The sequence below is a fragment of the Arvicanthis niloticus genome, chromosome 2, assembly GCF_011762505.2.
Source record: "Arvicanthis niloticus isolate mArvNil1 chromosome 2, mArvNil1.pat.X, whole genome shotgun sequence".
Taxonomy (NCBI): Eukaryota; Metazoa; Chordata; class Mammalia; order Rodentia; family Muridae; genus Arvicanthis; species Arvicanthis niloticus.
The window spans coordinates 105,160,502-105,304,680 of record NC_047659.1 but is presented as its reverse complement, the minus strand read 5'-3'; the positions used below and the strand labels follow the sequence as shown (position 1 = coordinate 105,304,680).

At 38.9% G+C, this 144,179-nt stretch overlaps 2 protein-coding genes and 1 long non-coding RNA gene across 3 annotated transcripts; 2 read left to right on the top strand and 1 right to left on the bottom strand.

Annotated features, from left to right (window-relative positions):
• Positions 1–25,593: 25,593 nt before the first annotated feature.
• Positions 25,594–69,523, top strand: Tmx4 (thioredoxin related transmembrane protein 4). The gene is made up of 8 exons (XM_034494982.1): positions 25,594–25,977; positions 35,188–35,303; positions 45,934–45,979; positions 46,659–46,787; positions 50,645–50,690; positions 56,693–56,794; positions 64,309–64,372; positions 65,390–69,523. The coding sequence occupies exons 1-8, from the start codon at positions 25,814–25,816 to the stop codon at positions 65,728–65,730; spliced, it is 1,008 nt and encodes a 335-aa protein (XP_034350873.1). The 5' UTR covers positions 25,594–25,813; the 3' UTR covers positions 65,731–69,523.
• Positions 69,524–79,488: 9,965 nt separating this feature from the next.
• LOC143441193 (uncharacterized) lies at positions 79,489–85,039 on the bottom strand. Its single transcript, XR_013108422.1, has 3 exons — positions 84,950–85,039; positions 81,782–81,966; positions 79,489–80,307 (listed from the first exon to the last, which is right to left on the bottom strand). It is a non-coding gene; the product is annotated as an uncharacterized LOC143441193 (long non-coding RNA).
• A 4,690-nt stretch (positions 85,040–89,729) lies between these two features.
• On the top strand, positions 89,730–140,022 carry Hao1 (hydroxyacid oxidase 1). The gene is made up of 8 exons (XM_034495705.2): positions 89,730–89,907; positions 95,671–95,822; positions 112,870–113,125; positions 120,172–120,347; positions 132,084–132,175; positions 136,605–136,763; positions 136,888–136,957; positions 139,064–140,022. The coding sequence occupies exons 1-8, from the start codon at positions 89,771–89,773 to the stop codon at positions 139,132–139,134; spliced, it is 1,113 nt and encodes a 370-aa protein (XP_034351596.1). The 5' UTR covers positions 89,730–89,770; the 3' UTR covers positions 139,135–140,022.
• Positions 140,023–144,179: the final 4,157 nt, after the last annotated feature.

Here is a 144,179-nt window from a genome sequence, read left to right as displayed (position 1 = left end):
GAAGGCCTGCTCACACTCAAGGGATGCATTAACACACAGTGGAAAGTACAGGGAGGGGCTGTCTTAGAACTCTTCCCGCTACAGAGGCTCAGGTATTAATAGAAAAAAAAAATCAATAACCATTTAGCCAGGTAGGTGTATACAAAATTTACATTTCAGGTTATTTGTATTTTTAAGAGCTAGTAAGTGAATTTTAAAAAATTAAAGAAATTAGTTAAAGTGTTTATTTAAGATAGAATGATTATTATTAAATATGACAGAAATGATGATATCCCTGTAGAGAAAAATAGAAAATTTGAGTACTATTAACAGTTTCAACAGGAATAGTCTGGAAATTCATAGAAAAGATAGATAATAAAATAGCTCCAAAATCTGTAAGAATATAATATAATAATGATGTTGGCAGAGAATTTCAAGAGAGCTTGTTATTGACTCTGTCATATGGTTATTGGTGATCACTTTGAAGATGAAAAAGAGCAAACAGGTCAAAAAATAAATACAAAATGCATAGTTTGAGGAGAAAAGGAGCACCAGCAAATGTAATGTTCAAAGTAAGTCTATTTAGTGTGAGGAGCCGCATTTGCCATTAAAAGATGGCACAGGCTTCTGCTTCCTGGTTCTTCACGGAAGCTTTACTTGAGAATGCACCTGCGCATGGCGCGAAAACCGAGTATGACAATTGGATGAAAGATTTGAGCCAATGAGGGATCTGCACGTCTCCCAAAGCTCTATTTAAGCAGCGGGCTTTCTGAGCTCGGTGTCCTTCACCTTTTCTCCATCTTGAAGAGCTGTTCAATAAATGCTGTCAGAAGAATCCTGAGTGTGGCGTTCTCCTTAACGGCGAGGCTGCGCACTACAATTTAGTGTTCAAGGAAATAAACCATTTAAAGAAAGGCCTGTTTCAAAATGGAATAAAGGGAGTGGCAACATCAGGGCAAGACCCTCTCAGCTCAGTTTCTACCTTGTGAAAAGAAACTGAAGAAAAACTTAAGCAATTGAAGGAAACCATTAGTGATAGAAAGCTGATAAAAATGCAATTGAATGAGGGAGCCAAGTTCCAGCCCTAGAATATCAGAATGCAAATCTCTCAGCTATTTCTCCAGAACAATGCCTGCCTATATGTGTTCAAGCTCCCCCCCATGATGATAATGGACTAAACCTCTGAAACTATAAGCCAGCCCCTATTTAAATGCTTTCCTTTATAAGAGTTGCCTTTGTCTTGATGTCTCTTCACAGCAATAGAACACAAAGACATTTGATAATCCAGTAGAAAAAACATGAGCAAAAATACATTGAACGAGTTCTCATTAGAGAAGAGATATTGACAAATAACTATTTGTAGAGGCTTATAACCTCCTTTAAGATGAAATAGATAAAAATTAAAATGTCAATAATTTAACTGTACAAAATCACTAGATTAGTAGAACTGAAGTTCTAATGGTATGGTATACCATTATGGAGATGTTATTTGACAAAGGTTTCCATACACAGCTGATAGATGTATAAACCAGTGCATCTATGTTGGTGAGGTTGCGATAGGTTCTTTCAATCCTTTATACATAGTGGAGAAACTTGGTATGTATGTCTTCTATAGTTCGTGTACATCAATCATCATAGCAACACTGTCTGAACTCATGAAACAATAGAAACAATAGGAACACCAATCTACATTAAAATGGATCTGCAAATTATGTTTTATACCGTAGTATGCAGAATTTATATGGAGAGATCATAGTCATATTCACTGAAATAGGTAAGCTGGAAAGACAGTTAGGTAAGAGATGTAAATGCTACAGAATGTCTAATGAGGGGCTAGTGGTGTATTTATAAAGAAGATAAAGTGAGGGGGAATATGTTCTATGAAGGTGTCGTCAGGTATGGGGGAAGAGAGTGCCTTGGTGGGCCCATGCTGAGGCATCCCTTCCCCCTGAGGGACCAGCCACATGATGGTATAGAATAGAATAGAGTTTTTTTAATGGCATGGGGAGGGAAGTTAAGAGGGTAGTAGAGGCAGAGAAAGAGAGAGAGAGAGAGAGAGAGAGAGAGAGAGAGAGAGAGAAGAAGAAGAAGAAGAAGAAGAAGAAGAAGAAGAAGAAGAAGAGGAGGAGGAGGAGGAGGAGGAGGAGGAGGAGGAGGAGGAGGAGGAGGAGGAGGAGAAGAAGAAGAAGAAGAAGAAGAAGAAGAAGAAGAAGAAGAAGAGGAGGAGGAGGAGGAGGAGGAGGAGAAGAAGAAGAAGAAGAAGAAGAGGAAGAGGAAGAAGAAGAAGAAGAAGAAGAAGAAGAAGAAGAAGAAGAAGAAGAAGAAGAAGAAGAAGAAGAAGAAGAAGAAGAAGAGGAGGAGAAGAAGAAGGAGAAGGAGAAGGAGAAGGAGAAGGAGAAGGAGAAGGAGAAGGAGAAGGAGAAGGAGAAGGAGAAGGAGAAGAGGAGGAGGAGGAGGAGGAGAAGTAGAGGCCAACCATGAGCATATGGAGGGAGGGGAGGGGAAGAGAGGACAGAGCAAAAGCAAGAGAGCAAGAGAGGAAAAAGAAACAGAGCAAGAGAAGAAGGAGGGGGCAGGCAGCCCCTTTTATAGTGGGTCAGGCCTACCTGGCTGTTGCCAGGTAACTGTGGGGTGGAGCTTAGACAGAATGCTAACAGCTAGAGAGACAGTTGGGCAGCTCCCAACTGTCTATAACTCCACTTCTAGGACATCTGATGTCTCTGGTGTCTGAGGTCATTACACACACACACACACACACACACACACACACACACAAACATTTAAAATTAATACATATATTTTTAAAATGAAAAATATTTTAAAATGAAAAGTATATATCTCAGCAGCAGAATAGTCTTGGGTGTATGCACAGCATCATACAGATGGATCAAGTGAGAGAGCAAGAGATCTAATTTTAGCTTTTGGAGGAATCTGCTTACTGATTTCCACAGTGGCTACACTAATTTGCACTCCCACCAACAGTGAATAATTGTTTTTCTTTCTTCACATCCATCATCCATAGCAGCATTTGTCATCAATTGATTGTGTGTGTGTGTGAACTTAGTCATTCTAGCTAGAAAAGATAAAATCTCAAAGTTGTTATTTGATAACTAAAAATGTTGAACATTTTAAAAAATATTTCTTATACATTTGTATTTCATTTTTTGAGAACTTTCTACACAGTTCCAATTTTTTTGTTTCCTACTTATTTTTTGTTCATTAGTTTTTTGTTCTTGATATTGAGTTTTTTGAGTTTTCTCTGTGAAAGCTACAACAAGGCATGGCAAGATATGTATCTTGGCTCAACGGTGGCCCAAATATTATGGGAATAACCAACCACTTTCTGATTAGATTTGAGGTCAATTCCTCAAGATAGAAGCTATATCTAGTATGATTATTTGTCGGGAGCCGACTTTTAGCAGAAAGCGGCTAGAAAGCAGCTATCATCTTTGCAGCCATCTCGAGCCATATACCCTGACATGAGACTTGTTTTTCAACACCCTACAACAGCTGAGCACACTCTGATAAACATTTTGTTTATCCACATATCTTGTTTTGCTGTTTAGTGCCCCCAGCTGCAAGGTGCACGTGCTATCCACGCCATACACGCCTGTAAGGCTTACGTCATATCCACACCTACAAGGCACGTGACAAAGTGTATAAATACCCTGACTTCCCTTCAGAGCAAGAGACAATAATCAAGAGGAGAGACGATAAGAGAAAAGGGAGACACAATAAAGGAGACTTGAGACTTGATTAGAACCTCTGTCTTGTATCCATTCTTCCTGTCTCTTCCCTTTTATCCCCACTCTCTCTCTTGCTAGGCCCTGACCCATGGACTGGAGCAACAGGGCAGGCCGTGACTTTTTGGCCCCAAAGCGTGGGGCAGAACGGTCTGTAACACAGTGGCCGCCAAGCCCGGCAGTATGGGCCTTGACAATTATTAGTACCAATAATCTGTGACTGACTGGGTCTCAGCACCATTGAGAGGAAAAAGTAGATAGGAGCCCCCAACCCTAACCAAGAAGTGATCCCTGTTAACAACCAGATGCAAAGGAAAAATCAGTTTTCTCCATTGGAGTTGTAAGAATGTAATTTCAGGTCTCAGCTTGAACTTAAAATTAAAAGATCCTTAAGTTTGAGTTTTGGCTTACACTCAAATATTAGTTGCCCCAGAGGCACATCCTGGGAGGAGCACCTTCCAAAGACTCAAACAAATATTCCAGGAAGAAGGGCCCAAGATAAGAGTTTATCAAGGAAATGAGCCCTTAACACAGTAAACTAGGGTAAACAGAAGCCACTTAAGCTGACCCTCCTTGTTGTAAAGATAAGGTGCAAATTTGAGTTATCTAGAAACTGGGCCTGGGAACCGCTGTTTAAAGTCCTTTATGAAAACAAACAAACAAACAAACAAACAAAAAAATGGGCGGTGGTGGCTCATGCCTTTAATCCCAGCACTTGGGAGGCAGAGGCAGGCAGATTTCTGAGTTCGAGGCCAACCTGGTCTACAGAGTGAGTTCCAGGACAGCCAGGGATACACAGAGAAACCCTGTCTTGAAAAAAGCAAAAATAAATAAATAAATAAATAAATAAATAAAATCCTTTATGGTCAAAGAAGTAATTAACTGTCCTTGTGAACTCTGTAAAAATGGTATATAAGCTGCCCTTAACTTTAGTTAGGGGTTCTTCTTGCTTGGATGCAAGGGAACCCCAGTGCCCTGGTTATTATCAATTTATCAATAAACCTCATGTTATTGCAGAGAGTCCCATCTGTGGGTGTTTTTGTGGGAGTGCATACTCTGGTTTTGGATCTTTAGGTCCAACAGAGTCTCACTGGAGATAGATATATATCACCTAAGAGTAAACCTTGTGCCCAACAGTAGGTGGCCAACACAAAACAAACTCTCATTGGTGTTTTTGTAGTGTTTTGTTTGTTTGTTTGTTTTTCTCATTGCTTTGTTTGAACTTTTTGTCAAACTTATGTTTTGTTGAATTTTTATTGTTTCCAATTTTGAGTTTTTATGGGGTTTGTTTCTGTGTATGTGTGTCTCTGTGTGTATGTGTTTCTTGTAAGTTTTTATTACTTATTTATATTCTGGATTGTTTGTTTTTTCTTGCTTGTTTTTGAAAGAGAAAGAAGGCATGGAGTTGGGTGGGTGAGGAAATGGGGGAATGTCTAGGAGGAGAAGAGTGAGAGGAAACCATGATTAAAATATATTGTATAAATTTTCAATTACCAAGAAAAAGAATCTGCAGCTGGCTAGATGATAAGCTATAGGAGAGAACCTTCTACCATTGCCTTGCTAAATGGACATATTATTAAATTGACTATTAATGACCTATAGTTACCTTCATAGATTAGTGCATCACAGATATCCCACCAGAGAAACTTCTTTTAGCAGTAAGTGGTGATTAGCACAGAGACTGTCAGTTGGTCAAGAGGTAGAAAATATGATGTTAGGCCCTAAATGGAACATCTAGGCATTATCACAGAAAAATATGCAAAAAGATGGTAAGAGCTGGGGCAATGGGTAACTACAATAAAACAGTATTTTCTAGACATAATAGGACAGTTACATATGTGAAGAGACAATACAGTTACTATCCTGCATACATAAGACCTGCACTAGTTCAAGGCAAACAAAAATCCAGCATGGTGGCTTGACCTGGATGAATAATTCTTTAGTGACAGAGTCCTGAGTAGGAGGGGCCAGGAGATCAGAGACAAAGGAACTAGAACAGGTAGGATCAGGGGTCTTGCACAAGCTATGTCTTACACCAAACATATTATTATTAACCAAGCAGTTGATTAAGAAGTACAGTATCTTATATACTATTTGCAGAGTGGGGATGAGGGTGGAACAGAGTTAGCAGAAAGCTATCATACAATGGGATGAACTCAGCAGGAGGCTAATAAAGTGGTGTTGCACCAGGGAGACACAGAATATAGAGACATAGCACACAATGGCCTTGGGACTGATAACTCCAGTCTCTTCAGGGGGAAGCCAAGTTCCCAGACACTAAAACTTTAGCTTCTCTAAGCTGGGTCCCAGCCTCAGACCAGGCCTTGCCAAGTCTGTTCCTGGGCAAGGACATTTACCTGAATTCCTTTTGTTCTTTCAACAGGCCCCCTGAGAAAGCCTTTAATTGGCCTGGTGGGGTGGGGTGAACAGGGGTGGGGTGGGATGTAAAATGTCTTATTCATAGCTGAGGAGCTATTATTATTGGCAAATGATACCTGCTAGAAAAGGGACACCCAGTGTTCTTTAAGAATATAGCTTCTAGTAAAACAACTACATTTCCATGGATAGCCTCCCCAAGCATAAATTGGAATCAATAGTTTTACAACTACAGTAACAACAACAACAACAACAACAACAGCAACAAGAACAACAAAAACCCACAAAGCTAACAGGTTAGGGAAGGGATTTTGGAGGAATAAGAGAGATGAATATGATCAAAATGCTTTGACAAAGAATTAATATATTTTTAAAATAAAAAATTTAATAAAAGTATTATATTCATATAAAATTCCATATATAGGAAATTGAAGACAAGCAAAATACTTGGGCAGTACTAAGGATTTCTACAAACTGTGAAGACAGGCCCATAACTAATTGCCACATAAATAGAGACTGTAGGAATTTCAGGTCTCAGTTTAAACTTAAAATTGAAAGAATCTCAGGTTTCCGTTTAAACTCAAAAATTAACTGCCCCAGGACACATGCTGGGAGGAGCCAATTCCAAAGACTTACATACACATTCCAGGAGAAGGGCCCAGGATAAGAAGTAATCAGGAAGCTGGGCCCTTAATGTACTAAACCTGGGTAAACAGAAGCCACTTAGCTAACACTCATTGTTATAAAGATAATGTGCAAATCTGAGTTACCTAGAAACTGGGCATCGGAATGGCTGTTTGAGATCAGCTTTTGTGGTTATTGTTTAAGAGGTAATTGTAAAACTGCCCTCGTGAAAATGGTATAAAAACTGCTCTTAGCTTTGTCTTGGGGTTCCTCTTGCCTGCATGTGAGGGAACTCCAGTGCACTAGTTATCAATAAAACTCTTTTTATTGCATCGAATCGAATCTGCTGTCCATGAGTGCTTCTGCGGGAGTGCGTTCCCCAGTTTGGATCTTAGAGTCCAATAAGACAAAGATATCTTCCAGAAGGGATGCAGGGCCTGGTGATTGGAAGAACCAGGTGGGGTGCCTCAGTGGTGCTGGTAATGTTCCATGCCTTCACCTACATGTTCTCTATGTGTAGACATGTTTGTGTGCAATACAAAGTTTCTTTTGACTTTTCGGCATTGTGTTCATTGATAGTTTTCTGTCATCATGGGATATTCAATAGCATCTTTGGCTTCTGCCCACCACATACTCATAATACTTCTTACTCCTAGTGTTCTCCCAAAATGTTCCAGTCATTGCTAAATGTACTTCCACCCAGGAAGAGTAAAGTCACCTCCTTTGTAGTAGAAGACTCTTGTTCCCATAGTTTCTGATGAAAATTTATCAACATAAGAATGGTTCTTACTCCTGCACAATGGGAACAATATATACAATGTTCAGGATCTTCTTATATAGGTAAAGAATGGTGTTCTTTCACTCAGGAAGCATTTCTGTTGTTCATCCAAATCCCAGATGTAATATCACCTCTGTTTCCTAGCTCTTTTATCTATTGGGGACTTTAGAAGCCACTTAATTTACAAAAGAGGAAATTTTAATCATGTATTAAGTGATTTGATGAAAATTTTATTTTTGTGGCAGAATATAAGATAAGTAATTATGAAAAAGTGATAATGTTTTTAAAATAAACATTGTTGGGAGCCGACTTTAAGCAGAAAGTGGCTAGAAAGCAGCTATCAACTTAGCAGCCATCCTGAGCCATATACCCTGATAGAGACTTGTTTTTCAACAGCCTACAACAGCTGAGCACACTCTGACAAACATCTTGGTTATCCCACATAGCTTGTTTTGCTGTTTAGTGACCCCAGCTGCATGGTGCATGTGGTAAAATGTCTTTACCTGTGTTCTCCTGCTTGTGCTTATAAATACCCAGGATTTCCTTGTAAGAGGGTCAATAGAGTCAATAGGAGGAGAATATAGTCTATGGGAGACAGTAAATGAGACTTGACTACAGACCCTCTGGCTTGTCTCTATTCTTTGAGTCTCTTCCCCTTCTTCCTCCCACTCTCTCTCTTGCTAGACCCTGACCCTCGGACTGGAGCAGCAGATCAGTCCAGGATATTTTGACCCCCAAAGTGGGGCAGAGAGGGCCGCAACATTTTTGGTGCTCAACGAGAGGCAGCGGGAATGAGAGACCCAGTGAGGGACGTTACTGGAAGAAGGATCTGCTGATTGCCGCAGGAATCTGCTGTTTTGAGAAAGGTATAATGAAAATGGGGCAAGAAATAAGTCAGCCTGAACTCAACTCTCTGTTTTTGTTTTGTTGTTTGCTGCTCACGTGTGTTAATTGCCTGTTTTTGTTTCATTGTTTGAATGCTGTCTTTCATGTTCAAAATAAAAAGAAAGGTATATATCCAAAATTAGAATCCAAAAAACAACCAAAGGTTGATAACAATTTGTCAGAGCCAGATTGTGTTGACCTAGAGGAAGAGAAAGTCAAATATTATGACCCTGAATGTTCCTCTTCCCAAAGTCCCTCTCTCAATGCACCTCAGCCTCCAAAGGCTCCTGCTGTGGAGACAGTGGTTGTAGATCCCAGAAAGGAGTTACAGGACAACATTTCTATTCTTAAACAACCAATAGAATTGGAAAAAGAGTATCATGACTTAATTAATCAGGTACAAAAATTAAGGACAGGGAAGAGGTCTCGAGAGGCCAACTGCGAAAATCCCCGGGATTTTCACGTTCCTCAACCCAGCGTCCAAAGACCGTCTCTGTCTTCTAGCTTTAGTTTAGCCACAGATCAGCCAGAGGAGGGAGAGGCTGAGGCTTTTCCTGTGTCAGAGACCAGAGACGCTCAAGGGGTTCCTTGGAGACATCACATAGGGTTTAATTTTCAAATTATTAAAGAATTTAAAAATGCCGTATCTCAATACGGCGCCACTGCTCCCTTTACTCTTGCAATTTTAGAGTCTATTGCAGAGGAGTGGCTAACTCCTAGTGATTAGAATACGTTACCGAGGGCAGTTCTTAGCGGTGGAGACTATCTTATTTGGAAATCAGAGTATCATGAGAATTGTAAAGAGACAACTAGGAGAAATATTCAGGCAGGCAATGGTTGGTCCTTTGATGCCTTAGTAAGAGAAGAGCAATTTGCTTCTAGTGATGACCAGACGCAATATGACCCAGGCTTATTCGCTCAAATTCAAAATGCAACCATGAAGGCTTAGCATAAACTCCCGGTAAAGGGAGGCCCTGGTGCATCTTTAACAGCAAGGGCCTGATGAACGATTTTTTGACTTTGTTCATCGATTAATGACAATAGCAGGGAGGATTTTTGGTAATGCAGAGGCAGGTGTAGATTATGTGTAACAACTTGCATATGAAAATGCCAATCCTGCCTGCCAAGTGGCCATTAGACCTTATAGGAAAAAGACAGATCTTACAGGGTATATCAGACTCTGTTCTGACATAAGTACCTCTTAACAACAGGGCTTAGCTATGGCAGCTGTCATGCAAGGACAATCTGTAAGAGATTTTTTGGCAAATAGATTCAGAAAGGCATGTTTTAAATGTGGCAAGCCTGGACACTTTGCAAGAGATTGGAAGGCAGAAAATGAGTTAAGCCAGAGACAGCCCAGAAAACAGCCTGAGCTCTGCCCACTTTGCAAACGTGGAAGGCATTGGGCTAGTAAATGTAGGTCCAAAAGAGATGCACAAGGAAACACTCTTTCCCATAATCAGAGAAATGAGAACAGGGGCCAGCTCCATGCCCCGAACCAACATAAGCCAAAACAAGCTTATGGAGCAGTCAATTTCATACCAGCAAACACGAATCCCTTTCTGAACTGAGTTGAGCAACACCAGGAAGCGCAGGACTGGACCTCAGTTCTGCCACCCACACAGTATTAACCCCAGAAATGGGACCTCAGGCCTTACCCACTAGAGTGTTTGGACTGCTTTATATAAATGTGTTTGGCCTGATAGTGGGAAGAAGCAGTACTACTATGCAGGGACTACAAATTTTTCCTGGAGTTATAGACAATGATTATCAAGGTGAGATTAAGGTAATGGCCAAGGCAATTCAGAATATAGTCACCATTCCTACTGAAAGGAGGATAGCGCAACTATTGTTACTTCCATTGTTCCCTACTAATCACAAATATAAGAATCCTAAAAGAGAGGATCAAGGCTTTGGTTCCTCTGATGCATACTGGGTACAGCCTATAGTTAAACAAAAACATATGATGACAATTTGGCTTGATGGAAAGGCATTCCAAGGCTTGGTTGATACAGGAGGTGATGTGACTATCCTAAAACAAGGTGATTGACCTGCCACCTGGCCTTTGACCCCAACCTTAACCAACTTAAGGGGTATTGGCCAAAGTCAAAACCCACAACAAAGCTCTAAGGTGCTAATGTGGAAAGATAAAGAACAAAATACAGGAAATATACAACCCTATGTTATCTTAGGCCTTCCCATGAATCTCTGGGGTCAAGATCTGTTATCCCAGTTGGGATTGATTATGTGCAGCCCTAATGAAGTCTGAAGGAAAATCTGCTGCAGACAGATTCTCTGGCATCCTGATACCAAAAAGAATTTTGCAACAGTCCTCTGGAAAGACCCATTAACTGGAACCTGGAATGGGCCAGATCCAGTGCTGATCTGGGGAAGAGGTTCTTTTAGCATATATTTTCAAATGGCAGATGCTGCACGCTGGTTGCCAGAGAAACTGATTATACAAGTACACAACAATAACAAATCCAGGGAGGAGTAAACCCCCTAAGAAGCGTATTTTTTTTCTTTGCAGAAAACATGAAGGCCTTCAAACTGGAACAGATCAACGAGCAAACCTGACTTGGGAAGTTCTCAGTGCTGAAGTAGACATCAACACCCGCATCTTCAGGGTGGCTCTATCGGACTCTTGATTCCCTGACTTATGATTTAGTGGGGAACATTGTTTAGACCCAGGAGAAAACTCAGTACCACAGTTACTATAGTTATTTATTGGGTTTGAGATTTCCTTATTTGTTTTGTTATGATCAGTTCTGCATTTCTGTGTGTTGCCCTTAAAAATTAGTGTTGCTTTTATACTGACTATTCAGGCATTGTTAAGTCTCTTGGATTCATGCTGTTCAACAGACTGATGGCTTTTGTACAACAGATAGATGCTATTCAAATGAAACCCATACAGGTTCGCTATTACAGGCTGGAAGTAGGGGACTCTGAAACCTCTGTCATCAAGACTGCTGAGGATTAACCCCTAACTTACTCACTAAGCCAGATAGTCAATGACGGGTAAGAGAACATATCGAGACCCTTGCCCCTAAAAAGGAAGGCCTCACAATCCTAAGACAGGAGCTCAACCAATGGCTGTTGAGTATCCAAGGACAGGAAAGGGATGCTGGGGTCCTTTGTTCCAACCTAAGGCAGGCATGGTTTCCCTAAGTTTTCCCAGCCTTCCCTTTTGAAAAATATTTAAAAAGGGGGACCTGTTGGGAGCCAACTTTAAGCAGAAAGTGGCTAGAAAGCAGCTATCAACTTAGCAGCCATCCTGAGCCATATACCCTGATAGAGACTTGTTTTTCAACAGCCTACAACAGCTGAGCACACTCTGACAAACATCTTGGTTATCCCACATAGCTTGTTTTGCTGTTTAGTGACCCCAGCTGCATGGTGCATGTGGTAAAATGTCTTCACCTGTGTTCTCCTGCTTGTGCTTATAAATACCCAGGATTTCCTTGTAAGAGGGTCAATAGAGTCAATAGGAGGAGAATATAGTCTATGGGAGACAGTAAATGAGACTTGACTACAGACCCTCTGGCTTATCTCTATTCTTCGAGTCTCTTCCCCTTCTTCCTCCCACTCTCTCTCTTGCTAGACCCTGACCCTCGGACTGGAGCAGCAGAGCAATCTGGGATATTTTGACCCCCAAAGTGGGGCAGAAAGGGCCGCAAAATTTTGGTCGCCCAAAGTGGGGCAGCTCGGGCCTCAACAAAAGATCAAATAACTTATCTATTTCTGGGCCTTTGACATAGGAAAACTGCTATTTTTTAAGAATTGGTAGATTTATTTTTATTGTTTGAAACAGGAGTAGGCATTAAAAACTTGTCAGTACAACATGCTTAATATTGCAGGTACTGTTAATACGTGTTGTCTTTTATTTAGCTATACTTGAGGGAAGAGAAGAGTGTTGTGATTCATCAGAGTTTAGGGCTACACTTGAGGGAAGAGAGGAGTGTGGTGATTCATCAGGGTTTAGGCACAGCTGTAAATCTGCTGTGAAACAGAGAAAAAGTTATATTGGAAAGAGGATCATTGCCACAGCCAAAACACCTGTGTTAACTTGGATGACTAAAAGCTCGGGGTGTGTGTGAGTGTGTGAGCAGATGCAAGCAGACACTCAACATAGTGACTTTCATATCTGAGAAATCACATAACCTGTGTGTTCTATTATGTTTTTAATGACACTTTACAAGAAATAAATTTAGTAAGTACCAAAAAAAAAAAAAAAAAAGCATAGGTTTGAATCAAGTATAGGATGGCATGTCCGTACATAAGAAGCATCTATGGCTCTATCACATGTCTTATGAGGCAGAGAGAGGATGAAAAGACATTCAGGAACTCTTTTCTCTGGGGATCTAGTTTGCTTTTCCTGTTGTCAGTCAAGAAAACTTTAACTCCACTAGGAAATCCAAATTGCCTACAGAAATAATGCATATCTGTCCCCGCTCCCAGATATGTTGCAAATGATGATGTTAAAAGCAAATGACTGCTCATGCAGGGCCAGGATGTTTGTAAATTTGTGTGCTTTTATGTTAACAATGCACTTTCTTCCTTAAATCTCAATAACATACTTTATAATTTGTCATAACAACTTCATGTGCAATGGGAAAATATTTTAAATAAGAGAATTGTGCAATTTAGCTAATGCCATTCTACTTAACTTTTAAACATTACTTTTAAACATTATCCTCTTTAAAAAAGTATAATTTTGAAAGCCATAGGACTGCATACATAGCCATTGTAAAGAAGGTAAGAGACATGTGACTGGATCTTTACAAGTTAAACTCATACTTCCATATGTGGTATTCTTTCCTCTTTATATTAATCTCTGTGCTTAAAACCTGTGCTGGAGCAGTGGTGGCACACGTCTTTAATCCCAGCACTTGGGAGGCAGAGGCAGGTGGATTTATGAGTTTGAGGCTAGCCTGGTCTACAGAGTGAGTTCCAGGACAGCCAGGGCTACACAGAGAAACCCTGTCTCGAAAAACCAAAAAAAAAAAAAAAAAAAAAAAAAAAAAAAAACAACCAAACCTGAAGTGGTTGAATGTTAATCCACTCTAAATTCCTGGGGGGAGCCTTCTATTTTCATATGCCTTGAACAGGGGAATGGTTTTGGGCACTTCCAGACCTCTCCACGGCTAACACACTCTCCCCTCCGATATCCTTGAATTATTACTTACAAAAACCTATTTTCCATCCTGGCCACCATGGACCCAGGCCTGCAGCCCTCAAGGGCCACGACTCCAGACTCTTAGATGTTGATAGTGTCTTTGTCTCTCTGTATTACACTTTTCAGCCCAGAACTTTCTCCTCCCCTGGCAATGGTAATCTCCTCTTCCCTCACTTTCCTTGCCTAGGAATGTGAATTTCCTGCCTCTGCCTCCCTGCCCAGACATTGGCCACGGGCAACTTTATTTACGAGTTAGAACCAGCTGAGGACAGGGATTGTCAGTATCTCACTCGCAGGTGTATGCATTCTCCTGTAATTTGGGAACCCAATGAACATAATATAAGCAATAAAGCAAACCACATCTCATCCTTTCTGTCTGTTCAAAAGGCCTTTTCTCTCAGATAAACATTGATCATAGTTATAACAGTTATGTGAACTATAAGGTATGATATACACTAATAACGTCCAATCTGTCCATCAATTTTGCCAATTTACTCTAACATCTAACTTAAAGAATTTACAATTTTATACCTGAATTATGTTCTGATTTTAGCTTGCATTGCCATCTGAAAACCATCCTTTTAAGTCTACATCATCTTTCTTAATGCTAAACAACTTAGGTTTGCTTATGAGACTATAACTAGTCTTCAACCCCCTGAGTGATCTGAGAAAGAATTAAATATCTGAATATATTGGAAGCACAAAAACATAGCTTTCAAAATTTAACCAATTTGCGAAGACAGCTGATGACCTGGACAGTCCCTATTCCACAGAAAGTTGGAGCATCTGTCTTCAGCCTTCTGGCTCAGAACCATCTTACAGAACTTAAGTGAAGCAGGAACAACAAAGGACTAGCTTTTCCTTTATTTGCAGGGCTAAGCTATTGACTATCCTCCATTGTTAGTTCTTTTCTGTACAGTATTTTTTTTTTGTCTGTAGATGAATTAGGGCAATTTTTGTGCAGTGGCTACCTTGCCACAACTGGAGCGACTTCATATAGATGCTCAATATCTTCTTTGAACCATGAAGTGGATGCTATCAGGAGGTAACATGCCCTTCAGTTAAAAATACAAAAAAATAATGAAATGATTCTGTGGATTTCTGATGATTTTTAAGACTATATAAGGTATATCTGAACTGTTAAACCTTGACTACTCTTAGATATTTCTATTTGAATAGTATTGAAAATACTTTATTATAATTAAATCAGTATCTAATAAAACCATGAGTTTACTATCTGGCCCCTAACTTGTGTTACTTAATCATCCTAAATAGTTTGTAATAGCAGCTATAGAAGGACTGGGTCAAAGCCTTGTATTCTCAAATAAGTTGCATAAGCACAATGCCAATTTAAGAGTAACAATATTAATTTCAAAATTTGTATCAATATACAAAGATTTATACCAAAGAAAATATTTTTGAAGATTTATTTATTTATTTAATGTACATGAGTACACTGTAGCTGTCTTCAGACACACCAGAAGAGGGCATCAGGTCCCATTACAGATGGTTGTGAGCCACCATGTGGTTGCTGGGAATTGAACTCAGGACCTTGGGAAGAGCAATCAGTGCTCTTAATCACTGAGCCATCTCTCCAGCCCCCAAAGAAAATCTTAAATCTGAATCATTATATAAATTCTGTACCAATGTAATTTCTTACTTATAACTTTAATTTGCATCAATTATAAAGATTTCTATCAATATAAGAAAGATTATTATATAATGCTTTGTTCAATAATAAATTTAGTAATCCATCTCATCTATTTTCTTACTATTTAAAATTGTGGCCAATTTCAAATTATCCCTTAAAATGACAACCTATGTATAATTTATAAAGTAACCATATCCAGTCACCCAAAATCAAGAGATGGGGAGGAGGACTATCCACAACTTCTTCCTGATGAGTTGGGGGGATAGAAATGTTTTAAAGGGGTGGTGAGGGGTAGAAAAATGAGGAAAATTGGTTAGACAAAAGAAAGATAGCTTTAGCATCTGTTTTTCAGTCTCTATATGCTTAGAAGGCTCAGGACTTGACTGAAGTTCTAACTGGATTTGTCTGAAAGGCTGGATGAACTGAATCCATGAGGAATCAGCAGTTAATTCCTGAAGCTGTTCTGGAAGCAAATTTATGGAAACAGCCTCAGAAGGCAGGTAGCTGGAACAGCAGGTAATCTCACTGTCCCTGCAGATGAATCTTGTCAGAGATGTACATTCTGTAATATATGAGTCTTACAACCAAAATTTTAGTACTATTAAGATATTCATACAGATTGTGCACAGATCAATTAAGGATGAATTTTTGCTCCTTGTTTGAGCAGATGAAAGACAACTATCCTTTTATGAGTTAATTTGTTCAATGACCAATTGTAGTAAATCTTCAGCTGCTTGGCTACCAGTATGAAATGTCCCTATTATTATCAGTGTCTGATATTGGATTTCAAAATCATATGTAAACACAAAGGGAGAGAAGCTTGTCATAGAGACAAAGGGGTAAATTAGAAATATAAATTATTCATCAGTGAACAATTGTTTTCTACATTTATTAAGATGTAAGGAAAATGCAGTCTTTAGCATGGCTTGAAATATTTGGATTAAATATTAAGGAATATGTTCTAAAATAAGGTGTATAAAATAAAACCAAAACTTGGTAGCCACACCAGAATTACCTCAGTTATTGTATGTTATAGCATTGGAGCATAGTGGTACACTCGGTGGATGGATGATGTCCTTGTTGTATTTAATCTCTTCTCGTCAATAAAAATAAATCCCAAATAAATGTGTATAAATACAGGCCATGAGTTCCTAAGCCTCACATGTTGAAAGACGAACAAGAATTGTTCATAAGAAACATGATTAACTTCCTTTCCTTGACTATTGGCATTGTCAGTTTGAGGTAAGCGTTGTGCTTCTTACCCAATCATTTTATGTTATTTCTCCACCCAAAATGTTCTCTGCATCCCTTTTCATCTGCTCCATAAGTATATCAAGAGTCTGAAGTTCATAGATTTTCCACATTGAGTTCTCACTGTGAACTGTTCCAGGTCACTGTATGCTGGGACGAAAGCCTGCGGACAATTTCAACTAACAAGGTGAATTAGCATGTGTTCCTGTGGATTATGAAAAAGCTGTTTGTGGTGTGGTTCATTTCTACTTCCCTTCTTGGTCATGGAGAAGTCTGAGCTAAAAGAGAAAAAAACTTAGACTTGAAATAGTGTGTGTCGTATAGCTTCCCTGTGGCTCTCTTAGTTCTGAGGTCTTTTTGACATGACTTGAAATTATCTTTATGAGTTTATCATCTGAAATTTGTTTTTTTATTATTTATTATTTTTGTAGTATTTATCATTGCATGAATCTACATTATTATGTTATATTACCTTTAACATAGGTAAATGCTTGAATACATATACATATGTTTAAATTTTGTATTTAATGCATGTTGTCTTAGGGTTTTACTGCTATGAGCAGACACCATGACCAAGGCAAGGGCAACATTTAATTGGGGCTGGCTAACAGGTTCAGAGGTTCAATCCATTATCATCAAGGCAGGAACATGGCAGCATGCAGGCAGGTGTGGTGACAGCAGAGCTGAGAGAGTTCTACGTCTGAAGCAGGCAGCTAGGGTGAGGGTCTTAAGCCCACACCCACAGTGACACACCTACTCCAACAAAGCCACACCTTCTAATAGTGCCACTCTCTGGGCCAAGCATATACAAACCATCACAACATATTTAATCAATATGCATATATGTAATTTTGTGTATCTTGGATATTTGTCCAAATTCATTTGTCCACTTAATATTTTCTACACCAAAATCTCGTTATTGTTTTATAACTTTTTGTTAGTATTCATTAGAATCAAGAACTACACTGTGCTTCTTTCTAAATCTCCTCTAGTTAACTTTAAGCATTGCATGTTTTTGATATTGTAATCATTTATTTGTATTTTATATATTTTTTTTGTTTGTTTGAGACTTGACTAGTCTTGAACCTGAAAGCTCCCACGGTAGTCTCCTTAGTATGGAATTATACCAGGGTGCTATGGTGACCAGCTAAGTATTACCTTTTAAGATAGTCTTTTTCAATTCCATTAGAAAAGACCTTGGTTAAATTTTGAATAACATAGCATTTGATATATATGTTACTTTAGGAGGTTTTTCATCTGTGCTATAGATACAAAAGTCCTACAGGTATTTCCCCTTATGTCTTACAAGGTTATATATTGAAAATAGTTTTGTTGTTGTCTTGGTTACTTTTCTATTGCTGTGATAAAACATCATGGCCAAGATAACTTATAAAAGAGTTTATATGGACTTCTGGAATTGAAGTTTTAGAGTCCATGATGGCATAACAAAAACATGGATGTAGAAACAGCTGAGAGCTTAGACCTTGATCTGCATGTAAAAAACAAAGAGCAGGCACTGGGAATCATGAGGCTTTTGAAGCCTCAAAGCCTACAGTTATGGAACCATGAAAGGTAGCTTGGTCCCTGGTTGAGCTAAGGCTAGAGGCCCTGGAGACCCCCAAGGAATAGTAGGAGCTTTGTCTGCTCCTGGGCACCAAGCCCCTGTCACAAGCTGCAGCCCACCGTAGATTTGTGGCCATCAGTTACATAAGGACAATGTCCCAAGCCTTCCACATGTAGAGGAAAAGGATGTGACCACGGGTCATGTAGGCTCATGACAGATATCCATGCTAATGAGGTATATAGAGACCTGGAGAGCATAACCAATAAGCTTTTCTTCCCAGATGTTCCTCCTTGCAAAAGATATTTAATCTCAGGCCCACCCTGAGAAGTGGCTTATCCACTTTCTGCCATGACAATAGATGCCTTAAAACCATGGACTACCACCTCCTTTCACCGGGATCCGCTGTGAGGAGCCATGGAGAAGGCCTTTGCCTACAGAGCTGCCCCAGTGTCGGCATGGGGTAAGCGTGGTCAAACTTCCTGTATCCTGACTTCCTGAGCAGCTGTGCCCTGTGGCAGAGCAGATGCAGGACCTAACCCTGCATACCCCCATGCCACACCTTTTCCAACAAGGCTACACCTCCTAATCCTGCCCAAATATTTCTACCAAGTATTCAAGCCTATGAGCCTATGGGGGCCATTCTCATTCAAACCATGACAGCTGCTTTATTTGTCTAGATTACATATTTGAATTAATTTCTAGTCATGCATAGGAATAGAGGTGGTTTCTGTATATTTTTTACATGAAGCTCTTCTTTTCCTGAGATTGGCTATTAGGGTTGAAGAAAAGTTGACCTTCTTTCATCAGAACATGGACCTGGGGCTTCTTGTTTCTTTATCATTTGTTTCCAGTCACTCATTATGGTAACTTCTGCAAATTTCCATCATACCTGGCATCTCCTGCAATCTGCTCTGCTCTAGAACATATTACTGTGTCCTTAAATTCTCCTTTTTTTTTTTTTTTTCAGGGTTTCTCTGTGTAGTCCTGGCTGTCCTGGAACTCACCCTGTAGACCAGGCTGGCCTCAAACTCAGAAATCTACCTGCCTCTGCCTCCCAAGGGCATGTGCCACCACTGTCTGGATAATTCTCCTTTCAATCTCTGTTCCTGTAAGACATTTAGAAAAATCTGTTTGCATAATTAAGTACTTGTGCTTTACAAACTAATTTTATAGCATAATTTAACTTGATTTTTTGTCTTACTTTTATCATCTCCAATAGGAAAAACAATGTATAGTGTTTGTATGCCCTATTATTATAGGGTTTTTGTGACTTTCCTCATCTCATTGGCAAGTTTCACGTTGCCCATCATATCAAGTCTTTGGCTGTAAGAACTCTCCTACAAATGTCATTTGTCATTCAGCTCTTCAGAGTATATCAGTCACTCAAGAGAAGAAAGGTTCAAAATCCACAAGATAGTTATTAGATCCTTACAGATTTCTTCATATAAATATTACCATATTGTCTGAATCTTTTTTAAAAAGAAGCTTAACAAAAATTCACTGGTGTGCTGAGCGTTTAAATACATGATGTCAAACCGAAGACTATAAGATAACACTCTCAAGTTCTCTTTGACCAGAATAGCAGCTGGCAGGACCGCCTTACAGACAGACAAAGAGAAACAGCAGTATCCATACTGGTCTGTGGAAATACACCCTTGTAGTACACAGAGAATGCCAACATTACTCCCATGAGAATCATCAAAGGACACAGTGAATTCATCTATAACACACACACACACACACACACACACACACACACACACACACACAAGTGCTTGGAGGCAAGCTTCCTCCTTTACCTGCTGAGCCATCTTGTCCTTCAGGGTCTTTTTGACAAATTAAAGATTGATGAAATTTCTTTTGCTGCTTCTTTCTAAGGGGTCTTGTCTAATTCTTCTCCTTGTGGTTCTAGGTTGGCATTCAGTGCCCCTTACTCCACTAGAATGTGGTAGAAGTGATATTCTCAGACTTCTGGGTCATGTTTAAGGAGCAGTGCATCTTCAGCCTGTCTTTGGGAATTCTTGCTATAGAAAATGTAAGCAGGGCAGTCCTGAATGTGCTGTGAAGAAGTGTAAGTTAGCTAAATAGAGTCCCTGTGACAGAAAAGAGATGCATGATCAGGCTTCAGGTCTTCTAACCATTCCTATCAAGTGCCAGAAGTTAGTGCAAATGAGGTACACTTCAACCAACTGTAGGCTCAGCCTCCAATCCTGTGACTCTACGTAAAGGAACACAGGTAAATACCCCAACTCAGATCAATCTACCAACCTCCAGAAACATGAAAAATGAGTCCTGGGGTGGTCAGTTAGAGAGCAGTAGCTTAGTTATATACATTATTGACATGTTTTTATAAAATGTGCCGTAATTCAGTGGGAGAGGGTGCCTTAGCATCCCCCCTGAGAGATAAGTCACATAATGGGTCTGGTATAAAATGAAGTTTATTTGGCAGCATAGGAAGGGGGGTGGTGAGAAGGGAGTAGAGGCAGAGAGAGGGGACAGAGAGAAACAGAGAGAGAGGGTGTGATAACGAAGAGAAGAAGCTGGCTAGGAATACCTGGGAGAGAGAGAGAGAGAGAGAGAGAGAGAGAGAGAGAGAGAGAGAGAGAGATATTAATATTTATAGCAAGCCAGGGTTGTAGCTTAGGAATTGTTAGATGGAGCCTAGAAGAAATGCTAACGAGCTAATAACTATCAGTCTTTTCTTTATTCAATATTTTATTTATTTATATTTCAGATGATATCCCCTTTCCCCATCCCCCCATTACCCCCTTAACCCAACCCACTTCCTTTTTTTTTTTTTTTTTTTTTTTTTTTTTTTTTTCCTTTTAAATTACATGCAAGTATTAAGGTCAGTTCTAGATTGAGGAACTAGCAGTACAATAGATGCAAATAGTCAAGGAACAAGCAGGACAATAAACAGAGTTCCACAATCACTGTTTCTAAGGCTTATCAGGATGTCCAAAGTATCTGAGCCTACTTCCCTGTCTTAGCTCAAAGTCATTTTCATGTCAGAAGCCTACTTCCTTGTTCTAGCCTAAGATTTAGATTTCTGCCTGAGCTTACTTCTTTGTTCTAGCCTAAGATTTAGATTCCTGCCTGAAATTACTTCTTTGTTCTGGCCTAATGTCAGATTCCTGCCTGAAGCCCACTTCCTTGTCCTTGGCCAAAATCAGATTCTTTCCATGCAGCCCATTTCCTAAAGAAATGTATCTTGCCTATGTGAAACACATGGAGGTTCCAGGAAGCCATCTGGGCAACTGTTCTCCAGAAGGGAGCTCATTCATTCAAACTACCCTTCCCTTGTAGACTATCAGGTCATGAACTTTCTTCTAAAGTTTCTGTAGCAGGCAAAGGAGGCATTTGTTAGGAATTGGTTCTAATGCTTTGCTTTACTTTGACCCCCTCCCCCACCAAATCGGGAATCAGTATGTCCAAATGCTGACAGTCTTTGTCCCCAATTGGCTTTTGATTGATCAATAAAGAGCCAATGACTTCTAGGTGGGCAGGATGAAAGAGGCAGGACTTCTAGGTTCCTGGGGGAAGAACACAGGGAGGAGAAAGAGAGGGTGTCCAGGAGAAGGGATAGGACAAACCACGCAGGGAAGGAACAGGAGGGAGTAATGGCTGAAATGTAGGTACAACAAGGAAAGACTCTTGGAAGGATTGACCAGCAAAGATAGGGGACTGCCTAGAAGGAGTCAGGGAAGCAAACATAAAATATGGATTTAGGAGGTGTTAAGCCAGGAATACTGGAGGGGAGTGCTTGCTGGCTTCCGGAGATTTAGAAGTGCTCAGCCGTTGAGCTAGTCAAGGCATGTCAAAATTAAGCTGGCATATGCATATCTTTCATTTGAGAATCCAGAGAGCTCTTGGGCAGGTTTGCTTGTGGGGCCCACTGGGAGCCAAAGCGGTTTAACTAATTCACCACTACAGACTTTGGGATATCTTACACATGTGTCTGAGTGCATCAGTTAGAGAGTAATACATTCATACTCCTATTATAACTCTTTAATGGGAACTAGTCACACTGGTTTGCCTGACTTTAAAGGGATGACAAAGTATATGGCAAAGCATATACCCCTCTTTGGACTGGTAGGAAGAGGAAATACACACACACACACACACACACACACACACACACACACATTGGGAAGAGGGACAAAGAAATTCAGCAAACCTCTTACATCTTTGTCTGGGGTCCTGAAGTGAGATTAACGTTTACATAGAAGGGCACACACTTCTAAGTGGTCTTCATCAGGGTGTTGACTTATTTATCATCAACCCATTATTTTCTAGGGTTTGATTGCATCCTGTAAGGTAGTCTGTTGGGGGTTGACTTTTAGCAGAAAGCAGCTATCAGCTTTGCAGCCATCTTGAGCCATATACCCTGACATGAGACTTGTATTACAATAGCCTACAACAGCTGAGCACACTCTAATAACATCTTGTTTTAGATACCCAGGACTTTCCTTGGGTGTGTGAGATTAAAGGTGTGTGAGATTAAAGGTGTGTGACTTAAGAGTGTGACTTAGAGATCAGATTTAGAGACAAGACCTAAGGGCATGACTTAAAGGCGTGACCTAGAGGCATGGCTTAGAAGTGAGACATATAAAGGCGAGAGGCAGACAGAAGAGAGATGAGAGAATCAGACACTTTAGAGAGAACAATTTGGAGTAACAGAGATTCAGACACTAGGAGCAGGAGTAGACATTAGACACTCGGAAGAGAACAACAAGGAGTACAACTAGGAACTAGGAACTCAAGACTTGGGACTTGGACTAGGAAGAGAGACTGAAGAATAAACGGGATTGAATCACACTCTGTCTGGTCTCCATTCTTCGAGTCTGTTCTCACTCTCTCTCTTGCTGAACCCCGACCCGAGGACCGGAGTGGCAGCTTGGGCCGGTATACAGTGGCCACCAAGCATGGAGTGGAGAGGGCCTCAACATTTTAGGCCGCCCAAAGTGGGGCAGCCTAGGCCCCAACATTTTTGGCCACCCGAACATGGGACTAGTGCGGTTCTCAACAGTAATCTGACAATTTGTAAGAACTATGTGAAATCTCTTAGGAAGACAAGGTCCTTCTGCTGATGCCCTACTCTTCTCCAGCTTGAGATTCCTAGGGAAACCCCCTCCCCTTTGTCTGGGGGGGTCCATTATTTCAATAATTTTATAGTCCCATTGAGAGACCCACAGAGTTTCTTAGAGTATCTTCCTTTCTGCCAGGCAGTTTATAGTACCAACCTAGTCAACTAGTGACTGCAAACTTAAGAAAATGATGTGTGTTACAATTTATTCCAAATCTGGGTAGCTTAAAATTACATTGAATATCTCTGTTTTTTACATATACGACCTACCTGATCTCCACCTTGAGGCTCTGGACCACTTATTGTGTCCTTTCACAAGAACTAAGGAAGAATCCACATCTTGGTCATTTATATGGCTGTCCCTGAGGCTATTGTACCATGGCCTGTTCCTTGAGTTGAGGTCTCCCATTGTTGCCCCTGAACACTGTATCAAAATGAGTAAGCAAGAAGAACAAGGAGCATCAGCAGGATGGAAGTCCCTGGGCTTTTGTGATCTTATTGGGGGAAGATCTAACCCAAAACTTCTTTTGCATTTTATGAGTTAGGAGCAAGTCACTAGCCCAACCCACACTCAAGAGAAGAGAAAGACACACGATTCTGAATATCAGGAATTGAGTGACCTTTAGAGTCACACCAGAAATTATCTATGCCAAGCACTGCTGTAAGATTGGAATCCACTGTATAGGAGACACAAAGTAACTGCATAACCTTGGACAGTTCTTAGTTGCCTTTGGAGAGGAGAGGAGACAATAGGGTGACAAGAAAGTGTTACATTGGACAGAGGTGTGATAGAGACAAACAGAAGAGCTATTGGTTTTGAAGTTAGCAGCTCCATTCTGCCAGGGCTGTTAAGAGGTACACTGTGAGCTCTGTGATGGTGGCAGAGAGTGATGGTAAGAAGAATGGAGAGGTAAGTAAACCAAGTATAGTGTGCATCAGCAATGGGACATAGCTTTTTGTTACTGAAGCACAGGGGCTGATGGGAATGTTGGGCAAAAACAAATCTGCATTATGAAGGACACAGTGTGGCATCTAAATGATTTTGACGTTGTGGAAAGCATAGAGTCTTATCAACGCTATAGTATGCTGTTGCCTACAAATAGCAGCCAGCTCTCCCGAGTCCTGCCATGTAAATTATCTTTCTCTCATCTGTACAACTGCCTCTCAGAGCAGATTTTATCATCAGCTGTATTTAAACAGAGCTAGTCTTTTTTTCCTCCTAAATTTTGTGGCTAGGAAGCACTCGGGGAGGGGGGTGTTGATGCCATCGTGGCTGCAGGCAGCTATGCCCCTATCCTGATCTGTGCTTCCTAGAGGCAAAGCCTCTCCCACAGTCCTTGCTGAGTCCTCTAAGCATTCCTCTGGATTGTTTTGGAAACAATCTCTGCAAGAAATGAGAAATGTGTCAGCAATGGTTTTCTTTTGTGCCTCCTGTGCTTCTCTCTTTGATTTCTCACTTCCAACTAATTTATACAAAAGCAAATAACAGGAAAAAAGATGCAATTACCTTCAACGTTGACTAAACTTGCACCTTCAGTTCCCCAAATGCTCTAAAGCTAGTTAATTCTAAGCATGAACATTACATTCATTTTCCCTCCCGCCGTGTGTGTGTGTGTGTGTGTGCTAAAAATGCTAAACTGAAAATGACAGACTTCCCGTTTATGAATCTTTTATAAGTACAGTAAAATGTTTTCTACTAACAATGTAGGCTCAATGTGCATACTATAACATCTTATCACGACAAAAAAGACAACACCTCTGCATGCAACATTGATCTTTCCTATATTACTGACTAGAGGCTGATCTTGAGTACTCTCAAGTACTCTGAGTTGCATAGCTGTGTTTTAAGCTAGGAACATAAACCGTGTTTTGTATGCTGTATTAACCGCACCAATGAATTTTACAGTTTAGACACCTAAATAAGCTCATGGGCTCTCTAATTGTAAGAGTCTTATATCAAGGTGTGGTAGTTCCAGATTCTCCCAATGTGTATCCGAAAAGACACAGAAGTCATGTATGACTCTGATTCTAGGTCTGACAAAATTGTAGCTGGGAGAAAAATGGGGTCCATTTCACTGCAAGTAGCAATAGACACAAACAGTCTCATTTTGTTAATATACATATTTTAAAAGTCTATACATTTTTTTAAAGTTTATATTTTAAACGACTGCATTATCTAGTTTTATCATTAATCTAGTTTTTTCTCTTGGGCAACGCTGTTCCAGTAGTATATGCATGCAGAGAGCTTTTAAATTGTTCTTTCCTTGAGGTGCCATCGTCCACTCTACAATTCTTGTATATTTGTGTTAACATGAAATGGGTTTGTTTAGCCAATGGCCACGTTTCCCTTTAGAGAAACAGCAAGCAGTCGCTTAAGCAGCATTGGGTCATCTGTGTATTTTCAGCTAGACAGTCAGCAGGAAGAGCAGGCCGTTGCCTTGGGAAACGGCAGACGGTTGCTTTGGCAACCGCCTTCCCGCAGTGCGTTGTGGGCGTGGCCAGGGTGGCTGGGCGTGGCTTTGCCAGGAGGAGGGCAGATAAGAGGAGGCTGCGGGAGGCGCGGCAGGCGTGGCTGGGAGCGCGGCGCTGAGGCGGGTTCGTCTCTCCTCAGACCTCTGTGAAGGCGGTTGCTTGGGGCGAGAAGCCCAGGCACTGCTCCCCGCTCTCACGCTCTCCCCGAGGTACCTCACAGGCGCCACCATGACAGGCGGCTTCTGCGTCCCGGTACTCCTGTCCGTCTGGCTCGCGGCGGCAGCGGCTGAGGGCCTCGAGCAGGCCGCGCTGCCGGCCGAGGAGAGCCGTGTGCAGCCCATGACCGCCTCCAACTGGACGCTGGTGATGGAGGGCGAGTGGATGCTGAAATTGTGAGTGTCCCCACCCGTCCCTCACGTCGCTTCCTCCTCGCGGTGCCGGCGGTCCTACCGGGGCTAGACCAGGGCCGCGACGCCCCTGCCTGCCAGCACCTGCGTTGGCGGGCTGCGGCCTTCGAAATGAGCATGCGCACATTGCCTGCCCTTAGCTGTCAGGCTGCGGATGGAGAAGCACAGCCTTAGCAGTTTTCACCATTCTTACTTTAGGCCAAAAGTGTTTTAGAAATGGAGGAGACAGTTCACCAGGGGGAGAAGTCGGGAAGGGGTAAAGAAAACCGTGACTCCTTAGAGGCATAGCCATATTAGAAAAGGAGCAGCTGTTCAGGGATGCATACACCTAGGTAAGGTGTGTTGAAATAAACCATTGCAGAAGGGAAGGAAGACCAGTTTGTGTGAAATACCACTTTTCCTTTTGAAGACCTTGAGATGTCATTGTGGAGCAAAAGCATAAACACGGGTAGCTAAATTAAAAAAGATTATTTTTAAATTCTGATGCCATACTATTTAGAGGTAGGATATTTTGAGTCAGTATCAGAATTGGATTGTGCCAATGGCATAAAGAAAGGGCAATAACAAATAGTCCCCTTTGAACAACAGAAGTAAATGGTGGTAACCTTCCCATGCTTGAAGGTTATGGGAAGCTGTCAGGACAAAGGGAAGGGATTTATGTTGACTGTAATATAAAATTAATACCAGGGAAAGGGGACAGTCAACTGAAAAGGCTTCATAGACTCATGGGCATCCAGGGAGAATTAAAAATGTCTGGAACAAATTTATGAGACCACATTACCAAAGCTCCTGGTCTCAGGTAATACAGATTTATCACTGCCATTTGGTAATTAGTTTTATGTTGAGGATAGAGATATTCTCAAAATTGTATTTTTAAAAAAGTTTATCCAAGGCAACATTTTGATTTCTTCAGTTCAGATTGCAAGTAGATGCCCGAGATCAGGGTTAAAAATATGTAAATTAAAGAACATAATGGGTATTTATCCCTCAAACTATGGAGATATCTAGACTTCAAAATGCAGTACTCCTGTTAAATCATCAAATCAGTGAAACTCTAATGCTATGGATATGAATACCCTATTTGGATGGAAATGAGGTCATATCCTATTCGAGAGAAACACCCTTTTCTTTTTTTGATAGGGTATCACTATGCATTTCTGGCTGGACTGGAGCTGGCTGTGTAGTGGCCTCCAAGTCACAGAAACTAGTCTGCCACTGCCTCTTGAGTGCTAGAATTAAAAACAGATTAATGTTAGTACTGCCAGCTTGCAATATTTTAGAACTTTGAGAAACAGCTTTTGTCAGCTATTTCTATAGATATTACTATCATTTCAAAGGTGTTTAGCCAGATGGTTTTCTAGTTAGACTGAGTGTTTTATGTGAAGTGTGAAAACAGTCTCAGTAAAAAGGCCTCAGATCTCATGCTGTTAACTCCTTAGTGGTTCCTTTTTGAATTTTCTTTTTTTTTTTCTTTTCTTTTTTTTTGCTGTTTAAGGAAAAGAAATAAGAACAATAAAACTGAGATGATTGATTATAAGTCCCAGTAAGCTTCCAATTCAGTGCTGGCTAACAACTCCTGGATGGTTGCTATTTTATTGTTTTAAAATGCCCCAGCCTAGATAGCTATAATCTATTCCTGGGACTTGCTATGTGTCAAGCTGCATTTTTTACATACATACATACATAATACATACATACATATGTACATACATACATTCATACACACATATATACATACTGCATTTTTACATACATACATGTATGCATATGTACACACATATATGTAAAATTGTTTCTTTCTATTTTTTTTTAAATTGAGACAGTGTCTTATAAATGCTTCAAAATTGGTAGGCAGGAAGTAAGGATGGAAAGGAAGGAACTTATGCTATTACATTCAGCTTCTCTATGGATATCAGAAACTGGGTTCAGAAGACTTACTGTGCCTCCTGTCCTTTTTTTTTTTTTTTTAATTTATTTTCCTGTGTTACTGGATGACATTCCTCATTGTTTGTATTCTCATAATCACTATAGGCCTATTATAAATACATTTTGGAGTGTTTTTTTCAAAATAGCTACTCTCCCATGTATATAAGAGAAGCCACACTGGCATGAGGACCTGAGTTCATCTCCCTAGTGACCATGTAGAAGCAAGGTACAGTTAACCATGTCTATAATTTTGACACTGGAGAGCTGGAGGTATACTCTCTGATACTTGTTTCTCAGCTAGTCTGTTAAACAGGTGAGCTTCAGGCTTAGTGAAAGACTCCGTTTCAGAAAAAATAAGGTGGAGAACAATTGAGGAAGACTCACAGTGTTGACCTTTTGCCTACACACACATGCATGTATATGTACAACCACATACAAACATGCACACAAACACACTAATATTCATGTAGTACATGTGCTTATATGACCTCTCAAGTCAGTGCTTTTTCAGATGGTCTGGTCTTATATTTCAAGATTATTAGGACTGTAGGTAAAATGTATTTGTTTTCTGTAAAGAAGTGAGTTAGAAAGCTTTGTGATCATATTGGTAAAACTTTGACAACATTTTAAATTATTATTCCTCATTTGCTCATATACTTACACTCTTTGGGAATCTGCTTTTGTATCTCGTTATACAAAGCTCTTATGATACGGTTCGTGTCTATATTGGTATTAATCATTTGCTCTTAAGTCTTAGCAATGTTTGGGTGCTTTGAGACATGAAAAGCTATTACAAAATTTAATTAGTGAAATTTTCTTTGTATTTTAAGGAATCAATGTTTTTGGGCCTTGGACTTGAATTTTCAGTTTTGAAAATTATTCTGTTTGAGAAATACCTGTTAAAATGAACTTGTAATAATTCATTATATTTATTTTGAAACATTTTTTACAAAGCTGCAAAATGACCTTTATTACTACTTGAATTTCTTTCATGTTTGAGGTTTGTCATATATTCTCCTTTCCTCTTACTTATTTTTATGAATTATTTTATAGTGTTATTACTCATTTCTTCTCTCTCACTTTAATTGGTTGCTATCCTTAAACACCTTCTAATGCTATCTTTTCTTTATTTATGTTGGTTTTTATATTACTTTTATATTACTTAATTACTTCCTGACTTTTTTTGTATTTTTTAATGCTTGTCTTCTGTTATGTTTCTTTTTTAAAAAATCTTCATTTAATTTATATTTTTATTTAAAAATTTTAATTTTTCACATGATATATCTTAATTATATTCTTTTCCTCCTACCATCTCTTGCTTTTCTACTTTTCTACCCATACAATTTTGTGTGTTCTCTTTCTCTCTTAAAAACCTAAACAATAAAGTCAACAAAAATGAAAATAAATAAGTAAATATAAAAAATCAATTATACAAATAAATTTAAACAAACCAAAAGTGCTCAAAACAAAACAAACAAACACACACCCCCAACCATAGAGTCTGTGTTGTATAGGGTATACCCTGGAATATAATTGATATGCTTAGTGACACTTGATTGGAGAAAACTGATTTTTTCCTTTCCCAACAGCTATCAGCTGCTGATAGCTTCTTGGTTAGAGGTGAGATTTTATGTACACTTCTCCTTCTCCATGCTAAGGTTTTATCTAGTTTGAACCTTGTAGGTCTTGCACATACTCTCATAGTCTTTGTGAGTCTGTATGTCTATCAGTCTGCTTGTTTCCAGCAGACACTGTTTCTTCTGGCTGTTGCAGTTTTAGGGCTGAGTGTTTCAAAGTCTCTCACTGTGCATGTTGTGTAGTTGTAGGCCTTCTGTGATGAGTTATGAGTAGTGCTCGAATTTACAGCTATAGCAATATGTCATTAGGAGTCATTTTATTGCTGTGCTCCTTTAGCACAGTAATAACAGTAGGTTTTCCCATAGAGCCTATGAGACTTATAAAGTCTCAGATTCTTGGCCACTTTTGAAATGTCAAGAATCGGTTCTATTTCATGGACTGGGCTTTAAATCCATTTAAAAAGTGGTTAGTTATATCTAACATTTGTTCCACTATTGCACCAGTATATCTTGTAGGCATGTTGCTGTTGTAAGTCTTGGGGCTTCTGGCTGGGAGTTAATGATAGCTGTTCTCCAGTAGTGTACAAAGTACCTCATGAACATTGGTCAGTAGGGGTGAAGCTGCTAATTGGACACTTCAGCTTGATTTCTCCATTTTTTGATGTTATAAGTACGTGGTGTCTTCAGCAGCAGGTTACAGAGGGTAACCAGTAGGTTTGGCAATAGTATGTGATGTTTGGAGGGTCTCTGGGATTCCTTTGGCCTGTGACTCAACAAGATGTAGCCCACTTCTGGCATTGGAGGTTTTACTTTAGGTATAAGATGTTTAGTTGGGACATTGCCTCCCTCACTATATGGTTACTTTATCCTCTACTTTGCTTTCCCACCCTCCTCCCTGATAATCCTATTCTAGTTCTGTTGACACTTTTGTTCTTTTGAAACCCAAAATATGCAATATTATTCATTCTCTGTAATGTTCTGGTGCCTCCCCCTCCTAATCCAAAGAAATGTCTTGACATCCATGTAGCATAATTTTGATCTGCTTACCTATATTATTTTCTGGATAAAATATATTTTTAAGTGAATTGGATTTACTTTTATAAAGGAAGTTAATTTTTATAAAGCATGACTCTGACTTTTTATAAATTTTTATAAAGCATGACTCAGTTGCTCGTGTATCAAAGCTTGGATGAGCTACATGGTTTTGTGGCTATATGCCTTATTTCTGCAGCAGCTCAAAGTTTTAGTATTGTTTTTCCAGTGTTTTTCTTATACCTGTATGAAAAAATGTTGACTTGCTCATGTCAAACAGTTAAATTTCCCATAGTTAATCAGCTTGTTGTATTTTATTGTGTGCATGTTTAAGAGATAGTGACTAAATGGTTGCTTGTTATGTGTCAAGTATGGGGGTGTGGATTTGGGAAAATGAAGGTGAATGAGATACAACCCTGATTTCAACCAACTGTCTGTTGTGCTCTGAAGGTGGTAGCATGAATAGCATTCAACTACTGAGCAACTGCTTACTGTGTACTAGACTTTTAAAGACATTTATCAGTGGTCTTTAATGGGACAACCCTTGTCATTTTGGGCTAGATAGCTCTTTGGTATATGGGAATGCTTGATTGGCTGGCTCTGGTTTAGGTTCAGCATCTCTACCGATCAGCATCACATAAGGAAAGGCTCTGTTCCTCAGGAAGCAGGGACCCAGCCATGTTTTCATCATCTCTAGTTTCTGTATATGACAAACATTATTGTTGTAAGCTTATTTTTGATACTTAATGTTTGAATAAGTGCCCCATCGTCCCTACAGGAAACCCCCTTTTTACAATACCGTGTATATCAAGCATAGCTCTAACCACATCTGGTAAGTATGAATCTGGCTACATGCCTTTGTATTACGTATTGTGTTTTATTTTTCCACTATACTATATACTTTATATAGAGGGATAAGATTTCTTCCCGGTTTAACTCTAGAGTCTTTCTATTAAATAGCAAGTGCTCAATGTTTTTTGACTAAATGAGTAAGTAATACAATTTAACATTTTACTGAGTATTTTCAAAAATACCATTCAAAGAACTTCTCTGTGTCATCTCTCATTTATTATTGCTGTTATAAATGTGTGTGTGTGTGTGTGTGTGTGTGTGTGTGTGTTTATGGCTCAATCCTGCTAGTCTCTGTCCTAGGTACAAGCAATGAAATAATCATTGCCCCTGGGGATTCATTTTGCCTGGGAACATACTGTTTCCTCACTCAAGCAGGTGTTAGAGTTTTCATACAGCTACAGGTTTTATTCTTTACACAGATGATTAAATGTTAGGCAGTGGCCTTTGCCCTTTGTTGTCTCCCAGAACTTTAAATTAAGACTAGGTTGTTGAAGGCACCATATACTTTAGACACAGGGTTGGGAAGAGCAGAGCTGGAACTAACCTGCAAGCGTCTTTCCTCTGAGTAGTAGTCCTGCTAGTGTCTAAAGGTGCTGTGCAAGCTGCCAGAGAGAAAAGCAATCAGTAGTCTTATCCAGCTGTAAAACACAGAACTACAACAATGACCAGCCTGCCAAGATAGCCCTAAGAGTACAGTAGTAACACTAATATCTTGAGAGTAACTAACACTTAGTCTAATTAGACTTAAGGTCTACTCAGCAGAAGGGGATTTATGCCTAGTTTTGTCAACCTAGCCAATGAAGCTTGATTGGTGAGATTATAGATTTTGGAGGAATGTCTGTTACTGCCATTTCCTAAGGCAGTATAATTTTTAGCTGCATTCTAAATACTTATTCCCACCCCTTATGAAAAAGAAACTTTTTTTTTAGCTGCAGATGGAGACCATTACAGAAATGCACAACTGGTCTAAATGTAGAGAACAACGGACTATGGTTTGCCTAACCTCAGTTGATACATCTATAGCACAACTCCTGTACCTAAAGTTCAGGGATCATAACAAAAGAGGGGACAGAAAGATTGGAAGAGCCTGAGGAGCAAGGCATCTGCTGTGAGATGGTGTCTTCTATATATTGTGGGGAATATATATTCTGCCAGCCTTAAAGCAGGACGGTTGCTAATTCCAAACCATCCTAGACTGCAAGTAATTTCAAGGCCATTGTGGGATCTCTTGGGCTATATATAGAAAGACTCTGTCTTGCAAACTAAGAAAGTATAAATCAGAGACCAAGAATGTGGACATAGGTTTGATTATAAGCAGTTAAACAAAGAAACAAAAAAGCAAAAGCAAAACTTGAGATTTGGCTAGTTTATTACTTTTCCTCCTTGGTTTCCATTTTATAGGCATGGTGTGTACAATGATAAAGACACACACACACACACACACTGTTCTCTATCCCCTGGTGTTGTAATTTATATGTTACAACATTCACTCATTGTGTGGAAACAATTTAGTGTTACCAAGTTTTAAAATATATCTTACTCATTTTCTCAATATCTTGACTTTATTTTGTCTTAAAAGTTCAATTTAAGAAGACTCACTAAGTTTGTTCTAGTTGGTAGCTTCCTGAAATATATTTCTTCTTTTCTCCTTAAATATTCTGTTCCATTTTTTGAAGATGATCGTCTTATTTGTGTTTTTTATCTTCTAAGTATCATTAAACCAAACAAAATGTTGCTCTACTTGTATCTATGTATTTCTTGTGACATTGTGAAAATGTTAATTTTTCTTAAAATTGTGTCATGTTATTATTTTCAAATAGAATTCCAGCATATGCTGTTTTTTTTTAATTCACATAGTTTATATTAAATAGTGCCCTGACATCCCTCTAAGATGGTGGTTCTCAATCTGGGGATTGTGACCCCTTCAGCTAATCTATCTCAAAAATATTTATATTAAAATTAATAACAGTAGCAAAAGTTATAGTTATGAAGTAGCAACGAAAATAATTTTATGGTTGGGGTCACCACAACATGTGGAACTATATTAAAGGGTCACAGCATTAGGAAGGTTGAGAACCACTGCTTTCAGACCTGTAAGGCTTATTTAATTAAAGTCCTTCTACTTTTAAATTTTATCTTGCTTTCTGTATTAGTTTCCTCAGACTGCTATAAAAAAATTAACACCATATTGGAGCTTAAAATAACTGCAATTTATTCTTTCATAGTTCTGGAGATGACAGACCTGCAGGTGTCAAAGTGTAGCAGGGTTGTTAACTCTGTAGACTCTGTGGGACTATCCCTTCTGTACTATTCTTAGTTTCTTGTTGCTTCTGGTGTGTGTGTGTGTGTATTTCTTAAGTCTGCTTAACTACAGTCCTTGCATTCAGTATTGCATAGCATTCTCCCTATTCTCTGTCAGAGCTCTCTCCTCTTACTTTTGTAAGAACTATTACTAGATGTGGGCCCTGCCTTAAATCAGGATGATCTCTTTGCAAGATTTCTAATTTAATGATTTGTATAATGACCTCCAAATAAAGTCTCATTTGCAGGCACCAGGACTAGAATTTGAACACATAATTTTATAATTATATTCATAATTATGATTATAATTTTATAATTATGAATATAATTATAAAATTATAATTATTATTATAATTTTGGGAAAATTATTTAATCCATACATTTTAGAAGTTGACAATCACTCTATTCCTATTTTAACATCTTGAGATTCAACACTAAGAAAAGCATCTCAGCTTTACAATCTGGATGGAGTGTGTGTGTGTGTGTTTTATAGTATTTTTTATTGTTATTTGTTCATTTTTTGAGACATGGTCCTACTACTTACCACATTCCTTTGACAATAGAGGGCATTTCTTTGAACCTGGAGGAGGCTGACCTCTAGTAAGCTCCAAAGATCTTCCCATCTCTGATCCTCAACAGTACTGGAGCCATAGTTGCACACAACCACTCGTTTTTGTTTTTCACATGGTCTAGAGAGTTGAACCTCAGGTCTGTATGCTTATACAACATTGCTCTTACCCAGTAAACTATATCTCCCCAGTCTGTTTTCTTTAAGGCTGTGAAGGTGAAGACCTTCTTTTACTCAGTGCTAGATTCTTCATGTATACCATTTTCCTGCTTAGATTGGAACATTTGTTAACCCTTTCTTGGCTGATTGTTCTCCGTAAGTCTTGGCACAGATGTTCCTTTTTCTGTAGGCCCTTATGAGATGCAATTACCTATTTCTAACTTAACAATACATGTAAAAAGCAGAGTTATAGCTTTAAGGCCAAGATTCTTAATGTTTTAAAAACTATTGGTAGCTCTTTTTTCCTTGGACAAGTTAAGAACTTTCTTGGGTATTTATATACTTGGAAACACACTAGGGGACCCAGTAAGTGACAGGTCTCTGGTCTCTGCCTATCATTTCTGTAGATTTGAGAGATCTGAAGTTGGCTTGGCTAGTATTGGGACATCCTTGAAGATTATTTTACTTTGGGTGTTTGGAACATACTTGCCTCAAAGATCAAAGCTAGGAGATAAAGCTTAATTCATTTATTTTTAAAAAATCACATGGAGGAAATGTTTTATATGTTAAGATTATTTTGAAAATATTCTCAAATTTTTAAATAGAATTAATATTTGTACATAAAATCATAAGGGGGAAATATACTCTTGTTTTTCTATAACTTTGGAAAGCTTGCTTTTATTCTCCCCTCTAGCAAAGAATTTATCTTTGAATGTCCTATTAATTTTTATAGATTTTGCTTCATATATTTTGTGTTGATTGGTTCTTCTGGTCTTATAGTTATGCTCCATGGTGTCCATCCTGCCAGCAGACTGATTCTGAATGGGAGACTTTTGCAAAGAATGGAGAAACACTTCAGATCAGTGTGGGAAAGGTGGATGTCATTCAAGAACCAGGTACTGTATATATGATCTATAGATAGGAATGTTTAGCAACTGCTTACTTAGAAATTTTCATGTATGTAGAAAATTTGCCAAGTAGGATGTTGAACATACCAGCTAGAAGCAACAGACCACATTTTGAAATATTTGTGTCTATGTGGGTGTTTATGCATTTACACACATATATAATACATATACACATATGTTTATTGTTATTACTATTTGTTGATACATGTTACGGGAGATATTTAAATCAGTGGCATTCAATCAGGCTTTTTTTAAAAATTTTTTTATTGGATATTTTATTTACATTTCAGATGTTATCCCCTTACCCCATTCCTCCCACCCTGCCTCCACCCAGGAAACCCCTATCCCATCCCCCCTCCTCCTGCTTCTATGAGGATTGCCCCCACCTATCCCCCCCACTCCCACCTCCCCACCCTCGAATTCCCCCACACTCAGCATCCAGCCTTCATGGGACCAAGGATCTCCTCTCCCACCTATGCCTGACAAGGCCATCCTCCCCTATATATACAGCTGGAACCATGGGTCCCTCCCTATGTGCTCCCAGGCTGGTGGTTTAGACCCTGGGAGCTCTGGTATTGTTGCTCTCCTCATGGAGCTCATTGTTGCTCTGGTATTGTTGCTCTCCTCATGGAGCCACAAACCCTTTCAGCTCCTTCAGTCTTCTCTCTAACTTTAATCAGCGGCCATGTTCCCAACTAGCCTAGGCCTGCAGCCACAAGCAGCTGCTCAGTTTATGCTGTCTGCTCAGGTGACCAGAGACACCTGCCCTGCCACCCACAAGATGCCAGCTTTTATGCTGTCTCCACAAGGCTGGTCTTAGCCCAGACCATCCCACCATCCACACGGGCTCGGTACAAATGAGACTCAAATGCTTAGATTATTCAAAGGCTTTATATATTTGGTAATGCTCAATAACAAGATGCCCACACAATCAGAGGTGTAACCCAATTTATCAACTACTTTGACTGCTAGAAACAGGTACATGTCTGCTTCTCTCTCTCTCTCTCTCTCTCTCTCTCTCTCTCTCTCTCTCTCTCTCTCTCTCTCTGTTGCTTTTTCTCCCTCTTATTTTCTCTCTCTTGTGCTCTCTCCCCTAGCTCCTCTTCTTTCTCCTCTTCTTCTCCTTACTCCTCTTTTTCCTCTCCTTACTCCTCCTCTTCCTCTCCTTGCTCCTCCTCTTCCTCTCCTTGCTCCTCCTCTTCCTCTCCTTACTCCTCCTCTTCCTCTCCTTACTCCTCCTACCTTAGCTCTTCCCAACTTGTGGGAAAAATATCCCGCTACAGATACATTAAGTTTAAATATCATGGTAGTTCACCCATCATGTTTTTAGTGTGTTAAATCTGATTTCCCATGGCTTTTTGTATAGTTTTTTTTGAATCGTGATCCAGTCAAATTTCATAACTTGAATTTTGTTGTTTTTTATTTCTCTCAATCTGGATTTATCCTCTCTTTTTAATGGCATTAATATACTTAAGAGACTAGGCCATGAAGTACAGATGTTTTCTTATGGTAGTAAATTATTTTCCTGTTTTCTATAAACTGGAAGCTCGCTGTCGAGATGTGATTCTGTTCAGGTTATGGAAAGAGTACTCTATAGGCAGTGCTGTGACTTCATGTTGCATCTCATCAGAAGGTCCTGAGTGTCATCATATGTGAAGTTAAGCTTGAGCACTTAGCAACACTAAATATATAAATATTTAAAAAACAACCCCTCCTTTCTCTTTGTGATTTTCTTGCTTTAATAGATACATCATTTGGGGTTTTAGAATGGTAGCCTCCTGAGTAATTCCATGTGACTATGTTAGCTGAAATTTATAAATAGAAAGAATTACTTTTTCCCTTGGGGTGAGATATGAAGACATTTTAAATTCTGAAAAGATAAAGACAATTAGTTACTATTTTTAGTTTAAAAATAACTATTATGCATAAAAACACAAGTTGGGTTTTGTGATAGAAAAATTTAAAATATGGATGTTTTTGATTTTTAGTAGTATTTTTTGTACTAGAATTTCGGTTTTAGCTACTGCATCCATTTATAAGAGGAACAAACTACCACAATTTGTTTTCTTTTTTTTTAGTAGATGGTATTCAGGGTAAACTTGTGTAAGATCCATAATTTATGATGGATTTCTTCAAAATGCAGCTATTCTATGTTCTTGATTGTCTAAATGACTAAGAATAACTAATGGTCATTAATACTAGGTTTTTAGTTGAGGACAAACTAAACTTATGATGGTCCTGTAAGATCTTACTGCCGAAGGGTAGTAGATGTAGATACCTTAGTTATTGTGTCTATATTCTGCTAAATTCACAAAACAACATATCACCTGAAAATGTTTTGCAAAACATAACTCTATCTTTAAGTAATACATAATTGTATGATACTGCCTATGGTCTTTTAAGTTTATAATTTTACTTTCAATTACTAATTTAATGGTTTTACTAATGTTCTAATAGTGTTTAGAAATAATCCTGGATAATTGAATTTAGGTATAAATGATTTAGAAATGGCTAAGGAACACAGATATGACTTCTGTTCAGCTTACATTCTAATAAAGGGAATAAGTAATAATAAAAACTAAGGGGAAAACAGATAAAAATTCAGTAGTCTAAGTATCTAGCTACCTTCTTCCTTCCTTTGTTCATTTGTTTCTTTCTAAGATATAAAGGGCAAGGAAGGTCTGTTTACTAACAGAAAGAGATCTTGATAAAGTAAGACAGCAGACTTCAACAGTCTTTGAGGGAAGAATGTTCAGGCAGAGCAAATACCATGTGCCAGTTGGACTACCTTGAAAAATAGTATGGCCAGTGGGCTGAGGATAGCCAGGAACTAAAGTAGTCTTGTTGGCCATTGCATCAAGTGTGCATTTACAAAGTATATTTGGAAGGATGGTGCTAGAGTATTTGAGTAGATACTTGGCATGACTTACATTTTAGAAGAATTCCTTTAGTTGATATGTGAAAAAAATGATAGGGCTCAGAAATGGAAACAGGTAGTATAGTTGAGAGATTAGGTCAGTAAGCTAGTGTTAAGAACATGGTGGATTAGAAGTCATAATGATTATATTTATGGATTTGAGACTATGATTTCCTGATAGATGAGTTATAAGATGTATTGAGAAGATAAGAGTGAAGGATCAGATTTGGGACAGAGAAAAAAATCTTTACCAGATATACATCTGTCAGAGTTAATATCCAAAATACACAAAGAACTCAAAAACCAAAACAATGACACAAAAACCAACTAAACACACACACACACACACACACACACACACACACACACACACACACACACACACGGGCTGGGGAGGGAGAGAGACAGGGAGACAGACAGAGAGACAGTCAGTTGGGGTATGGAACTATATAGTTCTCAAAAAAAGAAATACAAATGGCTGAGAAGCAGTTTTAAAAACATTGAACATCTTCAGTCACCAGAGAAATGCAACTACTTTAAAATTTCATTTTAATTACTCATACCACCCAGGATCAAAACAACAAATAATCCTGAATGCTAGGATGGATGTGGGGAAAAGGAGGTACTTGTTCACTGCTGATAGAATGCAAACCAGTGTTACCTACTGTCAGTATGGATTTCAGAGAGCTAGAAATAGATTTAACACACAATCTAGCTATACCACTGGTGCATATAACCAGAGGACTCTCTGTCTTACTATAGAGATACTGCTTATTCATATTCATTGCTGTTCTAGTTAGAGTAGTCAGGAACTTGAAAAAGCCTACTGTCTGTCAGCTGATGTAGAGAGTACATCTTATCTGAAATCATTCTTAGTACTAAGTTTATATAAAATCAGTATTCTGACTGAGCAATTGAAATACTACTACTCATGAGAATATTACTAGATATTTTTATATAAATCTGTATTTGTTTCAGATCTCCATTTGTGTACTCTTTTATCTAGGCTGACTTACCCTTAGGAGTTGATTGCCTTTGCCTTTGCATATCACAGTACAGCTCCTGACATAATCTTGTCCTTCCTCTAAGCTTTTAGTTCTTCTTTAAAATGAGTTTTAGATAAATTTTGTGATATGAAATTAAACTTTTATATATTCTGGATTAATACTCCACCTTTTATTTTTTCTAAATTAAACTCAAAATTCGGTGGCAGAGTTTTGGTTAAGGTGTTTCCATTAGAAAGTATCTTGAAAACTAATAACTTGAAATGGCTTCACACAAAAAGATTTATGTCCTTTCTAATGCTGTGCTGAAGTAGTATTTTAAAACAGAAGTTACAGTAGAAAAGGCATGCAGAAATTTTGAAAGACTATACCCAAACTTAGTTTTCTCTTTGCAGGTTTAGGAGTGTACCTCCTTTTGTAATTTTTTTCTTTCCTTTCCTTTTTTCCTTTTTTCCTCTCCTCTCCTCTCCTCTCCTCTCCTCTCCTCTCCTCTCCTCTCCTCTCCTCTCCTCTCCTCTCCTCTCCTCTCCTCTCCTCTCCTCTCCTCTCCTCTCCTCTCCTCTCCCCTCTCTCCCCCCCTCTCCCCCCCTCTCCCCCCCCCTCCCCCTCTCTCCCCCTCTCTCCCCCCTCTCTCCCCCCCTCTCCCCCCCTCTCCCCCCCTCTCCCCCCCCTCTCCCCCCCCCCCCCCCCCTCCCCCCCCCCCCTCCCCCCCTCTCTTTTCTTTCTCCCTGAGGGGATCATGTCAAAGGAAAGTGGTACTGGGGATTGAACCCAGTGCCTCACATGTGATAGAAAACCACTACATGAGCTGTATCTCCAGTCATCCTTTTAAATTTCACATTTTAATTCTGAGAAAGCAGAGAGGTTTTGCTCTAGGGTGAGATCAGGCAACCTCTTCTGTGGGGAGCCGACAGAAGGTGGCTATCATCCTTGTAGCCATCTTGAGCCATATACCCTGACAAGAGGCTTGTTTACAATAGCCTACAACAGCTGAGCACACTCTGATAACATCTTGTTTTAGATACCCAGGATCTTCCCTTGGGTGTGTAAGACTTAAAGGTGTGATTTAGAGCCGAGACTTAAAGGTTTAACTTAAAGGTGTAATTTAGAGATAAGACTTAAAGGCGTGACTTAAAGGTGTGACTTAAGGCGTGGCTTAGAAGTGATACATATAAAAGGCAGAGGCAGACAGAAGAAATTATTAGACACTTGTACTTGGAAGAGTACTTGAGACTTGAGACTTGAGGCAGGTAACTTGGAACTGGGAAAGAGACTAGCAATTTAGAACTAGGATTAGGACTTGAGACTTGGTGCCGAAGCCTAGGACCTGAGACTTGGTACTAGGAACTAGGGACTTGGAGAAGAAGAGAGACTGAAGAATAAACGGGATTGAATCACACTCTGTCTGGTCTCCATTCCTCTGCCTCAAGCTGCTCCAGTCCTCGGGTAGGGATTCAGCAAGAGAGAGAGAGTGAGGCAGATGTGAAGAATGGAGACCAGACAGAGTGGTATTGGGGATTGAACCCAGTGCCTCACATGTGGTAGAAAACTACTACATGAGCTGTATCTCCAGTCATCCTTTTGGTTTAGGAGCTTCTGGAGCCTCTATGACTGACAACTTCTTAGGAGATAATTCACCCTTCTTACTAGGATTCCCAACTAATGACTTTATGGTTTCTAGGAGCTTCATTTTCATACTCTCATATTCCACAGAGTGTTTATCATGCAGGAATGGCATTCCATTGAACTTCCTCTGAACAGTATAGGTTCAGCTGCCTGTCTTACTACCCCTATCAGGAGCAATGGTGTTGCTCTTGGCAAACGCAACTCTGATTTGGCCATAGTCTGCTGACTACATTAATGCATCACAAGAATTTTTACCCTAGGTGGGACTAGGAAGCTTCTACCCTTTATCAACTTCTAAGACCCAAATGACCAAAGTTTGATTCTATAAAAGTTCACCTTGGGGGAACTAATACAAGACTTCTTTTTTTTTTTTTTTTCTTTTTTTCTTTTTTTTTTTTTATTAGATATTTTATTTACACTTCATATGGCATCCCCTATCCCCATTCCCCCCCACCCCCCTTAGGAAACCCATATCCCATGCCCCCTTTTCCTTTTTGCATTTATACATTTTTTTAAAAAGAATGTTAATCATAGGCTTTATAAGTTTGGAATTGTTCAATCAGAGGTGTAACCCACTGACCGACTTAGATATAACAACTATCTTTGACTGGTGGAGATACATGAATATCTGCCTCCCTGTCTCCCCCCTCTTTCTCTCTTTCATCACCTAGCTTCTCCTCTCCTTCTTCTTCTCCTCTTCTTACTCCTTTTCTTCCTCTCAGTACTCCTCCTACCTTATCTCCTCCTACACATCACCCTTCCTGTTAAAATGAAACTTTTCTCTCAAAATACAATTAGAGCATAATTATGCCAATTTGTACCAGTGAGGTACAGGATAGTCCTAATACCCAGTCTGTCCTTTTGTTGACTAACCAGCTCCTCTGTCATCTATTCTAACTAAAACATTTAGTTCTGAACCTGGATTTAGGATGAATGTTAGCTGACGACCATCCACTCAAATCTTTTCTCTTAAGGTCAATAGCTATAGCGAATACAAGACTTCTTTACAAAACAGTGACTGAAGGAGTGAAGGGTTACAGGCAAATGTGGATGTCCCTAAAGCAGCCACACTAGAAGGTGTGCTCCAGCAAGGATGATGACTTTCTCATGACTGTGTAGAAGGGAACTATTTCCTTAGTCTTTCCCTGCCTATATACTCTAGCTCTTTCCTAAGGCCCATGCAGTTAGGGAAGAATTCTGTACAACTGGGAGGAGTGAATGGATATTCTACCCCTCATTCTGTGAGGAAACATAAATAAGTCAGCAAGCCCAGCCAGGATAATAAGAATTATGTAAATACAGGTTTATTTTACAGAAATGATGAAAACAGATTGTCAGTGCTTCAGTGTATCAAATTTCAAGTGACCCAAGAGATAAAAAATTAGAACAGCTGATTTGTATAGATGGCTAGTATTGTTCAGCAAGAGAGGTAGGTAGAAATAATAAGTGTTAAAAGAATGTATGTTATTTTCCCGATATGTCCTTTCCCTCCACTAAGTACAGGTACCCTTCTAAATATAATTGATTTGCAAGTCACATTTATAGGATAGAGAGTTGTTTTACAGTCATCATGAGTTGGGTTTGCTGTTTTGTTGTTTGTATAATGTCCCTGTGAAGCCATGATTGTGATGCATGAAACTCTTTGCCTTTGTGAGAACACAACCTACATTCCTCATCGAGGTATCTTCAGGAACTACCAGGGTTCTTCAAAGAAGTTTCTTAGTAACTATTTGCTGAATGAAGGAGACCTTTATTCTGTTTACCTTTACATATGGATAATATGACATCATATGTATTTTATGTTTAGTAAAGAGTTGCAAAAAACAATGAAAACAAGTATGATTCATGTACAATAATTGGAAATTTTATAAATAAACAAAATTATGTAAAACAATTAGGATATTAAACCTTTTAAAATAATCATTAATGGAATAGAATAGTATAAGTGTCTTTATATTATTTTATTTTTTATTTTATGAGATAGGGCATCACTTTAGTTTTAGACTGGCATGAAACTTGATATATAGGCTAGGCATTCCTCAGATTTGTAGTGCTGGAATTACCAGCCTCACTGGGCCTGGCTTATATTTTAAACTTTGTTTGTTTGTCTGTTTGTTTCTGAGACAGGGTTTCTCTATGTAATCAACCCTGGCTGTCCTGGACTCTATTTGGTAGATCAAGTGGGCCTCAAACCCACAGAGATCACCTGCCTCTGCCTCTCAAGTGCTGGAATTAAAGGCTTGCTCTACCATGCCTGGCCTAGTTATTTTTATTTTTAAATGTTCTTTTTAGTTTTATAAATTTATTCTTAGGGACTTTCATATATTTATATAATGAAATGTCACATCTACCCTTGGATTCCCTCCAGATCCTCAATATATCCTGCTTTCAACTACATGTATCTATCTTTCTTTTATTGTTTCTCTGTGTCTTGCTTAGTAACTTACTAAGTTTACTTATTGCTACCCATATGTTCATGGATGTGGGGCCATCTACTGTAGTATGGACTGTGGAAAGAATTTATAATCCTAACAAGCCCATATAAAAGACACAGAATCTAGGTATTTTATTCATAAGCCACAACCCTACATTGGGTAGACTTAGTGCTATACTAACCTATTCCTCAGCTATAAAGTCCTTTGTTACTTGCTGTTTCTCCTGGCTATGCAGTCCTGGTCTGCGGAGACTTCCTTCTTCCTCCTCTTCCCTGTACCTGCAACCCTCTAACTCAAACCTCTAGTCCCACCTTTCTTCATCCACTGCCCAGTCATAGGCTCTAGCCTTTTATTGATCAGTTAAATTGGGAAGAACGTTCACATAGCATCAGTTTATGTATGTGAGGATCTACTTGTCAGGGGATGGAGGTTAGGGGGAACCACATCTTGAAAAAACAGTAATTAGCATTAAAATTCAAGCAGCATCAAACTAACCCAGTACATTTCCCTCTTCTTGTCTAAGTAAAAAAGTTCTTTCATTTATAATAGTAAACAACATACAGTAGGAACAATTATAAAACAATTTTAAAAACTATTGGGTAAGAGTTACATTCACGATGTGCCATTTATTTTTGGCAACTTAGATAAAGTGTATTATCATTTATCCTATCTTGATGAATTCAGACTTCTGTATCTAAATCATTTTCTATCCTAACTTGTATTACCATCCTAGAAACATCTTAAACCTAGAACATCTTATATCCTGAACATCTTAAGCTTATACTAAGACTATATATCTATCTAGTCTTCAACACCACCAGAGATGTGAGAATGAATAAATATTACCTAAGTATGCAGTAAGCACAGGGACACAGCTTCTAAAAATTATAGAAAGGATAAAGTCACCTGACTACCTGGATGGTCCCCAATATTCTCTATGATGTTGGAGCATCTATCTTCATCCTTCTGGCCCAGAATATCTAATAGACCTTTTGTAAAGCAGGGATTTTAAAGAACTTGTTCATCCCGTCTTGACAGAGCTTGGCAGTCTGTCTGTCTGCCTATGAAGTAGTGCATTTTCTTTGCCTAGTGGCTAGCTTGCCACAACTGAAGCAATGCCATATGGACACTTTTGATGCTCATCATCTTTTTTGAAGTCTAATGGTGTGCTGCCAGGAGTTGACATGCCTCAATGTTAAAAAGCCCTTAAGTTAATAAAAAACATCTTTAAATGCTGTATTCTACGAGTCTCTGAGATTATTGAAGACCATCTATGTATTCATAGCACATCTGAACAAGCAAACATTGCCTGTCTCCAGCTACCTATTATCTGTACAACCCAGGATGTATATTTCTGTGATAGTCCAGACTAGGGTCTAATATGACCATGAGTATTATTGACTGACATTCACTTGCATCATTTAATTATCCTAAACCATATGGAAGAGCAGCTATTAAAAGGACTGGGGCTAAACTTTGTATTCTTAAATGAGTTGTATGAGCAAACTACCTATACAAGAGTTGAAACATATTATGTTGTAACAAATTAATTTTAAATTTTGTATCAATATATAAATATTTGTGCCAATGAAAACTTTAAACCTATAACAATATAAAAATTCAGTACCAATATAACAAAATATAACCTCAGTTTTGTATCAAAATACAAAGATCTCTACCAATGTAACATTATGACCATAAAATGGTATTGCTGGTTTTTTGCTTTTTTGTTTGTTTGTTTTTTGGTTTTTTTTTTTTTTTTGTTGTTGTTGTTGTTTAAGAGTGGATCCAATAATCTATCCCTAGGTGTCTGATTTCTTATAACATTTCTATATGCAAATTTAATAATCTACCCCGATTTGTCTAATTTCTTTTGGTGTTTCTATATTCCACCCTTTTCTTTTCAACCCTCTTCCTTACCTAAGGATGGAAGAAAGAAAGATAGAGAAAAGGAAGGGAAAGAGAAAAGAATTTCCTGAATCTAATCTATTTTGTTTACTTTCTATTCAAGACCATAATTATGTATAATTATCTCCTAAAATGATCTCATATCTATAACTCATAAAATAACAAAAACCCCTCCACCCCAGTTTAAGAAACTGGGACAATGGTCTTTTTATAATTGCTTCCTGCTGAATTGGGGTGAAGAATTCTTTTTTAGAGGCCCAAGAAAATTAGAAAAATAGTTAGTTATAAGAAAGCTAGCTATAGCATTTGTTGCCTAGTCTCTGTATGTTGAGAAAGTATAGGCTTAAATGAGGTCCCAACTGGAACAGTCTGAAAGACTGGACTTAGTGAGCTAACTGTCCTGAAAATACTCAGGATCAAGTCTTTTGAGGAAAAGCTTTGATACAGTTGAGGTAGGATCAAGCAGGAAACTGGAATAGCAGGTCTCAGTGTCTCAACATCCTCAAGGATGAATCCTGTCAGGGCTGCCCTCCTGGTCTTCCATTGCAATACATAGTTCTATAAAGACATTTGTATGGGATGTGCAGGGTGCACAGATCAATTAAGGATGATTTCCTGCTTTTTATTTGAACAGATAAAAGATAACTGTCTTTCTTCAGAAGTTAGTTTGATTATATGATCAAACTCTAATATAAACTTTTAACCATTTTTATGTACATTTTTCCTAGGTTTGAGTGGCCGCTTCTTTGTCACTACTCTCCCAGCATTTTTTCAGTAAGTTTTATTAATTTTATTATCTTATAAAGATTAAAATTCAGCGTTTCAGGGGGATATGTTAAGTATTAGTGAACCATGCTAATGAGAGGTGAAGGGAAAATGGCAAAAATTTTCCATGGATATAGCACTTGGGGTCATTCCAGATACTGGCCAAACAGGTTCAATGGAGTCGGTTTCACTCAGCAGTACATTAGGAATGGAGAAGAAAGGGAATGTGTAGACTCTTCTGTGACTCCTATCTGGGTTGAGTAGGTGGGAGAGGGAAAGTTTAGAGGTGGATGTGAGATGGGTGCTTTGCTCTCAATTATGAGAGCAAATGAAAATGTGGATACAATATTTGTTAATGTGATAACAGTGGCTATTTTGCTAGAAAAATAAAAATAATTGGTTGCAAGCGTGATAGTAAATGAGTTGACTGATTAATTTTGCTGGAAATTTAGCTTATAGTTGCAGATTGTACAGTGATGAAATAGAAAGTTTAATGCTTTAAGTTTTAGAATTTCTCATTTGTATTAGATTAGAATAACACATGCTTTCTGGGTTAATGTCTGGGTACAGTTTTTTTTTTTTCATTTGAGCTAATTTAAAATTCAAGCAGAGTATATGTTGATCAATAATTTATTATGTAATTTGTATTTTGATTTATATAATTTCTGCTTGATTTTATAATTTATAGTGCAAAAGATGGGATATTTCGCCGTTACCGTGGTCCAGGAATCTATGAAGATTTACAGAATTACATATTAGAGAAGAAATGGCAATCAGTTGAGCCTCTTACTGGTTGGAAGTCCCCAGCCTCTCTAACGTAAGTTATCAATAGGTCGAATGTTAGTGTATAGACCTTACAAGTCTAGACTTTTCTTCAGAGTCTTCCTTATCTAAACTGATTAGTCCATGTGGTGTTTCTTGTTTTGTGACCCACATGTACTTCAAGTGGTTTTAGTGTAGTGGAATTGAATGGCTAGAAAACCTCTCCTCCAACTTTTGCAGCAAACCATGCCAGTTGTTTCCTCTTTACAAATGTGGTATTGAGTATTGGTTGCCATTATCTGGAAGGATAAATGTTTCTTGAATCATAGTACTCAGGGATTCTTGTGACTTATTTTGAATATAAAACTGGTGGTTTTAGATGTCTAGCCCAATTTCCTGGGGATAGCTTTTGCTAATATCTAGTAAGGTAGGTAAGGCTGAACTGTATTAACTCATTTTTTATTTGGCTTTAATGTTGAATGGTCATATAAGTAAGTAGCTCTAGTTTACACATACATGTGTAAGAAATATCCTTAGTACCATGGAAGTAATATAATGAACTATTTCACATTTAATACATGGCACATGTGTTAGTGCTTCAGAGACATGGAGCATATCCTAAAATTAACTCACTTCTGGCATTTCATTCTACAAATAACTGGACACTGATTTTTATGTTAGATGTTGTTCTAAGAGCCAAGTATTTATGACTTCACTATATAGGCTTGCTTTCTCTACTCCTTTTATTAGATAACTTAAAAGCTAGTAAGACAGATTGCAAAACAAACTAGAGAGCTATGATCATTTGGATAAAGCTGTTAAAAACAGCAGCATATTTTCTATTATTAGGCTGGTAAAACAAGGGTCATGGGCCTACTTGAGGGGTGTTAAGAGAGGTTGCTCTGAAGGGAGAATTGGGATGTGATTTTCAGGACAGGAGGAGGGGTGGCTCAGAGCAAGGCTGGCATAGTCACAGGATGACTGTAGCCTACACAGAAGCCTCAGTTTGAGAAAGCTTTGTGGAGTCCTTGGGGAGCAGCATGGTGGCAGAGCCTAAGTTGAGTAAAAGGCAGGCTGAAGACAGATTGTGCAGGCCCTGTGATCACAGTCAGGAAGGGATTTAGCTATTTATTTTGTATAAGTACATGTAAACAGAAATTGACTCAGGATGAAAGATTGGAGAGGACAAAAATAGCTGAAGAGCAAGCTGAACATCTGCTACTTAGCTTCAGGCAGCTAGGTCAATCCCATGTATGCTCTTTGGTTGGTGGGTCAGTCTCTGGGAGCCCAAAATGGACCAGATTAGTTGACTCTGTTGGTCTTCCTGTGGAGTTCCTATCCCCTCTGGATCCTCCAGCTCTTCCACAAGGCTGTCTGGGCTCTGTCTAATGTTTAGATGCAGGTCTCTGCATCTGTTTCGGTAAGCTGTTGGGTAGAAATTCTCAGAGGGAAGTTATGCTAGGCTCCTGTGCAGCTTGGTCTATATGCAGGACCCCAACAACTGGAGGTGGGGCTGTCCCTGACTTGGTTTGCCTGTGGATCCTGTTCCCCTAACTGGGCCACCTTGTCTGGCCTCAGTGGGAGAGGATGTGCTTAGTCCTGCAGTGACTTGATGTGCCAGGGTAGTTTGGAACCCAGGGGGGACCTCCCCCTTCTCAGAGGAGAAGGGGAGGTGGGGAGGGACTATATGAGGAGTTGACTGGGAGGAGACGAGGTGTGAAGTGAATAAAAAAATAAATTAGTAGAAAAAAATGAAAAGGTGAAGAGAAAGTAGCTAGAAGGTTTTTACAGTATCCAGCCAAAGGAAAGGCAGCTTGCACCAGGGTGTCATCAGTGGTAGAGATGGAGAAAATTAGTACATTTAAAGTTGATTTTGAAGGTAGAATTGGAAAGCATGAAAAAGGGGCATTTACAAGAAAAAAAAATCTCAGGGATTCCTGTTTAATATTTGGTGAATCTCATTATTTTGGACCATCAAGATTCTACTAGACATTGAAAAAAAGAGGCCGTAAGTTTGAGAGGAAGTAAGGGGGCATTGTTTGGGTTGGAGGTGGAGGGAGGAAAGGGAAGGGGAAAGTAATACAATTATATTTTAATTAAAGTATTGAAAAAAAAAAAACCTCTGATGGATAGCTGTAGGATATTTAAAATCAAGACTATGGCTTTCAGTCACCATTCTAGTATGGAGTAGAAAGGATTCATGAGCTCCCACCTCTAAATCAACCTATGGATGGTACTGGATTCTTTTTTGAAAGAGTGAGTTTTCCTAAGGGTGGCTTCTGATATGTCAACCACCTCCACAGGGTGGCCCCATACACAGGAGTTTATGCTAACACTAATTGGAGTTGATAGGTTAGGAAAAAGAAGGAGGAAGAACAGGCAGGAAGATGACAATGACAATATGAAACAAGGGAGCAGGGAGGTGAGGATGGATCTAGGAAGGGTTGGGGTGAAAATGATCAAAATTTATTGTGTGAAATTCTCAAAGACTTAATAAAATTATTTAAAAGGAAGAAGAAAAAACATTGTTAGGCTTAGTAGAGATATAGACTTTGTAAAGCTGTTAAGGTGAGTGTGTGTAGATAGTTCCCTGTGGAGAATTGATGAACATGATTAGGGAAGACTTTGATAGTGTTTAAAGCCTTAGAATGAAAGGGAACATATAAGAAGTAAAACCAGTAGTATTCTTGGGATAAATCAATGACCCCCGTCAAAGTTGACTACTAAGCACTAAGTTATCAAAAGCAAGTAGATAGTGAGAGAACATAGGAGCTCAAGATACTTGCCACCAAGCATAAGTTTGGTCTAACCTGAGTTTGACCCCTGGGCCTCACATGGTAGAAAGAGAGCACTGATTCAAGCAAATTCTCCTATGGCCACCACGTATCGCCTAACTGTGTATTTACATGTATATTCAATAAGTGCATGTAATTGAAATTAAGAAAGAAAATTGAAAATTAATACCAATGAGGCAGAAGGAAAAATAAGAGTGAAACATTTTCTAGAAACTAAATAAAAGATACTAAAGAAAGAAATAGTAGTTACTTGTGTCCCATGTCAACAGGAGGCAACAATATATTCTGACAAGGCCTAGAATGAAGCAGGGTGACATTGTTATGGCCTTGGCAAATGGTGGTTAGAATGTATCCAGATTTAAATGGTTTTAAGACATACTACTGAAAGAATTGCAAGAGAGGACTGCTTCTTAGATAATTTTGTTCTAAAGCTTGAGGGCATTGTGAGGGGAAGAGTTGTACAGTTGAAAAGATGGAGGTGAGTATGACATGTCTTCATGCTAAAGAGACTGATTCTTGAGTAGACTAATCAATAATGCAGGAAGAAGGGATGATGGAACCATGTCACCAACCAAACACACAGGTTAAGATCCAAGTCACAGGTTAATAAACTGACCAGGTAGACTTTGCTGTTGATACAAAGGTGATATGTTATACACCAGGTTCAAATTTGGTGACAGGAAGATGAAAGTGGTCACCTAATGCCTTCTGATTTTAGTAGCATACAAGAGTGCTTGTTAGCTTACAGTGCTTGTGGAGCAAGGATGTGTGGGATTAAAAAGAAGAAAAAGCAAACAAACATTTATGGTAGTTATATCCTGAAAGATATTAAACTAGATGATATTTACTGTTGTCACCAGGATATGTTGTCTTTCTTCATATATAATTTATTCATAGTTGTTGATTTTTGTATGATGAAAGAATAAGGGGTCAAAGATTTGGAATGTATTTACAGCTGAGTGGTCTAGATAATGACCAGGAAATCTAACCTTTTCAAGAATTGAAGTGAATGAAGAAGAGACAGCAAGTATAGGTTCAGTGAAGGTATGGTCCCTGGCCTGAGCTTTTCATGGTTTTGTCTTTGTATCTGACCAGGATTCTTCTCTTTCTTTCATAGGATGTCTGGAATGGCTGGTCTTTTTAGCATTTCTGGCAAGATTTGGGTAAGTACTTTTAAACAATTGTATTTGAATATATATATTTTTAAAGAGTAGAAATATAACTTATAAACAATGGAAAAAAGAAAATTGTAAGTACTTTTACAATTCTTAAGCCATAAAACTACTTTCATGTTTGGTTCATCATAGTAATATGTATTTAGAGAAAGGAATAATTTGAAGATAGACTCATGGAAGCTGTGTCATACACATATTTTATTAGGTTGGTGATGAGTGAGTCCTTATAAAAGTAAAAAGGCTTATGTGATGTGGTTCTATTTTATCTCATTTTCCTCTTATAAAATCTCTTTGTAGATCAAAGATTGTCTAGACAGACATGAACGTCATTTTGTGTATCTAAAGCAGCAAACTGTAGCCTGAGAAGGGCTTTCTGGTTTTAGAAACAAAGCTTTCTTTGAGCAGCCATTGTTATTATAGTATCTGGTGTTTCTTGACTGTTGAACTACAGTGACAGAGCTGTATAGTATTTATAAGCGCCAAAAGAATTGTGGCCCACTAGAGTAAAACACTCTCTGCTCTGTGTGCTTTTATAATGACATGTAGTCACTTAAAAGTTACAACAATTATTTAGGCCAATTATTTGAATTATTTCTTTGTTTTTAGTATGTACTTTGACCATCTGTCTCCTTCTCTGTAGAGAGAGCTTACTGCTATAGATTTATTGAATATTTTGTTTGAATTGCTTGCTTCCTGGTTATAAACAATATAACTACTTTAAATATGTTATTTTTTTTATCTAAGGCTAATAATAGCAGACTTAAGATTAAAAATCTGTAGCAGTTTCTGTGCATGCATGTGTGCATGTGTGTTCCCTGTGATTTAGATGGGGACATCTCTTTTCTCATTTTTTTTCTTCCATTTACCACAGTGTTGATACATTTTCTTAGCAAGTTATATTGAGATGCTCTACATCCATAAGGTCTCATTCTTGAAGCCTGCAGAAGGCTTTAGAGTACATCTCGTAGATATTCATACTATAAATGGAGACAAGAAACCTTGGCCTAATGAGTCCTTACTGATTGCTTCCATGCAAGAATAACATTAAGAGGATTCTAAAATGTGTGTGAAAGGAATCACAAGCTTGGTCCTGAATTCTTCAAGAGTATATATCTGTGATGCAGATAAGCTCCAAACCTATGCCTCTGTCCTTCGGGACACAGCAGCTTTGAATCAGATCATGCAGTGCTGGCTGCAACAGTCTAAATGTCTTGAATAAGGGATGGCCTTCCTAGGCACAGAAGAATTTACCTGCCCATGGAGGTCTTGATCTGACTACTGATAGAAGTTACCTTATTTCTTTTATTTAATGATTAGTTCATTTAGTCCCTTGATGCAAGTCTATATGTAGCAAAATTTAGCTCTAGCTTAGGCATCTAGTAAAATACTTCATACCATATATATTATATATAATGTATTCTTATATATGCTATTATCTATTTTCAAGTATTTTTATATTATTACATAAGATATATTTATATAGCCATATATTATGTTTTATATTTATATATTATATTAAGTATATATTTTATAATACATATATATTAAAATTCAGGATAATCAGCTGATATTTTAAAATATTTTCAATAAAATAGAGTAGGATACTTTTATGTAATGAAAACATATAACATTGAGCAAGTATTATTATGTTGACCTAAGGAAACATAATTAAAGAAACAGAAACATAAAAATCTAAAGCTAAACTGTATCTCTTATAATCAACTATATATATAGCTTCATAATACCACAACTCTAATCTTTATAAGGGTTTCTAAAGCTATTTGAATAAAAAAAAACCAGATGGAGTTTTATATCTGTAGTTATAAAAACAACTTCATTAAGTTTAGTGCTAGTAATAATTATTTAGTTATTAGTCTTTAGTAATAAGTACCTAAGAAAACCACAGCATCACAGAATTTTTTTAGCAGTTTAAATAGATCCCTTGAAGAAAGGATAAATTGATACAAGAAACTTGAAGTAAAACTTATTAAAATAAGAGAATGTTTTCAAATACTAAGCCATCTTGGACCTAGAATGCACTAATTCAGAGACTAATAACTTCTTTTTTGTTGTTTAAAATTTACTTAAGATATTTCTTGAGTGTTTTAATCACTTGATTTGGAGAAAAGGTATATGACACTGCCAGCTACACATTATTCATCCACAGTCTCATAATTATATCTTCATGAGCAAGGTAAATCAGCAAGTATTCATAAAGCAAGTTGAAAACATATATCTATGAATCAGGCCTGAGACAGGGTGGCCTTTGGTTTCCTCGGTCTTCTTGGCATACTTGAAGGCATAAGCCCAGTAATGACAATGACACATCAAGAACAGCATAAACTGTTCCATATATATTATTTTTTACCTAAAGCCAGAACTGAATAATATCTCTTAAAACATTAATAGTTGGAAAACTACTTTTTAAAACAACTTCATGGAAGAAGAGGGATTATAGGGAAGAAAAGCTAACACTAAAGGCCTTTGGTATAGAAGGGTTCTAAAATATATGCACATACATATGAAAAAAAGAATTTAAAGGGAGTTAGAGTTACCCTATTAGAGGGATAGCATAGAAGAGCCATATGTGAACAAAGAAAACCCCTACTTACCTCTCTTTGAGCGGTTGGCCCATGGGATCCCATAGACCTACAGTATACAGGCTATTGCCATTTCTCTTGGCTATTCTCCAGAACTTGGTGATAATATCCTGCTGCTGAAGATTCCACAGACTTGAGTCACAAAACATGAAGAATTCAAATGGGTACTGACCTAGAAGCTACATTCTATTTACTTGCTCGAATAGTGCTGAAATGCATGTCACTGGAGGAGAAAATTTATTATCAGTCTTACACAGCTGTATACTTTGTCAGCTACAACTGTGACTGATGACTGTCTTGGTGGTAGCACCAGTGTTACAGGAATGACCAGCCACTTTCCGATTGGCTTTAAGGCCTTCTCCTTGAGATAGAACCCATACCTGGCAGTGTTATGAGGGCCAGAAACCTGTAGATAGGTAGGTCATTGGCCCTAGGGGAAAACTTATTACTGTGGTTCTGCTAAATGAGCACAGTATTAAAATAACATGTAATAATGTATTGCTATAAACAATATTAGTACATTTCTCAACCCTTATCAGAGAAGCTTTTTGCAGTGAAACCCACAACTGGTCATTGTTCCAGGGTACTCAGCCCTAAATGTGACATATCTAACATGACTCCCCTCAGAGATCATTGAGAAAGAGGGGGCTGAAAAATATAAATGCTAGAGGTGGTGTATGACTACAAGGAAGCGATGTTTTTCAGACACAACAGGGCAGTTGCACATATGAACAGTGAACATACAAGTCCTACAAGCATAGGACTTGGACAAGCTCAAGCCTGACAAAACCTCAGCATGCAGTGGGAGAGACCAGGCTCTATACCTCAAGTATTTGGGTAAACAATTTTAGCTTTTTGTTTTGTGTTTATTTTATTTTAAAGAAAGAATGGTAAAAGAAGCCAGGCAGTGGTGGTGCATGCCTTTAATCCCAGCACTTGGGAGGCAGAGGCAGGTGGATTTCTGAGTTTGAGGCCAGCCTGGTCTGCAGAGTGAGTTCCAGGACAGCCAGGACTACACAAAGAAACCCTGTCTCGTAAAAAAACAGAAAAAAAAAAAAAAAAAAAAGAATGGTAAAAGAAAATAAGTTGGGTAGGTAAATTGGTGAGGGTGATCCTACAGGACATTGAGAAGTATTGAATATGCTCAAAATATGTTATATGAAATTCTCATAATTAATAAAATATTAGGAAGGAGAGAGGGGGTGGTAATGAGGGCAAGAGGAGAAAGGGAAGAGAGTGTTAATGTAACTTTTAGTCACTGAAAGTAACTGTCATTTCACAGGCTTTCTGCTGAATATTCTCACCCTCTCTAGTTCTTTTTAAACTTTAGCTGGCTGGTTCAACTCAGCAGTTCTGGTTCAAACTTCTCTCCAAGCTTAATGATTCAATCTGGCTTCTCTCAGCTTCTCACTGAGTTGTTCTGCTTGGCCTGAAACTAACTCTGTCAATTTGTTCTAATCTTCTGGCTCCTTCTTATTCTCTGGCTTCACCTGCCTCTTCTGCATGACCTGAATAGCACTGAACTGACTCCACTGCACTGCCTCTTGTGCTGCTGAACAGAAACTGACTGAATTGCCTTCACTGCACGCTTTAAATAGCCTCTCATGCCTATGCTGAGAGCTGGCCTTATCCTCTTCTGTCAAATCTGTAGCTGATTTGTCCCTCAATTAAACATCATTGTTTGGGATTAATGGTGTGTTCTAAGGGCATTCTGTATTCCAGCCAGAGTAGCCATGTTGCTGGATTAAAATTCCTCTATAGAAACAGGTCAGAACTGAGGCCAGGCTCTAACTTTAGTGACCTACTTTCACCAACTAGGTCTCTTCCCTTAAAGTTGTACAGCCACTGAAAACACTGCCATCAGGTGTGTACCAAGTATTTAAACATGTGTCTGTGGGGTACATTTTCATATTCAAGCTGTACCCTACCCCTGGTATTCATATGGGAAGAGGCATACAAACCCTACTTTAAAAGTCCTCATAGTTACTGTTCAGTGTTGGTCAAAAATTATCAAGTCTCTTCCCAGACTCAGGGCAGTCTCTTAACCCTGAGCTCTTATAAAGTAAAAAACCAAGTTAGGTATTTTTAGCATATGGTAAGACATCCTGTAAGTCTGAAATGGTGGCATAGCAAGGAATGATTTTATCAACTTTAGACAGATTCAGCGGACAAGCAATCACCATACCTTGCAACTCTAACTCTATTTCCTAGATTTGGCATTCATGCTGACATTATCTGGGCTTCAAAGGGCTCCAACACTATAAGACTAGAGTACATACAGTCTTTGTTTTGGGGTGTTCAAACTTTCTTGGTTAATGCCCCACATATTTTTACATCTTAAAAAATCCAGTATCTCCCTGGTCACTTGGCTTTCATGTTCATCTCTTTATACAATAGACTGTTAGGGCTTCCTTTCCAGAGAATCCATATTATTTGGTCTCAACAGCTTTCTGAGACTTTGGCATCCATGATCCTTTCATGTTGCATTGCACATGCCCATAAAACCAGCACGTATGGAGTCTGCTGCCAGGCTATATCAGCTCCAGGTATTCCTAAATGAGGAGTCTTTGGATTGTCAGATTGTTCTGGTAATATAACAAATTTTGTTTTGTTTACATATTACTCCTTCAGAACAGGCCAGAATAAAAGATTCAATTTCTTAGCATAAACTAAAAAAAATTAATAAGAACAGCTTAGATTTTGAGAAATATGAGCTTAATTTAGAAACCTGGACTGATTTTCATCAGTTTTTTTGAGTTCTGGGAAGATTATTTCAGTAATTGTTTTTATGGACTGCTGATGTCAAACTTGGGGCCTTTTAATTCTGCCTATTAATGGATTGGATTGTAGTTTATGATCTCAAACAATGACTTGACATGAACAAATGTGGACCTGGGAAGTCTACCTCTAATTATACTTTGATTTGAAATGAACAGTTCATATCTGTAATTCACATATTGTTTAACATTAGAAAAAGTAAGTGTGGAAACATTTAAATGGTTCATACTCTAAGGCATCAATCATTTTGCTTTACATAACAACTGATAAGGAACCAAAGGGTTTTATATTTTAATAAATTCCATGTTATTATTAAGTACTGAGGAAGAGGTAATGATTTCATAAAGGGTATTAGAAAATTGTTTGCTATGGAAACAAGATCTGGCAAAGTAATTTGACCAGACCTATATCAAGATCCTGAACTCTAAAGAATAATTCTTAATAGATATTTTGATAATTACTATTTCTCAATGTTACAAAATTTGACTTGTTCATTAGGAATCACTTGAGTATATACTTTGGGCACATATGTGGAAAGACAGTTTGTAGACTAGAGATAGAGATAGAGAATCCTACACTTCAAGTAAACATTCATTTCTCTTTTGATTGCAGCACCTTCACAACTATTTCACAGTGACTCTTGGAATTCCTGCATGGTGTTCTTATGTTTTTTTCGTCGTTGCCACTTTAGTGTTTGGCCTGTTCATGGGTCTGGTAAGACATTGCCAGTCTTTTTTTTTTCCTTTAAAAAGAAGATTTCATGTGAAATTAAAAGGTGGCCATAAAAGGAAGAGTACATAAATAGCATTTTTCTGTCATTTAAGCAGTTAATTTGTTCTTTGGTTTCAATGATAATGTATAGTATGAGAAATTCATTAATTATAATTATCACCCTCTAGCCTTATTTCTTTTTTTTTAATATTGTATATATACATTTATTTATATTGTTTTTTCAAGACAGGGTTTTTTTTTTCATTTTTTTCATATTTTTTATTGGATATTATGTTTACATTTCAGATTTTATCCCCTTACCCCATTCCCACCACCACCCAGGAACCCCCTATTTCATCCCCCCCTCCTGCCTCTACAAGGGTGTGCCCCCACCTACCTCCCACTCCCCCCTCCCCATCCTCGAATTCCTCCCCGATTGGTGTTCAGCCTTCATGGGACCAGGGATCTCCACTCCCACCCATGCCTGACAAGGCCATCCTCCCCTAAGTATACAGCTGAAATCATGGGTGTCTCCCTTTGTGCTCCCAGGCTGGTGATTTAAACCCTGGGGAGCTCTGGTTGTCTGGCACTGTTGCTCTCCTCTTGGGGCCACCAACCCTTTCAGCTCCTTTAGTCCTCAAACTTCTTCATTGGGAACCCTTGATCAGATCAATGGGTTGCTTCGAGCATCTGCCTCTGGATATGTCAGACTCCGGCAGACCTCTGAGGAGACAGCTACATCAGGCTCCTGTCTACATGCACTTCCTGACATCCATATTGGCGTAAATCTTTGGTGACTGCACATGGGACGGATATCAAGGTAGAGTGGTCTCCCGATGGCCCCTCCTTGACTTTCTGTCCCACACTTTGTCACCATATTTGCTCTCTTGAGCATTCTGTCACTCCTTCCAAGAAGGACCGAGGCATGCACACTTGGTCTTCCTTCTTCATGAGCTTCATGTGCTCAGTTAGTTGAATCTTGGCTATTTCAAGCCTTTGGGCTAACATCCGATTATCAGTGAGTAAATACCATGTGTGTTCTTTTGTGATTGGGTTACCTCACTCAGGATGATATTTTCTAGTTCCATTCATTTACCAATAATTACTCGAATTCATTATTTTTAATAGCTGAGTAATACTTCATTGTGTAAATGTACCACATTTTTTGTATCCATTCCTCTGTTGAAGGACATCTGGGTTCTTTCCAGCTTCTGGCTATTATAAATAAGGCTGTGATGAACATAGTGAAGCATATGTCCTTGTTATATGTTGGAGCATCTTCTGGGTATATGCCCAGGAGTGGCATAGCTGGGTCCTCAGGTAGTGCTATGTCCAATTTTCTGAGGAACCGCCAGACTGATTTCCAGAGTGGTTGTACCAGCTTGCATTCCCATCAACAATGGAGGAGTGTTCCTCTTTCTCCACATCCTTGCCAGCATCTACCATCACTTGAATTTTTTATCTTAGCCATTCTAACTGGTGTGAGGTGGTATCTCAGGGTTGTTTTGATTTGCATTTCCCTGATGACTAAGGATGTGTTGAACATTTCTTAAGGTGCTTCTCGGCCATTCGAGTTTCCTCAGTTGAGAATTCTTTGTTTAGCTCTGTACCCCATTTTTTAATAGGGTTATTTGGTTGTCTGGAGTCTAATTTCTTGAGTTCTTTGTATATCTTGGATATTAGCCCTCTATTGGATCTAGGGTTGGTAATAATCTTTTCCCAATCTCTTGGTTGCCATTTTGTCTTATTGACATTGTCTTTTGTCTTGCTGAAGCTTTGCAATTTTATGAGGTGCCATTTGTCAATTTTTGATCTTAGAGCATAAGCCATTGGTGTTCTGTTCAGGAACTTTTCCCGTGTGCCTAAGTATTCGAGGGTCTTCCCCACCTTCTCTTCTATTAGTTTCAGTGTATCTGGTTTTATGTGAAGATTTTTTATCCACTTGGAGTTGAGCTTTGTACAAGGGGATAAGAATGGATTGATTTGCATTCTTCTACATGCTGACCTCCAGTTGATCCAGCACCATTTGTTGAAAATGCTGTCTTTTTTCCACTGGATGGTTTTAGCTCCTTTGTCAAAGATCAAGTGACCATAGGTGTGTGGGTTCATTTCTGGATCTTCAATTCTATTCCATTGATCCTGCCTGTCTCTGTACCAATACCATGCAGTTTTTATCACTACTGCTCTGTAGTACAGTTTGAGGTCAGTGATGGTGATTCCCCCAGAAGTTCTTTTATTGTTGAGAATGGTTCTCACTATCCTGGGTTTTTTGTTATTCCAAATAAATTTGCAAATTGCTCTTTCTATCTCTATGAAGAATTGATTTGGAATTTTGATGGGGATTGCATTGAACCTGTAGATTGCTGTTGGCAAGATGGCCATTTTTACTAAGTTAATGCTGCCAATCCAGGAGCATGGGAGATCTTTCCATCTTCTTGTTGGGAACCGCACTAGCCCCACGTTCGGGCGGCCAAAAAATGTCTCGGCTGGAGCAAAATGTTGAGGCCCGGGCTGCCCTGAGTTTGGTGGCTACTGTATCCTGGTCCAAGCTGCTGCTCCGGTATGAGGGTCGGGGTTCAGCAAGAGAGAGAGAGAGGGTGGACTCAAAGAATGGAGACCAGAGTGTGTTTCAATCCTGTTTATTTTTCAGTCTCTCTTCCTCTAAGTGTCTCAAGTCCTAAGTTCCTAGTCCCTAGTTCCTAGTCCCTAGGGCCTAGTCCCTAGTGCCTCCAAGTTCCAAGTTACTTCTTCCAGGTTCTCTCCCAAGTGCCTGTTTCTCTGTCTCCTCTATCTGCTGTGTCTCCCTAATGTCTAATTCTCTGCCGTCTGCCTCTGCCTTTTATATGTCTCACTTATAAGCCATGCCTTTTGGTCACGCCTTTAATCATGCCCTTAGGTCTTGTCTCTAAATCTGATCTCTACACTTCTAAGTCAAGCTCTTAAGTTACACACCTTTAATCTCACACCTTTAATCTCACACACCCAAGGTATCTAAACCAAGATTATCAGAGTGTGCTCAGCTGTTGTAGGCTATTGTAATCCAAGTCTCATGTCAGGGTATATGTCTCAAGATGGCTGCAAAGCTGATAGCCACTTTCTGCTAAAAGTCGGCCCCCAACATCTTCTGAGATCATCTTTGATTTCTTTCTTCAGAGACTTGAAGTTCTTGTCATACAGATCTTTCACTTGCTTGGTTAGATTCACCCCAAGATATTTTATATTATTTGTGACTATTATGAAGGGTGTCATTTCCCTAATTTCTTTTTCAGTCTGTTTATCATTTGAGTAGAGGAAGACTATTGATTTGTTTGAGTTGATTTTATATCTAGCCACTTTGCTGAAGTTGTTTATCAGGTTTAGGAGTTCTCTGGTGGAAGTTTTAGGGTCACTTAAGTATACTATTATATCATCTGCAAATAGTGAAAGTTTGACTTCCTCTTTTCCTATTTGTATCCCTTTGACTTCCTTTTGTTGTCTAATTGCTCTGGCTAGGACTTCCAGTACTATATTGAATAGATAGGGTGAGAGTGGGCAGCCTTGTCTAGTCCCTGATCTTAGTGGGATTGCTTCAAGTTTCTCTCCATTTATTTTGATGTTGGTTATTGGCTTGCTGTATTTTGCTTTTACTATGTCTAGGTATGGGCCTTGAATTCCTGATCTTTCCAAGTCTTTTAACATGAAGGGATGTTGAATTTTGTCAAATGCTTTCTCAGCATCTAGTGAGATGATCATGTGGTTTTTTCCCTTGAGTTTATTTATATAGTGGATTACATTGATGGATTTTCGAATATTGAACCACCCCTGCATTCCTGGGATAAAGCCTACTTGATCATGATGGATGATTGTTTTGATGTGTTCTTGGATTCGGTTTGCGAGAATTTTATTGAGTATTTTTGCATCAATATTCATAAGAGAGATTGGTCTGTAGTTCTCTTTCTTTGTTGGGTCTTTCTGAGGTTTAGGTATAAGCGTAATTGTAGCTTCATAGAATGAACTGGGTAGTGTTCCTTCTGTTTCTATTCTGTGGAATATTTTGAAGAGAATTGGTATTAGGTCTTCCTGGAAGGTCTGATAGAATTCTGCACTAAAACCGTCTGGTCCTGGACTTTTTTTTGGTGGGGAGGCTTTTAATAACTGCTCTATTTCTTTAGGGGTTATGAGACTGTTCAGATGGTTTATCTGCTTCTCGTTTAACTTTGGTACCTGTCTAGAAAATTGTCCATTTCATCCAGATTTTCCAATTTTGTTGAGTATAGGCCTTTGTAGTAGGATCTGATGATTTTTTTAAATTTCCTCAGTTTCTGTTGTTATGTCTCCCTTTTCAGTTCTGATTTTATTAGTTTGGATACTGTCTCTGTGCCCTTTGATTAGTCTGGCTAAGGGTTTATCTATCTTGTTGATTTTCTCAAAGAACCAGCTCTTGGTTTTGTTGATATTTTGTATAGTTCTTTTTCTTTCTACTTTGTTGATTTCAGCTCTGAGTTTGATTATTTCCTGCCATCTACTCCTCTTGGGAATATTAGCTTCTTTTTGCTCTAAAGCTTTCAGGTGTGCTGTCAAGTTGTTAGTATATGCTCTCTCCAGTTTTTTTTTTTTTTTTTTTTTTTTTTTTTTTTGTAAGCACTTAGATCTATGAGTTTTCTTCTTAGTACTGCTTTCATGGAGTCCCACAAGTAGTTTTGGTATGATGTGTCCTCCTTTTTATTAAATTCTAAAAAGTCTTTAATTTCTTTCTTTACTTCTTTTTTGACCAAGTCATCATTGAATAGAGCATTGTTCAGTTTCCATGTGTATGTGGGCTTTCCATTGTTTTTGTCCATGTCAAACACCAGCCTTAGTCCATGGTGGTCTGATAGGGTACAAGGGATTATTTCAATCATTTTCTATCTGTTGAGGTCTGTTTTGTGACCAATTATATGGTCTGTTTTGCAGAAGGTACCATGAGGTGCTGAGAAAAAGGTATATTCTTTTGTTTTAGGATGAAATATTCTATAGATATCAGTTAAATCCATTTGATTCATAACTTCTGTTAGTTTCATTGTGTCTCAGTTTAGTTTTGTTTCCATGATCTGTTCATTGCTGAGAGTGGGGTGTTGAAATCCCCCACTATTATTGTGTTAGATGTAATGTATGCTTAAGCTTTAGTCAAGTTTCTTTGATGTATGTGGGTGCCCTTGCATTTGGGGCATAGATGTTCAGAATTGAGAGTTCTTCTTGGTACATTTTTCCTTTGATGAGTATGTAGTGTCCTTCCTTATCTTTTTTGATTACTTCTTGTTGAAAATCAATTTTATTTGATATTAGAATCGCTACTCCAGCTTGTTTCTTGGGACCATTTGCTTGGAAGATTGTTTTTCAACCTTTTACTCTGAGGTAGTGTCTGTTTTTTTCACAAAGGTGCATTTCCTGAATGCAGCAAAATGTTGGGTCCTGATTACGTATCCAGTCTGATAGTCTATGTCTTTTTATTGGAGAATTGAGACCATTGATATTAAGAGATATTAAGGAAAAATGATTGTTGCTTCCTGTTATTTTTGTTATTAGAGGTGGAATTTTGTTTGTGTAACTATCTTCTTTTGGGGTTTTTGGAAGATTACTTTCTTGCTTTTTCTTGGTTGTAGTTTACCTCTTTGTGTTGGAGTTTTCCATCCATTATCCTTTGAAGTGCTGGATTTGTGGGAAGATATTGTGTAAATTTGGATTTGTCATGAAATATTTTGGTTTCTCCATCAATAATGATTGAGAGTTTTGCTGGGTATAGTAGTCTGGGCTGGCATTTGTGATCTCTTAGGGTCTGTATAATATCAGTCCAGGATCTTCTGGCTTTTATAGTCTCTGGTGAGAAGTCTGGTGTAATTCTTATGGGTCTGCCTTTATATGTTACTTTGTCTTTTTCCCTTACTGCTTTTAGTATCTTCTCTTTGTTTTGTATATTTGATGTTTTGATTATTATGTGACAGGAGGTATTTCTTTTTTGGTCTAGTCTATTTGAGTTTCTGTAGGCTTCTTGTATATTTAAGGACATCTCTTTCTTTAGGTTAGGGAAGTTTTCCTCTATAATTTTGTTGAAGATCTTCACTGGCCCTTTAAGTTGGGGGTCTTCAACCTCATCTATACCTATTATCCTTAGGTTTGCTCTTCTCATTGTGTCCTGGATTTCCTGGATGTTTTGTGTTAGGAGCTTTTCGCATTTCACATTTTCTTTGACCGTTGTGTCTATGTTTTCCATGGTATCTTCTGCGCATGAGATTCTCTCTTCTATCTCTTGTATTCTGTTGGTGATGCTTGCGTCTATGACTCCTGATCTTTTTCCTAGGTTTTCTGTCTCCAGGGTAGTCTCCCTTTGAGATTTCTTTATTGTTTCTACTTTCATTTTTAGATCCTGGACGGTTTTATGTAATTCCTTCACCTGTTTGGTTGTGTTTTCTTGCATTTCTTTAAGGGCTTCTACCTGTTTACCTGCGTTCTCCTCAAATTCTTTGAGAGTGTTGTATATGTCCTTTTAAAAGTCCTCTATCATCATCATGAGAGGTGATTTTAATTCTGAATCCTGCTTTTCTGGTGTGATGTGGTGTTCAGGACTTGCTATGGTGGGAGAACTGGGTTCTGGTGATGCCAAGTACCTTTGGTTTCTGTTGTTTACATTCTTATGCTTGCCTTTTGCCATTTGGTTAGCTGTAGTGCTACTTGCACTCACTGGTTCTGACTGGAGCCTGCCTTTCCAATTGTCTTGGTTGTATCAGAACTCCTCGGGGTCTGGATGTCTCTGTGATCCTGAGCTCTGGTTGTTCTGGGTACAGTGGCTCCTCTAGGATATCTCAGGATATGGTGTCTCCACAGTAGTAGACCAGCTAGGTGTTTGACTAGCCTTATTTCTTAAATGTTCTGAAGATTAATGCTGCTAGCAATACAAGGTAATTGAAAAAGAAATAAATACTGTACTTGAATTGGTAATCATTTTCCAAATAACCAAGTTGACTATGACTTCACATAAAGCTCCTTGCTTTGACCACTGTGGTAAAGACAAAGAATATACCCAACAAGTTAGATGACAGACTATATTCTTGTTTCTATCCTCCAGTTGGATTTCTAAATCTGACTAGATTTTTAAAATATATTTTTGTTAATTTATTCTATCATACATTACACCCCAACCACAGCTTCCCCTCCTACCTCTTTTTCCAGTCCTTACCCCCTTCCTCCCCATCTACTCCTCATACATTAAGGTCAGAGGTAAAGCCATCTAGTCTCTGCTTAAAATAGAATTTAGTTCTCAGTATTACAGAATTTTCTTATATATGGCCAGTTATTTTTTTTTTTATTTTTTATTTTTTTTAGGAACTCAAGAGTTCTATACCCTGGAGTGGTCTTCCATCAAGTATATCTTTCTGAAAATTTTGACTAGTTGCTAAGTGTCTGGTTAAAGGAGATCTGGTTAAGGGACACACATCTGATGTTAAGGAGTCTTGGTAGTTTGTCTTCTCTACTCTGTGTGAAGTTAACTTTGTTTCCTCCAGATCCTGGTGGTGATCTCAGAATGCTTCTATGTGCCTCTTCCAAGAGCTTCCTCTGAACGCTGCGGTAAGTCCAAGAAGTTCTCATGAGTAGAATTTTTAGAGTTTCATAAAATACCATACATTCTGTGGCTCAGCATTTTGGTTATAGCTTTCCACTTCTCACTGACCTTCCAGTTCCTGCACTAAACAGTTCTCTAAAGATATGTTCTCCATGTAACTTTGAATAAAATTTAATAAAATTTTAATTAATAATTAAATTTACTTTCCCCTTTTAAAATCAGAAAATGTTTTATTTTGAAGATTGCATTTTCTCATTGGGCTTGTCCCTCGTATTTTTCAGTGAACAACTTTCACTCTTGAATTGGAATGGAAAATTCTTAGAGAAACTGACATTGGTTGAGTCTCCATGACAGTTGTCACTATGCCAAATCTACTTCTAGGCCTAACCAGCTCAGATGCCCTTTATATTTGTAGTGTTGAATTTCTCAGGAGTTTAAATAAGGTTATATCTTTAGTTCTTGAAGATTTTAAGACTTCATAGACAGCTAGGAAACTTGTATGACCTTCAGCATTTTGGAGTGCAAATGGCAGCCCATGTAACCTGCTGCAGGAGTTCTCTGGTTTCAAGCCCAGCCCAGGTCATACCATGTTTCCGAAGTTTATTCAGTAACTATTAGTATTCCCAATTCATATTTTATCAATTAACTTTGTGGTAAGAGGACTTTTCTTCCTGACATTGGTCTCAAACTCCTAGGGAGTATGACTTATTTGGCTTAACTTGTCTGAAATAGTTGATATGACCAGTGAGTCATTTAGTATTTTATACAGCATGCAATACATACCGTATACCATAAAACAAAACTTTGTACTCCATTCGCATCTGCCTTACTTACAGTCAGTGGTGCTCCTGTAGGGGGTTGTGACATTTTTACATGAGGCTAAGCTGCAACCAGAAAACCTATTCATGTGATAGCACTTTAAGAGCAGAAAACTCCTTATTGTTCATCTCATGGTTAAACAGGTAATTGATTACTAAGTTGCCATTGTTTATCCAGACGTTTGTTTTGTTTTCTCTTCACAGAGAAGGAGCAGAGGCCTGAGGGGGCTCAAGGAGCTGAGCAGCTACAGGATGCAGAGGAAGAAAAGGATGACTCAAATGAAGAAGAAAACAAAGACAGTCTTGTGGATGATGAGGAAGAGAAAGAGGACCTTGGAGATGAGGATGAAGCAGAAGAAGATGAGGAAGAGGACAACTTGGCAGGCATCATGGATGAGGAGAGATGTGACACCAATGAGCAAGGAGTTGTGAAGGAGGGTAGTGTGTCCCCTAAGGATGAGGAAGCTCATCCAGCTGACACTCAGGAGGTGATGGAAGACTCCTTGAGGCAGCGCAAGAGTCAGATTGCCAACAAGGGATCATAGGTTACATTATGCCATTTCTAAAAATATATAGGCCAAAAAAAGAAGTTTGTTTCCTTCTGGTCTGCAGTTTAAGCCAAATCCTTAGTTGTTTGTTTTGTTTTGTTTTGTTTTGTTTTGTTTGTCTGAATGAGCAATGTTCACTTTTAAAAGATGATCTCTGGACCTGTGGTTACATGGTAGTAAGCCTAAAGAGACTCAGGTGTAGCATTTAGCCACCATAGTGTTAGGATCTTTGTGGGGACTTGTGGAGAACAAGTTGATGTGCTTGGGAGCCAGTGAGTAAATTAGAGGACTTCTCTGCAGTTCTCATTAGCACCTTAGAATTGAGGCTGCTGCTTTATAAAGTGAGAGCAAAACCACAGCCCTCCGGAGCATCCATGAAGTACAGGAAGTCTTTGCCTTCATTGTTAAGTCATGTCATGACTAAAACACATGTACACAGCGCCCCAGAACTGTCTTGGGGCTAGAAATTGTGGGTACCTGGGTATAGATACAACTTCAAGGTGGAGCTAGGGAGTCATCTAAGCTCCCTTGGTCTGCGTTGGCTTTTGTTTCTTACCCTGAATCTCTATGACTTTTCCTCTTTGAGCTTGCGGACTCCCACATTTTACAGCTGCTCTGTAGTGAGAAGAGCAGGCAGCAGTGGTCTGCATGGGTTACCCTTATTAGAAGTAAAGCTTGTGGTACTCAGAAACCACAGCTGATGAGACTAAGACTGCCACGAGTCTCAAAGACATGCTGAACTCTCTGAAAAGGTAGTGGTGGTTACTTAGCACAGGTATAAACATCTTCTTCAAGAGTTTCTTCAGCCACATTCTCTGTTTATCTGAACCCAAAGCACTCTAAGTCTTGTCACTATAAGGTAGTTTTATAAAGCTGACTTCAGGTCGGTGGTGTTTAATTCCTATCTCAAGGAACCTCTCTGGAACCACTTTAATAACAACTGAAAAGGCATGTCTGCTTTGCTTTTAGTGATGTGCTTTTGGTGAAAAAAATTAATGAAAGTTAATATCAAGAGGTGAAAGATTTGACTTGTTCCTGTCTCCCTTAATCCTCTAGAGAATTGTATGATTATAAATCTCTCTCTGCTCAATCCAGTATCAGTATCAAGAACCCAGCTTCCTTAAAAAATATCTCCATTTCCTCTTTTACCCTCTCATGTCTGAGAATAAATACATAAAATTAGATTCTAGCTATATGAAAGCTATAAGACTAAAGTCAACTATTTCCCCTTGGGTTGAGTCAGAATAATGAGTACAGGTTTGTGAAATTCAAAATGTTTTGTCATTTTAAAAAGAGATATGTAGTGTATTTCTCTGGCTGCTTAGATAACCCTTTCTATGCATTACCTGCCGACAGGAGGGTCATTGGTAGTGGAGGTTCAGAATCTGCCCTCCTGTACAAACCTTGCACAAAGGAAGACTTTATTGTGACAATCCATTTCTTATAAATGTTTTTATTTCATCTTTGTAATTTAGTTAACTATCAGTTCAAGGCTGAGGCCATCACAGAACTGGAGACCTTACTGCCCTTCCATGTTTCTGTCCTGATACATCCTTACTCAAAAGTGCCATGGTTCTGTGGTACCTATTCATCTTCCTGCTAGAGCTGAGCTGTACATTCTCTTCTGCCAGTGTATTTCCTTCTTTCCCTTGTAGTCAGCTGCATGGAGTGTTTAAGGTATAGTAAATCTAAGTTCAGAGTGGTGGGAAAGGGATGGCTTGCATCTGTGTTCTGTGAAGTACCCTCCTCCAAATTGACGTACTGGGTTTTCATGGGATATTTGACAAGAGGGAAAGCGTGAAGGATTACAATCTGCCTTGGCTTTGATAAATGTTTTAAAACCAGATTCCAATTGGACCACAAATACTAATAATATAATGAGATAATATATTTTCCTTTCTTAATAATACTTAAAAGATATTGGAGGCTTGGAGAAAAAGTCATGGAGAAGAGGGTCCAATCCACCAAAATTATATTTATTTGTAGGAATTATTTTTTCCTAGCTTTTCTGTTTTTAACATCCTGGCAAAAATTGGGTTTCTAGTAAATAGTCCAAGAACTTAATTTCTTTCCATTTGAAGCCTTTAGGTTTATTTTCAGTATTTTGTTAATATAAAATTAAAGGAAAAACTCAACTTAAGATTAGATAAACATTTAATACTATTTCATTTTTTGTGTATATAATAAATTTAATCCAGAAGTTAAGTGCATGGAAACATGATTTTATAAAACCAAAACTACCATGCTTCTCCTCTATTGCCATACCTGCTATTTAATTGTAAATTGCTATTTTCTGTATGTTAAAATATTTTTCTGTATGAGATAGCAATTGTGGAATAAGGGTGTGTAGTGCTTTATGGAAAGGTAGTTAGAGAAAGGTGCCTTGTTCTTCATTGGAATATCTGAAAATTCCATTACCTCTTTTTAATTTTTTTTTTAAGGCTTCACCTCCTTAACCATGCTGAACCACATTGTCTTGCTTAGAATCTTATGGAAGCAATGCACAGGCAGTTCACTTTTTTGTTCTTGTTACTGTTTTGTTTTGAAGGCTAATCATGGAACATGGAAGAGATGACTCATTCACTGCACAGGCCATTGTGAGCCTGCAGTCTCAACATGTACATAGGATCTGTACCTGATATCTATAGTGACGAGTGCAATGGAAGGGCAGCAAGTTTGACACAGCTAAGTTTTGGACAGCTGATAAGCTACACTCTCACATTTTAGGGCCAACCCCTGGCTGATAATTAAGATATTGCCATGTGGTTTGAATATATGTAAGCTTCAATTAAGTGCACCTTGTAGCGTCTTTTAGGGAGGAGATTAAAATGCTAGTTAAGGGAATATCTACCATGTGGCTTTCTGTGAGTTGGGAAACAATGGAGTTCAAAGGGATGTCTTAAAGGATTGAAAAGGGTGAAAGATATTTCAGGATTAAAATCCTAAGGATGATGTGAGAGAAAGGAGGAGACATTGGTGCTTTTGCTGGTGTGTACAGGTTTTCTGTGTTCTTCCTCTTAGTATCCTGTTGTTATTCCTGACAGTATTGTACATGTGTGATTAACTAGCCTGTCAAATCTATCAACTGTTTGGAAAGTATTTGTGTAAATCTTTGTGCCAACAAGAACTCTCCCAGTGTTGTGTCTCTTTACCTCATTGATTTGGTTCTTGTGAAATTGTAGCTTGCCTGACAGAAGCCAAGGTGAAGTCTGGTGAAACCTGCTGGATCAGTTCTTTGAGCAGCTACCCAAAGCACGAGGTTCAACTGAGAAACCTTGGACAGCCTCAGTCTAGCATGTGGACTTCAGAGGCATATTCTCTAAAGTTTTGTGTAGACTAAAGTTCACCTGTGGCTTTGACTCATTTCTAATGTGGTTTAATTTTATTTGTTTTTGTACAGCTTTGTAGAAATGCAGATTTTATACTAAAGATGCTGTTCATTTGTGAGTCAATATATTATAAAATGGTGTGTTTATTTTTTTGTAATAGTTTTGATTGTTTAGCTCAGTGTATTTATTTTCCTTTACCTGTGTATTCTGGGCTCTCAAATAGATGTGTACTACGTTGCCTGCATTACACATTCTCTGATCACAGAATTGTACATAACCCTGAGCCTATGTACTGCCATTTCATTGTCAGGTTCCATTTGTGTCAAAACCTAAAGATAGTGATGACCAAGTGAAACAGAGTGGTGTATTGCTTTTTCATATGAATATTTTCACATAAAAGCATTTGTGAAAGCAGTTGAAAATACTACTTTGTTAAAAAAAATAATTTTCTTCTCTGTTTATTTTCTGAGTGTTCATTGTCCATTTCTTGTGCCTGAACTTGATGAAATCCATGCCATGTGTCCAAGGCTGGTGCTGAAGATGTAAGGGCTTCTGAGCATACTACAGCTCATTGCACTGTCTGTACGAGCTCATCACACTAGCCGAGGCTAGGCTGGTGCATTAACTAAATGACTCTGCTCCTCCTCCAAGATTGCTGGACTTCCACAGTCTCCTAGGACTTAGAGAAGACTATCTCAACTTACCTGTTTCCACCACTGTAGCAATAAAAAAGGCAAAAAGGCAAGGTGGCTCTTCTGAACACATTTACAAACTGATGTAATAGAAACTTGATTTATTCCTTTTGAAAGATAGTAGTGAGCTGTCTGGTAAAAGAAAAGATGCTATTAGGTTCACATTTTCCCAGTCTCTACCAAAATAGAGGTCAGAATTTTGTCAGTGTGGATGAATCTTAGTGAAAATTCTTCACTAATCTACCTCTCAGGTAGATTAGTATAATCTGTAAGTACAGTAAGTGGGATTCTGCTTAATCCTGGTAATTTAACATTAGTTGCTTTTTGGAAAGTATTTTGCTATCAGAATGTAGAGTGTTTTGTTGTCACTGGTGGGGCCCTTTCCTGGAATTACAGTTACTTGGGTGGAGACCATATAATAGATGCAGAAAATATCAGTGCTGCAAAAGGACAAACTGCTTTGTCAGGTTCATGAACTTATAAGTCATTAAAGCAATGACTGCCCTTAACTCATGCTCTCTGCACAAGTCTCAGGCACATAATAAGTTACACTATTAATCTACAATATTAAGGCCACTTGATTATTTTGGCTAATAGAAATATTGTACAATGTGTTTTGTTTCTGGTATCCTTAAAAAGCTGGGTAAAATAAGGTATCAAGCCAACTGATCTACAGACTCTTCTACTTACTGGAAAATTGGTTGTCACTTGCCTCTTTTTAAATATTTTACTTTGTATTTGGGGTTTTTTGCTTTTTGAAGAAGGGTCATGCTGGGTATCTACAACTCAGCACCTGCCCCAAGCTAGCCTCAGATTCACAACTCCAGACTTACAATCCTTCCCAACTTCCTAAGTGTGCTGTCATGCATGGCATGCACCTCTCAGACTAGCAATTGTATTTTCAAAATGCCTAAAGTAGAATGATTAAAAAGCAAGTTTATATTGTCTGTTAACCTCTCTTTTAAAACTATAGATCTGTTCTTATGAGTTAGCAGGAAGATAAGACCCTTGCCAGGTGAGGTAAGCAGTACTAGTGGTTAATTCAAATAATAGTCTCAAGAAACCATGAACAACTATGAGAGCTGGGGCAATGACCCCATTTATAAAGTGAGGACAATAATTCAGGGTTTGATACAAGTCAAATAGCTTCATATGTATTAAAATGGGATTTTTGATAAAAATAATTTTTAATGTGATTCTAAGGTAGTCTTGGTAAGCAGTGTGGTAGAAGAGAAAATTGGGAGATAGTAAAAAAAACTAGATACCTTGGCTACTATTTTAAGGGTACAGTTCAGCTCAGAATGCACAAAAGATAGACTAAACACATGAGAAGTAAAGATAAAGGAGCTGTTAGGTCTGTCTTGGTGGTGGTCATCTTGGAGCCACATCTTTAGAAGCCAATGACTACCTGCTTCATTAGTTCTCCAGTTACTGGATATACAAGGTTTGCCTATTACAAGGTGGAAATAAGCTGGAATAACTGAAAATTCTCATCTCTATCCTTGGCAAAACAATTCATCAGCCCATGAAGACCAAGAAAAACACTAGCTTGATGTCTTGTGCAGACAAGAGTTTTCTAAAAGCATAGGCATGTGCTTGGCTTTAAGTTGGTGTTTGAATTCATGCTAGCATCTTGTACTCAAAACCAAAAAAGTAAACCAAACATTTCTACTATGAAGGCTAATGGGACAGGAGAATGAGGGTGTGCTGGCAGAAGCAAGTTACAAAAAAAAAATGCTCTTGAAATCATCCCTAATATGACTTAAGCATTCTTCGAATTCAGTCTGAAATAACATTCACATAAGGAAGCTGGCCAACAGACAACAGGTCTGAAGTTCAGGCTCTGACTTCAGGAAAGTGAGTGCCATCACAGGGTGCAAGGTTGAAGAAGATGGAGACATAGGCAGACAAAACAACCTTGGACACATAGATTACTAGTCAGGCAGATGCTTCGAGCATCTAGGCATACCCTTGTACGTGCGGGCTTCGCCCATGGCATTGACACATGTATAGTGCAACACAAACTGGGGAGTTTCACAGCCCTTCACAGTCTAGCTGACAAAGACAAAAGATGAGGGTATTCACCTCTGCTCTCAAGGGCATATTTCTGCAAAACACATAAAAGTGGCATTCTTCCAGGAATATAACACATCACATCATTGTTAACTATAGGTTTCTGAATGTCTAATGTTAGTTAGGTCCAAATACTAATTGCCCCAAGAGTTTTCTGTTCCCTATAGTAGGGTTTGATTGCCTATATCTTTGAGATAATGAAATTATTAAAATTTGAAAAACTTTCAAAACAAAAGAAGTAGGTTAAAGGCAATAGTATGCTATATTTAAGGTTCACCTTTATCAAGAAGATCATTACATAATTGCTGCCTACATGATCCACTTTACTCTGGTGGGAGAATGCAGAGGGTTTTAACTTCGATGGCCCTTTAACCATTTTGATTGTGAGATATTCTCTGGACAGTAATCTTTGGGAAACACCAGAATGTTATCAAAATACTGCAGCTTAGGACTTCCTAGGGGCTGTTTTTGAAACACTGGAAAGCAACCTCTATTACACTGAGAGGGAGTAGATGCTGCTTAAATGTAGCACACTTGTAATAGTATTAGTTTATACAGCAGCACTTCATGATCTAAGAGTGATCCTGAGGATGACAGGGCATATTGTGAAACAGCATTGCCTTTGAGAACCTACCTCAGTGGAGTCAGGTTGGCTAAGCATGAAAGGGTTTGGGAAATCCGAGCCTCTCTCAGAAACATCTCACTTTAGGAATGAGGATGTGCCTCAGCTGAACAGACACTGAGATAAAAGTCAACATTTATCCACCATCTGAAATCTGAAATGATGCTAGAAGCAGGTGTAGGTGCTGGAGGAAGTTAACTGGCCACACTTAGGCTCCTAGGTTGAATGTTGGTTCCTTGTAAAATTCTGCTGTGGGATAGTTTGCCATGGCTTGTTTAAATCTTGAAAATCCTGTCTAATATGTACATGTGACTTACTGCTTTCAAAGGAATAAGGTCTAGAAATCATTTTTATATTACTTCTATTTTCTCATAGTTTCCAAAGCTATCACTTTCAAAAGCCAGTGTGTACCCTCATTCATCTCTTATACTATGCCTAGGAATCCTCTTCAGGTGTCTCCAGTGATAAGGTAATTGTTCCCTTTCCCACAACTTTTATGCCTACTTCATCCTTACTCCTTTTGGAAAGATTTTCTTCCTGTTTCTAGATGTTTTTCTTTGTACAATTGAGCCTTTTATCTTTAGGCAAGTAGAAACAGCAAACAGCCCAACCAGAGTTCTTGATCAGGAGAGAAGATGGATGGGAGGCTGTGCATATCAGTAACTATAGAAACCGCGCATGTCTGACTACCTTTCCTATTTTCTGCCACCCAGACTTCTCTAGTTCAGTGTAGCCAACTGCTGGACTCAGCCACCATCATCAAATCTCAAATCTCATTGTTTTCTTCACAAACAGTGGAGGCAGAAAATGGGGAAGCTCCCAGAAGGCCAAGCTCTCTTGCCTCTTCCTGCTTCCCACAACTCACAGTCCTCCTCCAGTCTCTTCATGAGTCTCTTTCCCAGCAGAACCATGGTCCTTATTAGGTGCTTGCTTCCATCCTTTTAAGTTTGCCCAGGAAGCAGGTGATTTCCCCATAGGAACTCACCTGTGCTTGTGTCTTACAAATCCCTCATGTGAATATTCAATTTACATCTTCATGAGGGAAGTTCTTGTTTTAAAAGCAATCTCCAATTTATTATTCTACAAGTATGAATTTTTCAAATTGGAACACATTGCACTTCCTCATTGTTTCACAGGTCTGGCTTCCACACCAAATATGCACTATTGACCTAGGGAAAAATTAATATAACGGACAGTGGGTACCAACACAAATCTAAAGGCAGATTTATTGCTTGACTAAAGTCCCATCCATATCACTGACTATGTGGTCCAATCTTTCTAGCCAGCCAGATCCAGAAATATAATTAACTTTATCTCTGGAATGAATACTGAGCAGAGTCTAATTCAACAACCAGGTCAATGTTTCTTAAGATCTCCATGCATTTGTTTTCTATTTAGATACAGGGTGCTACACTGCAGTTTCTCCCTCCTTCCTCCTTCACCTTTCCCTGAATTCTTTTTGCTTGAGTCTTGGATCTTTTATCTCTTCCTTCTCTTTCTTCCCCATGTCAGTTTTCTATCTTTACACATCTCAGTCTTTTCTGTTGAGTGTCTTTTCACCTTTCATTTTCTTTTCTTCTGTTTTTTCCCCCCTGACACAACTGCTCGGAAGATGAAAGACACGTTCTGGAAGATAGGAGGGGAAAAATAAAAGCAGTTAGGAAGCAATGAGAATTTCATAATGGGTAGAAGAACTGTCAGATGATGTGCCATTCCGTGTCCTTCCTGTCACCCTGCAATGGAGGAGGAATAGATTTTCAAGATCCTCCTGCTGCTGCACAGTAAACTGGGTTTTTGCTTACAACTGCCAAATTTCTACCCCCCTCTCTCTTTCCCTCCATCCCTCCCTTCCTTTCCTTATTGTTCCTTCCTTCCTTCCTTCCTTTTATTTCTTTCCTTCACTCCCTTTCCCCTCCCTCTCTCTCTCAATCTCTCCCTCCCTCTTTCCTTCCATCCGTCCTTCTTTCTTTAATTTGGATGCTTTAAGTCTTTAATTTAAAACTGGAAATAAAACACATTTTCTTCTTTATGTCTCACAATATTTAAAAGATTTTTGCCGTGTGTCTGTGTGTTACATGTACATGAGTGTGGAGGACAGGGTCAATTCTGGGTATCTTCCTCAGCTCTTCACTCTAGCTGGTAAATAAGAGTCTTCAGAATCTCTCATTTCAGCTTGCTTGGTGTTATAATTACAGCTGTGTCTTTTATGTGAGTGCCGGGGTCACTCCATTCACCAAACCATTTTTCAAGCTCTGAAATATTTATATTTGAGTAAAGCATGTTCCAAGGAATCCCAAGTGGAATGGCTAGCTCCACCAGGTCTCATCATGTCTGCTCAAGAATGATTCACTTGAACGTTGTGTGTGGATTTCTCCAATGCAGGAAAGAACTTTCCTCTTCCTCCATCCATCCCTGTACTTTCACCAGTGCCTCACAGAGTGGACACAATGGTTCTTGTGACTTCTCCCTTTATGCATTTTAATACACTAGCCCCACTCCTGGCCTACTGGCTTCTGAGCACCACAATAGTCTCTATGGAAACAATCTCCATCAGAGAAAGCAATAATAATTAGCTTTCCTTTAGAAGAATAGATTAACTCAATGAGGCTTGGAGAGAAGTTAGTGTCACTATGGAAGTTTGTAAAAATGAGCTGTCTAAAAAAGACTAACTTTTCTAGTTTACCTAAAATCCCACAAGGACTTCCATTCATGATATGACTCAGTAAATACAGTAATACTTATTTCTCAATTTTTAAAAGTCCAAGGCATACATACATGAAGGCATCATTTGGCAGAAGATGCAGACAGACCAGTCCAGTAAATATTTCAATTTATATCAACCACCATGAAATAATAATCTAAGAAACCTTCTCAGTCCTGATCCCCCACCTCTGTGTGTACCCCTCTGTGTGGGCATGTGTCTGTGTGTACTGATGCACACACATGTACAGAAACCTTCTCAATCCTGATCCCCCACCTCTGTGTGTACCCCTCTGTGTGGGCATGTGTCTGTGACATACACACATGTACAGTATCTTCTTCTATTGCTCTCCATCTTATTGCTTGAGACAGAGTTGCTCACTGAACTTGGAGTCCACCAGTTTACACTGGGTGGCCAGTGAGCCTCTGGCATCCTCTTGTCTTCATTTCTTAACTGCTACCTTTCCTAGCTTTTTTTTTTCTTTCTGAAATCAGGTTTTCATACTTATGTGGTAAGGACTTTACTGATAGAACCATATCCTCAGATCTCATCTGGACTCTTATTTTTTTTTAATTTATTTATATTTTTTTATTTATGAGCACATTGGCAGGTATACAACTGATAGCTGTGTGGAGGCCAGGGGACAGTTTGCAGGAAGGAGTCAGTTCTCTCTTTTTACCATGTGGGTTCTAGGGATTGAATTTAGTTCAACAGTCTTGATGACAAGCGTGTTCAATCACACACATAGATACTTACAATGAGGAAACATGCATTCGGGATCTATGAAGGCCAGTATAGGGAACCTCGTTGGAAGAGGCTGCCTTCCGTAAGAGTGTCAATGAAGGCAAATGGGGAAAAGCGACAGAGATTATGCATCTTATCGGTAGAACTTGCATTCCAGGTCCTGTTCTACTTATGATTCCAAACACTTAGAGAAACCAAATTTCTCAACAGGAATTACTGAGTATTATTAAATGTTGGAATGTTTTCCAGTAGTAACGCTGACTCCTGACTGGAAGAATCATAAAATTACTTTTCTTTTTTGCTTGGCAATATCCTGCCCATGGGACCATAATTTTTAACTCTGCCATTTTACATTTCCTGTGCCTTTGAGCCTGTCTCTCCATTGAGAAATTGCTTCCTGCATATGGAAAATGATGCCATCTTCTTTCTGGAAAATGTCGGTATCTATCAATACCTAAATCACATTAACAGACACTTTCCTCTTTCGAAGAGCCAGAAGACCAGGCTAATTTGTATGATCTTTATCCTCATGACTTCTGGAAAATCCTATTAAGATGAAAGTGCTGAGGGTTGTGAGCTGGCCAGTCTCCCAGTGTCTTAACTGTTGCCCTCTGAACAGAGGAATGTGGAGCCTAGGAAGGTTGCAGAAGGGAGATGTGGGCATGCAGAAAACTTGGGAGGAACCAGAGGTTATGCATTGTTACTGTTGACAGAAGTGACATAAAGAGAAGGAACAATTGTTGTACATAATAACGTGAAAATCTCCTGGTGGTGTTAATGTTAATATAATTTTTTTACCAGTTGTTTTTTCTGTGGGAAATTTACCATTTTCTCCTAACACTCTAACATCTTTTTGTAGAAGTAATTATTTAAAATGGCCACTAGTCAAGCTATCTAAGCTGCAGCAGTTCTGCCTAGCTCAGCCGCCATGTTCCATGGCTGGAGGCCACATGCATGCCATGTGCAGCTAGAAACGGCCAGCCAGAAACAACAGCCCTGCCACCCACGAGATGCCAGCATGGGAGATGGCTCTGCCAATCTTCCACACGCCATCTTGCCTTCCATGTGGGCCTGGTAGGAAATGAGACTCTAAAGCTTAAATATTAATCAAAGGCTTTATATATTTGTAATGCTCAATAACAATATGCCCAAATAATTATAGATGTTTCCCAGTTAACCCACCTAAATAAGTTGTTACCCAGGACTGCTCTCGGCACATGTGTGGTCATCCATGGCACTACCTCTCTTCCCCTCCCCTTCCTCCCTTTTTCCTCCTCTTTCTCTCCTTACTCCTTCCACCTTAGCTCCTCCCAATTTGTGGGAAAAATGCCCCACTACATTTTTTGAATGTTTTTTCTTTTTGTGGGCAAGGAATACAAGAGGATTCTTGAGCTCCTGTAGGTCTTAATTTCAGGAGTTATTCCTTGGCAGAAGTCTTGCTTAGAAAAGAAAACAGTTCTATTGGAATATTGTATCATATTAACCTGGAAAGCCAGCCACTTCACGCCTGTCATTTATCTTTTCACAGAAAGACTTGCCCATCTCTGAAGCTTTAGAGAAATAAAAAGCCAACCCAAACCAAAACAGGACAAACAACTGAACACATTTCTGCTTTTGTAGCTCACAGTGAGCTGACAGACTTTACTTGTAGAAATAAAAACCACTTTGTTCTGATTACACCAAGGAAGGCTATTCACTTGAGAGAATAATTGTATAATGACCACCAGAACCTTAGAAAGATTCGGTTCCTTTTTTTTTCCCCCTTCAGAAGAGCATGCTGAAATAGTGATGATCTAATTTGCTAGACTAAAGGAGCCATTCTTGGCACTTGACAGATTCTGGATTAAATCACATTAGCACTACCCTGCCATGGCTTGAGGTTTAATGCCTGACGGGAAAGCTGGTGCTCTGGGTCAAAATATTTATCTTGTATCCAGATATTTGAACAGAACAAACTTCCTCTGTTGAGAATTTAAAAATGCCAAGTGACTTGAGTAGAGTTAGCTATGTATTTTATCTATTTCCAATCATAGAAACTGTGAGGTTGAGGTCTTCTAATTGTGCTTTATATTAGTTTTTGTGTGCTGGACTCAGGTTTAAACAAAGGGCCCCGTGCATGAGCTAGTGACACCTGCAGTTCTTGGCATGCGATTTGGAAATAGAATATTATGAGACAACTTGAAAGGAATTGCATGTTCTGCTCTCATGACAGAGTTAACTTTGGCTAAATGCTTATATGTCTTCATTCATTTGTCTTTAGTCATGCTGTTTGCTTATATTACAAATTTTCTGTTGTTAAAAATTAACACATAATCCTGTTTTTCTTTTTAATATTGACTGTCACAGTGACAGAATAAACACACACACACACACACACACCTTCAATATACACATCCATACATATGCACATATAAGTATAGAAACACATACATACACACACTCACATGCACACCCACTGCCACTCATCACAATATGTTTTGGGAAAAGAGTGTAAAACCAGAGTCACCATTTTAAGGGGTTCTTGGGATTTTACTTATTGAGACATCCTGTTACCCTGTAGGAGTTTCTATAGGTTTCATTTTCTCTGCTAAGTAATGAGTCAGCAGGCAGCAATAAGAAACAAATTTTATTTCAGTTTATGAAACACACACACACACACACACATATATATATATATAGAGAGAGAGAAGCAGATATCTGTCTATCTATCTATCTATCTATCTATCTATCTATCTATCTATCTATCTATCTATCTATCTATCTATAGAACAGGCAAAGCACACAGAAGAAAATTTCTCCACAGAGCTGAGATATAACTGGAATCCATTTTCCCCTGGAGCCCTAAGGCAGGGGTTAAATGCCTTTGGTGGTCTGGGACAGTCCCCTATCCCATTATTTCTGATTGGTTAGATTAGACAAATAAAGGGGAGGTCTACAACTTCAGCTCAACATGTTCAGGTGTATCCTTGAGCATATCTAACTAGGCTGAACCAGTCAGCAGGAAGGAAGGGAGGCCCTGCTAGTAGAAGAAAAAAAAAATCCCTACAGGTCAGCAAGTTATGGGTGAAGCCCAAAAAGTTTGCCATCGTTGTTATTGATCGTTGTCCCCTTTCCTGATCTGTCTAGCTCCTGGGCCCTCATTCCTATGCCTGATGCTATAGGTGTTCTATCATTTATGCACTTGACACCTGGTTAGCCAGGAGTTACAGCTCATCTACTTGCAGGGTAACTACGATTTCACATAGACTAGAGAAGCATGACAGGATGCAGATAGGAGGGCATCCTCATTTCTTGTTTCTACCACATCCCATGCCATTTGGATATAGCATCTCCAGCAACCACCACAGAAATGGCCATTTCCAGGGAATGTTTTTCAATCTATCCTTAGGCCAAGGTCTGTAAGGTTTTTGTTTGTTGAGCTTACATATTGATTTTCTGTTTCACAGTGATACCAAATTATATATAATGATGTATGGTATAGGACATATACACTACACTGAGTACATTTATTTATGATGGGAAACAGCATTATTGTTATAGTTTATGAACTATTTGCACATTTATCTAATATTGAGTAATGAATACAACACTGGGTGATGCACAAATGAACTTTATTAGAAAAATTTAAAAGTATATAAAATTTCATGTAACATAAGACTATGTTATGTGTGTTCATATATGACACAAAAGGAGCCTAAGCAGATTGGATGTTTAGTTGCCATGATCCCCTTCCTGAGTTCATTTGCTTTTAATAAATTAAAACAACACACTTTTTATGTAAAAGTATCCCCTTGAAGTTCCCAAGATGTCAGTCCCAACAATTTTCTTATTTTTAAATATATTAAATTTTTTTTGTCTCACTTAATCTTTGAAATTTTCATACATGTGTACAGTATATTTTTAATTTATTCAGTTTATATACAGTCCCTACCACATTTCTCTTCCCCTTAACCTCTGAGGGGGTGATGCCCCCCACCCCCAGTATCCCCCAACCTTGGCACATCAAGACTCTGCATGGCTAGGCATATCCTCTCCCTGTGAGTCCAGACAAGGCAGTCTAGTTAGGTGGTATATTCCACAGACAGGCAACAGCTTTAGGGATAGTCTCCACTCCAGTTTTGGGGGGACTAACATGAAGACCAAGCCACATATCTACTACATATGTGCAGGGGACAGCCTAGGTCCAGCCTGCATATGCTCTTTGGTTAGTAATTCAGTCTCTGAGAACCCCCAAGAGTCCAGGTTAGTTAACTCCGTTGGTCTTCCTCTGGAGTTCCTATCCTTTTGTTGACCTGCAATCCTTCCTTCTACTCTTCAGTAAGAGTCCCTGAACTCCATCCAATGTTTGGCTGTGGGTATCTGCATCTGTTTCAGTCTGCTGTTGGGTGGAGCCTCTCAGAGGAAAGATCATGTCTGTAAGCATAACCGAGTATCATTAATAGTGTAAGGGATTGGTGCTTGTTCATGTGGTGGGTCTCATGTTGGGCAAATTATTCTTGGCCATTCCCTCAGTTTCTGCTCCATCTCCTGTCCCTGCATTTCTTGTAGACACAATATATATTTTATGTTGAAAGTTTCATGAATGGGTTGCTATACTTATCTCTCCAATGGGTTTCCTGCCTGGCTACAAGAAGTGGCCTCTTCAGGTTCCATATCTCCACAGCTGTGAGTCTCAACTAAGGTTACCCTCAATGATACCTGAGAGCCTCTTTCCTCCCAAGATTCTGGGATGGACTCCCACCCCTCCCAGCTGCAGATTTCCATTCATTCTCCTGGCACTCTTGCTCTCTCCTGTCTCTCCCCAGACCTGATCCTGAAAACCTTTCTCCTCCCCATCCCTGCTCCCACCCAGTTTCCTCCCTCCATCTGTCTCCTAAGACTATTTTATTTCCCCTTCTAAGTGAGATTCAAGCATCCTCGCTTGGGCTTTCCTTCTTGTTTAGCTTCTTTGGGTCTATGGAGTACAGTGGGTATCCTGTACTTTATATGGATAATATTCACTTATAAGTGAGTACATACCATGCTGCCCTTTTGGGTCTGCATTACCCCAGTCAGGATGATAATCTCAAGTTCCATCAATTTGCCTACAAAATTCGTGATGTCTTTGTTTTTTTTACTGAATACTGAATAGTATTCTATTGTGTAGATGTACCACATTTTCTTCATCCATTTTTCAGTTGAAGGGCATCTAGGTTGTTTCCAGTTTCTGAATATAAACTGCTATGAACGTAGTTGAGCAGGTGTTCTTGTGGTATAGTGAGGCATCTTTTGAGAGTATGTCCAGGTGTAGAATAGTTGGTTCTTGAAGTGAAACTATTTCCAGTTTTCTAAAAAACTGCCAAACTAATTTGCAAAGCGGTTGGTATACAGGGTATCTTGATCATACACACCTCTCCCTCTCTCAAGAAATCCTCATTTCATCTCCCTCACAACTTCATGTTCTTTTTTTATAATGAGAAATCTCTCTATTAGTTTGTTCTTTAGACCACTGGATCCAGTTAGTGCTTTATATGCTCAGTAACATGAATCATCCACTTAAACATGAAACCTACCTGTGGTCATTCCTAAAGAAAAGTATATTGTGTCTCAGCAATAGAGTCTTATCAAATTCTGATGGGCAACCAAAAGAATGGCAATAGCCTATATTGTTTTAGATGCCTCTGGAACCTCACTGATCCACATAACTTGTAGGGAGGTAATCAATGTCCAGCACTGAGATTTTCATTTAATGACATGTCTTCTGAGATCTGCATTGTTCCCTAATGGAAGATTCTTCTATTCAAATTCTTTCAAAAATTATGTGTTAATTGCTTGCCAACAAGTAGGGTATTCATAAAACTTTCTCGTAATTCATTAGTTTTGGTTATGCATCATGTACCCCTCTTACCTGGCTAGTTTTATGTCACTCTGATATAACGTCATCATAGAAGAGGGGTCTCAATTGAGAAAATGCCTCCACAAGGTTATAGGCAAGTCTGTGAAGGCATTTTCTTAAGTAGTTATTGATGTTGGTGTGTATGTGGGTACTCAGCCAATTGTGGATGGTGCCTCCCTGGGATAGTGGTCCTGGTCCTATAAGAAAGCAGGATGAACAAGCATTAAGCCAAGCCAGTAAGCAGCACCCCCATATGTCCTTTGAATCAGCTCCATGCCTCAAGTTACTGCCCTGTTTGAGTTCTTGTCCTGATATCCTTGATGATGGACTACCACTTGGAAGTGTAAGCTGAATAAACCCTTTCTTTCCAGCTTGCTTTGGTCATTTGTGTTTTCATGGTGTTTTGTCACAGCAATTTTAACCTTGACTAGTTCCTTCCCATACCTCCCTGACTCCATCTCTGCTTAACCCTTTAGCTCCCAATATTCTCCCCCTTGTTCTTATTTTATATATATATATATATATATATATATATATATATATATATATATGATATATATACATATCCTTTACTATCCCCTCTTCTTATATCACATATATATAATATATCTTGAAATATACTATGTATGTTGCAAGACCATAGGTTCCAAAGAATGCACACTTCATGCGTATTTTGTTTTGTTTAAGTTTTCACCTGGGTCTTCATTTCTCAAAACCTGCCATCACTCTACTCCCTGCTTGAGCTCTTCTGCCATCAGTTGTCCCCTCTCTATTTTCATTTTATCTATGATCTACAACTCTTCCAATGTGTCCACCCCATCAATGACCTATTTCTAGTTTCCTAGATTCTACATGTTTGTGTATATTCTATATTAAAAGCCAAAACAAGGAACTTGAAGCTAGGACACTCATATGAGAGAACTTGTGGCATTTGTCTTTTGGGATTGGATGAAATCACTCTGTATATTTTTTCCAATTCTGTTCATTTTTCTACAAATTCCATAATTTCATTTTCTTACAGTTCAGTAGCATTCTATTGTATGTGTATCCACACTTTCATTGTCCACTTCTCAGTTGATTTTTATCTACTGTGATCTCATTTCTTAATTGTTATGAATAGGTGGTAATGAACACAGACATGTAAGTGTTTCTTTAGTAAAATTTAAAGTCCTTTGGGTGCATATCCAGTAGTGGAATAGCTGGTTATATAGTATTAGATCTACTTCTAGGGTTTTTTTTTTTTTTTTTTTTTTTTTTTTGGTTAAATTTCCCTACTGATTTCCAGAGGGTCTGCACTGCTTTACAGTTTCAGCAACGATGTACAGAGATTCCCCTTTCCCTTCATTCAACATGTGCTCTCATCTGTATTTCCAAAGATTGCCATTCTCACTCATGTGAAGTAGATTCTTAAAACAGTTTTGATATGAATTTCTGTGATGGTTGAGGACATTGAACACTTTCTAAAGTTACTAGCCACTTTAGTTCTTATTTTGAGTATTTTCTATTCAGTTTTCATATGGTTGTTTCAAATGGCCATCAGTGTTAGTTCTCCCTCCTATATCCCCCATTTTCCCTTCTGCTAGATTCAGGGTATCTGGTCTTATTTTGAGGTCCCTTACCTATTTGGAATGAAAGTTTATTTGGGGTGATAAATATGGATGCATTTCCACTTTTCCAGATGCAGCCATCTTGACGAGAACCATTCAGTGCCTTTCTTAGAGACTACTGTAGTAGGGTCACTGGGTTCTGGTGAAAGCATATTAGCTTGGTCATTCATGATTGTGCTTTTGTGCTGAGGTTAGAGTTACATTCTGGCAGCTGGAGTCATGATGTTTTAGGTGTGTCAATGTCTGATCTTGTCTCTGTTGGGTAAATATTCTGTTTTTTGGTTGCTGTTGTCCTTTCTGGATCCTAGGCAAGCATGGTGGCAGTGTAAGGAATGCTTCTGTCAGCCAGTGGATGGCAGAAAGGAATGAAGATCAGATAGGTGGAAGGGTGGAAGGGCCTGCAGGAAAAAGGTAGAGGAATTGGAGTTTTCATTCAGAGGTGGAGTCCCAAGAGAATGAAGGTAGAGTTGGTGAGGGGCTTTTGCAGGCAAGCTGCAGGCAGAATATAATGTTGTTTTGTAGTATTTTCTTGAAACTTACTGGAATGAGTAAAGTTGCTAGTATATTTGTATATGTGTACCTGTGAGTATATATGTACGTATATGTGTACAAATCCATGAGTATTTGTATGTATGGCAATGTCTGTGTGCATGTATATGTGTTTGTGGGATTTCATTGAATCCATGGATTTCTCTTGGTGCTTTCACTTCTTTTCCAGTCTGTATCCCTTTTATTTCTTACTATGTCTTATTAATCAAAGACTTCCAGAATTACACTGAATAAGAGTGGAGAGAAGGGATGACTGTTTTTCTCATCTTACTGGGGGTGTTTGGATTTTCACCATCTCCATTTAGCATGATGTTGGTTATATGGCACACACACACACACACACACACACACACACACACACATATATTTAGGACTATATGTGTGTACACATGTACACATTATATATAAAACAACAATCAGTGAAAAAAAGGAGGCATGAATTTGAAAGAGAGCAAGGAGGAGTTGATGAGAGGTGGTTGGAGGGAAGAAAGGAAGGGAGAAATTATGTATATAATCATTAATCTCAAAATAAAATGAATAATCTTTTTTTTTTTTTTTTTTGGTTTTTTGAGACAGGGTTTCTCTGTATAGCCTTGGCTGTCCTGGAACTCACTCGGTAGACCAGGCTGTCCTGGAACTCAGAAATCCGCCTGCCTCTGCCTCCCAAGTGCTGGGATTAAAGGCATGCGCCACCACCTCCCGGCTTAAAATGAATAATCTAAACACATTAAAAATACTTTACTAGAGCAGTCACTACTCAGAAGTCAGAAGTTGAGCTATAAGCTCTGGGCTGACCTACCCATGGCTACCCAGGTTCTCCAGCCCAGCTCCCTGGGTAAGTCGGTGGCTTTTGTAAATAAACTTTTGGTGACATGTTCAGTTTTAGAATTTTGACCAGCAAACTTTTACCTGTATATTTATAAATATATCATGATTCTGTGAAAATGTATTATCAAATAAAAGAGAAAACATGGTGGGAGAAACCATACCACTATCTACAACAATAAAATTACTAAGTGCTTACCAGCCCAAATTAGAACAAGCTCACGTCAGCTGGACCTCCACACCCTTCCCAGGAAACTGTCTGCCAAGTTCTGCTGTTCAGAGGATGAGAGAGAAAACTTTCTGCAGAAGCTTGTCAACATTTACATACCCTTTAGCCTCAAATGAGAGTCAGCACCTCATAGGAAAGCAAAGCCCTCTTGTTAAAATTTTACCATACAACTTTTTAAAAGGTGTGGAAAGTGTGCTACATATATAGTGGCAAACTGCCTGTCTAAGACTTAGATGTGGCAGAAGATGGGGGCAGAGGGGAGAGAAAATTAAAAGGAAGAAAATAAGAAGAAAAGAGGAGAGTAAAGGATTAAGAGAACAAAATGAAAGAAAAACAGAAATCAAAGACAGACAGAAGTGAAGAAATAACTAATGGAAGAAAAGACGGAAGAGGGGTAAATGGGGGGCCATAAGAGAAAGGGAGGAGATGGGGGGGGAGAGAGAGAGAGAGAGAGAGAGAGAGAGAGAGAGAGAGAGAGAGAGAGAATCGTGAAGACTGGAAAAACATGGAGACTGAACATCACAAGTTCTCTAAGATGAATATTTGAACCTGACTGAAGCAGAATTAGTTTTGAAAGCAAGTCAAGAATTTCACAAAAGGCTGGCGATTCCTGTATAAGGTTCACATTTAGTTTCCAGCCCCCATGTCAAGTGGCTGCTCACAACTGTACCTCCAGCTCTAGGAGATGGAACTTGCCTCTTCGTGCCTTTGTGGATACTATCCACAAACTCTCCATCTCTCTCTCTCTCTCTCTCTCTCTCTCTCTCTCTCTCTCTCTCTCTCACACACACACACACACACACACACACACATACACACACACACAAACCCACCACACATACATACACACTTAAAAATAAAAAATTCTTAAGAAATAAAGAGTTTAGTGAAAATATACACATATAACAGAAAATACTATATACTCGAAATGGGTTTAAAACGCCTGTCAGTCAAGTACAAAAACATCTACCATGAAAAATGGCCAGAAAGTTTCAAAAAGATAGAGAATGAAAAGCCACAAGTATGTAAAAAGAAATGCCAAAGTAGTTGTGCAGTAGTCATGAATAGTCATGGAAATGTACTTTGTACCTGGAGAGGGCTGTCTTCTTCCATTCAAAGTGCTTGGAGTTCTTGCCTACCTTTACAGCTAGAGAGTTGGAATGCTTAGTCTCCTTTCATGCCAAAGATGACAGAAATGACTGATTTGTCCCTGAAATCCCACCCATAATTTCAAGAAAAAATTCTTTAAAGGATACCAACAGGGAACCAGATAGTCCCCCAACAAGAGTCTAAACTGCATCTTGGATAAAAAGCACCAAGAGGATACAGCTTTCTCATTGGTTTCTTTGAGCTTAGGCTTGTGTCTTACTGGAGATTTAGGAGCAGGTAAGTGTTCCTAAAGACAGTCTTGTGGTTTGGGAACTATCAAAGGAGTTGGGAGATGTGGGGACAGTATTATTTAAAGTGTTATTGTTCCACAAAGAAGGATGAGAGGTAAATTAAGTTTTATTAAGCCCAATATTAAAAAAAGAAAGCTCGAAGCTCCAGTGTTTTGGCCACTGTGAGTAAGAGGACTTGAACACTTGCATCACCCCAATTCTCAGGTTTGAGATGGGGGTTGCTGTAGCTGCACACAAACGGACCCTCTACCCACGAAACTTGCTTTGCTTATCCTCTTCTTAAGCATCCTGTTGTGCAGGCTTTCCATGGGGGGGGGGGGAAGTGCGATATTTCAACAGTGTGGTTCTCATGAATTAGCAAAGTCTGATTTTACACCCTAACCCCTTTTATTCCTAGCCACCAAGAGATTAATGAAATTATGTGGGGACTATGCATTTTACAGTTTACTCCAAATCCACTAGTGGCCTGCAACAGTCCTGAAAGAATAAAAGGTTGGTTGGTCAGTTGGTTTTAAAATTCAAGGCTCCCCCTTTATTCCCTTTCTTGTTCAAACCCTGGCTCTCAAACAGTATTGTAACAGTCACGAGCAAGGCTTGGTTCAATCCAGTTGGCTGTACCAAGTGTTTCATCAGAGGCTGACCCTGAAGATGCAAGTGCTCATCTTGTATCCAGCTCCAGAGGATGCTCAGGTCTTGGTCCAGAATTATACTTTGAAAATCTCTGACCCCGATTTTCCTTCTTTGGTATCACTAGGATTTGACCTGCTTCAAGTTTATTAAACAGTACTAAACCACCTCACCATCCTGATTATGTAAATTGCAAGGTACAAGTAATAAGTTTTAGCAGTTGTTGCGAAGGGTGGGCTGCGTAAAGAAAAGGTCGTTTAATTTGCAAATTTTGAATCTGTTTTGAGCAGCAGCCAAGACTTAGATTGACTTTTTTTAACGATCCTGTTAATTGTCAAACTGGGGCAGTTAAGACTCCTTTGATCAACTTTCATAAGGATCCTGCTAACTGCCAGACTGGGATGCTTGCTCTTCAAAGCAACACAGTTAGTACATTCTCATAGTAATTTTAAATTGAACAATTTAAAGCTTTTGTTCATCCTGTTTTTATTATTTGGCGAGGGTTGTTGGAGATTGATTCCTGCAATTGCAGTTATCATATGTTATTTATACCGATACCTGAACCATTGGGAAACATTACAATATGCCTATGTATCAATCCAAACAGTAAATCATTGGTAAAACTAAACAAATCTCCTTTGATACAATCAAAACTCTTTTCACAAACCAGTTTCAAGCTTATATTCATTACTGGTTTCATTTCCATTTTTCTCAGTCTATTATCTTGGACCCATTCTTCTCAATTAGCAACTAGTAATTTGTCTCCTGCTGCTGCTCTCAGTGACTGGGGATTTTGCATGACAGTTGACTAGGCTCCTGGTGTCTCCTGTGCTTTCAGATCCAAACTAAGCTGCAGATCACACCAATTTCGTAATACATTTTTCTCCTTGGGTGTTTTCCCACCTACAGAATATATTTAGAGATTGTTTTACCCAGTGTAAAATATGTTGATGCTACACTGTATCCCATTCACTCAATGGAGCTTTGTAAAGCATGAGCTAAGACAGTTCTTCTAAGAGTCTGGCTACATAAAGATCGTTGTTGGATGGCAATCCTCATGAGAGTACAGAGAATAATGTGAACTAAGCAAATAACTATTTGAACAAATCGACTTGAGGATTGAACAGCAACAGCCTTCTAGAAGCCAAGGAATCTCATGCACTTTCAAGTACTTTCAAGATTCATGCTGATATAATTGAGATTAAGAAAGCATTCCTTAAAAAAAAATCAGTCCATAAAGTAGAAGATGTGAAAGTGGGGATGTTTGCCCAATATCTGCTGTATTGCTTTCTCCTTGCTGTAAAAAGAATTGCTGGTGCTAACTAACACCTCAGAAGGGAAAGTTGTTTATTCTGGTCCGTGGTTTCTTTGCCACATGTATTTGAGCAGGACATCACAATGACAGGTCACAGGAGAGCTAGTCATTTCTGGCAAGCAGTAGGTAGAGAGGCGAGGACAGATATTACAAGACTGTACCGTGGACCTTTCCTTCATGATTGGCTTCTTGTTAGACCCCACTTCCTAAAGTTTCCAGAACCTCCCATACAATCATCTGGGGATTGAGCATTTAACATATGAATCTATGGTGGATATCACATATTAAAAAACAACTCCTTCAGTACACTGAATTTTCATTGATGAGATATCCTTTACATCTTTGCATAGATTTGGTATTAATAATTCTTTGTTTGGGTTTTGTCCAAATAGCACTGCCAGACAAGTGATCAGTGGAGATCAGGAAGTGAGGCTAGAAGAGACCCCATAATCTGTCAGTCAGCACATGTAGACACCTGGAGCCTGGAATACAAGACACAGACTGAAGAGTAATCTTACCTGAGAGAGGAATTATCGCAGCGTATGCTTCACTCCCTTTAACTTCTTTGCTGAGGTCTTTCGTAGAGCACCCACTGATTCTATGATACTTAGTGTACCACTTGGATTGGAAAGTAGGGCTCCAAGTTCAAGAAAGTTCTTTCAGGCTTATGCATTTGGAATTCAACTGTTGAACAGATGCAGGGCAGCTCACAGTGAAATCCTGGGTTGAAATCCAGGTCAACTCTATTGCTCTTCTAGCCACGCATTGCTCACCCAAATATTCCCCAGGAGTTTCACGACAAGGAGGGATTTTTATATTGACTACAAGTCTTTCAGAATGGCACTACTCCAACAGCAATTTTAAAAAAAAAAAGCCAGATTAAATTATTATTTAATTTAAATTAAATTAAATTAAATAATATTAAAGCCAGATATTTATGATTGGGTCAAATTTATAGTATACAAAAGTTCTGCAGTCACTGGATAATGAATTTACTTTATAAACCTTTGTGTTGTTTTTGTATGGCATGTGCATTATAGAAGTGTACAAGGGAAATGAGGAGAAAGCTCCTAGTGTGTGCCAAAGCAAAGTGTAAAGGTATGGACTGTTCGAAGACCCAGCGTGATGGAGAAGTGAAACAATAGTGGCTTCAGGTCACCCCCTTTGCTTTTGACTCATTCCCATGCTTTGTCAATGTGACAACCCTACCCATTTCTGCTATCTCCCCAATTCTAACTCTGTGCTTTTGGTACATTGGGTGGCTAGCCTGCAAATTAAATGTCAAAGTCTAGGCATACAATGTTTGTTCATTTGATGTAAGCAAGAGAGAATTAAATATGAACTTTGGCAAAAGTCTATTAATAATTGACAAATAACGGAATTGTCTGGGCATAGAAAGCAATCCATGAAAACCCTCCAGAGTATTTGAGGTTGCCGTACCCTGCCACAATGTTGCCTCGACTGGTCTGCATCAGTGATTATGAACAGCATGCCCGATCAGTACTTCAGAAGTCAGTATATGATTATTACAAGTCTGGGGCAAATGATCAGGAGACTTTGGCTGATAATATCAGAGCATTTTCTAGGTAAGAAACTTTGTTACTTGTGTTTTTCTATCACCCAAAGACATTGCATAAGAATGAAATATAGTTTTATGTGGTGGCATAAAAATGATCCCCTGGATTTGTGCTCAATAGAGTAGAACATTTCCAGCATATGAGGAATCTTGATGTCTTGCAGATTGGTGGATTGGTGGCAAAAGTGAGCCATACCTTTTCTTGAACTGTGACAGTAATTAATTTAACTATACATACAAATTGTCATAAATGCTGATGGCTCCACTTACTTTGAATTAGAGTGTGACAGAGAATGCCTGTGTTGATAGACTAGGACAACTTTAAATGCAACATAGCCACCCTATCCAGTTGAACCAGATAAGATTATTGCTTCCCATGTTCCCATCCTATTGGCTTTCTCAGGTATCATTCATCTTGATTATGGGTTGCTTACACTTTTGCTTCAGATTGCAGTAAGTGTGTGTAGCACTCATCTTTCACCCTTGCTGTCTCGCACCTTCTGTAAAATGCTTCATATCTCTCTTCCCACATCATTTTCCCCAGGGTTTCATATTTCAGACACAAGACAGTAGGTGTCATGGTTTATGCTTTCTTCTTGTTGTAAGAACAAAAAGTTAAATAACTTTAAACGGGTGGGTATGTTTTCCTTCCTTCCTTCCTTCCTTCCTTCCTTCCTTCTTTCTTTCTTTCTTTCTTTCTTTCTTTCTTTCTTTCTTTCTTTCCTTCCTTCTTTCTTTCTTATTTTTCTTAGCCAAGTAGCTGAAGGAGCTTTCCCACATCTCACTCTTACCATGTCATTCCTCTTCCACTGTCATCCTGCGTGATGGCAGTGGGCATCGGGGCTCTCCATTCATGATTAATTAAACAGAAAGGGACAGAAAATATCCAGGGGTATCTGCCTTCTTTTCTACGTCTTCTTTGATCTGGAGAAAACCCACTCAGAATCGCCTTTATGTTTCATATTAGGAGAAATTAAACCATTTTAGTCAAGGCAGTCTCTTGTTGGCAGGAGTCATGTTACACACAGGTTGGTAGTGGAAGATGGGTGGGCATAGCATGAAGGGCAGAATGTCTTTTTCCCAACCTCTGAAGTCTTTGATTAGGCTTTCTCTGAATCCTTCCTGAACACACAAATGCTGGGGAAGTTTTACATGGGGAGTTGGTTAATAGTACAGGAGCTGAGAGGCCTGATCTTTACCAAATTATTATTAACTTCTTCAACATTTCTTGCTCTTACAAATGTTCCTTCTTGGGTTCATGCCACTGTGTTGCCCAGGTAAATAGATTTCCTGAGTGCTCTCCTTAAACAACATCTTAGCTCTACTGGGCTTTTATAGCCAAAGACATTCCATGCCCTTGACTGATGTATAGGGCTGATATCTGAGCACTGCTGCTGGTGATCACCAATTCCATTTCTATGGAGTCTTCTCTACTCTTTTATACAACTCAGCTCATATGGTCCAACTTATTAATGTATTTATGGTCCTATTAAATAACTTCGTATATTGTCAAACTAGCCATTCACAATAGGCTGGCCTGGGACTTAGTTATCCTCCTAACTCTGCTTCCTGAGAACTACAGGAATGTGCCAAAATGCAGGACAATTGATTGAATTATACTTTGAACTATTTGACAGACAAGATTGCTACAAGCTGAGGACTCAACAATGATGCAGATAGAAAGTTTCTACCAACAGAAACTTGCATTTCAACAACTACACATTGACTTAGCTTCCATAATCTGATAGGTGGAGATGGTATAAGATACTCCCCAATTAACACAAGCATACACGAGCGCGCGCGCACACGCGCACACACACACACACACACACACACACACACACACACACACACACACACACAGAGGGGGAGGGGGGATGGGAGGGAGAGGGGGAGATGGAAGAGAGGGAGAGGGAGGAGAGGGGGAGGGGGAGGGGAGAGGGAGAAGGAGAGGGAGAGAGAGAGAGAGGGGGAGACAGAGAGAGAGGGGGGAGGGAGAGAGAGAGAGAGAGAGAGTAAAAGACAGTAAGGCAGACTGCCTTGCTGACCCTAGAAATTCTAGAAACTTTCTGAGGCATAGAAGACTTGATGTCCAAGTTTTAACCAACCAGAAGAGTCTTGCAGCTTCTGTGAATTCCACAGCACTCCCAATAGAATACCATCCTAAGTGTGGACTAATTTATCCCCATGATACAGGCTCTGAAACTGGGAAAGACAAGTGCCATGTTTTTCTTTTTGTTTCTTTAAAGAAATAGAAAGGCATTCAGCAAAGTTCTTCAAAGGACAGCTGGTTCTTAATGTTTGTACTCCAACAAATATCAGGTGTAATTACCTCTCCGACATCTCAACTCCTCCCCTACCTTGTGGTTCTCTCTGCATGACCCTTGATTTGTTCTATTGAGCTGGTCATGTGGAAATAGGAGAATTTCTGCTGACTTTGGTAGCATTGGCTTGATACCAGGAAGCAAGTCACCCTGAGGCTTCTCATTCAGTTTCAGATAAAGGCTACAAAACAATCAGAGACATAACAAAAGGTCAGGGTGTTTCAAAGGCATTTGTGAAGTTCATCCCCTCCCCCATTTTTTTTTCTCCCACCAGTACAGGAGAATCTTCACAGCACTGTTCATCAGCACTCAGATCTGACAACCACACTTTAGAGTTCTGGAAACATGGGCCACTTGTGCGACCCACAACTAGCTAAAGATGTTTCTTGGTCTGATTCAGGACTAGTATTATCATGACCAGAAATAATCTCATGAAAGGATGAATAAACTGAAACACCCAGAAGAATGAAATTCCCTGTTGCAAATATGTAAGAACAAGGAAAAAGGTCAGAATGCCAGGTTGCTTCATTGGGGTGGCCTGGCCAGACTGGGGCTCATTTGAAAAGGTGTAGTACACCATTTCTTTTACACACTGACATAAAGGAGCCTCCTCACTCAGGTTTGTCACACACTCCCTGCCTTTCTCTGAAGGTGTTTCTGATGGAAACTTTTTCCACAGTTTGATTATTTAGTAGGATCATGAGGTCAGAAGTAGAAGTTGCCCCTTCCTGCTGTATCTTGATTGACACTGACAAATGGGAGGTTTAAGTTCAACAATCTGGTAGATAAAAGTTATGTCAGTCTCAGTTTGTTATTTGGGAAACGTTACAGACTCGATAGTGGCGTTTTCAGTATTATGTAAGCAGAACCGTTACAACAGCTCTCCGCTGATCCATGAAATAAGTGAGGAAGTAGCATTTTCAGTCAATTGCTTTAAATTTGTGGAGGGAAAAGTTAAGATAAAGAAACGGGGACACTGTACGTTGTTGGTATTTTAGGACTACGGAAAAGTGAATTTCTGGTGGTTCGCCGTGTAATAAGTGGGCATAAGACTTCCATACTATGGAGTTTGTGAATTCTTTCAGGGAGTGGTTTTGTCTGTCCGAGGAGCATGTACCCCTCTTGAGTTTTTGATTAGTTAGAACCTAGGCCTTTTTTCTATGTGAAGTGTAGTTTGAAAGTCCTGTTGTAAATTTCTTTGTTCATTTTGGTCTTTTAAAAAGGTTGTTACTCAATGGTTTAGCAGATCTCTCTGTCTTAACAGGCTCTTCCTAAAGCAGACACCACATGAATGCAACATAAGGTTATGGTGAAGAGTTATTTCTTGTATAATTGAGGCAATAGCCATTGAAATTTGGAGTAGTTTTGTGTGGGCGCACGCGACGGGTGGGGAAGGGGTGTCAAAAATGGTTTGCAACTGTCTGGTAAAGTTATTGTCATTTGTAAAACACCAAAACCTGGAGGATGCTTTACAAGATGTACAGTTTCCCTTTTCACTCGCTTTATTGAATTTTACCCAGAAACATAGGGGTTGAAGAGTCTCTGTAATATCTGAAACAGAAAATGTAATTATTCAAAGTGTGAGCATGTCATTATTAAGGTGACTGCGCCACCAAGTGGACAAGTGTAAGGCTGTTTATTGACAGAAGGAGCTTTGGTTTGCAAATGGGTGACATTTATACAGGTACCTTTTACATATGCACATGTAAATATGCATGTGCAGGAGTGTGCACTCACAGGCGCACATGTGCGTGCGCACACACATGGGGGAGGGGAGAGAGAGAGAGAGAGAGAGAGAGAGAGAGAGAGAGCGAGAGAGAGCGAGCTGGTATCCAATAGTGCTGTGTGTCCACATAACGTCTTCCATTGTTCTGTTAGTCATAAATAAATATTAATGTCAATGCTTTTCAAAGCTGGTGTGTCTGTCCCCACTACTAAAATCTCTTCCTCTCATTCTAACAATACTCTTAGAGATGATTGGTAATAAAATCTCCCTCCAGGGCTTCTGCCTCTTCCTCTTCACATTGGAGATCAAAGCACCGGGCTGTAAGTGTCTGTGGTGAGGAACAGATTTCCAGGAACAGAAAGTGTGGTGTGATGGAAAATGATGACTGTTATGATGGTCAAAGAACAGCTCAGGGAGAAACCAACCAACCAACCAACCAGCTTAGGAGCCACCTGCTAAACTTCTTTATCACTTCATTTAATGCTTTGTTTTAGTTTACTATGTAAGAAATGTTAGATTGCAAACTACTAGCAGGTCCTCAAGGTAGAATTGCTACTGCTCCTCCTCCTCCTCCTCCTCCCCCTCCTCCTGCTCCTCCCCCTCCTCCTCTGCCTTCCTCCTCCTCTTCTTCCCCCTTCCCCCCACCCCAGATAAAACAAGTTTTATTCAATTAAGGACTTTCTCTTCATTTCTCCAGTGTGAAGTCAGTCTTCACTATATTTGCAAGAACAATTTCAACCTCATTAGAAGTAGGTTGAAATCTAGAAACTCAGCATACAGGACTGTTGGTTAGGCTTATATGTGTGTCTAAACAAGATATTTATTTTAATAATGCCCAGCCTTGATCTGCCTACAATGAGGAGACTAACTGACATAAGCAAGTAGAAAATATATATTCTGCTCATAGGAAAGATAGGTTAGTCTCCAGTAAGATTTATGGATACAATTTGGCTTAATAACTTCTGTTCTGACTTTAAGGAATCACAGAAAAAAATAATTTACAATGATTTTCAAGAATTAAAAAATTTAGCTTCTATTAACTATTTTGAAACAAGAGCTTGGCTGACAAAACAAGTAACCAAAGGTGTAACTCTTCCCTCGTGTTCATTCATCAGCAGACACAGTATTTAGTTAATAACTATGAGGAAAATAATCATAAATGCTTTGAGCTACTCTCTCTTACAGAAGGAAGATCCATACGTTCTCCAATCTAAATGCAACCTCTAGGACTTTTTATATCATCATCTAGGTCTACGGAATGTAAAATAAAATCTATATTCACCCCAAAGCCTATAAGTGGCTGTTCATAGTGACTCTTTATCATCAATACAAAATAGAAATATCCCAAGTGTCCCTCAGGAACAAATATCCAACTAAGGTTCCCTCTGGGATGTGAAATAGATCAGTCCAATGGTATAAGCTCGTGATACACGCACCAGCACAGGTGGCTATCAAGGACACTGTGTCAGGCTCAAAGGCTGTCCACTGTATGAGTTCATCATATGATATTCTTTAAAAGCAGAAATACGAGGATGAAAAATACAGTCCAATGTTTGTCAGAGGTCTGAGGTAAGGAGAAAATTTTACTATGCAAGGGAAGGATTTGACTTAATGAAAAAAAAATATTGTTTTCTCTCTTAAGATAAAATATGTTAAAGTTTTGGTTACACCTTTGAAATTTTAAAATTATATCTATTGACAATAATATTATTTTAAATTCCAGATGGAAGCTCTATCCACGGATGCTTCGCAACGTTGCTGATATCGACCTGTCGACTTCTGTTTTAGGACAGAGAGTCAGCATGCCAATATGTGTTGGGGCTACTGCCATGCAGTGCATGGCTCACGTGGATGGGGAGCTGGCCACTGTCCGAGGTAGGGAAAGAGAGACAGATAGAGGCTCCCTCCTCGAACACCCTTCCCAGGATGCCTGTTGGTTTTTGTTTGTTTGTTTGTTTGTTTTTAAATTACTTTCCTTGGTTCTACCATCAACTTTCTAGGCTGTTGGTTCAGGGTAAGAGTCCTCTCTTCGTGCTTGACTTTTTCCTCTGTGAAACGGGGATCAGACTAGTAATTGTTGCATTTGGTTGCTGTGGGAGGATCACAAAAATTATACATATAAACGCCTGGCACCGAGCAGTGCTCAGGTAACATTAGTTGTTTTATGAGTAGTACTCTCGAGATCTCTACAAATGGAGATCTGAGAACTAGCTTGCCTAAGATCACAGGTCTTGAGTGGCAGAGGTGGGATTATTCCAAACTGAAATGATTTGCATACTGACAGAACAAAGGCAGAGATCCAGTTGGCTCTGTTTTCTTCTATGGGGTTAGAACTTGATTCTGTTTACTGGGTGGATTCTTTTCCCAGTAGAGCATTTCCCACCATCCCAGGAAGGAGCGAAGAAGAAAGGAAAACACTACAAAGAAATTCCTCCCCACGGCTAATAGGTTAGCTTCCTAGTTCCCTAGCAACACTGAATATGTGAAAGGCTGTACTAGACCTCTGCACATGCTGCTTTACAGGCTAAGAAGTGTGGCTGAGGAATCCTATTTGACATCCTTTGATGCCAAGTGGGCAAGAAATGAAGGGCCAATAGAGCATGAACTCAACGCTATTTTAAAGCTTTTTAATTCAGAGAATTAAGAATCAAATGGCTCTACCTTCTTCGTTGAAATGACTCCCCCAGAACTCTGCCAAGAACATCAAAATTTTGCTTTGACACAGAAAGTTTGTACTGAATAAAAGCCTAAGTCAGAGGCTGGCAGCATCCTTAATGCTGGAGAGCCACGTGCAGCTGGGTGTGCTCAGAGCCCCAGGGTTTAGTTCTGGTTCCAGAAACACACAGCTCCTGGGACGGAGGTGGTGGGAGATGGGAGACGACTAAATGAATGTAGAGGGGTGGGTCCATTTAAAGAAACTTAGGGCAACAAAAGTGGAGAGATGGGCGTGTTAGATTAAAACTTGAGTGCACCAAAATTTCCATAAATATCAAAAGGAAATATTCCTTAGGATATTGCAGTATTTTTGAGGAATTGAAAAATAGTTGAGAAAATAAGACTGCAAAGGGGTGATGTTCACTCCATGTCAATACATGTCAATATCCCTCGAAGAAAAAAGTGATCCAAAGACAAAAGTAAGAAAATAAGAAATTCATGAATGGAGATAAGAGTCAACAAAGGGAAATATTCCACTAATATGCAAAGGAATGTAAACCAGTATCATAATTTTATTTTCTGGATGTGAGATTATTTATTTTTCTGGTGTGATTTGGGAGAATGTTTAGTTTCCAACATGGATCAGAAGAATAGAAAGCAAGGAATCTAAGAAATAATGTGTCCCTCTGTATCAAGAATTTTAGATGTGAATTCCATAGGAAGCTGTAACTTTTTTTTTTTTTTGGAAAAATATTTGTACAAGGATTTCCATGATTTTAATTTTATTTGACATATGTTAGAAGAATTGACTTCTAATTAGAGATACCATGAGAAAAATGGCAAGCATGTCAAAAGAAATAAAAATTTGAAAATGGTACAGAAATTGATTATGATCCATATTCTCAGAAAGCCCAGAGAAGCAGCTACATTACTAAGCCTATTTTACACATGAGAAACTGAGGCACATATAAGATGAGTCACTTGCCCAGGGCTACATGATTCATAAGTGACTGGACTTGTCCAGATCCAGCAGTCTGTCTTCAGAACAGTGGCTCCTAACTACTGTGCGCTGCTTTGAAAATGCATCAGAAGCCATGAGTTTATAGCTTTAGGTATGTACGAAGCAGGACTCTGGGACAGTGAAACATACAATCCACCTTCGAACGAAGTGTAAAAGGCGTAAGGAATAGGGTTGGAGATGCCTGTCTTCAAGAATCCAAAACATCTGAGTCATAGCCTCTGAGGTTATAAGACAGCTGTTTACCAAGGAGCTCCCTCAAGGACCTCCGCATTCTTCCGGATTCCATCTGTGTTCTCATGATCATCTATGATGCGTCCTTCTTTTTAATATTGGAATTAATCAGCTCTGAGCAAAGGTTATTATTGCTTGGTTCGTGCATGTGGGCGTGGTCTGTCAATTTGGCCACAGTCTGTGCATTTAGGTGTGGGATAATGAGTTTCTTTGGCAGGAAAAGGAGGGGCCCTTGAGCTGGTGCTGCCGTTGACTAGGGGTTTTGAATTCATAACTTCTTCCTGACACTGTTAGCTTCTGGAGGAAATGTGGGCCAAGATAATAGCTCAGTGAAGGATGTAGTTAGCCACAAGAAACTTAAGCAAGAGTGGAGCAACCTTCATGTTTAGTAGATAAATTACTCACTGAAATGCAGAGAACTATCACAGAATCAAAAAAATCTATTAATTAATTTATTCTATTATTCCCAGAAAGAATTAGACAATCCAAGTCTGATCTTTGAAAATACTGTGAAGTCTGTTCAAGTTACCATGGAAGAGTCTTGTCAACCTCCTAATTATCTGGCCCCTAAATTTTGTATTTCCAGGGACACAGCCTATGTGTAAAGATAGGAAGTTGGGGCCAAGTTCAAAGGACAGAGGTTAGTTTGTGATCTCAGGACAAAGTGTCCCCATCAGCCTGTCAAATGAGACTAAATGAGGGTCATTCACATCCACAGGGAAAGGGCCGACCTGTGAAATTAGCATGTTCCCATCACAGTTCTAGATATGGCCACAGCACCACAGTCTCACATTCCTTGTGTGATTTCCAGATTTCTTCCTAGAATCTGACTCAAGGGCCCTTTACCTTGTCCTGTCACCACTGTGGGCTCAAATAGGTATGACGGAGATCCACAAATAGAATTCCCTGTTTTCCCATGGTCTGATGGTTTTAGAATGCACTACACATTTTATTTTAAATTTTGAGATGCAATGAGGATGCATACAAGGTTACCCGGTAAAACCCAGGGGCCCTTTACATTGTAGTGAACAGCTAATCCCTGGATGTAAGCCAGAGCTCTACATTCTAAGCATTCTAGTGTGGAGTCGTGAAATAATCTCTAGAAAAACTAACAGAGGTGGAGCATGCCACTAGATCGATTGCTCCCCAGACCCCCAGGTTCTCAAAATCTTCCTCTTTCAGGAAAGCACACTCCACTCACATCTTATCATAATGAAAACCACTCTGTTTTTGAACTAATACTTTTGTCTTCCACTTAATGCAAGTACCTCAAAAATTACCTTTCAAGGCTAAGCTTGATGTTGAATGAACATAGATAGAGGAGGTGAGGAAACGAACACTCTGTGCTCAGTGATGAAGGCAGTGATTGCCTGTTTTATCCCCAAGGGGGCAGCCGTGAACTTGCTTAAGCTGACTGTTCCTGAGGGAGTGAGGAGAGGCTGCCAGCTCTTCAAATAGCTCAAAAGAAGCCAGCAATCTCAATTTTTTTTTTTTATGTACAATTTCTTGTTTTTATATGTTAGCAAATAAATCAAAATCCTTTAAAACACTAGTTGGGGCAAGACCATGTGGGCCAAAGCAAATACTTTTGTGGGTTACAACTGTCCCCGGCTGTTCAGCAAGGACAACTAATTTATGTGCAAATTCACCACTAACTGCTTTTGCATCTTAGGGCCGCTCCTTGTCACTTTCTAGGGTTACTGTTTCCTCACTGATAAAGTGAGCAGCTTAAGGAAGCCCAGGGTTTTTGCACACCATGTCCCAAGAGGCTTGGGGCTGTTCTGAAGGAGCTTAGAAACTTAGTCATCACAGAGCATGCCTGCTGTTGTGAATTTAATATTTTTAAAAAAGTTCTTTAGGAAAAGCTCTTCACCGCTAAACAATACGTGAGGGGAAACCTGTCTGTGAGAAAACTGCAAAACAAAACTATCTCCGCATGGTGGTTCATGCCTGCAACCGCAGCATCAGGAGATGGAGGGTGGGGGTGGGGGTTGCAGTGAGTTGGTAGCAGGTAGGGAGGGCTACTTAGCAAAACAAAAATAATCACATCATCACAATATCCAAGAAACAAAGCCAGAGAAAGAAATCAAAGAAGACAGAACACAAAAGTTCAGATAAGTTCCGAGGAGAGTAAATGATCTTTTCACTTAAAAAGAAAAAATGGTTCTGAATAAATCACATTTAAAATTTCACGAACTACCAAAGACAGTTCAAAGTACATAGTTGGCCTCAAACCTTTTCCTGGATTTCCATCTTTTTTAAAGTGTGGTCTAAGGCAGTGGTTGGACAGCTTGGACGGGGTGGGAACCTGTGTGCACTTATGATTGTTTCTCACAATGCACCCCTGGGATATAGAATAGGAGTGGAAGGATATTTATCTTTGAATCGTGGTGAAGACACAGATAAATATTTGGTAAATATTTCAGACATTCAGAAAATGATACTTCAAATCCTGTGGAAAGATAACTGACATTTATTGAACCATTGATGTGTCTCAGGTTTTTAAATTTGTCTCATCTATTGCTTAACACTATCCTAAACCACATCTACCCAAATCACTAAGGTCTGGTGTTTAACTCTATTAGTGCAGAAACCGAGGCTGGGTGACATTTTGCTCAATGTTTTTATCCCATTAGTCCATGCTGACTGTGATAAACTGGTCAGCCGCCGATATTTCCCAATATCATGAATTGGAGCGAGAGGCCCAAGGCAAGCCCTATGTGCCAGTCTAAGAATATTAATCAAAACCATAGCAGTTTTACTTTTGATTTTTGAGAAGAAGGAATAAACCAAAGAAAATGAAAGCCATTAGTAATCACTTGGTCGTCTTGAATTATGTGTCAACAGAAAGTAAAGTTTCTAAAACTCTTGCGAAGTGGAGGGGTGTGGCAGGGAGCACCACAAAAAAATTTTTTAAGGCATTATGCTGTGACTAAATGATTTGCTGCAAAACATTGTTTAACCTTATTAATCCACTTTAAGAACTGGAGATTGTTCTAATAGTTAGTGAATGGTAAACGTCTATAAATAAGAGAGTTTAGCTTCTCCTCTCCTTTTCCTTTTTCCTTTTTGTCTTTATTCTTCAAGGAAGAAATCACTTCTGTATTTCACATATTAAAGGCACTAGCAAACAGTGATCATCAATCTTAGTAGCTGATAAATTAGGTGCTAGAAACCAAACTAAATTTGGTTTCTGTATGGCAAGATGGGTAGACCACTCTGATATAGTTAGATTCAGTTTCTGTTTTGCAAGGTGGGTAGAACACTCTGATCTCTCTTGTTTCTTTCATGGTCAGCCCAGCTGTTAATAGCTGAGCTATCTCTTCAGACTCAAATCTGATTTCTCAAATGCTTGTTGCTATGTTACAGGTGTTACCAGGGAAGCTCTCTCATTGTATGCATATAGTGACCACAATCAAGCTTTACCGTTTTCCATGGAGGTGCATAAGCCTACTTATTTATTGGCTTCAAACATGGGGAATAAATAATGAAAAAATTGTGTATACTTATATTTATGGCTTGTTATGTGGACAAAGACCACACGAGGGAGTGCTGGGACCTTATATAGAGAAAGTCACCACTGTCTAATGTGTTCCAGGAATGCTCAGCATATTAGCAAATTCTTATTAAGCTGTCAAAAAAAAGTTTTTTAACAAAATCCCCTCCGCTGGATGCAATTAGAGGCTATCACACAGGATTTGATGGGCCATAAAACTATTAAATCTGAACACTTTCTTTTTGAGCCTAACACATTCCAAAGTGAAGTTTGGGATTCAGCTGTGATTGGCCACCTATTAAGATGCAGGTGGAAGAGAAAGACACAAAGAGCTACACACTCCAGAGAATGGATTGCCGCACAGGAGCGCGTTCTAGCTGTTGATTTTTCTGGATTTTCCGAGATTAAGTGGTCAGCCTTAACACCGACGGAAAGAGCACTCAGCAGGAAAACATTGTCATTTCCTTTGCTTCCAACTCAAAACGATGCAGTTTTGAAAGTTTTATTGATTTATATATTTATGTGTTTTTCTAGGTGACCAGGGAGATATATACATTTCAACATTCCTACTAGGAAAAGAACTTCATTGTTCTCAGTTTTACGGAATCCAGGCAAAGCAGTGGGCTTGTTCAAAAAGGCATTTTTGATTTTTCTGAAAGTGGAGGGTATTTGCTGTCCTAGGTGTAATGTTTGGATTTTACATCTCTGCCATTGCTCCTCAAAATGGGCCTGTTCCCATTTTCATTTGACTGTGGAGAAGGGGATGTATGGGCAAGGAATAGTCAGTGGTGGACAAAAGAATTTAATCTAGGTCTCTCTCTCTCTCTCTCTCTCTCTCTCTCTCTCTCTCTGAACTCTGCCCAATATTTTGTCCATTTTTACTAAGAAGAAACAAAATTAGGAACAAAGGGGAACCAATCACCTCACACTTTCTCCAAATTATAGTAGCTAATCCTTTGGAAGGGAGTATCTTATTTTGGTAAAAAATTGAGCATATCAACAAGTAAATTAAAAATACAAAAATAACCAGTCCATGCTTTTAAAAAATCCTTACTTCAAGCCATTTTAGCTCAGTTTTATGGTTTGATTCTGCTTTTCCAGCAATCAAAAGTAATGGGTGGAGCACACTTCATATGTACTACATACACACACACACACACACACACACACCACTAATATAAAAACACTATATGAAAGACTACTATACTATATTGCTTGTAGATGTTCCTGACTTAACTATAGATGGTATCCTGATACACCCATTTTAAGTTGTAAATATTGTTGAGATAAAACACATGGAACACACTGAATTTGCTGAACCCCACGGCTTAGCAGTTCACATGGGTTGTTTGTCCTGTCTTTCTCTTGATGACTGGCAGTTGTAGCTACTGCACAAGCAAGAGAGAAGCATTTTGACAATTGCTGAGCTGGGAAAATAATAAGGTTCAAAGTTTGAGGTATAGGTCCTACTGATTGCATAGTATTTTCTTTCTGCCATGAACTAGGAAACCATAAGCTGACCTGTTGTAAGTTAAGGAGAACCTGAATTAAACAATTTCATGTCTAAAAATTCATAAAAGCTAAAATTCCATTTTTTTTTCCTGAAAGGTAAGTTCAGTATCAAAATCAAACTTCAGGAAATAAAGTTTGTTCATCAAAAAATGAGTATTAAAATTAGAATCTGGCTGTATTATAATTAGAACCATCATCAAGTGATATTAAGGACTGGCTACAGAGATGTAAGCAATTGAGTAGCTTTGTGTAGAGCATGAGATTGCATTTGTGACTTCTTAGTGGATGTTGGCTTGTGACAGTGAGCAAGTGGATTGTACTGTGTCCCAACACTGAGGGAGTTAAGCTGTGAGAATTGATTGACGTCATCAGGGAGATGCTTAGTGAACTTCAAAATCATTCCTCATTAGGAGGTGTCTGACTGCAAGGTGGTCTCTTTCTCATTATCTGCTAGTTATATCAGGACTGGACCACTCAGTACAGGAGAATGACAAGCAGGTGAGGTGATGTTTTACTGTATCACAGTGTTATACTCTAGCGATGGGCTGGAACAAGACAGGTAGGTCTAATGAGTCACTGGATCTGATGGGTCTTTACACACACTTCTGTATGTTAACCAAAAAAAGTCTCAAAGTGCAGTGGCATGCTAGTGTGATCCTGGAAAATGTACTGCTTCAATTCGGAGAACAAGTCATGTTAAAGGAATTGTTAGATTAAGCCTGTTTTCCTCACCTTTGTTTAAAGTACTTAAATTGATTAAAGTCCTTAAATGTTAAGGTTTGTTTTACCATTTCTAAATAGTTTGAGTGTAATTTGCAGTTCACTTAGTTAATTTCCTCAGAACTCTGTTTTTCCAGAGAAGCCTAATAATACTTTGAGACACTCTTGCAACGTTGGTCATGCCCTGAGTCCTTGCAAGATGAAAGGCTGACGCATGCAAACGGACATTAAGGTGTATGTTTTTACAAGTACTTCAGCATGTCAGACCTTGAATTTAGAGCACACAGTGGCTTGGTACTCTGTCACTGCATATTTTCCCCATTACACAAGGACTTCCTGTGCAGATGACAAAATTCGTTTTCAGCGCAGATGTTTTGGTGACTAAGTTTTGTAGAAGCATTTTAATCAAATGCATCTTACAATGTTTTAGAACTTTTGAACAAATTAAACCTTTCTTCTTGCTTCTCTCTCTTTCTTTAAAAAAAAATGTAACTTTGAAAACTCAGATTTCTTTCCCCATAAAAGAGAGATAATGGTCAAATAAAGCATTTGAAATCAGGGTACTTCAAATTGCTTAATGTTTGGGCCTCAGTCAGAGTATGGGAGGGTCTCTTATGAGTTAATGTTTTGAATAATAGTCATAACTTCACTGGTGTGACTGTAGATGGAAATCTTCAGGTCTATCAGTTTTTGTTTTTGTGTTTTTTTTTTGTTTTTGTTTTTTTTTCATGTCAGGCATAAGCACGATGAGCTTTTGTTTTATTTGATCACCTAATACTCTATTCATAAAACTGCTGGACTTGACATTATACATTTGGAAGCTATTTTATAATTGGTAAATTGTAATTTTCCAGTTTGGGTAACCACTCTTTTTTTCTTTCCATCTTTGGATATTTAAATTTGGATTCAGTCCTTAATGTATCCTTGTAATCTGAAATCTAGGAAGCTGGGGAAATGATGGATAAATCAGCTTATGAAATACATTTAGTGATGGTTAAATGAACTGAGGCTAGTCACTCTCATGCAGTTTAACTCCTCCATGCAAAAATAGTAAGAGATGAATGAGGAAAGAAATATAGCATGTGACCCGTGCCCCTCCCCGGGGGGGGGGCAACAGAAAACAGAGAGGTGCTACCAAGTTGACATCAACAATCCTCAAGTCATGTGAGAGTTAATGCCCATTCTGTTACCCCTTAGTCAGTTTTTCTCCCATTTTCTGAGAGTTTTATCCAGAACTGAGATATGAACTGCAAAAAGAAAATACATACTACGTTGTTCTCAGGGAATGATCAATGGTCACCAGCCTTGATACTCATCAGCTTTGAAGCATTGTGCATCTCAGGTCTTACTTAAGGTCAGCTAGTCAGAATCTGAAGTTCATCAACATCTATATAGTTCCTCAGACACCAAGCCTTAGAAGGATAGACAAAACCAGGGTTGAAATCTCTGTACAGGTCCCAAAGGGACTGATTAAGATACATCATGGAAATCATGCCCTTTAGAAGACTGTAAAGGTCTTCCAAGAGCCCGCTGATCTCAGGACGAACAACACAGCAACTCTAGTACATGAGAGAAAGACATTCAGAGACCCTTTTGATTGCAGACTCTATATGGGTGGACTTGGAACCCAAGTTTTTATAATCCCCACAAAACAAAGGCATCCCTTCTTCACTCTTTCACAATCCGCATTAGCTAGATCAGAAGGAAACATTTTTATTAAGTGTTGAAATAGCGAAACCTGTCTCAAATCCATGGGCCCAAAGGTACTGCTCAGCCATAGGGCAGACCTCCCCGTCCTGTTTTGTTGATCTATTAACTTGTTTCTAGTTATATAAGCTACTGTACATTGGACTTCAGGATTTACATTAGTTCAGTTCTTACGCAGCCAATTACAAATGCCACAGAGTGAGGATGTAGTTAATACTTCCCCGGATGGCGGCTTCCTGGGTCCTACTACTTACCTCATGAATAGTCCTGCACTAGTGTACATAATTTAACCTTAGTAAAGACATTTTATTTGGGTGGGTCTGAGAACAGCACTGCTATCATTACTCTGCAGCCTGGTATGTGGGTTGTTTATTTGCTAGTGAACTGAGTTTTTCATATCCATTTGATAATGGCCCCTTGTCAGGCATATGGGTTGCCCATGTTTTCTTCCAGTCCACTGGTAGTCTCTTGGTAACTGTTTTCTTTGCTGTGCTGAGGTATTGTAGGTCAGTGAAACCCCTTAAAAACTAAAATATAAAGTTACAATGTGACCCAGTCATCCCACTTTTGAAATATTTAAGGAAATTGAAATCAGTATGCTAAATATATGGTTGTAATCTCACGTTCAGTTCAGCATTGTTCAAAATATGAGAGAACCTAAGATCCCATTAACGAATGATCAAATAAAAAAATGTGGTGTGGATACATACACAATGAAATATTAAAGAATTATAGAGTAAAGTGATAGGAATTAGAAGCTGTGGTTGGGTGAATGAAGATGGAGAAAGGATGTATATCAGAGTCTAGGGTGATGTGATAGAAATGAGAAGCCAGAGTTTAGAAGGAGAATGGGGAGAGGAAGGTGTCTACCAAAGTCTAGTTTAGACTAGAGAAATAGCTATTGGGAAGCTATTGTGCGATCTCTGAGTAATGATATGTATTTCAAAATTTGCTGAAAGAATAGGATTTTTAAACTTTTTTTTTTTAGTGCTATGGGTTGAGCTCAAAGCCATATTATACATAGTACTCAACTCTCTACTGAGCTACACACCCAACCTTGAAGAACAGATTTTTGATGTTCTCATGACAAAATTAGTGGCATATGTTACTATCATAATTGATTATCTTTTACTATGAGCATATAAGTCAAAAGATCACATTGTATCACCATCATATACACAATTACCACCTGTCAATTGAAATACATAAGTATATGTATATGAAAAAAAGAAACATTGTTGACTACGGGGTACTTTACCTTAAGATGATGTTAAAAAGCATGTCTCGGATAAAATATGAAGAGTCTGACAGTGCTCTTGGATTTCCTTTACCATATTGTGGTAGAAATTACTGTACCTAACCCATCTCAGTCATGTGACCTTAGCATTCAGAGGTAATATTCACAGACCTGTCTTAATTTAAATAACTGTCTAGTGATGCTCTAAAGTAGGCAGAACAACTGCCTACTTTTAGAGTTACTTTGCATGAGGAATGTGCCTCCTGGATGAAAGCTGGGGCTATTGGCATGTCTTGGATGCTCAACTTGTTATCCCCTATTGCCACTCTAAGGCATCAGTATCTTCTCCAAGCTATCTATCTATCTATCTATCTATCTATCTATCTATCTATCTATCTATCTCTTTGTTTTCAATGCCTATATGTATGAGACCATACTGTTGACTCTTTTGCTGATGTATGAGTGTCATAGTTTTCTTCAGAGCAATGCTATAACAAATGACTGCTTCTGCCCAATAAAGAGAAGGAAGGTACACAGGTACACAGACTTCAAAAGCTTAGTTGGGAGCTAGAGAAATTCTTATTGGTTCAAAGCACTTGTTGCTCTTGCAGAGGACTCAGATTCAATTCTCAAGCAACAATATGACAACTCCCCCCCACACACATACACACACAAACACCTGTGTGTGTATGTGTATCTCCAAGCCAAATGTTCATGGGTATAAACTAAAAATAAGTAAATATTTAAAATAAAAGTTGTAACTTAATTTTTTTCAATGCTTTACTTCTAATGGTGGTTTTAAAACGTTTTAACCTCCCTTTTAGCCCACCACCCACCAGAGGTAGTGGCAAAGAAAGGATATGGGGGATGTGAACATGTTTAGAAAGGGTTTTTGAAGCAACTCTTTTATGTGTTGTCTGGAAATTGGCAGTTTAGTTCACAGATGTCAGCAGCAGCAGCTCCATCCACTGGCAAACAACTCACGAATATACCAGCAGTCCAGTTCTGTAGAGTTGGGATAGCAAACATGAATCAGCAGTGGTGGCACAACTTAGCAGAGACAGCCAGGCCTCAGCCTCAACACAAGCCAGCAGGAGGGACCAGCAGGAATGCCAGGAGAAGTTCTCAGTTGTGCCTCTCTCAGAGAAGCAAAGACCAGTGAAGACTGGAGACCAACTTTGCACAGCTAGCTCTATAAGCAAGCCTAGCTCAGCACCTCCCTCTCCAGCACAATCTGTTGACTCCTTTTTTATACTCCCTCTAAACATCACATGTCCTCCAGGATGTGCATCTGTCTCAGCTGACATTACTGCCAATCAGTCAGAGTCTGTGGAAGTGGAAAAAAAAAAAAAAAAAAAAAAACCACAGCAAGCCGCAGCACACCACCAGAAGCTTATGGTGTGTTTCTTTTTATGGAGTCGGGACAACTGGAGCTCAATTACACAGTGTAAGACAGACCAATACATGCATGTCCTTAGTGAAGAGTCTCTTATCACGTGTCCTTTCATATGCTTGCTTTAGCAAAACATCCTTTCACCTGTGCCTGCTTCTACAAACTTTTTTCTCAGGAGTCTGCCTTAGCCTTTCACCTGTGTCCACTTCAGCTAAACGTTCCTTCACATATTTGGCCCAGCAAAACACCATCTAACCAACTTTCCAAAGAACGCTTAAGTTTCTAGTTCAAAAGGTTAGCTGCACATGGTGCCATGCATCTGAAATCCCAGCACTTAGGAGATAGTGACATAGTGACAAGAGAGTCTCTTATTCAAGGCCAACCTAAAATACACATCAAATTCCAGTTCAGACTGGGACGCACAACAAGACCAAGGAAACAAAGAGCTTTCCCCTGATATTTTAGGGTTCTGTTTTTGAAGTTATAACTTCAGGATGATAAAAAAAAAAGAGGCAGTAAAAATAAGAAACCAAAAGTTCCAAGAGGTCACATGGGATTCCCATTTACTTGGCAGTATATTCTCCTAGATATGCTATATTAAATTTATTATTATCACTGTGCATGTGCGCGTGCGTGCGCGCGCGCGCGTGTGTGTGTGTGTGTGTGTGTGTGTGTGTGTGTGTGTGTGTGTGTGCATGTCAGTCAAAGGGTAAATTTGTAGAATTGGTTTTCTCCCTCCTCCACCTTTATGTGGGGTTTGGGGATTGAACTCAGGTCATGAGGCTTGCTTGCAAGTGTTTTAGCCTCTAAACTGTCTCCCTAACTCTGGATATGTTATCTTTAAAATGTATTGACTACCATGAATGAATCTTCAACCCTGGAGCAGTATTAGAAATCTTCACCCCTGGAAAGAGTCAGGCTGTGCTTTCATAGCAACAGTGGCTCATCTGAGAGCTCTGTTCAGCAGTCAGTGGCCTTGTGAAAATGCAAAATCACCTTACAGTCGAGTGATGAACAGCCACCATTTGGGGATATCAAGAGGGAAGCTGAAGTCTATCCTTTGTAGAGTTAAATCTACCTTTGAGAGAGGCAGGTCACAAATTCAGACCTCACAGGGAGACTCAAAACCTCTTGGGAATAACAGGATGAACGTATCTATGTATGCAAAACACCAGAGGAGTTTTCTGTCTAGAACTTTGGTGCAAAGCTTGCCCAGGTCAGGTACTTTAAAATTTTTAAAAATGTAATCTTTATCTCCAAAAATGTCCAGTGAGCTAGAAGGATTTATCTTTATCCATTTGAGAGAAGGTGATATGTGCAATCATTAGTATTCAGTACAGCAAAGGGATTTAACCTATGAAAAGTGATGCTTAGATACCAGCATCTTATGGTGTAACAGGCATGGATGCTGCAAAGTGTGCCAGGTATTATAGAAGTCATTTGTCTATAAAAGCTCCAAGGAACCATTGGTGATGGGAGGAACTGACGGTAAAATAAAGTATTCTGGTACATTTGAAGGATACCACGGACGGAACAACAATTACTTCACAGCTATGGTTACTTACCTATTAGAATGGAAGTATATTAATTTTCTTTTTTGAGATCAGGTTTAGCTGAGACTGGCCCTAAACGAGCTCTGTTGCAACAGGAAATCCAGGCTCTCCTTAAACTTGAAAACTTCCCACCTCAGCTTTCACAAAAGAGATGAGTGATGGCATTTGGGTAAATTTCAATACACTGGAATCAAAATGTCATTTTCTGATCTACTCTTACTTTAATAGACACGTTTTCAGTTCTACTTTTAAATGGGCCTTTAATTTACTTTAATGTAAAAATGTGTTGAAAAATAACAGCAGTACTGCATTAGTGATTTCCTTTGTGCAGGAAGAGTCATCACAAAGTGAATAGGAATCAGAGCGATCAGTAATGTCTGTTCATGAAGCAGGGAACCTCCTAAGATGTCTCCGTACTTTTTCCTGGTTGTAATAGCTTTGTCTCAATAGATGATTCATTATGCTCAGATTCTGCTATTCCCTCTGTTGCCAGTAGGCTCTTATTAAATCACTAACATTTGTCATATTCTTGCCACCAGAGACAACTGTAGAATTTATGGTCCTCACCTCCAGATTTCAGCCCCTATAATGTTAGTTGTTGAAAAATAAACACGATGCCTGGGACCATTGCTCAGTGACAGCATTCAGAACTAGCAGGTCCTGGGTTTGAGCTCCAGCACTGGAGGGCAAAAGTAAGTTTGAAAACATTAGAGGAGGATGGGTAGCTCCAGAGCAGGCGGGAGCAATTGGAGGCACGGACTGCCCTATTTTCTATAGACGTCTGTACTTAAGTGATTATAGAGAGGTGTGTGAGAATGCTGACAGAAGGTTTGGTGTTGGTGATTTGTACATTGTTGTTTAACATTGTCACAAGCTCAATGTCAATGCCTGTAGATACTTCTAATATGCTAAAGAAAGTGCTTGAAGACTTCCATGTTACCACTGGCAGAGCTGTGACTGAATGCACTGCTAACTCCATGAAGGTCCCCAATTTTCTGAATATCCCCTTTGCTCATCCCTTCGTGAGGAAATACTTTTATCTGTGCTTGGCTACCGGAGACAATCATGGACACCAGTCATAAACAAATAGGCACGTTGAATTTTTGTCTGTCTTTGCTGCTCAACTCTGTGTGACATTAGTTAGGTCACATCATCAGGACTTCTCTTTTTAAATTTTATTTATTTATTTATTTATTTTTGTGGTAATGTGATAGCTCGAATTTCTGACTCAAGTACTCAGTGCCCTCTGGTGTTGTTTCCACATTGCTAAATTTAATGAAAATCAGACAAGGATCCAGATGTATTATTATCTAGCAAAATGTGTTTCTTATGGACAGTGATTTTCAAACCATGAGAACCTATTAGAGAAATTCTCAAACAAGCTTCTGGGATGAACACAGTCAAAAAAGGCATGGTACACTTCAGCTCACATATTTTATTTGAGATGAAGATACCATCAAAGGAAAAATAAGGTCCATGTTTCAAAAACCAAAGCCACTTTAAAAGCACTTGAATTTTAGACTTCTAATCTCATGAGCTGATGCTAATATTTTGGTGTCCTAGTAGGGTCCAGCATAGATGGCAGCAGCATATCTGGAGTAATAGACTCTTTGGGGTACAACAGAGATCGATGGAATAAGAAACTGTTGGTTGGACCATGAGGCCCACTTTTATAAGCTTTCCAGGAAAATCTGGTTGCTGGTTAAAGTTTGAACATGGAAGCTCTTGACCCTCTCAGAGATACTTTATAAACAGACCTCACTTGATTCCCCTTATTGTCTTGTGAATGTCACTTGGACAAGTACGTTCACTCCCATTTGACACAAGGTGGCCTTTCATATATGAGTGATGGTTGTTTGCACTCTACTTCCTGGAATTCTCTGTATAGCATCCAAACATCAAATCAGCCTCTCCTCCACTACACTCTTACTACCTATTAGGGGGAAAATCCCATTACCCATGTTCTTTTAAGTCGTCCAAAGCAATGTTCTCACTGATGCTACCTTGTTCAAAAGGATGAATCTGCTTTTGATGTCTAATGCAGACATTTTTAAAGGGGGCAAAAAGGTAGAATGTGTCTTAGTAAACACTTAAAAAAGAAATTCAGAAATATGGAAAGGAAGGAAAACCTGAACTCACCAGGATTTTATAACTCGTTAATGTTTAGTTCGTTTAGATGAGTTATAATTTGTACAAATATAGAATTATGTAATAAATGCAACTTTTTGGACTTTTAAAAATCTATCCACATATCTTTATTGTATTAAGATGCACCTAAAAGTACTTTTTAAAAGATTTATTTATTTTATGTCTATTAGTACATTGTAGCTGTCTCTAGACCAGAATAGGGCATCAGATCCCATTACAGATGGAAGACTTAAAAGAACATGGGTGATGGGATTGTCTCCTTAATAGGTGTAAAAGAGGTTAATGGTGGAGAGAATGACTTGATGTTTTCATGCTATACAGAATGTGCTTGCTGGGAATTGACTCAGGACCTCTGGAAGGGCAGCCAGTGCTCTTAGCTGCTGAGCCATCTCTCCAGCCCTAGAGGTATTTTATAATTATAGCAAGTAGAGTTCTCCAGAGATATGGGGTCAGTAAGATATATCTCTCAATATAGATAACAATATCATCTATATCTATCATCTATCTATCTATCTATCTATCTATCTATCTATCTATCTATCATCTATCTCTATACCACTATTTAATAGAGACTTATTTTTAGGACTTGGGTTACATAATCATGGTGGCACCTAAACTCCAAATCTGCAGACTAAGCAGAAGGCTAGTGAATTGATGAAAGGTAATATTAAAGTCAAGTTCAAAGGCAGTCAGCTGGGAGAATTTCCTTTTCTTCCTTGGGAGAGATTAGTCATATTTTATATTTGAGTCCATACAACAGCAGGCTATCTGCTTTGTTCAATTCTACTATTACTTTAAATGTTATTTTCAACTAAAAATATCTTCATGATGGCATCCAGATTTATTTGATCTAGCACTATGTCCTAGACAAGCTGACACATAAAATTATCCTTCACAACAGTGCTATCTTTAATGGTTGTATGTATTTTATATATTAATATATAAAATGTTTATATATTAATATAGTATATTACATATACTATAACCAGTACCCTAAGATAGTCATTTAGGTTGCTTTTAGTGTTTCCACCTTCAGCTATAACACATCTTTGGTTATTTACTTATTCTTCTTCAAATGATGTAATAAACACAGAGTGAAATTCAATGCATGTTTTATGTATTTATGCTTAAAGATTTGATTTCATGTTGACAGGTTGTATTTGCAGAGGTTTTCCCCCTTGAATGAAACACTAGTCTTAGGAGGAGGAGCTGTGCTAGGTCTACCTCGATTTTTCCCTTTTCATTACAGCCTGTCAGACCATGGGAACTGGCATGATGCTGAGTTCCTGGGCCACCTCCTCAATAGAAGAAGTGGCAGAGGCTGGCCCTGAGGCACTTCGCTGGATGCAACTGTACATCTACAAAGACCGTGAGGTCAGCAGGCAGCTAGTGAAGCGAGCTGAGAAGATGGGTTACAAGGCCATATTTGTGACTGTGGACACCCCTTACCTGGGCAATCGCTTTGATGATGTGCGGAACAGGTTTAAGCTGCCACCACAGCTCAGGTAAGAATGATCTCACAGACCCAAGTGGAGTTTCTCTTTTCCTTTCATGGGCCACCTCCAGAAGCTGCTTGCTTTTCTTTCATCCATCCATCATCCTTCCTTCCTTCCTTCCTTCCTTCCTTCCTTCCTTCCTTCCTTCCTTTCTTCTTCCCTCCCTCCCTCCCTCCCTTCCTCCCTCTCTCTCTCTCTTTCTTTCTCTCCTTTTTTCTTTCAGTTTGCAAGTAGATAGCACAGAGTAATAGATCTCCATAAAGACATTAACTATAGAGATATTAACGTTATCATTAAAGGGGTCTCACTGGAAATAATTGCCTTCCTGTTTTAGAGAAAGTACTGCCATACATCTGCTTGGGGATGCCACACATTTGAGCTATTCCAGCAGGAGGGATTACTGTATATTTGTAAAAGTCAAAAGATTTTATTACCAACGTGCATTAAAGTTTTCGAGAAATATGAAACAGCATACAGATAAGTTTTGTATAGGTCACAGTTTTATTATTGTGGTGCTGGTACCCTATTTCTCTGTGGAAACCAAAGACTCACATTCATTGTTTAATTTTAGTTGACGTAGGAACAACTAGAGGGAGAAAGACTGAAAAAAGGACAAAGACATGGAGGCAGAAGAAGCCATGAAGTTGATCCTTTATCTTCTACTTCATTTTCTTCCTCTTTCTTGTGGTTCATCCATGGATCAAGACTCATTGATTCACTCACTCATTCATGTTGACAAAAACCATGCATCAAATCATCTAAAGTTGAACTGATACTTCATCAGAACATTCAAACTTCTATTGACTTTGAACTCTGACTTCTCTGGTAGCATCTTAGGAAATTGAGTCAAAGCCAGGGCCTCAGTGGAGCTCAGTGAGAAGACTCCAGGTTCCTTCAGCTCTAGCATCTTTCCCCATTGCTTTTTCTTTCCATACTTTATACCAACCAAAAGGGGCTCTTCTGCAGTTTTCATATGATTAGTGATAGATGTGTGGCGTTCCTTGGGACTATATATATTTAAACAGACATCAAACTTTTGTGTTAGTGGATGATATTTGATGTCGGGTGACTGTGGATTCCTTCCAGAGAGTCTAGGCTCATTCCAAAGTGGCCGCTGCCTACTCTGTCGACATTTTGTTTGTGCTTGAAACAACTAGGGCTTTAAAGATGCAAGAACTATAAAAGAATAAAAACAAGGGAAGTCACATGTAAGCATCCTCTGTTTACCTTCTGAAGGAATTCAAAATGAACAGAAACAAAGCTCAAGTCAGGTTTTCCCAAAACAAAGACAGATCACTGGAAATGTGACTTCAGTGTGCATTATAGACAAGAGTGCCAAGACTTATGTAAGGACCACAAAACTGTAATTTACTGTAGCCACCAGCATACTTAAGAGACTTTAAAGTACCTCACATAAGATTTTGCTATTGTGCTGTGTGTCAACTAGTGATGTAATCAGTGGGAATGCTCGTCACTCCCAGACATGTTTTGTGGATATCATTTTTGTATGTGGTACCTCAAGTAAGCTAACGAAAGACTTGCTGGTAAAACTAGGCAACAAGTCTGATGAATAGGCTGCCTAGATATGATGTAGGGACCAAACATCGTCCAACTTCTCTACTATGCAATCTGTTCTCAGCTTCTTTAATTTGACTGCCTACTTTTAATAGACTTTTTAAAATAATTGGTTTTGCACTGCCACAGTTTCCTTCAGGAAACACTCGTATTTCCCTTTGGTCATTTGTGAGTCAATGTCCCATTTCCTCTTTTCCTAATGACATCACTCTTGACAACTGTGATAGTGATAGAACAGTGGAGTTTGCTTTGTGCTTCCTGCTCTGGGTAGCAAAGGCATAGGTATCTAGTCCTGTGGGCAGGAGAATATTGTCCTGTATCCTGACTGGGACCCCTTGCTTCTCAACGCAGGGTGACTGCATGATGAGCCGCAGGCCCTCCCCCTCCCCCCTTTTCCTTTGCCTCTGGACTTCTGCCCAGATGATGTGGAGAGCCATGAAACAAAGACTCCTTTCAGCTGTTAGTGTTCACAGGAGTGGCCCAGCTTGTCACAGGTCTGTTCTGAAGAAGATCAAATCGCGAGCAACACATCCAGGTTATGGGGAACATGTAAAAAATCCTGCAGCTGGGCACACCCCATCTGAGCCTCACACTGGGGGAGCTTGTCCTGAAGGCATCAAGGCAGCCAGTGGCTCCTGCTCAGCAGCTCAGTGATCCACATTCTGTTAGAAGACAGAACACAACAAACACAAACTGGAGGTCAAGCCTTCCTTTTGAGGCTTCATTCAGTCCCACCCCCACCCCCCAATTCATCTGTGAACAGCCCGATATGAAATCAGTTTCTTTTTGCACTGACCTGACTCATAGAAGGTGAAGCCTGCTTTTCAGAAGTGAGGTTTGGCAAGGGAGGGAGACAGGAAATCCAGGGGAGAATGAGTCGCTAAGCCTGGCTCCTTCCAGCCCTTGCTACTTCCTCTGCCCGGGTGGAGGGGAGGGCCCTGACTCTTGGCACCCGGGAGCAGAGAGAGTTCAGAGGGTTGGTAATGGCCACTTGGTCTATATGCAAAACATATGCGTGTGTGCTCTTTACAAACCATGCAAGTAAGAGACAGAAGGGAAGTCCTCTCTTGGGGATAAAATAAAGCCAGTTTACCACACGGATTCCGCAGCCTGTGAGGCAGAGGCCTTTTGCCTTGCCCATGCTCCATGGACATCATTCATTACTTGGGTTAATATTTGTCTTTTCCCCTCCTTCCACGGTCCCAGACAGTTTAAGGAAAAGTGACGAGAGCGAATCATTGTTAGGAATATACACTGAGTCAGAAGGTGTCCATCCGCACCTGATCCTGGAACCCAATACCTTCCACAGAAAAATGAACTTGGCAGAAAGGACTGAGTTAAGGATCTTGAGATGGGAGATGATCCAGTTTCATCGCATTGGACATTATATGCAATGAAGAGCTTTTGTTAGGGAGAGACATTCATGCTGGGCAGAGGAGTTGCAGAGTTTGGAATCATGTGGCTCGGGGAAGCTGGGCTGTCCACTCTGAGAACATATGGGGTTATCTATTCTTGTCTAGATAAACAAAGAGATTGGACACCCTACCTACCTTAAGTTGAGCTCACAGAAAACTATTTTGGTCTTTCTAACCATTGAAAATATAATACATATGTAACATTCCAGTTTATTTTTATGTATATGAGTGTTTTGCTTGCATGTGTATCTCTGCAGGGTGGTGTCCCACTAAGTCAGAAGCAGGCATTGGGTCCCTTGGAACTGGTGTTATCGATGGTTGTGAGCTGGCATGTAAGTGCTGGGAATGGGACATGGATCTTGGAAAAGCAGCTAGTGTTCTTCACAGCTAAGCCAAATCACCAGCTCTCAAATTTGCAACATTGTAAATCTCTCCGTCTGCGGCCATTTGTTACAGCAGCAACGACAAAATAAATGTAACCTTATTGAGTTCATTTTTATAGTAGCTTTACAATGAGATCTGCCCTTGTTGCCACACTTAACATGTGTATTTGAGCCTCAGCCAGTTGGTTTCCCTCCTATTGTATCCCGTTGTCTTCCTTGATTTTACACTGTACTTACATTCCAACAGACTTGACACATTTACATGTTGTTTCTGTGATGCATGGAGAGCTTTTACTCTCTTCTTTACTGCTGTTCCTTAACTATCTAAAACAGCGACAGATAATAGTAGGTGTTTGGCATGTAACTGTTTAATCAGCATATGAAATTTATTAATTCATATGGGATTTCCCCAATATAAGATAACTAGGAAAAAGTTGAACAGGATCAGAACTCCAATTTTATGGTTCTGGTCTATCTTTAGATCACTCAGCCACACTGAGGAGGAAGTAACCAGGGTATGCTCTAAACATTGTGCTTTCCTAAGCACAGAAGAAAGGCTGACTGCCTGTCCTCATCTCCTGTGAATTGTGAATTTCTTTTCTTTTCTGTACTGATGAAATTGCAAACTTAGCTGATTTGTATTTTGCTTTACTTTATTTTGGGAGTTTTCAGTAAAGAGATGTGGCTTTATTCTTAGTATTACATTATCAATATTTATAAATCATGTTACTATCAATGTTCATTCTTATTAGACTATTAGTTTCTTTAAACGTATTTAACTTTAGTAATTATTACTGTTGTTTGATACTGACTTACTAAAATCAAAGCCAATTTCTATGTTAGATTAAAAACTATATCAAGAGCCACTCCAGGGATAACAATTCCTTTACAAGGAAGAAAATTGATCTCTTTGTGGTATTTACCAGCTCAGGATTCTGAAAATTAAATTCTAAATTGTTTTAATATTTTGATGTTGTATTTTTCATTCCTTACAGAATAAATATCAGAAGGTAGTTTAAGGTTTAAGGATAATGTCTCTATATACATACATATATTCATTTATGTATATATATATTATCTTATATACATATATGCATATATATATATATATATATATATATATATATATATATATATGTCACAATCTGAATAAAAATAGCATTCCTGGCAGTTTCTTTCAGAACCATCAGTAAAACACTCTGTCGTGGTTCTCTGTCAAGATATCTGAAAACTTTTTCTTGGCTTCTGGCTTTGAACAGAGTTTAGAGTAACAACAAGGCTTCATTGTGCCCTGAGATTTCTGTAAGGCAACATTCATTCAAGTGTTGATCTGCATTGCACGGTCCAAGAATAACAACAGTTATTTATATAATTTTATCCATGTTTCTGTTTTTTCCTATCCATCTCACCCTTTCACCCGCCCCTGCTGAAGCACTGCTGCCTGTTTGGAGTGGGGGCAGGGACACATGCAGATGGTTTCCCTTTTTTTTCCCCCTCCTTGTCTGATGATGGCATAGATTGTGCTTTTTTTCTTTTAACAATATTATTTATGTTTGGAGTTTAGTATTATTGATGCAATGGGATAAGTTTCTCTCCCAAGAATATACTTATTGAACAGAAAGCTTAATTTAATTCACATTAAGGAGACCACAGAAGGCCTAGGACTGTGACACACTGTATAACCCTAAGTGCTTTGACAAATGGAAAAGCTCAAGCATTTCATTAAAAGCCAATAACTATATGGGCGTCAAGTATTTCAGGGTGCTTATGTCTTATGTCCATGAATCTACAGGAGTATGTTAGTTCTACTAAGGAAGTTGCCATGATACAAGGGCTTGGTTAGGGTTGTTTGAAACTGAGAGTTAATGTCCATGGGATGGTTTGTCCTCCCTAACTACTCCATCCATCATTTTAGCAGAAATGCCCCAAAAGTGTAAAGTAAGTATCAACCTGTTTTGTATCAAAAGAAGATCTACAAGTAATTTGAAAATAAAATTCCTAGATAATTCCATCTGCAGACATGCAGTTTTAGTCATGGCTCTAGGATCTTTGCTGCATTCAGTGACAGAGATGGGGGGGGGAGGGGAATGAGCTGGGATGAATCCAACAGTTGTGTCCTCACACAAGAATGGCTAACAGCTCAGTTAAAGTGTGTAGGAGAGCAAGTTGAGTTCCAGCGATTCAAGAGAAGTCTTTCATGTGATTAATGTGTAATTAATGGGGGACTGTAGATTGCTCAGCCACACAGAAGGGGCCATTTGCATGTCCACTTTGCCAGTCATCCATGGGGTATGATCAGAACTGCAAGCAGAGTGAACTTTGTCTTTAGCTTGGGACACTGTCCAGATACATCCAAGAAAGGCATTCTAGAGCAAAGAAGAGAATATCAAGCATAGGGGATCCAGTAGTAGAATCCTGGTCATGAGTTAGAGAACCACTTGGTCAACTAGATCAACAAATTAGAGTAGAAGAATTTGATAGCTCAGCAGTAGCATGTCTACTCTGTGGTTCCCTGGGAACAAAACAGCTACTGGCCCAGTGTATTTCAGAAGATGATGAATGTTAACATATAAGGAAGTACAAGCAGGAGAGGGAGGGAACAGAAAAGGTTTTGTGAAGGCTGGTAAGACTGTAGGCAACATACTTAGGTGAAGCACCTAATCCAGTGAGAACATTCTGGGATCATATGCATACTATATCTCAGAGTAATTCTACGCAGAGGGGCAGGAAATGACACTTCCAATTTACTGTGTGGTAATAAAGTCTGGCTTTAAGACATACACACACACACACACACAGACACCACACACACAGACACACACACAGACACACACAGACACACACAGAGAGACACATACAGACACATGCACACACAAACACACACACACACACACACACACACACACACACACACAAGAAAGAATGATGGTTGGTGATCACTTGATCACTTGAAAGCCAGGCTCTTGTTAAGTTTCTTTAGAAGTTAAGAGTTTGAACTAGTAACCAGGCAACCAGAGAGGACAGGAGGGAACTGAGGGACACTTCTTGATCCCCATCAAAGCCTACAGCTCAACACATGTAAGCCAAGAATATATAGTCAGCAGTCAAATGATCCAGACCAGATCCCTAATAATGTCCTGAGCTAGTTTTATTCTTGGTCACCTCATTCTGCATGTGAGTTACTGTTTTCTGTACAAAACAGGAGTTGTGGTGATTCAATGTTACCTTCTAAGAGATTTTCAAAAGGAGAAATGTGCAACCATGAGTATATAAAAGGGCTTTGTAAACCATAAAGCAAATGGTTTCTATTATGCTGAATTTGTGTGGCTGGCTGAAAATAGCATCCAGTCTATTGTCTGTAGTTGTAAACTGACTGAAACAGGAAACATTTGAACATGACCACATATTGATAATCAAAACCGATTTGTCTGAATAAAAACACTGATGTAAAGTAAACTTTAGGTGGATAGTTGAAATCACTGCATGGTTACAGTTAGAACATATTCCTACATCAAACTAGAAAACTTGCCGACAACCAACCCATAAATGGCTGAGTATATTTCAGAAAGGGGGACTCTTTTCCTTATTTTCACTGTCAGATATATGCTGTCTCTAATTCCTATTCCATGTATCAAGTCAGATATAAACTATCTCTAATTCAAATTCTATGTATCTATTCTAGGATGAAAAACTTTGAAACCAATGATTTGGCATTTTCTCCTAAGGGGAATTTTGGAGACAACAGTGGACTTGCTGAATATGTGACACAAGCCATAGACCCATCTCTCAGCTGGGATGATATTAAGTGGCTCAGACGATTGACATCACTGCCTATTGTTGCAAAGGGCATTTTGAGAGGTTTGTCATTTCTCTACTTTGCTACACACTGATTTTACAATCATTTATGGATAAAGTCATGGCAGATGTCCTATCATTTGATAGAACAAATGATATTGTAAATCGAAAGAAGTATAAGCTCCAATTTCTCTCCCAAAATATTTATGTATGTCTACATGCTTTCATGTCTGTATGTGCACTCTATGTATATAGAGCCTTCAGAGGTCAGAGGAGGGCATCAGATCTTATGGAACTGGGTTATTGGCACTTGTGAGCCACTATAGGTTCTGAGAACCAAACCTGGATCTTATACAATAGTAGTCAGTGTTCTTAACCACTGAGATCTCTCTGTAATCTTTCTAGACATCCAATTCTCTCTTTTGGCTTTAGTAAATCTCTTGATTATGGGCAATATTCTGTAATAGAGTTGGACTTTGACTAAATAGAAAGTAATTTTTTCCAAAACATTGGAATGTCATTGCCTTATTTTGGAGCTGTTACTGAGTCACAGAGCTTGACAGAACTCAAACAGAACATCATGAGCTCATGGCTTTATCTGATGACAATAGTAGTTGATCTTAGTCCAAAGAGAAGTTCCAAGGATGGCACTGTGGCTACCAGAATTATTTCAGGAGAACTTTTTTCTTTTTATTGCCTTCTTTCCCATGACTAATTTTTGAATGTGTCAGACTCTACAGAGTCTCTCTTTGGAGAATGGTAGAATATTGTAAAATTCCAAGTTACTAAGCTGTGGGTATTAATGGTAGAATATTGTAAAATTCCAAGTTACTAAGCTGTGGGTATTAAGAAATCAGGCTCTGAATTTGGCATTTGCATGTATTTAAATTTGCCTGGAAACTACAAAGATGATAATGACTGTTCAGTAGTGTGTTCATCCATAGAAATGTCTTCTTGCCTATAAAAATACTTAAAACATCTTAAAAAGAAGATACAGTCCTAGAGAAACTACCCAAAATAAGTTTAAAGTAAGGAGTTTGAGTAAGAAACTTTGATATGAGAGCATCTACTAAAACCTAAGAATCTAAAGATACAAACTGAACCTGAACACATGCCTTAGTGTCCATATGTGCACTCCATGTGCATAGAGTCTTCAGAGGTAAGAAGCAGGCATCAGAGCTTATGGAACTGGATTATAGGCAATTGTGAGCCAGTGTAGGTACTGGGAACTGAACCCCATGTCTTCTGCAAGAATAGTCAGTGTTCCCTATTCATGTCATGTGTTCCTAGTCTAAAACTCTGTGCATGTCATCTACTTTGATTCTATCATATAATTTATATAGAAGTGAAGCTCATGAAGGTTAAAGGAAGAAAATGAGTCCACTGCTACTCTGGAGTAGTGGAGGAGTGTTTAAACAGAGCTCAGTGTTAATTTTTGCTTTTCGATTAAAAGTAAGTTATATTCTTACCTGTTGAGCACTGTTGTAACAGAATTACTGTGGATTCTACACCTCAGTGTGCATCCTGCATCACACACTGCTTTAATTGCACTTATCTTACCAGTAATGACTATTACTCCTAATTTTTACAGCTATAATCAACAGTGGGGACAAAAGAAATTCAGCCTGGAAGTTCTGTGCCATTCATTCATCCACTTAGTTATTCATTTATTATGGTGGTTCTGTGCTAACTTTTGAAATACAACAACTTGATGGCCTTGACCAAAATTACAAATGTTTTTACAGGAGACAGATATTTGGGCAAGCATTTGGAGTATGATAAAATAGAGAAGACTCCGTTGGTGAGATAGAGATCTAGAGAGTAGACTGCAGTAGATATCAAGTGGTATCAAGTAATTTAAAGGTAGGCTAAATAATCCTATTTCAGGGTGAAAGTTGCCAGGATGAGTTTTGCAATTTTATCAGATAGCCAGACTGTTCCAGAGTGAAATATTAGTAGAATAAAGCAGCTGTAGGTAACAACTTAGGTAATACATACTCAAGCTAAAGAATGTCGACTTAAGGAGGCTTAGCATCCTAATTCATTCATGCCTGCTGCAATGACCCTCACACCATGTGCAGTCACCATTCTGGAGTCAGGGAGCATAGCTATTGTGTGGGCTGACTGTGTGTAAACTTAGAATAATGCTAGCAAGAGACTGGGCATGTGCAAGTGATTAGAAGAAGAATACAATTGATTCTAGAGGAACTAGCTTGAATACATAAGGATGAATGAAATTGTATTCTAGTTCCCAGGTTGACTCAATTAAACAGGGGGCAGATGAAATAACAAGGTCATTTCTGAAGTCTTTTCACTTAACTGGCATCACAGTTTTGGATTCTCAACTTACATCATTTCATACAACTTTATCCTGTGGCATATCGTGCAAATCTACCAACTTAGGTTTGATAACAAGTGGTCTATTGAAAGCCACTTGCACAACTAGATCTGTAACTTGCAATCACTGTACCTAGGACTGCCCCCACTCTATACCCCCAGCAACACCACCTCTCTTTGTATCCAAATGGATCATCTGGCTCATTTCTCCAGGCTTTCACAATATTTAGAATATAATAGATAAAGTGTTTACTAGGTAAAATGCTTGGTGAAAACAATGAGTCTATCTAATTAGAGAGAGCTCAAGAGGCAAGATGAAGAAAGTAGGGTTTGAAAGGAAGTTATTCATACATGTAAAGTTTATACTGTCTAGTTTCTCTGTAACTGTTTATTTCACTTATTTATTAAACAAAAATCATCTCCATGACAACAACTGTATCAAGTAACACATATGCTCAGCCTGAACTACAGGAAAAGCTAAGGCAGCTCTGAGAAGCCCAGTTCTCATCAATTCACACGTTTTCACCTAGAAGTTGTGTGGATGGAATGAGAACATTCCTTTCCATCCCCTGTCCTTCCCCTCCCCTCCTGTTCCTTTCCCCTTTTCTTCCGCCTTCCTCTCCTCCTGTCCCCTTCTCTTCCTTTCCTGTCTTTTCCTTTTCCTTTTTCTTTTTAGCAAAAGAACAGAGATTATGGTTTGGGAATATGACGCCATTGGTAGCTGGGAAGTTCTAGAAGCATCCACCCTTACTACCATTTTGGGAATTGCATTTTAACAGATGCAAATTGGAATGAGAGATGTAGTCTGTTGCTGTGGTTAAAATCTGCCCTGGGAGAACATTAACAAAGTTTCAACCATGTGCTTCAGACAGGATTTTGTCTTCCCTAGAACAAACAGAATCTATAAGCAAATTCTTAGTGCTTCTTAGAGTTTCCTTCCTTTCTTTTGTTTTTTAAACTGGCTATTTTTCACTTTCATTATGAGTTTTTGCTTTGAAGAAACACTTCTCTAATTAGATCTTTCCACATATACTAGGTTAGAAAATTCTTAACTAATATTACTTCATCATCACTGGATTATTTTCAAAAGTGTTGACACATATCCAAAATATTTTAGTTCTTAATCTTATGCAAGTTCTGAATCCCCAAATGTTTGAGGTTAGCTCTATGGGATTTAAACTAGCCTTTGGTAGTTTAAACATGTAAAGCAATGTATGAAATGACAGCACACTGTGCCCTAATGATTGTCTTTCTTAAACACTCAACTTACTTAAGGACAAAAGCACAAAAACAGAAGGCCACATCATGTTCTCTGAGGATTAGTGAAAATGTCAATGATTTGTAAATATTTTGCTAAGTCAGAACATTGTGACCCTTTAAGTAGCTTTTTGGTCTGAGTTATGAAATAAATAATTAAATTAAAAATTAAAACACAAACTCATGGGAAAGTTTCATAAGCAATTAACAAATAAGAAACCCTTTTATCTGACCATGTTTCTTCCTGTCTCACACACTCATAATTCCATCATAGCAAGCCATTCTCTCATTTGTCCAATGGCCTTGCAGTGCCTAGAGAACATAGAAAATGGCTCTCAGTGATCTGGATGGCATTATTTTTTAAAGTGTCATTTCTTCAAATGGAAGAGCCTGTCTAATTTTATCCTGACTAAAGTATGACTTCCTTGTTTCAAAACATTCCATAAGTGAGTCTTGTCCAACTTTCTCTACCTGCTCAATAGAGGAGCACCTACTCTTTTTCATCCCAAGAAGTAGCAGTTTCTTTATATCTGAGGGTCTAATGTGTCGTGGGCACTTTCTGAACACCGAACTTCTTCACTCCACAAACCCATATAATGTGGATCATTGTCTACACTGGGTGGTTTAAGACATTGGCTCAGAGAAGGCAAGGGATTCTCTGCGCACATAGCTGATGGGCTACTTGAAGGCAAATGGGATACTGTCCATATGCTCAGCTCTGGACTTAAACAATCTTAGTTACATTTTTTATATACATTTGGTTTGATATCTAGACAACCAGAGACAGCTACAGCACGTCAAAAGGTAATTTTGGCTACATCTGTATTTTTAACATCATACTGTACCATATATCCTTATGGCTGCAATGTCAAGTGTGGTGGCATCTGTCAGTCACAGGTGACTATATAAATTTGTAAAGGTTAAAGTAAAACTTCAGTTACTGAGTCAGGAGAGACCACATTTCAATTCTTTTTTTATTTTACTTTTTAGTTAGCATGCAAGATATTGCTGAGTTCCATTCTGAGATTTTAGAACCTAATTTGTACCTGTTTGGCTAGGCCTCTATCCCAATTTTCTCCCTCACCACCCTGGTCTACTTTCTACCTTTTTACACCTTCCACCCTCCTTTCTGTTTACATAGTACATGTCCTATCTCTTTCCTTCTCTTCTGCCGCTCCTTCTTTTCATGCTTTCATGTTCTTCTTTCTATTTTTGTGGCCTAAACCCACATGGATGTGAAGACCCCCATGCTCGGGAGACCCTTCCTCAAGCCTCCGGAATCGCGACCACCCAAAAATCACAAGAAACCATACCTGGATGCAATCAGCAGAGGTTTATTAGGGGGGGAGCTGGCGGTCAAAAACGACAAGCTCTTTAGCTCCAAGAGCAGGGTTTTTGGCCCCATGTGGTGGGATAAAGGGTCTTTTATAGCATGGGGTGGGGGGAGGAAGGCATTTTCGCGCACTTACACATGATTGGTTGTTTTACAAATTTTGAACATAGCACTGGGAAGACCAAGGGAGGGGTAACCAAGAACAGTGGAACATTTCAGAGAATCTAGCCCAAATGATCTAGAGTCATGTGAGATCGCTCTGCACACTCATTCTTCTCAAAAATGTGGTTTTCACCATGCTATTGTGTCCTATTCTGCCATTTCAGATTACTATCTTTACTTTTTCCGGCTATAGGGCTATGGCCCCACCTAGGTGGTAGCATCTTTATCTGTAGTCAGGAATGCCTTCCTGCCTTGGGCAAGGCTTGGGGAATGTAATCCAGCAAGTGTCCTTCACCTGGAATGTGAAGGCCTGAAATCTTATTTTCAGTTCCGAGTTCTGTAAGGCGGAAAAATCTACACATATTTCATAAAATGGCCTTTATAATTTTTCACTCTACAGATGGATATACACTGAAGCTAGCATCTGCATTTGAGAGAGACCACGCATATCTGTCTCTGTGAATCTACATCACCTTGCTTAGTTAATAATCATTTCAGGATCCACCCATTTTTTATGAAACTTACATTATTCTCTACAGTTGAATAAAATCCCATTGTGTATATGTACGGTGTTTTCATTTTCCATTCACAAGTGGAACAGCTAGGTTGGTCCCATTTCTCAGCTCATGCAAATACAGTAGCAGTCAACATGGATGTGTGGGTATCTGTGGGAGCATGTAGAGGCCCTTTGGGAATGGCTCCAAGTGGTTTAGTAGGGTTACCTGGTGGTTCCATTTGTTACCTTTTTAGTTTTCAGGAAGTCACCACTCTGACGCTCCATGGGTCTGTGTTCTTTATCACCCCGACTTCCATCCCAGCAGTGAAGAAGTGCTTCTGCTTTTTCACATCCTCTTTAGCAGTAGTTGTCCTTTGTTGTCTTGATGACAGTCTGGTTGACTAGAGTGAGTTGGACTTACGAAGTAATATTTATGTAGATTTCCCTGCTGGCTAAAGGTTTTGAACAACTTAAAATATTTAATGACTATTTGTGCTCTTTTGAGAGAGGTATTTTCCTTTCTATAATGACTGGTAGTTTTGCTTGTGTGAAACTTTTAAAAAGTAATTATTTCTTTATAGTTAAAATTGTATTTTATCTGTATGGGTGTTTTACCTGTATGTATGCTTGTGTATCACATGCATACACACATGCATTCATATACATAGAGTAACTCATGCAGAGTCAAGAAGAGGGTTCAGATTTCCTGGAACTGAAGTCATAGATAACTGTCAGTGGGCACTGGGAGTCCAACCTAGGTCCTCTGGAGGAGCAGCCAGTCCTCCCAACTGTAGAGCCATCTTTCCAGATCATGATACTTAAATTTTTCAGTTTTAAAAAATACATATTTCTGTCTTTCCTTATAGCAGTTTAGTGTTTCTGATTTTAACTTTTTCTTCTATTCTTTTTTCCTTTATTCTCTTTGAATTATTTTCTGCATGTAGGGTAGGATATCTGGATCTAATTTTATTCTTCTGAAGTTGATACCCAGTGTCACCAGAACCATTTGCTGTCCTTTAGCAAATGATACTGTTTTTTCTCTATGGTTAAATGACCATATCTGTGGGAACATTTTTTACCATCACAGGAAGTTCTAATAAATCAGATATATACACATTTAGATCTAGTTAGTCTAAGTATCTTACTGGCAAGGCCTTGTGATTATCTCCTCCCTGGGATTAAGGGTGGGCCACCATACCTATCTGCCATTTACATGGATTAAGGGTGGGCCACCATACCTGTCTGCCATTTACATGGATTAAGGGTGGGCCACCATACCTGTCTGCCATTTACATGGATTAAGGGTGGGCCACCATACCTATGTGCCACTTACATGGGTCCTGGAAATTGAACTCTGGTCCTTGATCTTGTATAGCAAATGCTTTATATGTTGAGCTATTTGCTCAGCCTGACATCTTAGGTGCTTAAGAGGAAAAGTAGAGCATTAAAAAAGAGGTATGAAACACTAAAACTAAAGCAAAAATGAGATTATTTAGTAGTTGAACAAAAGTCAGAGACATTTCTCCATATTATAAACAAATAACAATAAAAATAACATCAATAGAACATTGTAGCTAAATAGATGTTGGATACACAGATGGGTTTAAGATGTCAAATATCTAACTGACATACTTCTTTGATAGAAAATACACAAAGAAAGGACAGGAAGACAGTGTTAAAGACAGACAAGTCTGAATTTTGTTGATGGAATTCATTAGACTATGAAAAAAATATCATACTTTATCATAGATGATATGACAAAAAATAAAATGGATATAAAGTGAGAAAAATTGAGAAAAGTGTTTATTATGAACAACTACAGGTCAGACTGTCATCTGTCTTCAGGTCAATAATGGTTTACATCAAACAAGGGGAGAAATCTGTAAGGTTCTGTGGGAAAACGATTGCCCAACCTTGAGTGTGTTACAGCTCATCTAGGGAAGCACAGAAACAAAGGGATCAGTCAGGGGTTGCCCGTTTGTTTCTCATTGAACTGTTTTTTGGGGCAGCTATTTATGAGCATACTACAAACAAAACCACAAAGCAAATGAGAGCTTACATTCTTCTGTTTGTAAGAGATTTAAAGCAAAGGAGGCAGGAGAATGAAGGTAGATAGTAAGGCCAGAAAGAAACTACTGAAAAATAAAGCAAGAAGGCAGAGGGCTCTGGGCAGCTGTCAAGGGATGAGCAGAGGTAACATGAAGGGGTTAGTTGGAATAATGGAATGGTTTGAGACTTTGGTATTAAAGTCTCATAATGACTGGAACAAAAAAGACAATTAAAAGTCTATGTAAGTCATGTACCAAAGTCTGTAAGTCTAAGCATGAAGCAACAATAAAATGCAAAGTAGGAATGGCTGATGTTGGAAGCCATCTTGGTATCCCCTTTCCTCCACAAATTTAACAAATTTCTTTTTAAAAATGAAAACAATATGACTAAAGAAATTAAACTATGAACAGATGAAGTTTTTCCTTTTTCTATCCAAACGATTGACAGTTTTCATCAGTGCCAATAATCTGCCATAGTAAATAATACATCAGTTATGTTGAGAGGGCTAATCTAGCATTGTCAAATGATTAGAACTCTTAAGTTCATCAAAGGAATGCATTTAAACCAGTCACTCATATGAAAAGAAAACAGACCTTTCCTCTTTATAAAATGTCTTTAGGGCTGTCAATCAGAGCTTATACTTGTTAATTTTATTTTATTCTTTTAAAAGTTACAGGATAGAAAAGTAATTTTTCTTTTTCTATTTCATATATAGTACCATATTTGCATAATTTCCTACTTATTATCCTCTCTCCAAATACCCCGTGATACTTTTTTCAAATTCATGGTATCTTTTTCTTTAATTAGTAATGTTTTTTAGTAATGTTTTACACACACACACACACACACACACACACACAGAGAGAGAGAGAGAGAGAGAGAGAGAGAGAGAGAGAGAGAGAGAGAGAGAGAGAGAGTTTTTGTTAGGGTTTCTACTGCTGTTATAAAATATCATGATCAAAACCAACTTGGGAAGTAAAGGCTTTAATTCAGCTTACAGTTCCATATCACAGTTCATCATGAAGATCACGAAAGGAAGACAGAGCAGAAAACAGGAGGTAGGAACTGATGCGGAGGCCATGGAGGGATGCTGCTTACTGCCTTACTTCCTAAATCTTGCTTACCCTGTTTCTTATATACCCCAGAACCAGTTGTTGAGGGGTGACACTACCCGCAAAGGGACTGGGACCTCCCACATCAATCATCAACAAAGAAAGTGCCCTAAAGGCTTGGCTACTTGCCTATTTGGGTGGAGATTTTTTTTTTCAATTGAGGTTCCTTATTTTCGTACAAAGCTAGATTTATTCACATTGACATAAAACTAGCCAACACACAGATGACATAGACACAACCCCATGTACTTTATAAATAAATTTATAAATACGACTTGCTGAATCCATTTAGTGTTCCTCACATACATGTTCCTTTAGAGCTGACCCCTTGCTATTGTTCCATGGCTTTTCTCCCCTTGATTTCAACTTTGGGGAAAATCACTCTCCAGGTCATGGCAATTCTGTTTTTTTTTTTTTTTTTTAGATTTATTTATTTCATGTATATGAGTATACCATTGGTCTCTTCAGATACACCAGAAGAGGACTTCAGATGGTTGTGAGCCACCAAGTGGCTGCTGGGAATTGAACTCAGGACCTCTGGAAGAGCAATCAGTGCTCTTAACCACTGAGCCATCTCTCCAGCCCATGGCAATTCTTAAGTTGGGGTCACAGATACCCATTAGTAGTAGGAAGAGTCACAGTGATAATATTGTATTAGGCTCAGCAAAATACTATTTACAATAGAAATTTTTCTTATGATTCCAGAAGTTGCAAATCAGAGCTTAGCATAGATGGTTTCTGGTGAGGGTTCACTTCATCTCTTCAAAGAGACAAGAAGGCAGAGCCTTTTCTTAGAGGGGAAATCTGTCTCTCTCTCCTTCCCTCTCCCCACCCAACTTCTAGTTGATGTTTTATATCACATTATGCACTCCAATCTCACTCATCTCCCTGTTTTTTTAGTATCTGCCCTCTGCCCTCGCAACCTCCCTCAAAAAGAAAATAAAGTAACAGAAAATAATCTTGTTATTATGATTCACTTTCATGAATGTATCCAATCCTAATTACAGATCAGAGATTCTATCTGGAAATACTATCATATCAGACACGAAGTGTCTTAGTTTCCATTGCTGTGTGGAGACACCATGACTAAGGCAACTCTTATAAAGGACAACGTTTAATTGGGACTGGCTTGTAGGTTCAGAGGTTCAGTCCATTATCATCAAGATAATGAGAGCATGGCAGAGACCAGGCAGATGTGGGGCTGGAGGAGCCTAAAGTTCTACACTGGAACAGGAGAAGACTGGCTCCCATGTGGCTGGGAGGAAGATCTCAAAGCCAACCCTCACAGTGACAAACTTCTTTCAACAAGGACACACCTCCTAATAGTGCCACTCCCTGGGACAAGCATATTCAAACCACCACCCTAAGATTTCAAAAGAATTTGGAGAGGACAGAGGTTCTCAGACCATTACATATTGGTGTAACATTAATATGTAGCCATAATTTAAAAAATAATAGTATCACCATCATTCTTTAAAAAGTTCAATTTTAGTATTCCTGACATATAGTGGAAAATGATGTAGCACAAAAAAGTAAAATAATCAGAATTACAAATTGTTGTGCATCCTTTGTAATTATTCTTAATTGCATCTGCCTCTGATCTCCATTACTGGGTTGATAGATTTGTGCGTTTTCTGTATCTGCCTGCTGAGCTCCTCAAAGTCTGATTTTCAAGACAACATCATCAAATTAGTTTTACCTAATATTATATTTAAGAGCTAACAAAATAGGAACATCCTAGAAATAGTAGTCTAGAAAGTAAAATTTAACAATCATTTCAAGAAAGTAAAATTTAACAATCACTTCAACAGTTTAAAATTTTAACCTATTTAAAAACTAGATTAAGAAATCAATATTTTTGAAGTGCAATTTGTGAATTATCTTATAATTTTAATGTCATGTTATAATGTATTCCATTGAGCAAAATGTAACTACATAATAAATATAATAAAATAGTTACTGAAATTAAAACATTAGTGTATTAAATATGGTTTGGAATGGAGTCAGTCATCCATGGCTGCTTTTATACTGCTCATCACATACATACTATTTTATTTTCCACATTGTAGGGTAATAGTTATGCTAAATGGAAATTTATATGATTTTATTAATTAAAATGGATAATATGGGCTGGAAAGATGGCTCAGTGCTTACTGCTCTTACAGAGGACTTGAATTCAAACCTAGTAACTCTACTTCCAGGAGAGTTAACAACACTTTCTTCTGACCTCACTGGGTTACCATATTGATACACACACACACACACACACACACACACACACACACACACACACACACACACACAAACAAATCAATCTTAAAATATATCACTAACAGTTAAATTTTATTTAATGATGTGATACTTGTTATATTGACCATACTCCAGAGCAGGACACATGCCCAGAAAATACTCAGCGAATACAAACTGGATCTGATATAGAGAGAGGGTGGAGAGGGAGACAGAAGTGAAAAAATTGCCAGGGAGGGAGGTAAGAAAGGATTTGGGAGGAGTTCATGGACTGAGATGAACGTGACCAAAATACATTGTATGGCATTATCAAAGAACTAATAGAACATTATATAATAAAGAAAGAAAGAAAGAAAGAAAGAAAGAAAGAAAGAAAGAAAGACAGACAGAAAAAAAGAAAGAAAGAAAGAAAGAAAAAAAGAAAGAAAGAAAGAAAAAGAAAGAAAAAAAGAAAGAAAGAAAGAAAGAAAGAAAGAAAAAAAGAAAGGAAGAAAGGAAGAAAGGAAGAAAGGAAGAAAGAAAGTTAATAGGAGTATGTCTTTACAACAACAAATTCTTTATTAATGATAATTTGCTATCTACTCACAGTTTTACCACATAATTGCATTGCTCTAATTCCTATTTTTGGGTAAATAAACCCCTACTAATGTTCTACATGTAATTATTGGGTGTGCTTTAATGGTGACAGTACTAAGCAGAACAAGTGGGAGTGAGGTCTTCCTCCCTTTACTGGAATCCTGGAGATTCAAAGTTCAAGCCTTTTGTCCAGTGGCTGTTTCCATGGGATGGCATTTTGTTCTTTTCAGGTGATGATGCCAGGGAAGCCGTTAAACATGGTGTGGATGGGATCTTGGTGTCCAATCATGGGGCGCGACAACTGGATGGGGTGCCAGCTACTGTGAGTTTCCACCGGAATGTATCCACTCTATGCATGTCTACTCTGTGTGTGTGTGTGTGTGTGTGTGTGTGTGTGTGTGTGATCATTTATGGTAAAATGTGTGGTGCTATGTGATATCTCAGATTTTCAGTGGTACAGAGTTATCTAAATTAACAAATACATTTATTTTTTTAACTAGCCAAATGTCTGTTTATAAATTTATGAATGGAGGCCTTATTAACTAGTGAGCAAGGAATTATTATTGTGCGCACAGGTACACTTAGGTGTTATATGAGCTGAGGAAGGAGAGAGAAGATTCAGACATGGTAATTTAAAGGAAGTGAAGTGGCTAAGTCTTCAGACCACTTGGGTTAGAGTAAAAGCCAGCAAGGAAGACTAGTATGCATAGGTACTCACATGGCATTCCCAAAGCTCTGAGGAGTGCAGCAAACCAAGTCTACACATGATGGGCTTAGATACCGGGAGACTTAAAGCATAAAGCTGGAGGTTGGGAGCCCAGTCTGATGTACCCTTGGCCCCACAGATACAGGGTTTGGGGGATAGTAAATGTTGCCCACAGGTGAAAGAGGTGAAAAGTGATGCTCCTCCCCACCCAAAGTAGGACGCAGAAGCTGGTCACAGCTCTGGGTGTTTCCTCAGGTTTATGCTTCACTTGTGCACAGAGACACAGACTTAGTGTGCGGGCCAAATTAAGTTTGTTTTCTAAAAATAAACTATAAATCTTCTGAAATAAAATCTAAGTCGATTTTAAGGGGTAAATATCTAAATGGTGTGGTTTCTTTCCTTCTGGCCTAGGACATATGGAAACGTATCTAAAAAAGCTTTTTGAGTTGTGGTCTCTGAAACTGTTTAGGAAACAATAACTGTCCCTTTTGCAGGCTGTGTGCATGAGAGGATAAACTTGACTATGTTTTGCCTTATACTTATAGCAAATTTAAGGCCCACTATAATGAGGGAAATGTATGAAAGCACTCAGTCTATGGCCAATGGTGTTTTCCTCCTTAGGGGGGTATATGGATTTTGAGGTGAGCAGTCAAAGGCTTAAAAGGAGCCTATGGTCTAAGCCTCTACACTAGCTGCATAGAAAGTCTTCGTTACATCTCCCACAGACTTGGTTACATCATAAGCCAGGCCACAGGGGCAGTATGATATCATGGGAGGAGTTTTCAAATAGGTGGCTTGGGTTTGAGTTATTTTCTTGTCTCCAGCATATATGAGTGACACAGCAGCAAGTTATTCAGACTCTTACGCCTGAGGTTCTGGTATTGTGTTGGTTCTATAAAGAATGTGCCTGGACAGTACAGTTCTACATTTCTCTACTTCATAACATTCATTCCCTTGTATGGAGAATGACTTACTGCTTGAATTTTTGGACTAGGACTTTAACTTCCGGTTACCTTGACACATCACATTATTCTCTGGCTTGTATGAGCCCTTCGAACATTCTCTTTTTAAAATTTCGTTTTCAGATTTGCATTTCATTTTGATGCTAACAAGACCCAAACTACTTCAGACTTATAGATATAAAGTTCTTTTCCACTGTAAATCTCTCATCTGCCAGACACTTGTACTGAACAAGTGTTTGTGCTATTAATTTACTAACTCTCAAACTGAGTCCTTAGGCATGTTCTGTATCATCTAAGAAGTGGGTTTTTTTTCTTTTAAAAGGGGGTTCCTGGGGCTAGGTATGGTGCTCAATGCTAAAATGCTTGCTTAGAATAGCGGAGCCCCTAAATTTAATCTGCAGTCTGGAGTGTCACAAAGTCTAAAATAAAATGTAAAAGCATGCTCTATATGTGTCATCCTTGAGAGGTCCTTGATGTATCAATTGGCTTTTGCGGTATAAAAATAAATCTGAACTTACTGGCTAAAAGAACTCCCATCTATTTATGTGCCAGTTTTATAAGTTTGCTTTTTGGCCTGAGAATTGTGAGGTTCTGGGTTCTGGTCTTGGATGGGCATGAAGTCAGTTGCTTGTGCAGTAGATCAGCCTGGTGAAGAATAATCTCACTGTCATACATCTCCTAGTGTATCAGGTTGGTTTGTTTTCATGAAGGGGCAGGCTTCCTAAAGTGTCATCCAGTTCTTATGATCTATATACAGAAGTGACACATTGTTAAAATCTCTTTCTCCACTGGAAGCCACTAAGCACAATTCTGAACCCCACCATGCTTCTCCTAAGGATGCCCCAGGAGCACAGCACCCCTACAAATTAGAGTGAGGCAGAGGAAATCATCAGAGCCATTTTGGGGTCTGCTAAATCTCTGGGCTGGTGATTTTCTGACTGTGCTGGGTGGAGCCCCTGGTGAGATGTGAGGTGTGGTCCAGGAAAAGAGTCTGAGGATTGACCACAGCATCGGGAACTCTGGTCTCCTCTGCTCTAACTGTAGTAGCTTGATTAGTGTTCAGCTTCTTTGGTTGGGTCATTTGAATGTTCATCTTCAAGAGAGTAACAATGAATGCTATAGAGATGTGAAGGAAAGGCAAAAAGGAAGCATAAACAGGGCCTTACCTAGTGTGCTTGTCTGCTCAATTTATTTACGCAATCTGCCAGGATCACTTGATTTTACATAATGTGTGCCCAGTGAAATTGTAGCTCTGGAAAGGGAGGGAAGTTAGAATTGCTCAGTGTTGGATGAGACATACCTGTCCATAGACACAGAGACACAAATGCAGGCTCTGTTTTATATTCCAGGATTCATATCTTAAGTGTCCTTATTAGTGTACTTTTAGGCTGGGTTAGGCACTGGAAATAACCTAAACAGACTTGATTTGTGTGACTTTGAAAATGTGTATTGAACCCAAGCTAGCTAATATTTTTCTTTGGTTCTGGTTTCAAATGGGGAAATATGCTTAATTACGTCTTGCATCATGGCTTGGAAATTGTAGCATTTATATGTTGATGTAACTCGCCTGAATGTAAAAGGGGAGACTATGTATAGGTAAGGGAACGTATGTAAATGGATCCGAAGCATGTTTGGCAAGGCATGGAAGCCAAAAGGGAAAGGGGAAAATTACACTACCTGCCAAACATTTAGGGGCCACTTGCCAAGGGTTGCCTCCACTTCCTCCAAATTGTAGCTGTGTTTGGTTTTCAGCCTTTTACATAAAACTCTATTTAAGTTGAGCCACTAAACTTCTAGGAGAGAAGGAGGAAAGCCTTTGAGTGATTTCAGCACAATTATTTCTGGAAAAAGTGCAGTTTAAGTGTGTGGTGGCTTTCATAGCATACGTAAATGGAGTCGGGACTTCATTTTGGATCTAAATGGTTTTTGGGACAAATGTGGATAATTTCTACAAATTTTCACCTACATCTAATGAGCCAGTTGTATCACCTACTACTGTGGCTCTAGGGAAAAAAAAACAATGATTTAAACTGACAATTGTTCCCTTGAATTATTCTGCTACTTAGGTTTTCTGATCCAGGCTTGGGATAGCCTGCTGGCTGGGTTGTAAGTTTTAGGGCCAGCTGAATGAGTCTCAGATAGCTTTGCCTACAGAGTAGCCTCTCTGGGGTCCAAGCTTTGTGGAATCCAATCCTAGGGGACCCCTATTTTGTGACAAATGGCAGAAGTACAAACCTAAGCAGAAATACTGGCATAGCTTCAGGTCTGTGCCCAGAAATGGCCTCCTCTACCTTCTCTGCACACATATGGTTGGTCACAGTGGGTCATATAGCCAAAGCCAGTGTCAAGGAGTGGGGAAGTACTCTATTTTAATGGGAGAAGATTATACTGATGTCTTAGAAAGGCAATACATTTAGAGGAGTGTGGGGTATGAGGAAGGACAATATAGCAACCACTTCACTCTTTTGAGGTTATTATATTTTCCATGATAACTATGCCAACTGACAACTAAGACAGGGATCTTCGGGGTTCACATGGTCATATTCCTATAACAGTGAGTAAAGTGCTTTCATAGTTACCTACTGCTTATCTGGATGTAAAGTGTGTTAGAAGAGGAAATCAGAGAGGGGCTATGCTTGCATGTTTTATATAGCATTGCTTATACCATCTAATATAAATTTTAACCATTGCTTTCTGGGAAATAACATTCAGAATAATGTATACCAGTAAGATACCTCATTTACTTTTATTAAAAAAAGGAAGCATGTAAGACCAAGTGCTTGAGAATTATGTTTATCATTTTTTAGACACAATATTTGCATTTAAATATAAGAAACAGAAAAATTAATGCTGGACTTTGAAAACATAGAAGCCAGTCAATTCCAAATTCATGTGAGTTTCTAGTTTCTATCATTTGTACATATTCTTCCTGGAGAAATGATTTCACCACCAATCTAAAACCTACTTTCCTCTTTTAAACTTCTTTTCTCTTGGAGCCTAAATTGGGTGGGTTTCAAGTCATTGGAGGTGACAATGAGCAGAGTTTTTCACACAGTGTAACATTGTTCTTCCTCTCTCCCTAGATTGATGTCCTGCCAGAGATTGTTGAGGCTGTGGAAGGGAAGGTAGAAGTCTTTCTGGATGGGGGAGTAAGGAAAGGCACTGATGTTCTCAAAGCTCTGGCCCTGGGAGCCAAGGCTGTTTTTGTGGGAAGACCCATCATCTGGGGTTTGGCTTTCCAGGTAATAGAACAAGAGAATACATAAATAAATAAATAAATAAATAAATAAATAAATAAATAAATAGTGAAATAAACACAGAATCTGACAAGTTTACTCAACACTTTAATGTCTTTAACCTGCTTAGGGGGAGAAAGGTGTTCAAGATGTCCTCGAGATACTGAAGGAAGAATTCCGGCTCGCCATGGCTCTGAGTGGTAAGGCTTGACATTCCTTACATTTGGGTCACAGTAGCACAATAATTGATGGACAAATTTTACCTGAAGAAGCAATTATTTGAGCTCATGGTTTCATAGACTTTCAGTCCATCACCATGGTGAAGGCTTTGTGAAGCTCATGGCAGAAACTGAACTAGGGGCTAAGTTACAACCTTGGAAGGCTGGTCTTAGTGCCTATTTCCACCATCTAGTCCCTACCTCCTAAACATTCCAGAGTCTCCAACATGGCACCAGCACCGGACAACAGGCACTGAAAATATGAGCCTGTGGCAAACACTCCAGACTCAAACCATAGTGGGTTCTGATTTTCATTTACCAATTTCTTGTTTTCTGTGAGCTTTAAGCCAGGCTCCCTGGAGCAAAGATTTGAAGGGAGAAGAAAAAAGATTGTTTGGGATATGGAATTTGTAGTTGGCTTTATACTTACGGCTTGAAGGCATAGCACTCAGTGTGCATAGATCTATGGCAGTTAGCCTTCGGCTTCAAGCATCCCATCCCCCCCCCCCCCCCAGGATGCCTTGGTGAGCAGAAATACTTTAAAGATAAGATAGCATCATTCTTTTTCTCACTTCTTAATATATGAGTAGATAGAGCTCTACCACTTGATTAAGTGCGAAGTCAGACTCTACCCTTTTTAAAACCAAGTCTCTATTTCTCTTATTACATGTGTTCTACCTGCAGCTTCTCACTTCCAGTTCATGTTCATGTCAAAGGTTCATTTTCTCTGGCCCAAACTCCCAAGACCTGCCTCGTCTTTCACATTTTGCCACCCATAGGGATTGCTCATTACATAATTTGAATGTGACCTCCTTCACCACCTCCACTGCCACCACCATTTGACTGTACAATCAGTCTTTTCCTTTTGCAGTGGGTACTGGAAGTCTGCCTCTTTAAGGTTGTCTACTTGCCTTCCCTCAGTCTCCTTTGATCACAGAAGCCAGGGTGACTATTTAAAACATTAATTTAGCTCATGTTCTTCTTGTGATCAGCACCCACCAATGACTCTTGACTTACTTAGCATAGAAACCGAAGTCCTCACTGTAGTTTACAAGGCCCTTGTTCCCCTTTCAGTCACAGTTGTCATTGCTGCCATCCCTGCTGAAGCACTGAAGCTTCCTTTGCATCTTTAAAGTTTCTTGACTATCAGACAGGCTCTTGCATCATGGCCTGCGTCCTGGATCTTCTTCTCTCATTCCTCATCCACGATGCCCCCCGATGTCTGCATAAAGAGGTTCCTCCACCATCCAAGCTTTCGTGTAAATTTTTCATTCAGAAAAGGACCACCATGGCTGCTCATCCTTCCCCATAGTCCAGCTTTCTGTCTGTGTTTTTGCATTCCTTTTCCTTAGAATCCATCACTGTTCATAAGTCATCTGTCACATAAGTTATTTTTAAGACAACACACATTGTATATCTTGTGTTTCCTCTCTAGCATATAAAATGCGTGACCAGGGATCTTTCCGTCTTTTATCTCGCTATAGAACTTGCAGTGTTTAAATGGTGCCTGGCCCACAAACAATAAATGTTTGTTAAAAGAGTTAGTAAGTGCTGTGTTTACTGAGGATTGCTTAGAGTTTGACTCAAAATGGACCTTATACTGAGGAGAGGGGAATCTTTTGGTGAATTACCAGCTTCCCCATTTTAAGGTGAATCGAGATTCATTTTCTATGATCCATGAAGTCCAAATCACCCTGATGGCTACAACTCCCTAGATGGATTGTCTCCCTGCTACTGTGCAGCCCGAGTCTGTCAGAACTTTCAGGAGAAGAATGCCATTCTGTGAATCCTCACTACACATTTTAATTTGCTGCAGACATCTCCTAAACGAGAGCTTTCAGCCTCTGGCTGTCTATTAAATGTGGCAGAAAGAATACACTCTTTGTGTTAATAAAAATATGTGCCAGTCATTTTGTATTAAGGACTGTTTAGGTAATAAAAATGGTCTCATGCCACATAAGATTTGGCAAGCCTACCTTGAATCATAAACCTTACATTTGTCAAGTTTTACATTCCTTGGGAAAACGATTACCTGCCTGATTATTATTGCATTCATCTCATATTAAATGTATGCATTATTTTTTTCAGGGTGCCAGAATGTGAAAGTCATTGACAAGACATTGGTGAGGAAAAATCCTTTGGCTGTTTCCAAGATCTGACAGTGCACAATATTTTCCCATCTGTATTATTTTTTTCCAGCGTGGATTACTTGACAAAGAGACACTGTGCAGAGGGTGACCACAGACTGTAACTCCCCACTTCAATACAAAGGGTGTCGTTCTTTTCCAACAAAATAGCCACCCCTTCTCCTTCATTGCTTTTGACTTTTCAATGGGTGTCCTAGGAACCTTCTAGAAAGAAATGGACTTGCATCCTGGAAATATATTAACTGTTAAAAAGAAAACATTGAAAATGTGTTTGGGAAACGTCATCCTCTGGCAGGCTAAAGTGCTGGGGAACAAAAGATATCCTCTGGTGAGATTGGAGGTAGCATGCTGAAGTGAAAGATACTGACCTCACTGTTTATTAACCTGTCTTCTGTTTAGATTGCCTCAAGACAGTGGCTCTTACAATGTGCACTGGGCTTTGAAATGCTGGAAATGTCCAGAGAAACATGAGGTTTGGATTTGCCGTGTTGAGAAAGTACCATTGGGTAGAATTGAAATGGATGGTGGTAATTTGTGATTTTTCTAGAGACTTTTCAGTTTTTAACACCCTATTTCTTTGAAGGTGGATTTCTAGCTTTATATCGCATGTCTGAATATGTCTGAATGTTTTGTGGTAGTCACCGATTTGAAAGGGATGTGTCTAGACCACTTGGGACCATACAGAGTTATTTTTATTTTTGAACTTTGTCTCCTCATTCCCATTTTAAAGTAAGTGTCGACTTCCTAATTCCTCTTGAATTGTTCTTGATTTTTGCACTTCTCCTCATAGTCACATTGAGTGTCAAGTATATTTTTTGTGGGGGTCTGTGGTGAATAAAGATTTGAAATTCTTTTTCAGAAGGAAGGCAAAAAAATAAGCCTTTGCTTTTTATCACAGTATTTTTTTAATTGTCCATGTTTTCTTTTAAGTTTCTTTATCTTACTTATTTAGAGCCACTCTTCCTTGGGCATGGGCTAGTGGAGGCACTCTACCAATTGAAGACTCTGTATAGTGACTGTAGTTTTTCCTGTAACTTGCCCTTCTTGTATCCACGCCCAGGACTTGCACAGAGTGACTGAGCCAGCAGCCAAGAGCCTATTCCTAAGGCATGGAGGAATATCAGAAGGAACACTGTGTCATGCTTGGCTCAGTATATACTCTGCTTGTCTCATTGCATGCCTTGGGGCTCTCAGAGACTGAACCACCAATCAAAGAGCAAGCATGGGCTGGACCTAGGCTGCCCTAGGCCCCCTGCACATATGTAGCCAATATACAGCATGGGATTCATGCACATCCCCCTGCAACTGGAATGGTGGCTTACCCTGACTCTGTTACACTAAACCCTGCAGTGACTTGATGTGCCAGGGTGGGGTGATACACACGGGGGCTCCCCCTCCTCAGAGGAGAAGTGGGGGTGGAATACAGGGCGGATCTGTGTGAAGGGGGCTGGTAGGAGAGGGAGGCTGATATTGGGATGTAAAGGGAATAAGTAAATAAATTAATAAAAAAAGGAAAAGAAAAAGACACAATTTTAAAGGTAGAATTGTTAGTATTTTAAAGGTAGCAGTCAAAGAGCATCAAATCCTGAACACGATGAGAGTCCTGGATATGAAACCCTGGACACTGAGGGGTTAACAGCACTGGGCTGTTGGGTTTAGTCCCAAAGAGAGCATTCCTCAATGGGAGCTACATTTGGCTTCTGAAGTCACTTTTTTCAACCATCATGGAGTGTTGAGGAAGGCCACCTTAAAGGATGGTTGTGAAATTGCTTTATTATTGTGTTTATTGTCTTGTGATCTCCTTCACCAGCTTCTGAATCATCACTAAATGATAGAAATGGAAACAAAGATTCCCCGTTTCAAATTATGTGTGTTAGATTAAAACACAACACAGTCACTTACTCTGATAAAAAATGGGGGTAGTTAGCTTTCATCTTTTCATCTTTTCCGGTGAGGAGGAAATGACATACTCATTTCATATCATGCTGTCAGTGCTAGTTAATCAGTGAAGAAGTATTCCCGACTGATTAGTAAATACTGTTGCTGTTAGTGAGTAATATTCATCATGCCATCCTAAGATGTTGATAGGAGCTCAAAAGTGAAGCTCCACAAGAAGGGTTTACCACCAGAATAGTTGCAGATGTGTACATTTCCTATAGTTTTTTCAAAGCTCGGAACTATGGCATGAAGATTTCTTTTTTTATGTTTTCAGAGTTAGAATCTGTCTGAAACCCTATGTTGACCAACTTTTCCAAGACCAAAAAGATAGTTGTTTTTAGAAGAGGAATCAGATCCACTGGAAACAAACAAGATACAGGAATGATTAAGGCGAGAATGGAGTGTGTTGATTACACATCCCTTTCCAGGAGCCCTGTCATTAAATTTTGATTGTCCTTTCTGTTTCTGATTTTTTAAATTAAGTTAATTATTATACAAGTACACAAAACACAAACATTATACATAATCACGGTGTACCCTGGGGGTTTTGACACATGTATGTACACGTGTATACATACTGTTTAATATTCATCTGATCTCTGAGTTTTTGTAAATCTTGGGGAAGAAAGAAAAGATTGTTTCCTTAGGCTGCCTGCTTGTCCATTGTGTCATCTAGACCAGAGTGCAGTAGGTCAGTGTTCTATAAACCATAACCTGTATCAGAACAAACGCAAAAGTGTTAAAGCAGAATGCTTTAACACTGCTGTGCCTGTGTGCTGCGTGGTTTCTCATTCAGCCAGCTCAATGACTGTGAGCAGTAGAGACAGGCCATATATCACCACCAAGAAACACCAGGCACTCTTTAACAATTGATTCTTCCTGTTTTCTTTTATATTTTACTAAGTCATCAAATGCTTACATGGAACATGTAAAGCTATAAAGACCAAGTGACATTTGGTACAACCATAGGGTCTACAAGACATTTGGTACAACCATAGGGTCCCCTGTAGATGCTGATGTAGAAAATTTCCATCTTCCTCACAGAAGTAAACATTATTGGCATCTGTGACCAAGGATTGCTGATGAGAGTTGTTGAAGAACACGTGATGCAAACTGTATGGCATATGCTTGGGTATTTGAGGTCTTCTGTTCGCTCCATGTGGAACTCATTTAGGTGATCTGTCAGCAATTACGTTTATTTACTGATCTGCAGTATGTTCGGATCCACTATAAGGCTTTGCCACAGTATAGTGATCTCTTCTTCCATGGGTAGATGATTGGGTTATTTACATGCTCTTTTTTCCTCCCTGGAAGTAGCTTCTGCTTGCATTAATGCACATGCATTAATAGTTTATGCTTCTTCCAGGAAAAGCTATTCAGTTTGAACACTGAGATGGTCATGTTCTATGTAGATATGGTCTACATCTGGTTCAAGATCACTAAGTGCCCCTTCTCCATAACATCTTCCTGTAGTAGCTGTTTGTTTCTCTCAGGACTGAAATACCTCTTCCACCTGGTACAGAGTTATGCCTGGAGCCTGCATAGTTTGGGATGGCTGCCAATAGAAATCTCCAGAATTTCCTTTGCTTAAGCTTGCTTATATTCTACTATCTGGAAGAGTGTGGGTGTGAAATAAACTTCCTCCTTACTACCAGGCTTGGGTACCCAGTTCTCAGGACTGTAGAGCTGAATGCAGTGGGACAGATGCTTCTTAGCGTGCGGTTTGCAAACTGCATCTGTATTCTAGCTGTGTTATTCATTTGATTGTTTATCTGGCCCAAACCTTGGTGTTTGTGAAACAGCTTGAAAAGGCTGTGGTGCATTAGGATAGCATGAAAGGAAGTTGTGGCTGGTTCTCAAAGAAGAAGAAATGGTTTTTTTTCTTTCTCTGTAAAATCCATAATTTATTTATATGCACTGTGTTGCATGTAAGTTGCATAGCAACAAAATAAAGTCTGTGTATGAAAATATGAAGGTTTCGTATTACATAAAGATGAAGGACACATTCTGACCTTGTACTCTTTTATAGTGTGCACTCTGTCATTTGGCAATTATAGAAAGATTTCAGGGTGACAATTTATTTTAGGCGATATGTTAACCCAAGTGATAGCAGGCCATCATAATATGTTTATAGGATGGAAAATTTTTATCTGTTTTAAAGGATACAATTTTCTGTCGTTTCCGAATCTAACTTGTGCAATAGAGCTCTTCCCCCCCTCAATCTGATTCTCCAGCTGAAGGAAAAGAAAAGGATGCTTTTTCAAACAAATCATTTCCTGTTTGCTTCTCTAAGGATACTTTTCTGAACCTAGATAATGATAATGTTCAACTGAAAATTTCCCAGATCCTTCTAGAAGTCAGGAAGTGGGGAATCCCAGATGCTGGCATGAGGGGTAGAGTCTCTGTAAGCAATGGACCTTTTGGACTTATCACAGCAGCTCTTTCCCATATCACAGGCATACAAACTACAAAAGTAAATAAAATATGATTTCTAATGTATTTGCACACCCAAAGTATCAGTTGAAATAATACATGTAATTATATTTTAAAATTATTTGGAAGGGAAGTTTATCTAAAGTAGCTTTGGTTTTTGTTTCCTTGACTAGGTTTTCTTATTAAGATTTTTAGTTATGAATCACTGAAGCAAAAGCAAGAATTTTGTCTAATATTTTCAGCCCAGACACTGAAAGGACACATCATTTTAAGAAAATAATCCTGGATGTTAGATATCATTGTCTAGGTGTCTAGTAATATCACCAACCAGTAGGACAATATGACAAACTGTAAGAAAGTAAGATTAAGATGAACATGTGATATGTGCCTTGATGACAAACCTTGGAAGCCTAAGAAGAATGACAGCGTATGTTAGACAGAGGAAGAATGCCCCTCAGAGAGTGTGTAAAATGGAAAAGTAGGAGCTGGTGTGAAATCATTCTTTAAGGAATTTTGTTACCTATTTGGTATCTAAATCTTTATCATAAGGAACAAGCAACATTACTCAAATTGAGAACATCTCTTGTTCCTACATTTACTTATTTGTTCATGCTACATCAACAGTCTTAGTATAAACAAGCAAGTCTCAACTAAAGATTAAACCCTAATAATAGACCATAGCTCTC

Bases quoted from the DNA above. Each gene is read 5' to 3' on its own strand.
- Tmx4 (XM_034494982.1), top strand. From the start codon at position 25,814: ATGACAGGCGGCTTCTGCGTCCCGGTACTCCTGTCCGTCTGGCTCGCG. The intron at 25,978-35,187 runs GTGAGTGTCCCC...CTGGTCTTATAG, and splicing joins GGCGAGTGGATGCTGAAATT to TTATGCTCCATGGTGTCCAT. The intron at 45,980-46,658 runs GTAAGTTTTATT...TATAATTTATAG, and splicing joins ACTCTCCCAGCATTTTTTCA to TGCAAAAGATGGGATATTTC.
- Hao1 (XM_034495705.2), top strand. From the start codon at position 89,771: ATGTTGCCTCGACTGGTCTGCATCAGTGATTATGAACAGCATGCCCGA. The intron at 113,126-120,171 runs GTAAGAATGATC...TATCTATTCTAG, and splicing joins AAGCTGCCACCACAGCTCAG to GATGAAAAACTTTGAAACCA. The intron at 136,958-139,063 runs GTAAGGCTTGAC...TATTTTTTTCAG, and splicing joins GCTCGCCATGGCTCTGAGTG to GGTGCCAGAATGTGAAAGTC.